The 144,179-nt window shown below is 41.8% G+C and overlaps 4 protein-coding genes across 7 annotated transcripts; 3 read left to right on the top strand and 1 right to left on the bottom strand.

Moving 5' to 3' along the window:
* Positions 1-11,649: 11,649 nt before the first annotated feature.
* On the top strand, positions 11,650-49,344 carry LOC112436641 (polymeric immunoglobulin receptor). Of its 3 annotated transcripts, XM_024806389.2 has the most exons (10): positions 19,127-19,190; positions 21,062-21,165; positions 24,712-24,945; positions 25,699-26,034; positions 27,812-28,156; positions 28,510-28,572; positions 29,176-29,277; positions 32,403-32,443; positions 32,747-32,888; positions 48,056-49,344. In XM_024806389.2, exons 3-9 carry the CDS (start codon positions 24,906-24,908, stop codon positions 32,864-32,866), a joined length of 1,047 nt encoding a protein of 348 aa, XP_024662157.2. In that variant the 5' UTR covers positions 19,127-19,190; positions 21,062-21,165; positions 24,712-24,905; the 3' UTR covers positions 32,867-32,888; positions 48,056-49,344. The 3 variants fall into 3 exon arrangements, with proteins under 3 accessions (XP_024662156.2, XP_024662157.2, XP_076734778.1); XM_076878663.1 differs by lacking the exons at positions 28,510-28,572; positions 48,056-49,344 and having other exon boundaries at positions 32,747-33,237; XM_024806388.2 differs by lacking the exons at positions 19,127-19,190; positions 21,062-21,165; positions 24,712-24,945; positions 48,056-49,344 and adding an exon at positions 11,650-11,812 and having other exon boundaries at positions 32,747-33,237.
* A 4,659-nt stretch (positions 49,345-54,003) lies between these two features.
* On the top strand, positions 54,004-60,344 carry LOC143414437 (putative C-type lectin domain family 20 member A). Its single transcript, XM_076878785.1, has 4 exons — positions 54,004-54,037; positions 54,372-54,556; positions 59,215-59,416; positions 59,557-60,344. Exons 1-4 carry the CDS (start codon positions 54,004-54,006, stop codon positions 59,925-59,927), a joined length of 792 nt encoding a protein of 263 aa, XP_076734900.1. The 3' UTR covers positions 59,928-60,344.
* A 12,649-nt stretch (positions 60,345-72,993) lies between these two features.
* LOC101486566 (CMRF35-like molecule 8) lies at positions 72,994-77,511 on the top strand. Its single transcript, XM_012923662.4, has 6 exons — positions 72,994-73,195; positions 73,855-74,181; positions 74,296-74,355; positions 74,629-74,754; positions 74,835-74,863; positions 76,123-77,511. The coding sequence occupies exons 1-6, from the start codon at positions 73,156-73,158 to the stop codon at positions 76,261-76,263; spliced, it is 723 nt and encodes a 240-aa protein (XP_012779116.3). The 5' UTR covers positions 72,994-73,155; the 3' UTR covers positions 76,264-77,511.
* A 647-nt stretch (positions 77,512-78,158) lies between these two features.
* LOC101466206 (PDZ domain-containing protein 4) lies at positions 78,159-126,671 on the bottom strand. Of its 2 annotated transcripts, XM_004567551.3 has the most exons (18): positions 126,408-126,671; positions 121,316-125,155; positions 99,052-99,105; positions 97,277-97,379; positions 95,276-95,516; positions 95,057-95,141; positions 92,883-92,981; positions 92,087-92,149; positions 88,518-88,619; positions 85,375-85,838; positions 85,084-85,270; positions 83,644-84,076; positions 83,022-83,436; positions 82,844-82,914; positions 82,320-82,666; positions 81,319-81,459; positions 80,932-81,044; positions 78,159-79,930 (listed from the first exon to the last, which is right to left on the bottom strand). In XM_004567551.3, exons 2-18 carry the CDS (start codon positions 121,373-121,375, stop codon positions 79,687-79,689), a joined length of 3,222 nt encoding a protein of 1,073 aa, XP_004567608.3. In that variant the 5' UTR covers positions 121,376-125,155; positions 126,408-126,671; the 3' UTR covers positions 78,159-79,686. The 2 variants fall into 2 exon arrangements, with proteins under 2 accessions (XP_004567608.3, XP_076734563.1); XM_076878448.1 differs by lacking the exon at positions 126,408-126,671 and having other exon boundaries at positions 121,316-125,172.
* Between the last annotated feature and the right edge of the window lie 17,508 nt (positions 126,672-144,179).

Here is a 144,179-nt window from a genome sequence, read left to right as displayed (position 1 = left end):
TTTGGCTTCCTGTTAAATCCACAATTCAAAATCCTGCTCCTCACATACAAGGTCTTAAATAATCAGGCCCCATCTTATCTTAATGACCTTGTAGTACCATATCAGCCTATTAGAGCACTTCGCTCTTGCTCTGCAGGCCTACTTGTTGTTCCTAGAGTATTTAAAAGTAGAATGGGAGGCAGAGCCTTCAGTTTTCAGGCCCCTCTTCTGTGGAACCAGCTTCCAGTTTGGATTCAGGAGACAGACACTATCTCTACTTTCAAGATTAGGCTTCAAACTTTCCTTTTTGCTAAAGCATATAGTTAGGGCTGGACCAGGTGACCCTGAATCCTCCCTTAGTTATGCTGCAATAGACGTAGGCTGCCGGGGATTCCCATGATGCATTGAGTTTTTCCTTTCCAGTCACCTTTCTCACTCACTATGTGTTAACAGACCTCTCTGCACTGAATCATATCTGTTATTAACCTCTGTCTCTCTTCCACAGCATGTCTTTATCCTGTCTTCCTTCTCTCACCCCAACCAATCACAGCAGATGGCCCCGCCCCTCCCTGAGCCTATAAATAAAATTGATTTGTATTGAACTCCGGTCTTAATAGACTGGTCATTTAAAATATTTTGTCACTTTAATTATAAAATATCATATTTTAAATCTTTTTTACAAAATGTACAAAGTTCCCCTCCATTGTAGACACTAATATTCTAATAAAAACCTTTTTCACAGTCCAGCTGTTTGGTACCTTAGATTATGGTTTAGCAACAGCTGATAAAATAACTCCACCTCTCTCTGCTCACTGATGCTCTCATTTTGTTTGTTTGTTTGTTTGTTTTGTTCTTAAACTTGCAGCAGAGCCCGTTACAGCAGGTGGCGCTTGAGGCGGCTGCTGACATGGCCTTTGCCCAAGAGTCAGCTCTGCTCTCAGTGTGTCTGTGTGTGAATGCTGTGATCAGACTGCAGCTTCTTACAGGAAGTACAAACAGTAACTGTTGATGGTTCATGTTTCCAACAGCTCTGCAGGAGGGAAACCCTGAAGTCACCGATGCTCAGTTTGTTTACTATGGAGTCATTGGAGGAAATATTACAGTTCCTCTTGTTTTTCAATCATCTGGAACATGGAAGATGTTCTGCAGAGAAGAATGTGAAGGAGAAAACATTCTCATTAATACAACTGATGTCAGAGCTCAAACAGGCAGATACAGCATTAAATATGAAATAAAATCAGTTTATGTTTTATCTGTGAGCATCTCAAAGCTGACTGAGTCTGACTCTGGACAGTACAGCTGTGTTTTGGGTGGATCTTCATCATCAGCTTCATTCACACCGTTTGCGATCGTTGTTGCTGAAGGTGAGTTTCTGTTTCAGCTGTGGAAATGTTTAGTTTCTGTTCCTGAAGCAAAGTTTGAGTTTCACTGACAGCTGCTGACGGTTTAAAGAAGCTGAAGTTTGTTCTTTATAAAAATCTCAAATCTGGAAAACTTTGGTATTGAAATATTTTGAAGGAATAAATCGGTCGCAAATAAGGATTTTTTTTCTCACTGTGCTTAAAGCTGATAATTCAGTAATAAATAAGACTGTAATCTAATCTATTAAAATCTAATAATGTGCAGATTATGAAGCAGCATCAGTGGCTTCTGCAGCACTGATAGTAACTATTGATTGTTTGTCTCTTTAACAGCACTGCTGGATGGAAACGATGATCAGCTGAAACACTTTGATAAAGAAACTGGAAGCTCTCTCACAGTCGGATGTTCCTTTAAACAACCTGGAAACAGAGCGTTCTTCTGCAGGGGAGAGTGTGGAGGAAACAACACTCTTGTTCAAACAGATGATGTCAAAGCTCAGAGAGGCAGATACAACATTGGATATGCTTCACATACAGATCCAGGAGTTCTGTATGTGAGCATCACACAGCTGACCAAGTCTGACTCAGGACGGTACAGATGTTACCTGGGTGGTTCATCCAGAGAGTTTGAGGTCACTGTCACAGACGGTGAGTTTTTACTGACATTAATCAAATGTTGTCAGAGTGGAGCTGTTCAGCTGTTCCTTATTTCCTGTCATATATCTGCTGTTCCAGTGGTGGATGTTCATGTTGAACACGAGCAAAGTTTCTAATAATGAGCTCAGTGTCTGTACAGTGATCCCTGTGAGCCAACAGCTCAGGCTGCAGACTGCTCTGAGTGTTAGACTGTTTCTCCCACTGAAAAAGTTACATGCAGATGAACAGAATCAACCTTTTGGAGTTTTTCTACTCTGTACAATGTAAAATAAAGTGGAGAAGCCTTATGGAGACTTTGCTGTGGTCACAGAAGCCCCGTCTACCTGCTTTCAAATCTCCTGTTTTTGAGGATCAGCCTCAAAAGAAGACGTAAAGCTGAGAAGTGATGAAACAGCTTGTTTCAGACAGAGAATGATCTGATGGGCTGCTCCAACACACGAGGCTCAACTGTAAAAACTCAAAGTTACTGTAGTACAGACCAAGAATAAAAATACATGGAAGCTGTATGAGCAGAATAGGTCCACTTTAACGTCTCTGGTAGCTAAATAATGTTTTTATTGATCATTGCAGTTGTTAGTGTTTCAGGCATCTGTATATAAAAGATAAATAACACAAATATTTAATTTATCACTTTCACAGTCTTTGTGAAGAAAATTAAGAAAATGAAGTTGTTCACATTTTTTTCCTTTATTTTCTCCTCTGGGGCTTCTGTCTAGATTTTTATTTATTTTATTTATTTTTGTTCACGTATCTAACCACAGCTAAAGCTCTCTGATCTTTTTCACCAGTCATCCCATCATTAACTGGACAGAACCAGCATGGGCTGTATGTGGGCCTGACTCTGACGGTCACCATCATCCTGGTCTCAGTGTCTGTGCTGATATTCTACAAGAAACGATCCTCTAAACGAAAAGGTGAGACAACAGGAGCACGGATGACACTTTCCATTTCTCACAGTAATGAACATTTCAGTCGTTGGCGTCTCTTTACAGTTAAATAACGTTTTGGAAACACACATTTTTTGTATTCAGAATATTTTCCCATAGAAGATTTGAAAATGCAGTGTGTTTCCGTCACGGTTAGCGCTGGCCGACCGTGGGGATGTGGGGAAAGGAGGACCCAAATGCTGGACTTATTTACAGTGCAGTAAATATTCACATAAATAATCCCGTGGATTCCCCTGACTCCCATGTTGTGTCTTCCTCCTCAATAAGTCCGTGCCTCGTGCTCTCCACCCCCATGTGTCTGCACTCCCCGTGCTCGCTGCTCTCTGGCTTTCCACGCTCTTCCTGCAGGAAGCATTAGAGGCAGCTGTCAGGAGACTAAAATACTGCAGGCATGCACTCGCTGCACTTGACACTAACAACACTAACGTGGAGTCTCATGCAACAATCCTGCACCGGTGGGAGCTCCATCATTCTCTCAAGTAGCTCCCCCGACGAGCCTGATCAGCAGCAGGTGTGTGAGGTCCTAAGGTGTGGCCAGTGCCACCCCCCACCCCCTCACCACCCCACACACACAAACCCAGAAACCAGGAAGACGAGAGACAGCAACACCAGAAATACACGTCCATAACTGCTCATAACTGTCAGGGACCCTGAGTCTGACAGTTACTTGTTGAAGGTCCAAACTGAATTCAGGTTAAGTTATAGAATTGAATAATCCCACACTGGCAGCACCAGCAGCAACTTCAAGCATTTAAACAACCAGGATTCTTGAAGTGTTTTCATTTTCAAGCTTTTCTGGCACATATGTGGTTTGTCCTCTTGATGACTGTCCGAAATGCTGCTGCTCACTGTTTTTGTGAACAGATGAACATTTCAAGACATCAGGATTTATTTGCAGGGACCAGTTGCACCTGACCTTTCACCTGTAATAGTTTAAACTCACCTTTGTGCTTTTTTCAGATGTTCCTGTGGAAACACAGTATGCTGATGTCACAGAGGTGAGTTTGGGGAACTTTGAATCTTTTAAACTGTTCAAGAGTCCAGTGAAGAAAAGTCAAAACAAGAAAAGTTTTAACGTCACGAATTTCTTCACAAATAAAATTTCAATCATTAAAGAAAAAATTACCAATAATCATCCCACAGATGTAATATTATCTACAGCTACTCTTAGTACCATTGATGTTAAGTTAGACTCTTTTTCTCCAATTGATCTTTCTGAGTTAACTTCAATAATTACTTCCTCCAAACCATCAACGTGTCTTTTAGACCCCATTCCTACAAAACTGCTCAAAGAAGTCCTGCCATTAATTAATGCTTCAATCTTAAATATGATCAACCTATCTCTAATAATCAGCTATGTACCACAGGCCTTCAAGCTGGCTGTAGTTAAACCTTTACTCAAAAAGCATCTCTAGACCCAGCAGTCTTAGCTAATTATAGGCCAATCTCCAACGTTCCTTTACATCTACATGGTGTCTGTATACAGTGGGGCAAAAAAGTATTTAGTCAGCCACCGATTGTGCAAGTTCCCCCACCTAAAATGATGACAGAGGTCAGTAATTTGCACCAGAGGTACACTTCAACTGTGAGAGACAGAATGTGAAAAAAAAATCCATGAATCCACATGGTAGGATTTGTAAAGAATTTATTGGTAAATCAGGGTGGAAAATAAGTATTTGGTCAATAACAAAAATACAACTCAATAGTTTGTAACATAACCTTTGTTGGCAATAACAGAGGTCAAATGTTTACTATAGGTCTTTACCAGGTTTGCACACACAGTAGCTGGTATTTTGGCCCATTCCTCCATGCAGATCCTCTCGAGAGCAGTGATGTTTTGGGGCTGTCGCCGAGCAACACGGACTTTCAACTCCCGCCACAGATTTTCTATGGGGTTGAGGTCTGGAGACTGGCTAGGCCACTCCAGGACTTTCAAATGCTTCTTACGGAGCCACTCCTTCGTTGCCCGGGCGGTGTGTTTTGGATCATTGTCATGTTGGAAGACCCAGCCTGGTTTCATCTTCAAAGTTCTCACTGATGGAAGGAGGTTTTGGCTCAAAATCTCACGATACATGGCCCCATTCATTCTGTCCTTAACACGGATCAGTCGTCCTGTCCCCTTGGCAGAAAAACAGCCCCATAGCATGATGTTTCCACCCCCATGCTTCACAGTAGGTATGGTGTTCTTGGGATGCAACTCAGTATTCTTCTTCCTCCAAACACGACGAGTTGAGTTTATACCAAAAAGTTCTACTTTGGTTTCATCTGACCACATGACATTCTCCCAATCCTCTGCTGTATCATCCATGTGCTCTCTGGCAAACTTCAGACGGGCCTGGACATGCACTGGCTTCAGCAGCGGAACACGTCTGGCACTGCGGGATTTGATTCCCTGCCGTTGTAGTGTGTTACTGATGGTGACCTTTGTTACTTTGGTCCCTGCTCTCTGCAGGTCATTCACCAGGTCCCCCCGTGTGGTTCTGGGATCTTTGCTCACCGTTCTCATGATCATTTTTGACCCCACGGGATGAGATCTTGCGTGCAGCCCCAGATCGAGGGAGATTATCAGTGGTCTTGTATGTCTTCCATTTTCTGATGATTGCTCCCACAGTTGATTTTTTCACACCAAGCTGCTTGCCTATTGTAGATTCACTCTTCCCAGTCTGGTGCAGGTCTACAATACTTTTCCTGGTGTCCTTCGAAAGCTCTTTGGTCTTGGCCATGGCGGAGTTTGGAGTCTGACTGTTTGAGGCTGTGGACAGGTGTCTTTTATACAGATGATGAGTTCAAACAGGTGCCATTCATACAGGTAACGAGTGGGGGACAGAAAAGCTTCTTACAGAAGATGTTACAGGTCTGTGAGAGCCAGAGATTTTCCTTGTTTGAGGTGACCAAATACTTATTTTCCACCCTGATTTACCAATAAATTCTTTACAAATCCTACCATGTGGATTCATGGATTTTTCTTTCACATTCTGTCTCTCACAGTTGAAGTGTACCTCTGGTGCAAATTACTGACCTCTGTCATCATTTTAAGTGGGGGAACTTGCACAATCGGTGGCTGACTAAATACTTTTTTGCCCCACTGTATATAATGTATAATTATTTATCCAATTAAATATTTTTTTGTTAAAAGAAAGGTCTATGGATGATATTCACTCAGTATCATACTTGGGGTGTCTGGCCCACAGTGGTTGTCAGAGGAGTGGGTTGGTCCTGGGTGTCGCCCTTGGTGTATGTATGAGGGGTGGTTTGCTAAGTTGGGGGTGGATACCTTGGCAGTCATGCAGGGGGCTGTTTTTTTCTCTGTCATGTGTTGGCTCTTGGCTGTGGGTGGGGTGGAAGTGGCCCTGGATATGTGGAGCAGTTGGACATGGAGAGGAGCGAGAGTGGGCTGATCCTGCCGGCTCTTTCCGGCTTCGCTCTCTTCACTTCTATTTTACTTGATCTGCCCCCTGCGTAGTGCAGTCCTGGGGTCCTTCCTGCAGGCCCACTGCCCTATCCCTGTGCATGGTCGTCTGCTTTGGGGTGCGTGTCTCTCACCTCCAGAGTTGATGGGGGTCTGGGGGTGTGGAGCCTGGGTGGGCGGCTTGCGTGACTGGTTGTAGTGCACCTACAACACCTACAACTGGGCCGCTGCTGGCTGCTGGTGGTGGTAGTGGGAGGCTCTGGACACTGGTGCAGACTTTCATCCATGTTTCTCACACAGCACACTGCTGTTCTCGGCTTCTGCATTTATTACTTCCAGGCTGGACGACTGTAATTCATTATTATCAGGATGTCCTAAAAACTCCCTGAAAAGCCTTCAGCTGATCCAAAATGCTGCAGCAAGAGTCCTGACAGGGACTAGAAAGAGAGCAGATTTCTCCTACAGTGACTTCTGTTCATTGGCTTCTTTTCTCTCTTTTCAGGCGACAGACTCAAACAAACTCACCCATAGTGCACTGAGTTTTCTTAACAAGGCCCGTGTCTCTCCCAGCAACGCCTCCTGTAGTAACACCGATGAAGTTGTGTCCTCCGTGTCTCGAGTACGTAGGATGCCAGAGATCATCTGCTGTCCTTAACTGCAGATCATCTTCAGTGTTGCTGCCACAATTCTCTAAATGGATGAAATGAAGCTGCTTTCAGCCTCTGTGTAAATGTTCTAGAAAAGATTCAGATTGTATAATTAATAATGAATATTTTTCTGTTTTTTAGAAAGTGCACTTTAAGGACTTTAGTCCAGTTTCTACATGTAAAGCCTCAAACTACCAGAACCTTAATGGAGCCACCAGAGACCAGGACCAAATCTACTCCACACTCAAAATCCCTGACCAGACTCTCCAGACTCAGAGCTGAACATGAACATCGAAAAGACAATAAAAATCAAATAAAATTAATATTTCTAGTCTGGGTTAAAAGCCAAGCCAAAAAAAGATGATGCAGTGAGTCAGAGTAGCGTCCAGTCATAAAGCTGGCCAAGCTTTTTGCATATTTGTGAAGAATTCATGTATCTGTCATATTAGCAGTCAAAACAAAATCTTTTTAAAAGCACAGAGAAGATTGTGGTGCATACATCATACATTTTATGTGTGGTTGATCTTCAGAAAAACTCCTTTTACTCAACATCAAGTAGGATTAGAAACAACTTTAGAACTTAATAACTTAAGTTACTTAATAAAAAGACTCCTCCCTTCTACATCTAGAAGGGAGGAGTGTCGAGAATCAATGAATCAAACGTTCAACCACTCACAAATATCCAAGTCAACAACTGTACATCAGCAAAACAAGCAGTTTTCAGCTTATGTTTGTAAAACAATAAACTGTCATTTACAAATACTCGTCTCCAGAGTCGGAACAGAAGTATGAAGGCTTGTGAATATGCTCCCCCCTCTTTCCTGGAATAATGTCCAGAAGGAGCCGACACTGTGGGAACAGTTTCCTCTGAAGGAGTTTAACAGCAGGAACATGAAACATGGCTGCTTTTGCTGTCGTTCTTGATATGTTATTGTGTAGAATCTGGACGTTGTGTTCATTTGTCGCTGAATTTGTTTCTTCACTTGTTTTTTTATTTGTTGGCCAGAGAGATTTTAGTCTGAATGAGACACGTTACCATGACAAATAAAGAATTCATGTTATCCAGGTTGTTTAGCCACAACATGATAATTATGATGATACAACAATGAAATCATGTCTGTAGATCTGTATTCTGCTTTATGTTACTAATCTGCCTGTTTCTAGAGCACTAATATTTTCATGTGGAGCTTCCCTGTTGCTGTGATGGGACTGATGCTGCTGAGGGAGGGGCCTCAAATGTAAACGAGCTGTTGGTCACTGCTGGCACTCCCTTCTCATTGCAGGGCCACGTTAGTGTTCAAGTAGGACAAAACAGACAAAGAAGAAAACACTCGTAAATATTTCAGAAAATTTGGTGTTTTATTTATTTTTTTATTGCAAATATTGTTTAACAAGACAAAACTGCAAACTTCACATTTGTTTCTCACTCTTAACTGAAATCTTTCACTTACCAAACAAACACATCGCTCCTCTCTGTCTGTCCAGACACGTGGCTGCACTTCTGCTGTCATTTTGTTCGTATGTAACAAAGTAAAAAAGTGTACACATGAGTTTGTGACTCTCACTGAACTAACACAGCCGATCCCTCAGCGTGTTGGTGCTCTCTGCTCATATTAAATCATTTTTGGCTTTTTATAGAACTTATTTTAACATTTCACTCAAAAACAAACAAAAAAGTCACTTCAGGGGCCAAACTGTGTTATATTTCATCAGGTCAATATCTGTGTGTTTGAGCTCCCTGCTCTGAGGGCAACTCTGAAACAGTTTTTTCCTCATAATCGTATAAAAGGAACTTTGATGTTCTGCTATTTTCATTTCATCTGAAACCCACACTCGGCTTCAATACCGTGGGATTCTTAACCACAGTGTTGTGTAAATTGTAGTTACACAAGAGAAACCAGCCTTCAGCTTCCATGTGAGTCTGCATTTTTCTTTTGTCTTTCATATAGTAAGCATGTTATATTTACAGAATCCTCAGGCATTAATAAAGTATCCTGATCAATTGAGCGGTGACGGTCTTATTTATAAAGTCTGAATTAAAACAGAATTTAATGATTTGCAAATGTCATAAACACATATTTTATTCATTATATCCAATAATTCTATTTTATTTATTTGGTTCTGTATTTTTATTCAGAATAGAACAGAAAACATATAAAATGTTCACACTGAGAAAATGAACCATTTTAAGAAAACTAAGCTCATTTTGAATTTGATGGCAGACACAGGCCGTGTTCCTCGCTGAGCAGCGTCTCCTCTTCTTTGAACAAGATGCAAACCCCAAGTTGCTCCCCGATGCATCAGAGTGTGAATGTCATTAGAAAAGCACTCAGTTTAGAGACGGTGCTTGTGAGGTGAATGTGGCACACTGTAAAAAAAATTGTAATATAAAAGTATTTTACTGTGTATTTTATAGTTTTGTACTGTTTTTCTAGAATATTATTAAATTTACATAAATAGGCTGTGATTTTATATTTCAAATGTAAATTAATGTAAACTCGCTGTAAATGTAATAAAACATAATTTTCTCGATTTTTAAATATATCTGTCTGTACATGAGCATATTTAGATTGTTCAAATACTTTCACAAATGTATCACAATTTCACAAATATTTGTCCGTTATTTGAAAGATTGAACTGTTAAATTCAAATGTAATGCTATGGAAAAAAATATAAAATGATTCTTATAAACTTTTTTTACACCAAATAATAATTATTCTTATTGTTATTTAGGGCGATCGTGGCTCAAGAGTTGGCAGTTCGTCTTGTAATCGGAAGGTTGCTGGTTCGAGCCCTGGCTCGCACAGTCTCGGTTGTTGTGTCCTTGGGCAACACACTTCACCTACCACCTACTGGTGATGGCCAGAGGGGCCGATGGTGCGATATGGCAGCCTCGCCTCTGTCAGTCTGTCCCGGGGCAGCTGTGGCTACAACTGTAGCTGCCTCCACCAGTGTGTGAATGTGAGAGTGGATGAATAGTGGAGTTGTAAAGCGCTTTGAGGGTCACAAAAAGCCCTATATGAATGCAATCCATTATTATTTCAACCAACTGTTAACTGTATATTATATTTCTGTACATTTAAGTATTATTATTCATATTGCCGCATTCATTGACCTTGTTTACAGGTAATTTCATTGTTTAATCACATTAAAATGTTCCCAATTTAATGTTTAAAAACTCTTGGAAAAGGCAAAATCCCATGTAAAATTAGGGCAACAAACTGTATTGGCATTACTGAAAATAACCGTATTTTTACGAGAAAGTTCTTTTCTGTTATTTTATGGGATTATTTTGGCGCCCCAGCTAGAATATTACTGTTGTTTTAGGATTTTCTTTTTTACACTGCATGTTGCATATGAGAATCAGTCCGTTTACCATTTAGTCTGCTGTTCAGCAATGCTCGCTCTTCTTTGTTGTATGTTACATCTTTAACATAGTGTCACTCATGGAGACTGGCCCAGGAACAGCTGGCTCATGCAGGCATGTCATTGGTTGACAATGACGTCGGGGAGCGCTTGATTTTGTTTTGCTCTGCATTTTTATTGGTGGAGGCTGCAGTATCGTTCAGTCGTGCTCATTTAATCATGGAAAGATAATCACTGAGCATCAAATCTGATTAATTGTGCAGCCCTGATGAACACAACAAACACCTGAAAGCATGAAACTGTGTGCTAATACTTTACACACTGTGTGTGTGTGTGTGTGTGTGTGTGTGTGTGTGTGTGTGTGTGTGTGTGTGTGTGTGTGTGTGTGTGTGTGTGTGTGTGTGTTCCTGTCTAGCTATCTTTTTGAGGACCGAAATCTGCATTCTGCTGTACTTGTGAGAACCAACAGTCACTTGTGAGGACACACAAGCCGGTCCTCACAAATTTGAAGGTGTGTGTGTTTGTGTGTTTACTGTTCATTTCTACTGTCAGTGTGTAGTTGGTTTTTGTGTAGTTGTGCATGTTGTTGCTGATTGTTTAAAAGCTGTAAGAATTTTTTTAAAGTAACAAAGTAACACAATTTGAATCTTACAGGTCAGAAAAAACTGCAAAGAAAGACCTTACTGAGAAAAAAGAAGCTAATTTCACTCAAAGGCAACCAGCAGCTGCCGACGACTTTTAAGGAGGTATGGCATACCTCCTTAAACTTGCACTCACTGTTGGTAAATTCATTATGAAATATGAAAAAATGACTTATTCTGCAAAAAAAAAAAAACCCAAAAAAATAACCTCAAAAGAAACAATTCCCCAGAGTTTTTACCAAACACAGGATACTTTGTGAAAACCAGGATTTACATTAGACCTCAGGTCCTGCTGCTCAGACCGCTTTCTCATTTCTCACTTTCAACATGGTTGATACTTCAGCGATAAGGTGAGGGAGACACACGAGGAGAGAGGAGTCGAATCTGCTTGATAAAGTGCTTTGTTACATTGTACTCTGTATGTAATAATCTCAGATGTTGGATGATCATAACAGTTTCTATGGTTACTTTAATATTCAGGACTGCTAAATATAATTCACAACAATGCAACAAGAACGTGTCGTATTTCTTGTGTTTGCACACAGAAAGTTTGATCACAGTTTAATGAGAATTCCTTCAGACCGAGGACACAAGGAGGCAGGAAACAAAGGAAGAAAAGAAAAAAGAGTGATGCAGAGGGGAGGAGTGCAGAGGTGCTGTGGTGTTTGGAGGAGGGACTCCTTCAGTTAGAGAAGTGAGGCGTCACAAGTTCCTGGTTTCCAGTGAAGAAGAAGAGAGGCAGCAGTGAACCATCAGAGCCTCATCATGAAAGTCCGTCACACTCTGATCTGCTTCTTCTTCCTTTGTGAGTACATTCACTTGTTCTTTCTGTCACTCTCCTTCTTCAACATGTTTCTGTTGTTAAACATGATGATCAGAGTCAGCTATGAGTCACTTTCATGGACGCTTCCATTCTGACTCTGGTTGCAAACTGCACGGACACAAACCTCCTCCTGCTGCCAACAACAAAGAAACTGTTTTTCTTTCTTTTATTCCAATCCTCAGAGTTTGTGTTAAGTTTGAGGTTTAATTTTTATTCAATGTGTGAATTTGGATTTCTATTTAGGTTTTTATTGTTATTCTACTGTTTGTTTTAATTATTGTTCGGTTTTTTTGGTTGAGCTTCATTCTAGTATTTTTGAGTGTTTTCAGTTATTTTTTAATTATTTGAGTTCTTGCCTGAGTTTAGATTTTTATTGACCTGTAGACTAAAGCTTAGCCTCCCAGTTCTAGTTCGTTATTTTCTTCTTCGTTCAGGTCCAAATTTAGTCTGCTTTCTTAAGTCGACAGCTAAAATATTTTAGTGGGAAACTAGCTGGGCAGATGCCGACATCTCGTGGGACTTTAACTGACGCCTGACAAAAAAAAAAGAAAAAACTAAAGTCGTAATCGTCAGCTACATGATGGTTTCTATGTGCTCGTCAGGAGGCACCGATGCTTTTAAACTGGCCTGTTTTGTGATTGCCTTTAGCCTTGAAGATTTAGGACTTTTTTTTTTTTTTTTAAGTTTTAAATATTTTTATTACTTTTTCAACAACATTCAAAGGTAGTTTCCCATAATATGCTGTTGTAATAGAAACCCTTTCCCCCCACCCTCACCTCCCGCTCTGCTCTCTTCCGACCAAAGAAAAAAAAAAACAAGCTCAAATGAAATATATATACAATTGTACCATATGTGGCATTTATACATAATTCAAGAGAAAAAGAAAAAAAAAGGGAAAGAAGAAAATATAATCAATAGGAACAAACAAAAATAGCATGCACAATGCTAACAATTTCCTCCTACTCCACTCTCCTACATAAGTTGTTCTATATTTACTACTTTTAAAAAATGTTTAAATGGCTTCCAAATTTCATCAAAATATATTAACTTATTTTTCAGAAAGTACGTAATCCTTTCCATTTCCATACACTGTGTCAAGGAGTTTATCCAAGCGCCAATAGCAGGAGGAACTGATGTTTTCCAATTTATTGCAATCATACGTTTTGCCTGTAATGTACAGTAATCCATAAACTTAATTTGATAGGTTGTTAATTTAATATTTTTAGGATACACTTGTAGTAGCATCATTTCTACGTCTAAAGTGATCTTTTTATTTAAAATTTGGTTTATTTTGTTCATCACCTCCTGCCAAAAGGCACAAACAATTCTACATTCCCATATACAATGAAAAAATGTTCCACGGGCTTCTCCACATTTAAAACATGTATCTGGTATTCTATTATTATATTTATTCAGTTTCACCGGTGTTACATATGTTTGCATAATCCAATTGTATTGTAATAATTTTAAATTACTATTAATCGATTGTTTTTGTGCTTTTAAGCAAATTAACTTCCATGTCTCCTCAGAAATATTGATATTTAGGTCCTTTCTCCAAGCTTCCAACTTAGAAACTGATGTTTCTGAAGAGGCAGAAACAATCCAATTATAAAATGTTGAAATTAAGCCTTTATTACCACCTTTTTTCACCATAAACTCCTCTAGCTTACTTAATTGGGGAAAATTAAGGGATTTATTTTGCATAGATGAAATAAAACTTCTAATTTGTAAATACTTAAAAAAGTGTTTTTGGGGGATTTGAAATTTTGAGACTAAATCCTCAAATGAGACCATTACTCCATCACAAAACAGATCACCCACTTTCTTAACACCTTTTACTGCCCAATCCTGAAACCCTGCATCCAACTTTCCTGGTACAAATAAGGCATTTCCCCAGATGGGGCTAAACTGAGAGAGATTGTTCTTAATATTCATCATTTCTTTTATTGTAAACCAGACTTCAATCATGTTTTGAACTATAGGATTATTTGTTTCTTTCTTTAACTGTTTGGATTTCGCAGAATATAAGTACAAATTTAATGGCATTTTAAGAGCATTTGCTTCCATCCCCACCCATGACGGGGTATTTTGGGATGAAAAATAAAATCTTATTGTCCTTAATTGAATAGCCAAATAGTACCAGTAAAAGTTGGGGCATTTCAACCCCCCTGTATCAAAGGGAAGGTACAACAAAGACAAACGAATACGTGGCTGCTTCTTGTTCCAGATAAACTCTCTGATTAGTGATGTTAATTTAGTAAATAATCCAGCAGGAGGAGCCAGTGGGACATTTTGAAACATATACAACAGTCTAGGTAATACATTCATTTTAATAACGCTTATCCTTCCAATAATAGATAGTGGTAGACTTATCCAACGCTCCAAATCTTTGGAAATTTTCTGTAGTATTATATTATAGTTAAGTACCACCACATCTTTTAATGAAGGAACTATTTTAATACCTAGATAGATGAATTCAGAGTTAACAGTAAAGCCAGATATATTCTGACTTACATTTTGAATGTACCCTTGATTAAGTAACATTAATGACGATTTTGTTACATTAACTTTATACCCTGAGAAAACCCCAAACTGATCTAATAAATCCTTTACAGCGGGCACAGAATTTTTTAATTGCTTTAAAAATATTATGATATCATCAGCAAATAAAGCAATTCTATGTTCCTTTCTACCAATCCTAACACCTTGTATTTGTCTGCTGTTTCTAACAGCTATTGCCAGAGGTTCAATAGCTAAAAGAAATAAGAGTGGAGATAAAGGTGAACCCTGCGGGCACCCTCTTTTAATATCAAATTGTTCAGAGATTATCTCATTTGTCTTAACCTGAGCCACAGAGTGACAATGTAATAGCTTGATCCAATGCAGAAATACGTTTCCAAACCCAAATCTAACAATGACATCAAAAAGATATGACCGTTCAATTCTATCAAAAGCCTTCTCCGCGTCAAGCGAGAGAATGGCTGTATCGTCCTGCTCACTTTGATTATGAAGAATGTTTAAAACTCGTCTTACATTATGAAAACCCTGTCTATGTTTAACAAATCCATTTTGATCATCCCCTATAATAACTGGAAGAATACTTTCTAATCTTTTAGCAAAAATTTTACAAATAATTTTAGTGTCTGTATTGATTAAGCTTATAGGGCGCATATTTTCACACTTATTATTTAGTTTTCCAGGTTTAGGAAGCAGTATTATCAGGGACTTCCTTAATGAGTCAGTAAGATTGCCATTATTAAAACATTCTATATACATATCTAAGAGGGGCTGTGCTAATTTATCTTTAAAATATTTGTAAAGGTCAATTGGCAATCCATCTGGACCAGCTGTTTTGCCAGCATTTAAGGAGTTTATTGCATCTATAATTTCATGTATACTAATTTGCCTATCAACATTTACTTTGTCTTTTTCTAAAATTTTTGGTATTTCAAGTTTATCTAGAAATAAAGATTGCATTCTAGTTACATTATTGAGTTCAGAGTTATATAGCGTTTCATAAAATCTTTTAAATGCATTATTTATCTCTAATGGGTCTACTATAGTATTACCATTTGAATTTTCTAATTTTGTAATTGCCCTTTCAGATTCCATCTTTTTTATACGCCATGCCAGGAGTTTGCTGGGTTTTTCACCTTGGTCATAGAATTGTTGCTTTAATCTCAATAAATTAACAGCTGCTTTTTCACTTGTCATTTCATTATATTGCGTTCTCAACAGTAATAGTTCTTTTACAATATACTCATTGTTTTGACCTGATTGAAAGCTAATCTCTTCTAACTTTTTTATTCTTACTTCCAGATATTTTATCCTTTGATTTCTTTCTCTTGTTTTATTACTAATATAGCTTATAATTTGCCCTCTTAAGTATGCTTTAAAGGCTTCCCATCTTACACTTGCCGATGTTTGATCTGAGTTATGTTCAAAGTATTCATTAATTTGCTTACCTAAATAATCAAGAAACTGTTTATCCTGCATCCACTTCAGTTGAAACCTCCATTCAAATCAAGTCTTGATCAGTTTTGGTTCTATGAAAGTCAAAGTAACGGCTGCATGGTCTGAAATTACTATTTCCTTATACTGGCAATCTTTTATAAAATGAACCAACTCAGTTGATACCAAGAAGTAATCTATTCTAGAGTACGCTTTATGTGTACCTGACCAGCAAGAATATTGCAACTTGGTTGGATTTTGCTCTCGCCATATATCACTTAAATTTAACTCCTTCATGAATTGTTTGATCACCTTTCGTGTTCTATTGTGAGTATTATCCATGCCTGAGGATTTATCCTTCTGTGGATTCAGAGCACAATTTAAGTCCCCAGCAATTATACATTTACCTTGTAAGTCTGAGATTTTAAGAAATAAATTGCTATAAAAGTTTGGATTATCTTCATTTGGGCCATAAATATTAATTAAATTTAGTCTAGTGGAGAGTAGATTACCTTGTATTATTAGAAAACGTCCATTGCTATCCTTAATCACGTGCTCAACGTGAAAAGGTATAGATTTATGAATCATTATCATGACGCCCCTGGAATTGGAGGAGTAGGGCGCTGAAAATATTTGACCTGGCCATCTACGTTTCATTCTATTTGTCTCACTATCTAGCATATGAGTTTCTTGTAGAAACACTATTTTGGCCTTTAAATTCTTAATCCTACTAGTGACTTGTTTTATTTTTACTAACGTGCGCAAACCTCTACAATTCCAAGAAGCACAGTCAATCAAGACTTCTGTCATGTATATTCACTTCTATTAACCTATACTATTAACTAAATACACACATATATATACACAGAGAAAAAAAAAAAGGAAAGATATTATACCATGTTGAGCATTTATTGATTTGAGAGAGCAACCCTTCCCACCCCCCAGCCTGAATACGAACATACAGGTATCCCTTAACCCCAAAAATACTTCCGTTCTCTTCTTGAAACATGACCACTCTAGGCCGAGGAACTAATTACCCGCGTTTAGCAACAGTTGTTACATAAAAAAAAGAAAAAGAGAAAAAAAAAAGAAAAAAATATATATACATATTGACAATAGAAATAAATCCACCTTATCAAGTTTTAACTCTCCCACATTTAACACAATAAGTGAAATTACTAGTAACTCTTATTAAGAAAACAAAATAGCCAATGTCTAGCCCAGCATTATGTAGTAATCCTTTGGCAATATAGTAAATTGTTCTTTCCATTAGAGTGCGTAAATACACTTAGAGCAAAGTTATTGATCTACCATCATATGCCTTATCAGGCATTTTGTGCTTGTTCAAGGCTCTTAATGTAGACGTCCACGTCCGCTGGAGTATCGAATACCTGCGTACGTTCCTCGTTGGTCAAAAGCAACCTCGCCGGGTAAATGATCCTGTGTTTCCATAATCCAATCTCCCGCAGCTTCTTCCTCACACCATCATACTGGCGCTGTTGTCTATATGTCTCTGCAGGTAGGTCCGGCAGAAAGGCTATCTTGTTGTCCTTATACGACAATTCCTTTATTGTCCTAGCGGCTTTCATAATGCCTTCTCGATCTCTGTAGCTTAAGCACTTAATTATAAAGGCTCTCGATCGGTTTGCAATGGAGCTTTGCCTTGTATTTATCCTATGCGCTCTCTCCAAGACAGGAGGGGGAATTTTCAAAGTATCCGATATAAACTTCTCCATGAAAGATCGTGGATCTGTACCTTCTTCTTTTTCAGGAATGCCGAGGATCCGAATATTATTACGCCGACTTCTTCCTTCCAAGTCCTCCACCTTTTTGGAAAGAAATTTAGCCTGTCTTTCAAGACTTTCCATATCATTTTTCAATAAGGTGATTTCGACCTCCGCGTTAGAGATTCTTTTTTCAGCCTCGTCAATTCGCCCTCCACATTTTTGTATATCAACTTGAACAGCTCCTATTGCTGACATAATTCCGCCCATTTCAGTATGGAACTCTTGCTTGAACAAACGAATAGCGTTTAATAAGTCCAAGGTAGAAGGCATATCTGAATTTGCCGGTTGTTTTTCTTGTTCGTGTTCATGCATAGCGTCCATCTGCCCTTCCTCCACCCCGCTTTCATCTTGTGCCTCAAACGTAGTTTTTTGTTTGTCTTTGTTCAATTTTTTAGGCATGATAGCGTTCTCTTATGATCCCAAGCTAGCTATATTAAACGTAAGTTCTATTTGGACTTATAGAGAGTACTTAAAGAAGAAAAAACAACTGAGCACGCGAAGCACGGGTCTCCTCACTTTGCCGCCATTACCGGAAGTCGATTTAGGACTTTTTATTATAATCTTCCTCTGTTTCTCTCTCTTTCCTTTAATTTGATCGCCCTTACGTCAGATTTTTCTATCATCACGTGTAGAGAAGTGTGGAGATTTACTACTTATGTCATACGTAAAACAAAGTGTTATGAGTAAATAAAGTAATGGTTTCATCTTCTAATTTTTTTTCAGTAAAATTTCTTCCAATGCATTTTTCATAGCTAAGCATCCATCCCATAATACCAACAATAGAGGAATAACAAAATTCAAGCTGCTGCTGGTTTAACCACAACTAGTTGAGGGCTCACTCCACCAGTGACGGACGAGGCTGAATGTGTGTGTGTGTGTGTGTGTGTGTGTGTGTGTGTGTGTGTGTGTGTGTGTGTGTGTCTGTGTATGTGTGTGTGTGTGTCTGTAGGGAGGTCAGTTAACTTATTCATATTCAGTCAGTAGCTACAGAAACTACACACTGACTAACATCAGTTCTACTGAGAGCAGATAGATGTGTGTGTGTGTAAAACATTAAAGAAAAAGTGAAACTGTTGAGGCACTCTGTCAAAGGTTAAAGCAGTTAAACAAGCAAAACGGGCCAATGTGTATCGAGGCAAAGTCTTCATCAGAATCACCTCTATGTTTTCTATTTTCAGTAAATTGTTGAAATGAAACAAAAACATTTTTCGTAACTTTTGGTTCGTCTGCAAACGATCAGACTGCAGCTTCTTACAGGAAGCACAAACAGTAACTGTTGATGGTTCATGTTTCCAACAGCTCTGCAGGAGGGAAACCCTGAAGTCACCGATGCTCAGATTCTTCACTATGGAGTCATTGGAGGAGATTTTAAAGCTGGATTTGCCTTTAATTCTGCAGGAACATGGAAGATGTTCTGCAGAGAAGAATGTGAAGGAGAAAACATTCTCATTAATACAACTGATGTCAGAGCTCAAACAGGCAGATACAGCATTGAATATGAATGGACTGGTTCTCATGGTTTATATGTGAGCATCTCAAAGCTGACTGAGTCTGACGCTGTGGTTTGGGTGGATCTTCATCATCAGCTTCACTCACACAGTTTGTGATCGTTGTTGCTGAAGGTGAGTTTCTGTTTCAGCTGTGGAAATGTTTAGTTTCTGTTGGGTTTATCTAGGCTCAAAGCCCGCTGGAACACAAGACCAACAAACTGCACGACAAAACAGAACAAGACAGAGCTCTTTGTGTTTGTGGCTCGCGAGGGAAGTCAGTCAAAGTTGAGGAAAAGATTCCTTCACCTGAACTCAACCAACTTCAACTGATTCCTTTATTGTCAGCAAGCAATCGTTCATGAATATGCAATTACAAATATACGTGACATTCTTAAGCAGGCATCTCTGAACAACATCAGTGTCTGGATTCTGTGTGTGTGTGTGTGTTTCCAGCCATACTACACATAGACACACGACCGTTCAATGAACGTAAACTGTATGCAGACAAGCAGAAGTAAACGTCTTACTAAACGATGAGAACAGGAACCTGCAATAGGTCGTGTCTCAGTGGAACATGTGTGAAGTCTTACACTTTGAGATAACAAACAAGACAGTCGGGTCTCTGCAGCTTTAATGGAAATTATAACATCAAGTTTGCTTCTTCTCATCTCATGGTACACAAGTGCACACAGAGTCTTATCAGACCTAATAAGGATATGATTTTTATCAGCATACAAATGATTAAATATTTCTAAGCATAAATGACAATCTTAAATGATCAATTCTGACAGTTTTAGTTTCTGAAGAAAAGTTTGAGTTTTTACTGGCATCCGCTGAGGGTTTAAAAAAGTCGAAGTTTGTTCTTCATAAAACTGTCAAATTGTTTACTGTGCTGACTATTCAGTAATGAATAATAAAGCCTATAGTGTAATCCAATAAAATCTGTGCAGATTATGAGATTATGAAGCAGCATCAGTGGCTTCTGCAGCACTGATAGTAAGTGTTGATCGTTTGTCTCTTTAACAGCACTGCTGGATGGAAACGATGATCAGCTGAAACACTTCGATAAAGAAACTGGAAGCTCTCTCACAGTCGCATGTTCCTTTAAACAACCTGGAAACAGAAAGATGTAGAGGAGGTGAAAACATTCTTGTTGAAACCCGTAAAGTCAAAGCTCAGAGAGGCAGATACAACATTAGATATGCTTCAGGAGTTCTGTATGTGAGCATCACACAGCTGACCAAGTCTGACTCAGGACAGTACAGATGTTACCTGAGTGGATCTTCCAGCAGTTCATTCAGAGACTTTGAGGTCACTGTCACAGACGGTGAGTTTTTACTGATATCAATCAAATGTTGTCAGAGTGGAGCTGTTCAGCTGTTCCTTATTTCCTGTCATATATCTGCTGTTCCAGTGGTGGATGTTCATGTTGAACACGAGCAAAGTTTCTAATAATGAGCTCAGTGTCTGTACAGTGATCCCTGTGAGCCAACAGCTCACACTGCAGACTGCTCTCAACACTCTGTTTCTAAGTTTGTCAAATCTATTGTTAATTTTCACCGGATGGATGGAAACAAAAATCTAATTGGATGATTTTTAAATGATTCTAAATAAGTCTAACTCTCACTCCACTTTGCAAAGTCCGCCTCTCTACATCTGATGGACTGTAGTTGTGACGGTGAACATTAAAGTCTGAGCGTCAGAGCCGATTATAGTCAGAGTACTATAGTGTATCTTTAATGAACACTCTGGCCTGTGATTGACTCTACGACACAGGAAGCTGAACACAGACACAAAGAACCATAAATGACAACAAAACACAGCAAAGTGGCTCCATTGTTTTTGTTACAGACACGTTCCTTCCTGTAAGGCCTTTGTGACTGAGGCCTTACTCGCCTGCGTGGACTCTTTACTCGTCTAATTCTTTGACCCAGTTTGTGTTGATGAGCAGAAATATTGCTGAAAATGTGACAGCTGATGATCAGATCTGTTTTCTTTTTCAGGATGAAGACGACTCCAGGACTGTGATGAATTTTTCCGACGAGGCCTTTGGCTCTCTGAACAGCGCCCCCTATAGTCACAGCAGTGAAGTCATCGGGTACATCAGGTGAGTTCTGATAGCAGAGAAGTCATAATAATCAGATCTCACTGTGTTGGTGGTACAACATCATATTAACTTAACTCCACTTACTGTGAAGTCGTAGCTTAAACCATGCATACAACTCTAGAAAGTCTCCTCTCCTTCCATTCACAGTAGAAATTACAACCAACTTTAACAGCATGAGAGGAAATGTGGCAAATTAACAGAATAAAGGATAATGGGGGGAAAAAAGCACCAGAGCAATACGAGGGAGTAAAGAAATAAAAGAATACAAGTAAAAAGTACGGCAGTGGCCTCTGACTGTACAGAACAAAATACAAAGAGCTAAATTACACAAGCCTCGTTTAAAAGGGGCGCAAGTGTTACGTGTATTACTTTATAAACACGTACTTTCCACAGCACTATCTCACTCAGGATATTGGAGCAGACAGATGATGTTGCAGCTTACACGCAGAAAATGTCCTGCAGGTCCTTTACATCATCTTGTTAAAATACTTTTTATCACTGCAATACACCAACGTGTTTCAACAAGTTATGTGCATATTTACAGATTTCTTACCAACAGTGTAATCAGATTACTTTTTTCAAGTAAAGTAAGGGTTTACTATTGCAAAAAAGATCATTAGATTACTGTTACTTTCCCGTAAGCACGCTGCGTTACTGCGTTACTAAACCGTGATTTTGTTTGCGAGAGTGTCTCATCACAATCACGTACGCGAGTGGCAACAGCTGTGTGCAGATCAACAGTGGATCATATATCGAGTGCGGAGAGAGTATGAGCGTGCAGCGTTTAAAGCGTGGAAGTACTGACCTTACTTTGACTTTGATTCCATAAAACGTGAGAAAAACATTAGTGTCCGCTGTTCACTGCGTGGGAAGAAAACTTCTTTTTACAGCGAAAAAAACCCCAAACGTCCGAGCAAGCACCGAGTGCGCTACCACAGGAATGTGAAACTCACAGAGAAACCCGGGAGTCCCAGACAGTGACATGACCGCTGCGTCACACCTGCACCAGGACAAACCGCCACCCACCCCACTCCTGCTAAACAGGCGACAGTAGATTTAAGAGCAACAGGACTCACTGAGTCTTTGATTTTATTCATTTTCTGCTGTTTTACTTGCATCTATTTGAAAGAGTGAGTTTAAACACAAACAACTATTTTATTTTATGTGCAGGAATGTGCAGAAAATAGGTTTAAATGTTCTTCAAGTCAAAGACTGTTGTATATAATTTAATTTTTGATTAATGCAGTGTAAATGAAATTAAACGATTAAAACAATTTTTAAAAAAGACTTTTTTTAATTGATGACATTTTATATGATGGATTATGTATAAAAAATAGAATTGGGCTAAAAGTCTATTTATTAGGTATTCAGGTTGTATCATGTTTTTTAAAAGTAACTAATTACTTTTGAAAATAAGTAATCAGTAAAGTAATGGGATTACTTTTTTGAAGACGTAATCAGTAATTAATTGCTAATTACTTTTTTCAAGTAACTTGACCAACACTGCTTAAAAAACAATCACCTCTTCGTGACAGTCTCATCGAAGCAAAAAGAAAAACAGGAAGAGCCAAAAATGCATTTTAGGGGAAAACTGCAGTTAACTGTTAAACACTGCCCCCTGCTGACCACATTGTGCAACTACACAAACCAATAAAATGAACGTCTTCAAGTGCACACAACATGCAGATAACAAAAGTGAAAACACGGACAATACAATTAAATGACTCAATAACATCGTCTTAACATACATCCAAACAAACTAACTTTTTAAAAACTCTCTTCACACTTTAAATGGATGCTTGCTTTACTAAAGTGGGAAACATTATTAGCAATATTCACTCGCTTACACAAACAAAAAGCAGAAAATCTCAAAGAACAGTTTAAAGATAAAAGATGTTTCATAAAACTTTGATCTCATGAAAGTTTAAACTTGTCTGACCTTGAAAAAGAGGTCAAAGGTCAAAACTAATGTGATATTGGGAATCCCCTAATATCATTCACTATATGACTGCATGTTAATGCAACCAATGACATTAAGGAACCTTATTTTTAAACAGCATTCCTGTCATTCTGACGTTCAGATTAATATACCAATCCTGACCTTGAAGGAGAGGTCAGAGGTCAGACGTGACATGATATTTTAAATCTTCATGTAGCTTTTTTTTTGCTCCTTTACAGCTTTATTTTAAAAGCTACAGTGAAAAGTGACAGTAAAGCACAGGAGAGAGAGGAGACATGCGGCAATTTGAACCAACCCCGCCCTCAGCCGTGCGGCATGTGGTCGCATGCTCAGCTAAACCAGCGACCTTCATATAGAGCATTATGCTGACATTACATACCACACTTTGAAGCATCATGGTTTCTCATTTATAAGAAGTTTTGTCAATTTTCAACCGATAAATCATTAAGTTGGCTTTGAAGACGTCGGTGGAAGTTTCAATGGATTTTCAACATGACCCCACTGTACAAACTTTTATGTGAATTCATTGAAAACTTTGTGAGCTCTCGTGCTCACAGACAGAATGACATGCACATATGCAAACACTACCAAAAACCTTACCTAAACTTCAGAGTTTGTGGCACAGGCACAGAAAATGGGGAACTTTTCAGTGTGCATCGTCATTACACACGTCGCAGCTTTGCACGGGGTGGATTAGCAGAACTCAGTTTACGAAGTTAAGTTTCCTTCATTTTATTGTGAAACGAGTCACTCCACCGTTTAAAAGTAATATTTAACAGGACAAAGTTGTATTAAAAGAAATTCAAATTCTTTTCCCGTGGTGCACATTAGTGGACAGTAAAGCTGCATTAATGAGAGCAACCACAGCAACCCCGAGACACTAAACTTCATATTTACCAAAGAAACCTGAAAATCTAAAATTGAATGTCTTCAAAGTCTCAGCAGTTCATGGTCAGTGGAGATGTTTCCTCTTTGTTATTGTGAGAATAAAATAATTCTCCATGTAACAACAGCACAGATATTAACTGTTCCCTCAGTGCTGTTGAGCAATAAGTTTGTCAAACTTGGTCAGTGTTGACGTTCAGCTTCCTTTTCTGCCACGAGCTGACCTCAGACTCAGTGAGATCGCATCAACAGGAAGTCGAGCTGTTGCAGCTGTTATAGACAAAAAACAGCCTCAATGCAACTTTTTGAAATGGACCAGAATGATCCTCTATCCTGGGTCTTTGTGCTGGCTGTCATGTTAGTTATGATGTAATATTTAAGTCTCATTATTATGTCCAGTCAAAATGAAACTAAGTTAATTAAATAAGGAATTATCTAATAAAAATATGAACACAAGATTCCAAAGATCTCATGGAAAAACTTACATCTTTAATGAAGGTCGGACAGACTTACAACCTCAGAGTCAGCAGATACTGAAATGCTGTGAAGTCTCAAGAACAATATGTATAAATAACAATGACACTTATGATCATTTAAGAGTTTTAATATTAGAAGAAGACTAAATGAATTTTAGCTGAGGTGGAAGAATCAGCTGGACACATCATCACATTTTAAATTAGTGATGTGAATTCTGGTTTCAGGGATAAATGTAAAGAGGTGCATGAATGAGCAGGAAGCCCTGCAGCAGACTCACAGACGGATGCAGAGGAGAGGAGTGTAGAGGTGCTGTGGTGTTTGGAGGAGGGACTCCTTCAGTTAGAGAAGTGAGGCGTCACAAGTTCCTGGTTTCCAGTGAAGAAGAAGAGAGGCAGCAGTGAACCATCAGAGCCTCATCATGAAAGTCCGTCACACTCTGATCTGCTGCTTCTTCCTTTGTGAGTACATTCACTTGTTCTTTCTGTCACTCTCCTTCTTCAACATGTTTCTGTTGTTAAACATGATGATCAGAGTCAGCTATGAGTCACTTTCATGGACGCTTCTTCCATTCAAACTGCTTTTATTCATGATTTCATGGATGTGTTTGTGGCCAGTATGGACAGAAGAAACCATCACAGTGAGACATTCATGGACATGTTGCTGCTCACCTCAGGACTTGATAACATGTGAAACCATCGTTTCAAACACAGCTCATTACAAGTGTTTGTTACTTCCTCAGAATAAACTGGACAGTCAGTAAAATAAAGGGAACAAACTCAGCCTGCTGCCTTCAGAGTTTATCGACTTGGCTGAACTTTAATTTGACTAAACTAAGACAATCTGCCTGCAAACACTTTGTTCCTGATAACTCAGATGAAACAGAATAAACTGCCTCACATCCTGCAGCCAAATATAAACTGTGAGTCATCGCCTAAAACCAAAGTGTGAATAACTCAGTGATGTTAAACTTTTAGTTTCCTCTTGATCACAAACAGTTTAGTGTCAGAGCTCTAACAGGACTGAATGTGGATCTTTGTTCTGATCAATGAGGAGAGAAAAGTGAAACAGAAGATGATGTTTAAACTCTGAGCTCTCAGTGTTTCACATTCAGACTTTAGTCTCAGTGTGTCTGTGTGTGGATGCTGTGATCAGACTGCAGCTTCTTACAGGAAGTACAAACAGTAACTGTTGATGGTTCATGTTTCCAACAGCTCTGCAGGAGGGAAACCCTGAAGTCAACATCAACAAAAACATTTCATTTGGAGTCGTTGGAGGAAATCTTACAGCTGAATTCAGGTTTTCTGCTGGAACATGGAAAATATTCTGCAGAGGAGAATGTGAAGGAGAAAACATTCTTATTAATACAACAGATGAGAAGCATCAACGTCACAGATACAGCACTGAATATATAATTGTAGAATATGCTCCTGCTTTGTCTGTGAGCATCACACAGCTGATCATGTCTGATGCTGGACAGTACAGCTGTGCTGTGGCTGAATCTCCATCATCAGTTTCATACCAACAGTTTGAAGTTGTTGTTGCTGAAGGTGAGTTTCAGTCTAAACTGTGGAAATGTTGATTTCTCTGCTTTGTCTCTGAAAGTCTGAAGAAAAGTTTTGTGAAACTGAGTTTTTTACTTAAACTTTTTATCAGTTTTCACAGTCAGTGACTCTCTGAACAAAACTCCTCTTTACTAAACTGTTTCTTTAACTCTAGTCTTGTATATAAACTATGGAAAAGAACGTTCGTGCCATAATCTCCATCATGTCAGGATGATGTGAGTGAATCGTGCTGCACAGAACAGAGCAGACAGACACATTTATTTCATCAGACGCTGTGGTGGAGGGTTGTGGGCAGGAGACACTAACAGCTCTATATGAGATCGGCTAATATGATATCTGAGGTCTCGTCTAAGTGATCAGCTGATCTGCTTTCTGTGGTTGAGCTGGACGTCATGAGCATGAACTAAACTGTGTTCAGTTTCTGAGTCTGAAAATGGAAATCAAAGGTTTGTGTGTAAATTAGAATTTATCTGTTTGATCCATGTTTGTATTGCACAGGATTCACTGAGGCGTTCTTAACCTCACACTATTCTCATGTTGCTGGATTAAATTTGAGGCTCTGCTCTGTTGGCACAGTGAGTCCTGGTTCATGTTCCAGTGATGATGTTGGGTTTCTGATTCCTCTGATCACCTGCACAGGAACTGAAGCATTCAGGGTTAAAGCCTGAGTTTCCTAAACCACAGTCCTGTGTGGACTCACTGAACCTGACATCAGCATTAGCATGAAGCTTTTTACCAGCTCGCTAAGTTAACCCCTTCGTTGCCAGTTTGTTCACATGAAAGAGGCGGGAGCAACATCTGACCAATCAGAAACATGGAGACATCAGAGCAGCTGATTTTAAGAAGGAAGATAAAACTATAAAGAGGTTAAACACACACAGTAATACAGACTAAAGTAAACTGTGTTAAAGGCCTGAATGAACGCTGCCATCAGTAAGACTGTGAACGAGCTACTGGACTAATAAAGTTTAGGTTTTTGAAGTGATCAGTGTCTCAGCTCATTAAAACACAGAGAATCTGATGGATCATAATCAGCATTTCATTAAATTCATGTTTAAAAGAAAGTTTTAGTTTTTACTCTTTCAAATGCACCTCTTGTTAGAGTTGTGTGCAAATCTGATGTGAGGTCATCGAACAGCTGCTTGTTTTAGGATCAGATACTTTGATTATGAAACAATAAAACTGCAGTAGAAAAAAGAATCAGGGAATAAATTTGTATTTAATAATTAATATTCCTTCAGGCATCAACAGGGAGAAGCAAAGACATTAAACACCACCATCTGCTCTCAGAGGTCTCGGTTCCAGAGGTCTGATTGGACAGTAGGTTGTGGTTTCCTGGTGATCTGTGATCTGGAACATAACCTGCTCTGGAGCAGATTAGCTTAGCATATATATTAGCACAGTGATGTAAACAGGTAATAAGTGAACCAGCTTCATATTAAAAAACACGATTAACCCTGAAGTTACGTGGACAAGATTAAATCCTGCTTTGTACAGTAAACACAGTAAAACCTCCAGAGTGACACTAGCAGAGTGTCTGCGTGTGTCACTGTTTTATGATGATGTTATGATGATGGCACGAGGAGGTCGGGCTGAAGCTGAACAATTCACTTCAAATCACTGTTGAACTCACTGTTCCAGCCACAGACTGGTTGAACTGGGCAGCTCCCAGTGTAACTGTGGGTCAAACTGGAGTTATTGTGATCAGACTGCATCATCTTCAGCACAGATAGTAACTACTGATTGTGTGTCTCTTTAACAGCACTGCTGGATGGAAACGATGATCAGCTGAAACACTTTGATAAAGAAACTGGAAGCTCTCTCACAGTCGGATGTTCCTTTAATCAGGCTGGAGGACATAAGTACCTCTGCAGAGGAGAATGTGGAGAGCATGAGGTTCTTCTTCAAACAGATGGTGAAGATGATTTCAAAGACAGATACAGAATTGGATTTAGAGGAACGTCAGAGGAGAAATATAAAGGATCAGGAATTCTGTATGTGACGATCACACAGCTGACTGAGTCTGACTCAGGACGGTACAGATGTTCTCTGAATCCAGCTGCTGGTCAAGGTTCATTCAGAGACTTTGAGATCAGCGTCACAGATGGTGAGTTTTTAGTGACATGACTCCATTTACGTCTCTGTGGACTCGAAGATTTCTATTTCTTACTGACAGCAATGATGTTTTGTCTAAAGGCCGTGTTATATTTAGCTACTGATAATTATTTTGATATTGATCACTGAAAAAAAGAAAAAGAAAATACAGTTTACAGTTTTGAAATAGAAGGATGGTTTTCTTCAAAGTTTTCCAAAATATTCTAATTCCACTCAGACATGTCTGACTTTGCCACAGTGGATTATGGATTATTTTACACCTTGTGTATGAAAATGAGCAAAGTTTTAAACAATAACATTTCACAACCACATCTAAATCAAACTTCACTCTCTGACCTTCTTCAGCAGTCGTCCAGTCAGCCTCAGCTTCTTCATTTACCACCGAGCAGTCTGAGAAAACATCTGCAGGTACATCTGCCTACTGGTTCAAGAGATGGAACTTTTGTATAATCAGAGTTCATATTTTATGTCCTGAGCACAGTTATGAGTTTGTTGTACAAATGTCACCATCCAGTTAAACATGCACATGATGTTCTCCATCACAAACACAAGAAAAAGCAGATTACAACATAAATGTTGTCACAAAATATTTTACAAAAATATCTTACATGATCTACTCTAAAGACTTAGTAACTCAAACTACAGCTGGTGTAACGACCAGAAAGAGTGAACAGTATTTATTCTGGTAGTCAAATATTTACATATGATGAACTCACTCCATTAACTTTCTATGAACTGTTTTTGCTGCAGAACCTTTTTTCTGCTCTTTTTTCTGGTTATTCATGAAATTCTAGGCTTTTCCTTTGATGGTCATCAGTGGAACAACTTCCCCTCTTTCAACCTTCAGTAAACACGAGTTGGAACTCATGTTTCCACATGCAGAGAAATGCTGGATGCTCGTTGCAGACACTCGTCTGTTAGTTTAGGATGATTCAGTGATTCACAAAGCAAACAGGGAGCCAATCATCAATCAGCAAATCAGACTGAAACATCGTTTTTCTGCTGTCACAGGTGTGCTGCTGCATGTGATCATCACTCCATTCATCATCGTCGTCGTCGTCCTCTCATCACTGGCTGTTCTAATAATCTGCATTAAGAGGAAGAGCGACAGAGGTAGGACAACAAAGACACAGCAACAACAGAACTTTCCATTTACGATCAAACACTGAAACTAATTTTACGTCACTTGTCAAAGCTGCAGGGAAACATAAAAATATTTTCCCTGACTTGTTCTTTGTGACTCGTCTGCACGCTTTGGTTTGAGGACAGTGGAGAGACTGATGGACGTTCGGCTGCACTGAGGGCGATTTCAGGAGGACTGAGTCCTTCTCTGTTTCCGTTCTGACTGCTCAGTACTCTGATTGGCTTAGTGAGAGGTGGAGCATTCAGGAGGAAGGACACGATTCACTGCTTCGTTAAATTATTGATTTAAATGCAAAGAAATATTAAGGGACCGCCCTTCATTTACTGGTGCAAAATGCTGTGGTACGGTTTTAACTGGTAAAAGTTAAGCTGGATATTACTCTGGTTCTGGCCTCCTTACACTGGCTTCCAGTTGAATTTAGGATCTAATTTTAAATCCCTTTAATGGTTTTTAAATCCTTACATGGTCTGGTGCCTGTATATTTGTCAGATCTGCTCGTTCTCTCCTCGTTCGCTCCAGTCAGCTGCTCAGCTGTTGCTCTCAGAGGAGACCGAGCGTTCTCCATCGTGGCCCCGAGGCTTTGAACTGTACTCTGCTACTATGCCGTGTGCTTCAGTGTTGGTCTTTAAATCCAGGCTAAAAACTCCTTTTTATTAACAGGATTTTGACTCAGTGCGTAACTGACTCTGTTATTTTTTTATATTTATTGTTACGGTAGCTGGAGGGACTCAAACGCAGGACTCCTCTGCTCAAAGGAAGAACAGAGGCTTGATTCACCAACACCAGGTGAAATGTGCGACAGTGACAAAGTGCTATACAAGAGTGCGGCGATCAGGGCTCCAGGGAGTCCACAGGGAAAAGCAGGGGAACACTCTCACTCCTCGCTCACACCAGAATCTCTGTAAGGACCAAGGACAGGTCCCGAGTGTCCGTACACAGGGGAATGATGTTAACACAAGAAGCAAAAACCAAGGCAACTAGATTAGTAATTTCCTCGCCAGGATTTCACTGGCACAAGTCAAGCAACAGTACAGCCAAGAGCAATAATATGAGTCAAAGGCAGGAGCCCAGGATGAACTCCGCCCAGGTGACGGAGGAAGAGAGAGAAAAACGAGAGCAGAATATTTCTCAGGCAGATCTGCTGAACTGATGTACAGCACTTTGGTCGAGCATGTGATGATTTTACAGTGCTATATAAATGAATTATGCTATTGTCCAATGATGTTAATAAACATGTTAGTAAGGCAAGTTTATTTGTAGAGCACAATTCAACAACAAGGTGACTCAAAGTGCTTTACAGAGACATTAAAAAACAAAAACAATAAAAAGCATGATTTAAAATTGATTAAAAAGTAGATAAAATCAGGACAGTAGATAAAATCAGTAGTTAAAATATAAGTTTTGAAATTTAAGCTTAAAAGTGTGGATTTGGTGCTTTATTCAAATGCAGCTGAGAACAGGTGAGTCTTCAACCTGGATTTAAATAAACTGAGTGTTTCAGCTGATCTGAGGCTTTCTGGGAGTTTGTTCCAGATATAAGGAGCATAAAAGCTGAATGCAGCTTCTCCGTGTCTGGTTCTGACTCTGGGAACTGATAAAAGACCGGATCCAGATGACCTGAGGGATCTGGAAGGTTCATACTGGGTCAGGAGGTCACTGATGTATTTTGGTCCTAAACCATTCAGAGCTTTATAGGCCAGCATCAGAACTTTAAAGTCTATCCTCTGACGGACAGGCAGCCAGTATAAAGACCTCAGAGCTGGACTGATGTGGTCCACTTTTTTGGTCTTAGTGAGGACTCGAGCAGCAGAGTTCTGAATGAGCTGTAGTTGTCTGACTGATTTTTTAGGTAGACCTGTAAAGATGCTGTTACAGTAATCAAGCCTGCTAAAGATGAATGCATGGACTAGTTTTTCCAGGTCCTGTTGAGACATCAGATCTTTTATCCTTGATATATTCTTGAGGTGATAGTAAGCTGATTTTGTTATTGTCTTAATGTGTTTTTCTAAGTTTAGGTCTGCATCCATCACTACACCCACATTTCTCTCCTGGTTTGTGGTTTTTAGATGTATAGATTGAAGTTCTCTGGTGACCTGTAATCGTTTTTCTTTGGCGCCAAAGACTATTACTTCAGTTTTGTTTTTGTTTAGCTGGAGAAAATTGTGGCACAACCAGTCATTAATTTCCTCACTGCATTTACCAAGAGCCTGTACAGGGCCTCGGTCTCCTGGTGACATTGTGATATATATTTGTGTGTCATCTGCATAGCTGTGATAGTTTATTTTGTTGTTGTTTATAATCTGTGCCAGTGGGAGCATGTAAATGTTAAACAGAAGGGGTCCCAAGATGGAACCTTGGGGAACTCCACATGTGATACTTGTCTGCTCAGATGTGAAGTTACCTGTTGATACAAAGTATTTCCTGTTTTCTAAGTATGTTTTGAAGTAAGCACAAAAAATACAAAAATGAAAAATCCCTTTAAGAATGCATCAGGTATTCGTCTTTTCCTGTAGAAGAGGAGACTGTGCACAGATTTCATGAGTTTAAAATAAGATATTGACTCAGGTCTTAGTAAAGCAGAGATGTGAAGAAGTGGATCAGAAGTATCAGTACATATCTGGGAAACTTCAAGGTCAAAGAAACATCAGGAGAAAACAGGAAGACAAACAGGATCTGACGTTCAGGCTCATTGAACAAAACACAGGCGTTCACCACAGACGACTAAATGAGCCTCCGATTGAAACAGTGACCTGGTTATATCTGCTTGTATCTATGAGCTGACTGCGCACTGTGACCTCAGTAAACTCTTTCCTGCTGCAGCCAACATGCTGAACTGAGCCTTTTAAAACAGGAGTGCACAAAGCAACAGCTGGCATTACAGCAGATTATTCCATCTTTAACATACAGTCTATGCTTTTTACTACTGAGCTGATAGAGTGAACAATAAATAAATTGATAGATTTATAAAAATCCAGATGGCAGACTGCTCATAACCAAAAAAATAATAATTATGAATGATCTCTCGTATTTCTTTGTCACGTGCACTGAATGATTGTTCCCTCTAACAGAGGAACATCCTTTGTTTGTTCCACAGGGTTGAGGACCAGAGGAAACTCAGAGGGCACAAACATGGAGGTGACTTTCTTTCTCTTTGGTTCCTCTCACTGTTGACAGACTGCTACTGTAACAAAGAAATAAAGCAGTCACAGTGTGATGGTTCAGTTTGTAGACTGTTCCAGAAATTACAGTCCAAGAAGGTGAATTCAAACAGGTAGGTGACAAAAATGGCCGCCCAGACGGAGACTCCAACAACAAACAGAGACACTGTTGTCTGAGAGGTTCAACGAGGCAACGTGGAAATATTTACCAGCACAAATGATTTAACCAAGTCAGAGTCTCTTCTTTTTATGTGAAGAAGACAGTTTATCTCTGTTTCAGGACGTCCACTACGAGAACTGTACTCCAGGTTCTACACGTGAAGACTCGATCTACCAAAGCCTCGATCCAGCCGGCAGGGACCAGGACCAGACCTACTCTACACTCACACACCACACATGAGACTCTCTGGATTCACACCTGGGTTTGTTTCAGTGCATCAAAGACACAGTTTGTACACAGAATGGATGAATCTGCTGTGAATTCATCCTCAGTCTGTACAGTTTCCTGTCTGTGGTGCTGACTGTGTCTCTTGGAATTTGGATGCTTATCCTTTTTCATTTAGTTTAGGAAGTTATGATGTTTTATTTTTGGTTTGATTCGTGTACTGTCTTATTTTCTTTGTTATGTTAGCCTTCACTGACCCTAAAGAGAAATTCAGCTCCATGAACTTTATCACTTTTAAAATGAATAAATTTGAAATCATATTCAGTAAAAATGACACACGTGTTCTTTCAATACAAGCAAAACCAGCACTTATGACATGTGTCACAGTCAGCAGATGCAGACTGTGTGGAGTGGAGAATAGAGGACCCGAATGCAGACAAAACAGCGTGGAGACATATTAATATTAACTGAAAGTGTTTATTATAGCGGATGGATTAATACAAACCAATGCATGAGGGGAAATGAGACAAGAATAAACAATAAGATTAGAAAATCCATCAAAGTAACCATCACAGTGAGGTCTCCTTTCAGGGGGAAAGAATAAAGTCTTTAACAGAATGAAGCCAGGCAGCAATAGGAAGATGATTCTCTTTATTGCCTCATTCAGAGTGTATAACAGTGGGCGTGGTTCTGGAACAAACATCAGGTACATCAACCGTGGAACATAATGCGAACACTGACGAGGATAAACAGATAAACAGATAAACCCTCAGCCCATCCATCCATCTTCATCCGCTTTATCCGGGGCCGGGTCGCGGGGGCAGCAGCCTAAGCAAAGAGGCCCAGACCTCCCTCTCCCCAGCCACCTCCTCCAGCTTATCCGGGGGAATACCAAGGCGTTCCCAGGCCAGCCGAGAGATATAATCTCTCCAGCGTGTCCTGGGTCTGCCCCGGGGCCTCCTCCCGGTGGGACATGCCTGGAACACGTCACCCAGGAGGCGCCCAGGGGGCATCCTTGTCAGATGCCCGAACCACCTCAGCTGGCTCCTTTCGATGTGGAGCAGCAGCTGCTCTACTCTGAGCCCCTCCCGGATGGCCGAACTTCTCACCCTATCTCTAAGGGAGAGGCCAGCCACCCTTCGGAGGAAGCCCATTTCTGCCGCTTGTATCCGCGATCTCGTTCTTTCGGTCACTACCCACAGCTCGTGGCCATAGGTGAGGGTAGGGACGTAGATCGACCGGTAAATTGAGAGCTTCGCTTTTACACTCAGCTCCCTTTTCACCACGACGGACCGGTGCAGCGTCCGCATTACTGCAGCTGCAGCCCCAATCCGTCTGTCGATCTCCGGCTCCCTTCTTCCATCACTCGCGAACAAGACCCCGAGATACTTGAACTCCTCCACTTGGGGCAGGAACTCATCCCCGACCCGGAGTGGGCACTCCACCCTTTTTCCGGCTGAGAACCATGGCCTCAGATTTGGAGGTGTTGATCCTCATTCCCGCTGCTTCACACTCGGCTGCGAACCATTCCAGTGCAAGCTGGAGGCCCTCACCCGATGAAGCCAACAGAACCACATCATCCGCAAAAATCAGAGATGAGATTCTGAGGCCACCAAAGCGAAAGCCCTCCGCCACTTGGCTGCGCCTAGAAATCCTGTCCATAAAAATTATGAACAGAACCGGAGACAAAGGGCAGCCCTGGCGGAGCCCATCACCCACCGGGAACGAGTCCGACTTATTGCCGGCAATGCGAACCAAGCTCTTGCAACGGTTGTATAGGGATCGAATGGCCCGTAGCAATGGGCCAGACACCCCATACTCCCGCAACACCTCCCACAGGACACCCCGAGGGACACGGTCGAATGCCTTCTCCAAGTCCACAAAACACATGTAGACTGGTTGGGCCCAGGACGAATTGGCGGGTCATTCTCCTCATCCCCAGACTCTGCTTCCTCCTCGGAAGACGTGTCAGTGGGATTAAGGAGGTCCTCGAAGTATTCCTTCCACCGCCTGACAATTTTCTCAGTCGACGTCAGCAGCGCTCCGCCAGCACTATACACAGTGCAGGTAGAGCACCGCTTTCCCCTCCTGAGACGCCTGACGGTTTGCTAGAATCTCTTCGAGGCAGTCCGAAAGTCTTTTTCCATGGCCTCTCCGAACTCCTCCCACACCCGAGTTTTTGCTTCAGCCACTGCCCGAGCCGCATTCCGCTTGGCCTGTCGATACCTGTCGGCTGCCTCCGGAGTCCCACAGGCTAACCAAGCCCGATAGGACTCCTTCTTCAGCCTGGTGGCTCCCTTCACCTCTGGTGTCCACCATTTGGTTCGGGGATTACCACCACGGCAGGCACCAACCACCTTGCGGCCGCAGCTCAATGCAGCAGCTTCGGCAATGGAGACGCTGAACATGGTCCATTCGGACTCAATGTCCCCAGTCTCCCTCGGAATGCTGTTGAAGCTCTGCCGGAGGTGTGCGTTGAAGATCTCGCGGACTGGGGCCTCTGCTAGACGTTCCCAACACACCCTCACTACGCGTTTAGGTGCACCAGGTCTGTCCAGCGTCCTCCCCCGCCACCTGATCCAACTCACCACCAGGTGGTGATCAGTTGACAGCTCCGCCCCTCTCTTTACCCGAGTGTCCAGAACATATGGTCGCAGGTCTGCTGATACGATTACAAAATCGATCATCGACCTACGGCCTAGAGCGTCCTGGTGCCACGTGCACTTATGGACACTCTTATGTTCGAACAGGGTGTTCGTTATGGCCAAACTGTGATTAGCACAGAAGTCCAATAACAAAGCACCGCTCGGGTTCAGATCAGGGAGGCCGTTCCTCCCAATCATGCCCCTCCAGGTCTCGCTGTCGTTACCCACGTGAGCATTGAAGTCTCCCAGCAGGACAACAGAGTCTCCAGGTGAAGCACCTTCCAGCACCCCCCCCCCCCCCAGGGACTCTAAGAAGGCTGGGTACTCTGAACTGCCACTCGGCGCATAAGCGCAGATGACAGTCAGGGCCCGTTCCCCGACCCTAAGGCGCAGGGAACAAACCCTCTCGTCCACCGGGAAAAACCCCAACGTACCGGCAGCAAGCCGAGGGGATATTAGAATACCCACCCCAGCCCGCCGCCTCTCACCAGGGGCAACTCCAGACTGAGACAGAGTCCAGCCCCTCTCCAGGAGACTGGTTCCAGAGCCCAAGCCATGCGTAGAGGTGAGCCCGACTATATCTAGTCCAGGGGTGCTCAATACGTCGATCGCAATCGACCAGTCGATCGCAAAGGTAGTATTGGTAGATCGCATGGCATTAAAAAAATAGATGCCAGCCTATCATCCATCCCGTCACTTGATTGATACAGGGAAGCCAGTCAGATGACATCAGATTTTTTCTGATGCTTAGGTCGCTGCGCATGCGCAAACAGCGGCGCGAAGTGTAGTAAAACTGACAAGCTAGTCAGCGAGTTAACTCCAATTTTTAGCTCTCGGTTTTTTCTCTTAAACCTGGCCGTCAGCAGCTACTGTCCGGACTATGCATCCCTGGCTGATTCAATTCAGTGCAAGTCATCAGAGTAAACTCAGGTAATGACAAAAAATTTACATAGTTAATTGTGTTGTGAAATATTGGATATTGCGGTTATGCATGTATATACATTGTAGATATAAAGAATCCTCAATATATTTATAAATAAGTATATGTTTTGGATTTTTGTAGTGGGTAGATCATTTTGACTTGGTCATTTTATAAGTAGCTCACATGCGGAAAAAGTGTGAGCACCCCTGATCTAGTCGGTACCTCTCAACCTCACGCACTAACTCAGGCTCCTTCCCCACCAGAGAGGTGACATTCCATGTCCCTATTGCCAGTCTTGGCAGCCGGGGGTCAGTCCGCCAGGGCCTCCGCTCCTGATAGGGTGTCGTCCCACTCTTCTCTATCTTATCAGGGCTCTAGACTAACTTTTTGCCATGGTTGCACTGGTGCGCCTAAAAATAAAATTTAGGCGCACCAGCACAAAATTTAGGCGTACAAGCACAAAAGTTAGGCGTACCCAAATTTTTAAACTGCATTACTTAACACCGCAGTTTTACATGTTCACGTTTTTTTTGATTTGTAAATGATTAACTAACAACCTTTCAAAATGATTAACTTGACACCCCCTTTGCTGCCCAAATTAACAGCAGCTCCATCAGCCCCCATAGCAATGATTTTATCCAACCAGTTACTGCACTGGTCCCCAAGAGCAGCAAATGCTTTCTTTGAGGCAGCATAAATTCCTAAACAAATTTAAAAAAAAATACCATTTACTTATCAGATCAAGAGTTTACAATGCAGTCTTTTTCAGTTTGAGTTTCTATATTCATGTATTATTGCTATGTTTAATTTTCAATGATAAGAACATGCTAGATATGGTTAATTCAGTAACACGACGTAATATTATTAATCATATACATAGGCTACGTGACATGACATGGCTTACCTTGGGCATGGGCATGCTGGACCTCAATGTGTCCAATCAGTATATTCGCTGGTCTTCCTTTTTGCAAGATACGAGCGTACACAATGACACATTCTTTTGTGGCGATGTCTGTGTCTCCATCGATCAGGAAGGCCATGTATGTACTGTTCGCAATTTCCACTGACTTCTTTTTTTTCAGTGTGTCAGCGATTACGCCTATAAACTGGGCGCACGCAACATCATTGCTGTATGTGGGGTTTATGTCCAAGCCATTTTTCCTGTGAAGAGTTATTTCTGACTTGAACTTAGTAAACGGAACTTCTTCTTTTGCAATATTGTAGGCGATGTTAAACTTAATGATCATCTCGGCCTCCTCCGATGACCTGTTTACTCCTGCCTGCCGCTGAAAGGCAGTGGGGAGCGGGGACATTTTGGCAGAGCATTTATCGCGGCATATAATGTGTCTTCTCGATGCTGTATGCTTTTTCAGCGTTTCAATTCGAAACGTATTAGCACCAGTGACAAATGCTGTGTTGCCGGCCATGGTCTTTCCACACTCGCGACAATAAATGCAGTGCATCATATTGTCAGCTTGGCTGTATCTTAGCCAGGGAAACTGGTCAAGCCACTCGATTCGAAATCTATACATTTTCTGACTTTTACTTTCAGTGGACTCCGGCTGGGAGTCGATCGTATGTGGCTCATTTTCTGATGCCGTCTCCGGACCAGTGTTTGACAAAAACGGAGAGGTTGATGGCTCCGTGTCAGAGCGCTGGCTCAGAATTTTGGACTGATCAGGCCTTAACTTAACGAAAAAGTTATCAATTGTTCTTTTCATATTTTCTCAATACCAACTTCATACACTTCTGACCTGGGCTACTCACCCTTCTCTATCTGCCCGCACTTTCAAACGTAAACACAAGTAGGTCTGCAGGAATATCTGGACCACGGCCAATCACAGAGGTCCCCGCCTCTGAGTATCTCTGATTGGTTTAGAACACGACATGGGCATAATGTGTGCCTGTTGTTGAACACACGGAGACTTTCAGGGTTGCTGAAACTTTTTTTCCGAGAAAATACTTGGTTGCACCGGTGCGACCAAGTATTTTTTTTACTTGGTCGCACCGGTGCAACCAAGTATTTTTTATTAGTCGCACCATGGAGAAATTTGGTCGCATTTGCGACCAAATTGGTCGCACTCTAGAGCCCTGCTTATAAATCTTACACAGCTGTTGCACCAAAGCACTTTCAAAATTTCGCCCCTGATCAGAATGTATGCGACTTGGAGGCCCAAATAAATGAAACCAATGCTTCACTAAAGCCTCTGCCACTGTACTGGCTCGCTGATCTTTCGTAGGGACAGTCTGAGTATATTTAGAAAATATGTCAGTCATACACCGGAGGGTGTGTTCCAACTACAGGGGGATCACACTCCTCAGCCTCCCCGGGAAAGTCTATGCCAGGGTGCTGGAGAGGAGGGTTCGTCCGCTAGTCGAACCTCGGATACAGGAGGAACAATGCGGTTTTCGTCCTGGTCGCGGAACACTGGACCAGCTCTTTGTCCTCTCGAGGATACTTGAGGGTGCATGGGAGTTTGCCCAACCAGTCTACATGTGTTTTGTGGACCTGGAGAAGGCATTCGACCGTGTCCCTCGGGGCGTCCTGTGGGAGGTGTTGCGCGAGTATGGGGTGTCTGGCCCATTGCTACGGGCCATTCAATCCCTATACAACCGTTGCAAGAGCTTGGTTCGCATTGCCGGCAATAAGTCGGACTCGTTCCCGGTGGGTGATGGGCTCCGCCAAGGCTGCCCTTTGTCTCCGGTTCTGTTCATAATTTTTATGGACAGGATTTCTAGGCGCAGCCAAGTGGCGGAGGGCTTTCGCTTTGGTGGCCTCAGAATCTCATCTCTGATTTTTGCGGATGATGTGGTTCTGTTGGCTTCATCGGGTGAGGGCCTCCAGCTCGCACTGGAGCGGTTCGCAGCCGAGTGTAACGCAGCGGGAATGAGGATCAGCACCTCCAAATCTGAGGCCATGGTTCTCAGCCGGAAAAGGGTGGAGTGCCCACTCCGGGTCGGGGATGAGTTCCTGCCCCAAGTGGAGGAGTTCAAGTATCTCGGGGTCTTGTTCGCGAGTGATGGGAGAAGGGAGCTGGAGATCGACAGACGGATTGGGGCTGCGGCTGCAGTAATGCGGACGCTGCACCGGTCAGTCGTGGTGAAGAGGGAGCTGAGTGTAAAAGCGAAGCTCTCAATTTACCGGTCGATCTACGTCCCTACCCTCACCTATGGCCACGAGCTGTGGGTAGTGACCGAAAGAACGAGATCGCGGATACAAGCGGCGGAAATGAGCTTCCTCCGAAGGGTGGCTGGCCTCTCCCTTAGAGATAGGGTGAGAAGTTCGGCCATCCGGGAGGGGCTTAGAGTAGAGCAGCTGCTGCTCCACATCGAAAGGAGCCAGCTGAGGTGGTTCGGGCATCTGGCAAGGATGCCCCCTGGGCGCCTCCTGGGCGAGGTGTTCCAGGCATGTCCCACCGGGAGGAGGCCCCGGGGCAGACCCAGGACACGCTGGAGAGATTATATCTCTCGGCTGGCCTGGGAACGCCTTGGTATTCCCCCGGACAAGCTGGAGGAGGTGGCTGGGGAGAGGGAGGTCTGGACCTCTTTGCTTAGGCTGCTACCCCCGCGACCCGACCTCGGATAAGCGGATGAAGATGGATGGATGGATGTCAGTCATTACCAAAATATTCTCTTTACCATCAGTTGAGGGTTCAAGTACTGTAAAATCAATTGCCAAAATTTCATTAGGCCGAGATGCAGAAATACTACCCATAAAGGTTTTAATCTTTGGCACAACAGCCTTAGAAAGAACACACCTTTCACAATCTCTGCACCATCTCTCAATATCTGCATACATGTGTGGCCAGCGCACCAACTGCAGTGTATGCTCAACCCCTTGATGGCCATGCTTATCGTGGAGTAAACAAAGGACGCGGCTCTGTTAAACACTGCGGCAACACAAGCTGGTCAACCTCCCTCACTCCATCAGGAGTATGAGTGCAACGATACAACACAGACTCCCTTTGTTTCATCCACCCCCATTGACGGACCAATTCCCTCGAACCCTTACCAAGACTATCTCTTTCCTTTGAATCTGGCAACCTGGCCACCTCCTAATACTTTAAGAAGGGACCAATCACAGGGTCTTGTTTCTGTAACGTACAGAGATCAGAGAAAGAACAACCAGGTAAAACACTTATCTCTGCCTGAACACTGGGAATCATCTCACACTGCACTCCAATATCATTAGATAACGGACTATCCAAGTCCATTACAGTTCCATGTAGGCGGGACAATGCGTCTGCATTAGCATTCTGAGCCCCAGGCCGGTATTTTATGGTCATATCAAAAGCGGCCAGGTCTGATGTCCACCTCTGTTCTGTGGCACCTAGCTTTGCCGTTTGCCGTGGACAAATGGCTTAGTGGGTTATTATCTGTAAATACAGTGCAACGATGACCCAAAAGATGCTCCCTTAACTTTTCAGTGATGGCCCACTTGAGAGCTACAAGCTCAAGCTTCATGGAACTATAATTTCTCATATTCCGCTCTGTAGGCTTTAAGCTCCGACTAGCAAAAGCTATTGGCCGCAAGTTACCCTCATACTCCTGGGAGAGCAGTGCCCCTAGACCCCCATAGCTTGCATCTACTTCCAACGTAAATGGCTTCTGAAAATCAGCAAAAGCAAGCACTGGCGCAGAAACTAGGGCAGCCTTGAGCTGATGAAAACTTTGTTCACACTCTAAATCCCAAGAATCCAATAACGGTTTTGGGGGCGTCCTACCTTTTCTACCTGGAGGGAGGAGTGCAGAGACCAGTCTATGCAAGGGAGCAGCCATGCGTGAAAAAATAGCTATGAATCTCCTATAGTAACTAGCAAATCCTAAAAAGGAACGCAGTTCTGCTAGATTGCTGGGCGTTTTCCAATCCGGCACTGCAGCTATTTTATCTGGATCAGTAGAAACTCCTTCGGCAGACACCACATGCCCCAAATACTTCACTTGCCTCTGGAAAAACTGGCACTTTGAGAGTTTCACTTTAAGCCCCTCTTTATCCAGACGAGAGAATATTTCTTCCAACCGTTCCAAATGCTGTTGCACGGAGGATGAAAAAACAATCACATCATCCAAATACAAAAGCACCGACTGATGTCTGCAATCTCCAAACAAACGCTCCATCAGGCGCTGAAATGTACTGGGTGCATTACACAAACCAAAAGGCCTGCGGTTGAACTCAAACAAACCAAATGGGGTACAAAATGCAGTTTTAATCTTATCCTTCTCATCCATTTCCACCTGATTATAACCACTAGCCAGGTCCAAGGTGGAAAACCACTGAGCACCAGTCAAAGCATCCAAGGATTCTTCAATCCTTGGCAGAGGAAATGCATCCTTTCTGGTCTTGGCGTTTAACTGTCTATAATCGACACACATGCGTAGGTGAACAAGAACTACTGGGGATGAATACGGACTACTACTTTCTCTGATGATGCGAGCTTGCAGCAGCTGTTTGATATGATCCCTTGCCAGTTCATACTGAGACGGAGGGATTCGCCTGTATGGTTGTCGCACTGGTGTTTCATCTATCAAAGGAATTTCATGAGTTATCAATTTACTACAACCAACATCCAACTCATTCTTGGCAAACACGCCGCTATACTTCTGCAATAAAACTTTTGCTTGCCATTTCTTGCTCTCCTCGAGATTTTCAAATTCAGGCAGATCCAATTCCGCTGCATTGTCTGCCATTGTATGACTGGAAATATAAGCTGTACAACACTGTGAATTTACAGAGACCTGTATTTCAGAATTACCCTCTGCTAGCACACTGGCCAGTTGAACTGTAGCAATCACCCAATGAGGTGTCAACCAGACATCAGTTTTACCCACATTAGTAACTGGAACAAAAGCCTCCCCTCCTTCTCCCTTTACCAATGAAGGGGACACCAATAAGCCTTCCGGGAGAAAACCATCATCAGGCCCGAGGGGTTCAATCAAGAGGTCAATGGGTGTATTCACAGGCATCTTTGGACAGGCAACAGGAACACAGAAGAACTTCTTACCCTGTACTCTAACACGATGGGGTTCCAGAGAATTTGCCATGGCCTCCATCATTTGGCAGTATCTCAATGCTCTTCTCCAACCACGTGGCGCAGTCTTCAAAACTGGAGCCTCCCAGAGGTCAGAACCATATTGTTTAAACAATTCAGAGTACAGGGGGTTCAATACATTCATTCCTAACACACCAGGTACAGATGTCTTTTTCTGTGCCATGTGGTTATCTATTGGATCTCCCACAATCAACACCCCTCGACGAGGTAGGTGAATTCCCAGGATTGTAACATCCAACTCAATATACCCAGAATAAGGAATTTGTAGACCATTAGCTGCTATAAGTCCCAACCAACCACAGTCTCTAAGCTTTTCATCACTGAGATGAGAAAAGTTATTTTTAAAAGAGCTTTCTGTGATTGTTGTGACCATGGACCCTGTGTCCAGCAAACATGAGATAATAACTCCACCCAAATCAACCTCCCCTTCCAAGCATTCACCAACTAGATGACTGAGTACTACATTATTGGAGCCTTGCAACCCTCCCACCAGTGTGTGGCTCTGTGCACTGGTGGGTACTAGTTTTCCGCCACCCTAGTAGTTTGGCCATCAGCCCTAGCTCATCTTTCATGCTGAGTTCCATCAGAATTGGGTAATGTCGGGCAAAATCAGGCAATATGTCCAATTTGCTCACACCTAAAACAAATGGGTTTACCATTCACCGTCCTTCTACATCGAGAAGTGTGATTGCTAGAAGCAGCCACCTCTTGTGGGTTTAATGCCTTAATGACCAACTCTAATTGTGTCTGTTGGGCTTTAAAAAGGGACACCAACTCAGCATATTCTGATGTTCTACAATCTACACTTTCACAAGAAGCTTGCATATCTGCAGAGACTGAAATAGACTGATTATATCTGGACCTAAAAGGCTGATTCTCATACTGTGCCATCCACCCGGTCGCTTCGGCTCTCGCCTCACGAATCGTCCACTGTGGGTTGGCATTAGTCAAATCTCTCAGCCTGATCCTCAATGTCTGATCTCTAACACCATCACAAAATTGTTCACGCAGATCTTTTGAAGCTTTTCTTGCGGCTTCCTCATCCGTTTTAATAATCTGGTCCATTAAGGCCATCAAAGAATGAGAAAAGTCAATTAAGGACTCACCTTCTAATTGTTTACGATTTAAAAAATCTGTGTTGCAAAGAAAGGTGGGAATCTAAGCAGCTGTAAGTTTCTTTCAGCGTATCAAAAATTTTCTCAACATTTTCTTTCTGTTCCTTTGGTAAAAACTTTATCTCAGTGCGTGCAGTACCCTCTAAATGGTTAAAAATAATTTGAGCTTGCTCTTTCTCATTTGCTCAATCCACTCATCTAGAGTCAGTGAGCCCATATTGTCCAACTTCCCTGAAAATAATGGCAACTTTCTATCCTGTTGATTGGGTCTCACAGTCTCTGATTCACTTCCTGTAGCTCCTGTTGACGTCGAGGGCCTCTCTGTACCCACAGATGCTGTTTTCAAGTCTCTAAGTTCATTCTCCAACTCCTGTATACGTTGGGCCATTGTTTGTTGCTCGCTTCCCTCCATGATGGCGATCGAGACCTGGCTGCTCCTTCGCTCCAATCTTACAAACCTGTCTCTGCTGTCCTTACAAAATAACAAAACAAAATGGCCACTCCCTTGAACCCTGTCGACAACGCCAAAATGTAACCGAGGACAAGGTATGAGTAAACGGGGCAAAGAAATAAATTGATCATTTATTTATTACATTAATTAGACATACAAATTCCCAGTTATTTCCAGACAGGACTTACAACACATCCTGCTGATATCCCAGCTGCACATGAGACTTACGACACAAACGTTGTGAAAATAACACAACACTGCAACCCGTCACACCCCGCTTAGCGACACTGCAATCGTGGCACGCACTGCAAACTATTTGGGTCTCAGCGCAGCTGGGAATCAGCTCTATGCATGACCTGCGATCTGGGAGATAAAGGGAAGTGGCACAAACAATTAAACAAAAAACAAAAAGGGAGGTTAGTCCGCCCTTACACAACTCACTCTCAATCAATAACCGACCTTTACGGCTGGACGGACTAACCAAAACAAAATTACAAATCAATCAAAAGAACGAAAAAAGGACAGCAAAGACAGCACAGAATATTGATCAGTTTCCCTGCGCGCAGTCGATCTAGGGCTTGATCAGTTCTTCTATTAAAATTCGTGGTCACACGACAGCATACCCACTTGCACCCGAGTGAATTAATTGCCTCTGGTTTTTTCCACAGAAGAGCGCTGACTTCACCCCACACACCCACTACCTTTTCACAGCTCTTCAACCAATCACCTGGCAGAGAGCAACAAACTGCCAGGTGACACTTGTTACATTAAAAATGTTATTGTTTGGCTTTTTCAGTGTTTTATTTGTTCGTGAGTAAATCGGTTTGGCTGAGATTAAAGTTATTAGATTAGATTAAATTAAATTAAACTTTATTAATCCCTCGGGAGGGTTCCTCCGGGGCTTTCACACAGCTGAATAAACGTCAAACAGAAAACTGATCAAACAAAGTGTGAGACGGTCGAGAGTTTACGCCAGCGCCCGGTTATATTTTAGATAGCAAGGAGCAGACAGCAGTTTCACTCCACCGAGGGAGCTCATGACGTACTACCCGGCTTTCTTTAGACCGCGAAGGCCGGGTCCTCAGGTGGAAGCAGCCACTGAATTTGGATACCCCCGCTGTTTCCGGGCCGGCCAATAATAACGGTGACATGTAATGTATTTTATCCGATAAATAAACACTGTAAAATGTATTTATCACCCCCCCCCCCCCCCCCCACAGCCCTTTTGAATGTCTCCCTAATTCTGAGGTCTCAAGGTTGGCAAGTATGGCCACAACCAATGTTCCCTCTAATTTTTCATGTGTCTGAACAAGCACACAAACTCCCTGAGCGCTGTGAGCAACAGCAGACGTGTGCACTGTGGTCACGCCAGCATTGAATCCATCCAAGTTACATGGTTTATTAAAATGAGCAAATTACAGAATTTACATTTATGTGAATGGGAAAGGGTGGGGTGTTTTTGTTTTTGCTCACAGGCTTTCAAGCGTTTTCCTTGTAAAATGCAGTTTTTAACGTTTCTTCCGGCAGTAAATATAAACAACGACAGTATTCAGGAAGAAAACCAAACATTGCAGATATTTTTATCATAAATCTGGTTTTACGTGGCCGATCAACACAATTTAAAAACTGTAATAAAGTCCACACTTTTTCCGTTAATTGTTCCGTCTGTCCTGCTCACATCTCCAATGGTTGTACACGTTGTCATTAACGTGGCTTCACTCCACATCAGCCGCTTTGCTAGTGTTACCTTAAAACAGTTTTACCCGGTTCGTAGATTCCTCAGGCCTCCAGAAAGAACACCGGGGACTCAGTAGTCAATTCACAACACTTTTATTAATCTACACATATTGATTATACCTTCTAGAAGGGAGATGTACAGGACCCCAGAACTCCTCTGCAGATCTCAACTCCTTTGTCTGTTTCACTCAGTTTTTTAGAAGTGACCCCATCATAAAACCCCCCATGGTATGCTGCAAACTCTGTGTCTGTGTGTTTGCACGAGCCTGTGAATGCCTGTGTGTGCGCGTACCCGTATGTCTATGTGAGTGCACGTGAGTGAGTGTGCATGTGGATGTGTGTGCATAACAGTTAAAGCATTATGTGCGTATATCTCTATGTACGTGCCTTCCTGAGGGTCATAAAAGTCCATCTCCCTTCCAAACCAAAGTTATTCAGTTACAAACTTTGAGACCCCCACCCAGGCATGCCCTGAGGAATTTCCACTCAACATTAACTCCTTTTTGTCTTAGTCTCACAGTTCAAGTGGGGGAGGGTCTCCTAGAAATCTACTTCTAAGTTCATGACACAGTCAGGACTTTATTACATTGAGGGCAGTGTCAGTGTCTCTACAATAATTCTAGATTCTATCTTAACACATTTCTAAACTCTAAAACAGGCTACACATACCTTCACTTGCTAAAACACCGGTGTGGGCACATAAGGACGGTGTCATAGCCTGTCAACCACGTTGATTAGCTGCGTATATACTTGAATGTGAATCGCATTATTGGCTGGACTGTGGGATAAGGTGGCATCGTTCTAATCCCATACGGGGATTCACTTACTGACCAGTCACTTACTCACTTACTGACTAACACTGCAAAACAGAATTGTTAACATATTTACTTTAATTTCAATTCAGGTTAGATTTTTTTTTTCTGCGCAGAGACCGTTCCAGCAGTGCACAATTGCGCATGCGCGCAGCTTAGAGGGAACATTGGCCACAACACCTCACTTTTTTGCCACATGTATCGCAAACCACGTCTCAGCTGTTTGTGGAGGTAAAATAAGTCCGCACATGACTCCAGTCATTGTTGTGAGTGTGCGCGCCAAGGGGCTGCGAGACATTTATACAGCTGTATATCACACATGACTATGAAAGGCGGAAGAGGAAGTAGTTCCTTTGAATGTAGACAATCCGAATGTTATAGTTTCTTTCCACTGTGTTCCTGTTAATGATAAACTACAAATTTACCCTAAATTACTAAAATATCGATATTTTAATGTGAGAATCGATTCTAGAACATAAATGACTGATATCGGAGGAATCGATATTTCAGGTTCGATCCGCACATCACTGCTAACAACCTTCTATTTCAATGTAAGTTTATCGTGAGACGTATATCAACAGTAACCATAGTTCGCTTGGTCAGTTTTCTTGTTGCATTGAAAGCGTTCCTCTGTCACAGGCTTTGCCTTCAGTCCTGTTTAGTTTTCTGGAAAGTTCATGCTAATGCAGCAGGTTGAAGATTTTAGCTAGCCTTACTGTGAAACAAGCCCCTGCTTAATTTACCAGGAGCAGCTAAAGACAATGTTCCTTTTTGATTTATTTAGGGTTATGTATTTCATTGCGACCTGCTTCTTCCATCCTGACCATTGTAGAGGAAATTTAAAAAAAAAAATACATGAGTTGGGTCAGTCATATACTCTGAATAAGCTCACTACACTCCTAAAAACTGAAACAACATTATCTGATGATGGCAGTGATGGCACACTGTGAGAGACTGTGCTTATGCAGTTGGACCACATTCATAAAGGAAAGTTTTTTTGCTTTTGCCATCAGAACGTCATGACAGTGTGACTACCTGTCATTTACCTGACAGAAAATGACAACGAATTCACATATTTGCATAGATTTGGCCTTTTAAAGGCATGTGGTCCTAAACATTTGATCAGCTGTAAAACAGCCTGTCTCAGTTTAAGTTTGTTAAATGTAAGTTAAATGTTTTGTCTACCTCCCATTTCTGCTTGTTGCATGTTGTTGGAACCTTGTTAAGATCCAACCATGCAAAAAATGATTTTTTTGCCATTTTTCAAGTGGTCTTAAACTTTTGATCGGGACTGTATTTAATAATCGATTAGTTTCTTCTGAATGGATTAAAAATGCTTTATGTCCGCATTGCAATGCATGACAATTGTTAATCATTATACGATTAATTGTGTCAGCTCTATTAAATGTAAGATTGTATATTTGCTTTTGAAATGGGCAGTTTGCTTTATTGTGCTTTGTATTTGCTTTCAGACTGCAAGGAAAGAAGGCTAATCTACACCGAGCATCAGAAGAACAACATGCAAGTCCTCCAGCACATTGGATCCAAAACCTGTTCCAGTTCCTCAGACACCATCAGAGACTTTTTTGAAAGACCTCTACTATCAGGTCTGCAAGTATCAAGTGTTTTAAATTTTGACTGTTTATTATGTACTTATTTGTTTTTGGTTGGATTAAGTTTGATATTAATTAGATCAGTGCCTTTTTAGTCATTAATTTGATTATTTAATATTAACTGTTTAGGGCAGCACGGTGGCACAGTGGTTAGCACTGTTGCCGCAAGAAGGTCCTGAGTTCAATTCCACCATCAGGCCAGGGTCTCTCTGTGTGGACTTTGCATGTTCTCCCCGGGTACTCCGGCTTCCTCCCACAGTCCAAAAACATGCAGTTAGTGGGGATAGGTTAATTGATTAATCTAAATTGCCCATAGGTGTGACTCTGTGGGTGAATGTGAGTGCGAATGGTTGTCTGTCCCTGTGTGTTAGCCCTGCGACAGACTGTCCAGGGTGTACCCCACCTCTCGTCCTATGACAGCTCCAGCGACCCTGGAAAGGATAAGTGGAAGTGAATGGATGGATATTAACTGTTTAATTTAATCTTTGTCTCTACTGTTTTTTCATTAATGTTTCTAGCAAATTATAACAAAACGTCATAGAATGTAAATTTTACACCAATCAGCCCTGTTATGTTTATGGCCTCATTTGTTGGAGCTTAATTTTTTAGACGACATTCTGGCTAAAACAGCTGCCAACAATTTACTGTTAATTTGAACTTTTGAATAAAAAGACATGTTTTGTATTATACAGCTGTCAATGGAAAATTGTACTTAGTAGTCAGTATAATCTTTTAATAATATAAGTTTGCATATGGTAGAATGCTGCATGTTGACTTAGGCTGTTGTTCACTACAAGACTTTGTGTACATTCCAGAGTGCTCTGGCATTCACACCCACATCCTGGGAGCATGGGAGAGGTCGTACCTTCTCTTATTTTTTTGTGGCAGGATAAACGTATCTATGTCTCTTTTAGGCTAAGTGCCTTTTGTTTAGATGAACTGCTGGACTTCCAGACCAGCAGGTTTAGGGAAGTCTTTATGGGGTCACACTCTGACACACACACGCACACACACATATAAACATCCACATTCCAATGTAAGGAACAAACGCCCACTGATGTCTATAAATAAAGACCAGGGCAGTGGCAGAGCGCAAGTCCCTGAGCGCTCACTCTCGTGCGGGTGCTCTGTGGCTGCCCTTGCTGCAAGTAAAAACTGTGTGTTTCTCCTCTCTGATTCTCAGCTGAAGACGTGTCTTAGAGTACATCTCTTGACAACAGCTCTTCTGTGCTTTGTCAATAGAAGACGGTAATCAAGCTTCTTCAATTCAACAAATTTCCCACGTGTGGGACTAATAAAGGTTATCTTATCTTCTTAAAATTGTATTCTAACAGGTTTACATTATATTGGTTTTTTATTTTAATGTAATTATTGTGCAGAAACCAAAGTTCACTGTGAATTTTACATTTCTCAACAAAGTATACCGTTATGTATTCTGCATTGTCACCATATTTTCCATGTGAAATTCTGGTAACCATAGCTGCCAGTATTTTACCGTAATACTGAACTTTTTAATATGTATTTTATACAGTTTCACTGTATTTAACAGTTTAATGCAAAATGCATAATAATAATAATAATAATAAATTTTATTTATAGGCACCTTTTGTTCTGCTAATGTAAGGTGACCCTCAAGGTCACCTTTTAGCTTTTAGCTCTGCACTCATGGCGACCGTAGCTGAGGAGTGAATTATGAACTAAATGCTCGAAATCCGACTATTTTCTTTTTTTGTCAATATCACAAATACACAACAGGCAGTTCAACCATGATATGTTGATGTGCTCACAGATCTTTGTAAAAGATGAACATACCAACAATGTAAACAGCCACTGGTTTGTAATGTAAGGCAAGGCAAGTTTATTTGTATAGCACAATTTAACAACAAGGTGACTCAAAGTGCTTTACAAAGACATTAAAAAACAAAAACAATAAAAAGCATGATTTAAAATTGATTAAAAAGTAGATAAAATCAGAACAGTAGATAAAATCAGTAGTTAAATGTAAGTTTTGAAATTTAAGCTTAAAAGTGTGGATTTGGTGCTTTATTCAAATGCAGCTGAGAACAGGTGAGTCTTCAACCTGGATTTAAATAAACTGAGTGTTTCAGCTGATCTGAGGCTTTCTGGGAGTTTGTTCCAGATATAAGGAGCATAAAAGCTGAATGCAGCTTCTCCATGTCTGGTTCTGACTCTGGGAACTGATAAAAGACCGGATCCAGATGACCTGAGGGATCTGGAAGGTTCATACTGGGTCAGGAGGTCACTGATGTATTTTGGTCCTAAACCATTCAGAGCTTTATAGGCCAGCATCAGAACTTTAAAGTCTATCCTCTGACGGACAGGCAGCCAGTATAAAGACCTCAGAGCTGGACTGATGTGGTCCACTTTTTTGGTCTTAGTGAGGACTCGAGCAGCAGAGTTCTGAATGAGCTGTAGTTGTCTGACTGATTTTTTAGGTAGACCTGTAAAGATGCTGTTACAGTAATCAAGCCTGCTAAAGATGAATGCATGGACTAGTTTTTCCAGGTCCTGTTGAGACATCAGATCTTTGATCCTTGAAATATTCTTGAGGTGATAGTAAGCTGACTTTGTTATTGTCTTAATGTGTTTTTCTAAGTTTAGGTCTGCATCCATCACTACACCCACATTTCTCGCCTGGTTTGTGGTTTTTAGATGTATAGATTGAAGTTCTCTGGTGACCTGTAATCATTTTTCTTTGGCGCCAAAGACTATTACTTCAGTTTAGTTTTTGTCTAGCTGGAGAAAATTGTGGCACAACCAGTCATTGATTTCCTCAATGCATTTACCAAGAGCCTGTACAGGGCCTCGGTCTCCTGGTGACATTGTGATATATATTTGTGTGTCATCTGCATAGCTGTGATAGTTTATTTTGTTGTTGTTTATAATCTGTGCCAGTGGGAGCATGTAGATGTTAAACAGAAGGGGTCCCAAGATGGAACCTTGGGGAACTCCACATGTGATACTTGTCTGCTCAGATGTGAAGTTACCTATTGATACAAAGTATTTCCTGTTTTCTACGTATGTTTTGAACCAGTTTAGTACAGTTCCTGAAAGACCTGTCCAGTTCTCCAGTCGTTTGAGTAATATGTTGTGGTCAGCTGTATCAAATGCTGCACTGAGATCCAGTAAAACTAAGACTGACATTTTTCCACTGTCTGTATTCAGACATATGTCATTGAACACTTTGGTCAGAGCGGTTTCAGTGCTGTGGTTCTGTCTAAAACCTGACTGGAAGGCATCGTAGCAATTATTCTGTTTTAAGAAGTAACTGAGCTGTTGGGAAACTGCTTTTTCAATGATCTTACTTAAAAATGGGAGATTTGAGATCGGCCTGTAGTTGTTCATTTGTGTCTTGTCAAGATTGTCCTTTTTCAGTATAGGTTTGATTACAGCAGTTTTTAGTGATTCTGGAAACACACCTGATAATAAAGAAAAGTTGACGATCTGTAACAGGTCTGACTCTAAAGTCTTTGAGACCTTTTTGAAAAAACTTGTTGGCAGGACATCTAAACAGCAGGAGGAGGAGTTCAGGTGACCTAAGATGTCCTCCAGGTCTTTGCTGTTAATAGGTTGAAACTGTTTCATGGTGTTTAAACAGTTTTTTGGTGGACACAGTACATATCCTGGATCTGCTGTTGATGTACCAATTGCTTGTCTAATTTTTTGGATTTTTTCAGTGAAGAATTTGGCAAAGTCATTGCAGGCCATGGTCGAATGAAGTTCAGCTGCCACTGACACAGGAGGGTTTGTTAGCCTGTCAACTGTAGAAAATAAGACCCGAGCATTATGGCTGTTTTTAGTGATGATGTCAGAGAAGTAGGACCTCCTTGCATTCCTCAGTTGTAAATTATAATTGTGAAGTTTCTCTTTATAGATGTCATAATGAACCTGGAGGTTTGTTTTTCTCCATCTGCGCTCAGCTTTCCTACACTCTCTTTTTTCATTTTTCACCAGTGTGGAGTTTCTCCATGGAGACTTTTTCTTTCCAGAGATAACCTTCACCTTAATGGGAGCAATAGTGTCCATTACATTTAACATGTTAGCATTGAAGCTATTGACGAGCTCATTGACTGATCCTCTGGGCAGGTCAGGTGTTAATGGGAAGACCTGGTTAAAAATTGCACTACTGTGTTCAGTTATACACCGTTTTGTGATCACTGTTGTTGATATATTTGTGTGGGCTGAGATTTTACTTTCAAAGAAAACACAGTAATGATCAGACAGGCCCACATCAGACACAGTAACCTTTGAAATGCTCAGGTCTTTGGAGATCAGTAGGTCAAGAGTGTGTCCTCTATTATGTGTGGCCTCTGTTACATGCTGAGTCAGCCCAAAGTTGCCCAGAGTGTTACTCAGGTTCTTGACCTGACTCCAGCTCGTCGCCGTAACAGACTTGTGTGGGCAAATGCTCACATTCGATGGCGTCTGGCACGTTGGAGAGGTGTGCGCTTCACGGATGAATCATGGTTCACAATTGACAATCTGATAGACTCCATGCGACGATGTGTTGCACTGCATGAGGCAAATGGTGGTCACACCAGATACTGACCGGTTCTGGGTCCCCAGACCCCCAATAGCGCAAAAAACTGCACATTCCAGGGTGGCCTTTTGTTGTGGGCAGTCTGAGGTACACCTGTGCACTACTCATGATGTCAGATCAGCATCCTGATGTGGCACACCTGTGAGGTGGGATGGATTATCTCAATATAGCAGATGTGCCCACTACCACACATTTGGACTGATTTGTGACCACTGTTTGGGAGGGATGGTTATATTGTGTATCTGGAATGAATTTTAGGTCTCTACGTCCATCCCATGGGGAATGGGAGCAAAAACAAAAGTGTTGCGTTTATATTTTTGTTCAGTGTAACTCAAATAGAGTCTGTTTGACAAAGTAAAAGTAAAGTAGGCTGAATATGTCCAAAAACAAAAAACAGAAATTGAGAAAACTTGGAGTAGTGGTGAACCTTCCCAGGACTGGCCTGCCAAAAATAATCCTGAAGTACTTCAAGTAGATCACAACAGAAGCCAGGACAACATCCAAAGAACAGCAGGCCACACTTTGCCTGATTGTTGAATCCGTCATGATGGATGTCAGTTCGTTGTTATGTTACCTCACCACTGCCATGTTTTGCTATTGTAACTATGACTACAAAGAGCCTTTTCACCTTACAGCAAACCAATGTTTTTGGGTGTGGCCCATTTCTGGTTTTGCCTTTGGTTCCACTCACTGGCTCTAGCTAGTGCTTCACACAGCTTGATTTATGGCTCTACATGGATTTAGATATTATCCATGAATCAACATCATGTACAAGTAGAAAGACTGAAGCTGTTTCAAAGTGCAGGTATGCGAAGATGCTACTATACTCGTGGGGACCGTCCCCACGAGTTTGGCTCAAGATGTGCTTTTAGTGTTATTAGTTTTTAGTGTGTGTGTGTGTGTGTGTGTGTGTGTGTGTGTAGTGGAGTGGACAAATAAAATGTCAGTACATGTAAGAGTGACTATGAATATCATATTTTGATGAAGTGTCATAAAAGTGTTTCTAGTTGAAAAGTTTAGAGGCGGATTTGTTTCCCCCCTCATGCAAAATAAAGAATGTAAATGAAAATGATTTGACTTGTTTTGAATTGACCTCTGCACACACTCATACATTCATAGCTTTCATGTATTCATAGTGCTCTTGGAAATACCTTGCATATTCATTTTGCATGGAGACAAAGATAAAAAAGTCATTTCAGCTGCTGAATATCAACAGACTAAAGGACAAAGCACGAAACATCCAGGGATGGAGAAAGTCCTGTTCATCATAGCCGCAACAGGCAAGTTGTCTGATTCTTCGAATTTTCTATTAAATGTAATATTTTTCCATTATTATTATTATACTTACTTTTTGCATAACCCACTGTCATTGTTACACTGTCTTGTGTCTGTATCGTTGTGTTCTGTCTGGTGTTGCACTGTTTTTTGCACTTTATGTGGTCCTGTGTTGACTGTGATTGTCTTGGAGGAACGTTGTCTCGTTTCACTGTGTACTGTACCACTGCACACGGCTGAAATGATAATAAAGCCACTTGAGAAATGTAATGTAACAGTGAAGCTAAAATGTTAAGACCACATTTAATCCAAATACTTGCTTATATGCTGTTTTTACAGGCCTGTGTGCCGTCACCTCCAAACATCACTACCAGTTTGTTTATGAGCTGAAGAACTGGACTGAAGCGCTGAGTTACTGCAGGGACAAATACACAGACCTGGCTGCTGTAGACGACATGCAGGATGTGCAGACGCTGAAAGACATGGTGGACGTGAGAAAAATGAGCATCATGGAGAACGCCTACGTAAACTCTATTTTTTTTCTTCTGGAAACTTGCCAACTAATTATTTAACTTTAAACATACTGAACTATATTGATTTTTTTTTATTTCACTAGATTTTGACTGCTTTCTGTTTCAGTGTGGTTATGTTTTACATGTAACATCCTCTCCGTCTGCAGTCATTGACACTAGATTCACTGCTGTTTTAAGAATTGTGTAACATAAATCTGCTAAAATATATCCCCACCATCTCATACTCCATGATGTTTACTAAAAAATTATTATTTATCAACTAATGAATTTGGGACAAAGAGCAGCTCATTCACAGTAGTCTTTTCTATTCTATTTCACAATAGATGACCTTTGATACCAGTTTTCATTTTTGTCATAAAACAGGAAGGAAACTCTTTAAGCTTATCAAACAAATGTGTTAGCTTTGCATTCCTCCATTCCTAGTATTGTACGACTTGCAGCAGCTGTCTCTTCTGGCCTTTTAGCTTGTAGTGAGACTTCAGGGAGATTCACTTCCTCAAAAAGATCTTTGAGGATTTTAGCATCAGTGTCAATATCCCTAAGATCTGGCCTAATGCAGTTGTTCCAGTTGACTTTTGTAGTTTTGAGCATCTCAGTTATTTGCAAAAGGTGACGAGACATCTAAGAATATAAACTAGCAAAAAAGAAAAACACAATAAAAGAAAAACTTCAACCTAAACAAAATAAAGTCAAAATACACTCAGAATAAATGTATTCTAAGGATATCTATTTAGTATTTATGCACATTTCTTCAGTTTTTCCAGTCAAAGTGTTAAAGTTGCTTTCACCCTGTGTTCTGGGAATCTGAGGACACAGTTTTACATACTTTTGATGCCCCTTTGATGCAAATTTTGTGTTCAAGATGTTGAACAGTAATCAGTCAAACATGCATGACGTGTTTTGATTTGACTTCCATCCACTTCCTGCAAGGAAAATATTTTGCATGAGGGCAACGATGTCACTGAATTACACAGCATTATACCTGTTTAAGGCATTTCTTTTCCAACGTGGACAGGCCAGAGTAGGCTTGTAGTTACACAAGTTTCATTTTTTGTCACCACCGTTTCTACTAATAACAAGCAGGTACATTCATATGTGCAAACGGGGAAATCGCTTGATCTATGCTTTTCATTGGATTGTGGACACTGACTGAATGAACACTACTTCTGCTTCAGCAGCAGGGTTACAGAGTGTCACTGCAGGATGACTGAGGTCAAACTCTCTTTATCTCTGACACAGGGACTAAGAATAAGAATAAGAACCGAAACTAGTGAATGACACAAAAAACTCATAGTGAAACTGTTCAGTGATGGGGTCATGAACTTATGCACACACACACACACACACACACACACACACACACACACACACACACACACACACCCAGAGGTAAGAAGGAGTCTGAACAATCGGATGCAGGTTTGGAGAATCCTGGAGTGAAACTGTGACTCTGTGTCGCTGTCAGGTGGACTTTAAGCTGTGAAAGTTAATACTTCCTGATCCCATTTCACCTCTGTGCATCCAGATGGGAAATTTCATAAAGCATGCACAGTGTTTGTTGCTTTACCATGTCAGCACATGCTTCACACCCACAAGCTGCTTTGCAACCCACTCTGTGTAGTTGGTTGTGCTGTGGAGGCTGAAGAAACACAAAATAAAAATCCACTTATAGAACTGATCCTGATCCAGGTCAATACATATTGTTGTTTAGGTAATGCTGCCTCTATGATCACTGAACATTTAAATAAATCAAGCATAATGTGTGCTAGGTTGCAAAATGCTACATGTCCAGTATACGGAAACAAACAAAAACAATTTATACATTTATGTTATTATGATTATACTCATGATTAAATTCATTTTGAATTTGATCTTGTTGGAGAAAACGTCAAACACACACACACACAAAATAAGAAATCAGACTTTACACTGATTTTAAATTAAATCACGTGTGAATATTTGCAGTAATACTTTAATACGTAAAGCTGGTTCAGTGACCCAAACTTACATCACACTGTAGGAACAATGGTGGCGTGTTTGTGCTGACAGGAAATGGTTGTTTTTTGGACAGTATGAAGATTTAATCATCTACCACACTCACACACACACACACACACACACACACACACACACACACACACACACACACACACCCAGAGGTAGGAAGGAGTCTGAACAATCGGATGCAGGTTTATTTATCAATTAATGAATTTGGGATGTGTGGTGTAAAGAAGAAAAAAGGTTGTGACCACTTACACCCAGAACTGCTGAAGACTTAATTCTGACTCCATAAAAATCAATGTTAATGCCTGATAAGATAAGATAAGATAAGATAAGATAAGATAACCTTTATTAGTCCCACACTTGGGAAATTTGTTTTGTCACAGCAGGAAGTGGACAGTGCAAAAGTTATGAGGCAAAAATTAGAATACAATAAGAATAAATACAGTACACAGCTGTACAGAATAGAATAAAATAAAATACTATATACAGTAGAATACAATAAAATAAATATACAATAAGATAAAAATAGAATACAAATACAAATACTATATACAACTGAGTAAAAATACAACGATGACAGAAAGGATTATTGCACTTAGTATTATTGCACATGTGTGGATGTGTGTGCTTGATCAGTTAAAGTCTTTATTATGGAGTCTGACAGCAGTGGGGAGGAAAGACCTGCGAAATCTCTCCGTCCCACACCGTGGGTGCCGCAGTCTCCCACTGAAGGAGCTGCTCAGTGCTGTCACAGTCTGCTGCATGGGGTGGGAGATGTTGTCCATCAGGGATGACAGCTTAGCCGCCGTTCTCCTGTCACTCACCACCTCCACTGGGTCCAGAGGGCATCCTAGAACAGAGCTGGCCCTTCGGATCACCCTGTTCAGTCTCTTCCTGTCCCCAGCAGAGATGCTGCCGCCCCAGCAGACCACACCATAAAAGATAGCAGAAGCCACAACAGAGTCATAGAAGGTCTTCAGGAGTGGGCCCTCCACCCCAAACGACCTGAGTCTCCGCAGCAGGTACAGCCTGCTCTGCCCTTTCCTGTAGAGGGCGTCTGAGTTATGAGTCCAGTCCAGTCTGTTGTTCAGATGAACACCAAGGTACCTGTAGCTGTCCACAGCCTCAATGTCCATACCCTGGATGTTCAGTGGTTGCAGTGGAGAATGCTTGTGCCTGCGGAAGTCTACCACCAGTTCCTTGGTTTTACTGGCGTTGATCTGGAGGTAGTTCAGCTGGCACCAGTCCACAAAGTCTTGGGTCAGACCTCTGTACTCCTTGTCGTCCCCATCAGTGATGAGGCCGACTATTGCAGAGTCATCAGAGAACTTCTGCAGGAAGCACTGGGTGGAATTGTGGGAGAAGTCTGCAGTGTAGATGGTGAAGAGGAACGGAGCCAGAACCGTTCCCTGTGGGGCCCCCGTACTGCAGACGACCCTGTCCGACACACAGCCCTGAGTCCTCACATACTGTGGTCGGTCGGTGAGGTAGTCCAGGATCCAGGTAGTGAGGTGATGGTCCACTCCAGAGTTCTCCAGCTTGTCCTTTAGAACCGAGGGAAGAATGGTGTTGAAGGCACTGGAGAAATCAAAGAACATGATTCTCACAGTGCTTCCAGCGGTCTCCAGGTGAGCGAGGGAACGATGTAGGAGGTGAATGACGGCATCATCCGCTCCAATGCCAGGCTGGTAGGCAAACTGAAGTGGGTCCAGTGATGAGCTTATTAGGCGCCGAAGCTGAGCCAGGACCAACCGCTCCAGGGTCTTCATCAGGTGGGATGTCAGAGCCACCGGCCTGTAGCTGTTGAGGTCCTTGGGGCGTGAAGTCTTTGGCACTGGTACAACACAGGAGGTTTTCCAGAGCTGTGGGACTCTTCCCAACCTCAGGCTCAGGTTGAAGAGGTGCTCCATCACCCCACACAGTTGGTCCGCGCAGGACCTGACGACCCTCGAGCTGATGCCATCTGGACCCGCTGCCTTCTTGCCATTAATCCTCCTCAGTTCCCTCCTAACCTGGGTGGTTGAGAGAGACAGGCTGGAGCCTTGTGTTGAGTGTGTATTGGATGCTGTTGTTGGGGGTGGGGGGGAGTGAGCAGGGTGAATAGAGGAGGTGTGAAGTGTCTGAGGTGGAACAGCAGCAGTGGGGGTGGGTGAGTCTGCAGCCGATGTTGCAGACTGCCTCATGGCTGAGTCAAATCTGTTGAAGAAATGATTCAGTTCAGTAAATGTGATTGAAAGATAAATATATCATGAAGTGTAGTCAGATAAAATCAGAATATTAAGTGAACGTGTGAGAGAGTGGGTCAGACAAAGGTGACCAGACTCACGTGGAACCAGGCAGCTGTGGAGAGAAGCAGGGAGACATAGCTGACAACCGCTAGGTCAGTAGCATCCCATCCAGGGTTAGGATCCGTCTGCTTAAATCTTTTTTGCTTGTACACATCAAAGAATTTAAAATTTACAAGCAAATAATTATTTTAGTGAACCTGATAAAATCTCAGTAATTTTTAAAAACTCAATTACACAATTTTGTAATGAAATACCAAAATGAGATGTTCTGCCCTGAGACCGAGTTTCTTACTGACAATCTGACAGCTTAACTCATAGATATTATGTCTAATGAAACAAACCCGCTGGTGCTTTCAGCGAGCCTGGATCGGGCTGTATGATGACATCAACGGCTGGAGGTGGTCGATGTCAGAAACCAGTGAGGCTGAGTTCAGAAACTGGTCACCTTGGCAACCAGACAACGTAATGAGTAAAGAATTCTGCGTACTGATGCTTGATGGACTGTGGTTTGATTATCCTTGTGAGAGTTTCTACAGATTCGTCTGCTCTGATAACAGAGGTGAGGATTTTCAACAAAGCAGCTCATATTTTTCATTTTTGTTGACGAACTTTTATTGACGTTTCAACAACAGCCTGACTCTTCACACTTAAAAATGCATTTGCGGTTGTACACAGCACTCGAGTATGGTCTGTTTTCAGGGTTGACTATGACATTTGTCTACATTGACAATCTCATGACGTGGACGGAGGCCCAGACCTACTGCAGACTTCATTACACAGACCTGGCCAGTGTGAGGAACATGCCAGAGAACCAGAAGATAGATGAGGTGGTACCTGCAGGGGTGAAGGTGTGGATTGGCCTTTTCAGAGATTCCTGGAAGTGGACAAATGGAAGTAACTCCTCATTAAGATATTGGACAATTATTGAACCTAACAATCTGATGGGACACGAGTCTTGTGTGGCAGCAAACTTTTTACTAAATGCAAAATGGGAGGACTGGACCTGTGACTCCATGAAAGAATTTGTTTGCTACATTGGTAAGCCATGTTTCAGAAAGTCTGGCCTCTGATCCTGCTGCTGTCAGCCACAATTTACAAAACGCATTCATATAAACAAAGACGTTTTTAGCTTAAGATGTATGACACGATTAGTAATCTGACACAATTAAAAGTTCTGTTAACCCAATCAATGAGCAGATAATCATAATCTGATGGTTTGCTTTGTGCCCCGTTCTGTAAAGGGAAGATCTACCATTGTTGTACACAGACTCTTGGGTCATACGTTATTTGACATTTCCTGCATTGCACAAATTGCACTCAGATTTGTTTCATTGTAAGCAGTTGTTCCTGTTTCTTATGCAGCAATAACTATGTAACTATTTTTCTTCTTGGTTATTGCAAAGCGCCTGTTTACAAGCAAGTGGTGAAAGTGAATCTGATAAACTCCAGTCCTGATCTGACCCACCCTGATGTGATGGAAGCCATGCTGAACCAGGCAAGTCATGACACATTTTAAGGTATACTTATTAATAAACAACAAAGAGTCTGTCCAAGATCTCACTAAGTCTAACACAGGTCTGTACTGGTGATGTGTACAGACACATACTAATGCTAACCAACTGTATCTGCGTCAACACAAAACTGTAACAATATACTTTTCTGAATATAAGCTTAAAGCAATGTGATGATTCCTGCATTTGACTAAATGCAGCCTCAGACTGAGTGAGGGTTTGAGTTTTCAGTTAGACTAGAAGAGCATTATGTAAGAGCCATGAGTCTCAGTCTGTTTCCTCCTGGCAGATGAAGCTGTGGTGAGTAATACTTCGAGTACTGTGAAAATCATCAGTCCACAGTGTTCAAGCCAAAAGCTGATGCAGGACCATGATCCTGTTTGGTCTCTGGTTTGTAGTTTGTTGTAGTCCCAGTTATGAAAATTGGTCAGTACAACACTTTCACAGAGCGATCTAAAAATAGGAACCAGAGTCTGAAAGCCACAACAAAAACAGAAATAAGGGATTTTTTTAATGCGATCAAACTTTAGGTCATGTTTTATATCTTTCACCTCTAATCTCATGAACTTTATTAAACTACTTTTCCTCTGGAGTTCATAACACTGAACTGCCGAAGTCAAATTACAATGTTGGTCATTTTTCATTAAAAACGAAGCATGAGCTATAGGATTAAGCTGACTATGAAAGACTGAGTGAGTGTTATTCAAGAAAGTACTTTTGTGTGTGTGTCTCAGATCAAACAGAAGCTGAAGGAGCAGGGAGTACAGGGAGACATCAAACTGAGCTGGAGGAAGCAGTCAGATGGATCGGTCTTCCAAAAGGATGACGAGGAGATGAAGAAGAAGAGCATCGTCTGAAAGTTTCAGGCTCTATTGTGAAATATTATCATATTATTCTGTACTTTGTGTGAAAAACTCAAATAAAGCAAATCATACAAATCTTATTTCAGAGAACTTTATGAATAGAAAACTATAAAGATTGTTGTGATTACTGTCACTGAGTAAGGCTTTACCTAGTTTCAGATGTTAGTCATACCTTTTAACACTTGGACTTGAAGCTACAGCAGGTTTGTTGGGGATTTGGTGATAGGACGCTCTGTAATTATAATATTTTTGGAGCATCTGTCAGCTCAGACCGCTTTGATGAAAATGTGGTGGTAGGTCATCGTTTAATGTATTTTTTTCTTTTGCTGTTTTCTTTTGCTTGAGTTATTGATTTCGAATATTCAACTTTTTGTATCTTTTCAAATAACCAAAGTCTTTATTTTAAAGTCTTGACTGATTGTTGCAACAAAGTGAGCAGAAGTGATTAAGCAATGGAAACGGCCTGTCTGTGCAAACATTAGATGCTCTTTGAATCAGACTGAATCAGCTGCATTTCTGTTTTATGCTTTACTCACATCAACTTTGTTTGAGGAGATAATAAAGAAGTGATCCAGTTTTTTTGTGTACCTTGTTATTCATTTGCATTGGCTGTGGTTTAAAAAGGATGACACAAAAAATAAAGGCAAAACTTACTATGTCTGTGAAGGTTCTCAGTCATCCAGGTCATCGTAGTCTAAGGAGGATCATTAGGGGGTCCAGTGTCCCTCCCACTCCCACAGGCTTAAATCTGGGTCCTTTGATACCAGTTTTCATTTTTGTCATAAAACAGGAAGGAAACTCTTTAAGCTTATCAAACAAATGTGTTAGCTTTGCATTCCTCCATTCCTAGTATTGTACGACTTGCAGCAGCTGTCTCTTCTGGCCTTTTAGCTTGTAGTGAGACTTCAGGGAGATTTACTTCCTCAAAAAGATCTTTGAGGATTTTAGCATCAGTGTCAATATCCCTAAGATCTGGCCTAATGCAGTTGTTCCAGTTGACTTTTGTAGTTTTGAGCATCTCAGTTATTTGCAAAAGGTGACGAGACATCTAAGAATATAAACTAGCAAAAAAGAAAAACACAATAAAAGAAAAACTTCAACCTAAACAAAATAAAGTCAAAATACACTCAGAATAAATGTATTCTAAGGATATCTATTTAGTATTTATGCACATTTCTTCAGTTTTTCCAGTCAAAGTGTTAAAGTTGCTTTCACCCTGTGTTCACTTTCTCTTTTGTTAGTGGTGTTGTCAATTCTAAATTCTGTCAATTCTTCATGTGAATTCAGGAGACAGACACTATCTCTACTTTTAAGATTAGGCTTCAAACTTTCCTTTTTGCTAAAGCATATAGTTAGGGCTGGACCAGGTGACCCTGAATCCTCCCTTAGTTATGCTGCACGCCGGTGCAGCCCCCTCTAGCTTCTGCTCGGTGGCTACTGGGTGACGCCTCGTCTGGGAATCCTCAGCCCTTCCCATGAAGGTGGCACGGATGCCCCTCCGGTGGTCCTCCTTGGGCTCTCGCACTCTGGGGCCTCTGGATGTCTGGGGCCTGGATCTCCTCCATGCCTGCTTCATGCCCTGGGGGACGGGGCTATGGCTCGCTAAATCCTCTTGCAGACCATTACATGTGGAAACCATTTGAATACAAGCGCGCTGTTACGACTGTGACCGTAATTGTGTGTGGATTTGAGTGTCTAGGTGCTCCTCCGGGGTATGTTACGATTTGGCGTTGGTATTGTATTGTTTTTGCGTGGCTGTTATGTGTTTCCTACTTTATTTTGAAGGTCTGTTGTTATCTTAGTGTGTTCAGTTTACGTTTCCCTGTCTCGTCAGTTCTGATTTGCCCCTGCTGTGTTTCCCTCCTGTTGTCCATTCCCTGATTGCTCCCTCCATGTATTTAAGCCCTGTGTTTCTGTATGTCATGGTCGCGATCTTCTTCTCCCCCGTTGTAAATAGTTTGACGTTTTGTGTTTTGATGTAAATAAATATCATATTTTGCTTTAAAGAAAATAGTGGCCGATACTTTCGTTTTGGGATGATTTTTGTGGAAACCCGTATTAGTTTTTTTTTTTTTTTTTCTTTTTCGTGTGTTTTTACCTTATTTTTATTTTCCTTATCTTTGTTTTTCTACGTTGCACCCCGGTTGCCTAGGCCGGGGTGTAACAGCGCTGATCCACACAGGTGTGCACACGCGTGTTCACTGCTCGTAGACTTAAATCACACCTTTCTTGGCTGCTACTTCAAAGCACATTGTCCTGCGTGCTGCACAACAACATTGAATATTTAGTATTTACTGCTGTTTACACTTAGCTAGATTAATGCGATGGTGTTATGTTTAGTATGTTGCTTTGGTTTTGGGGTTTTTTGGTTTTTTTGCTTGTTTTCTATTCTTCCCTCAACAGGTGATCCAGGAGATTTTTATTTTTTTTCTCCCCCCCTTTCTCACTGTCCCTCTCCCCTTCTGTTTTTCCTTTCCTTCCTCTTTCTTTCTCCCTTTCCTATCTCTCACTCATGTCTGTCCCGTCTGTAACATCTGAAAATAAAATATAATAAATAATAAAAACAAAGATCGATCAAATGGACCAATACGGCAATGCCACGATGATCCATTTGGCAAAGTAAATCCATTGGGTATCCTTGTTGGTCTTCAGACAACAATTCTGATGGCTAAAGAACCAAATGGGACAGGCCAAAATAAAAAATAAAAAATTATGCTGCAATAGACGTAGGCTGCCGGGGGATTCCCATGATGCATTGAGTTTTTCCTTTCCAGTCACCTTTCTCGCTCACTATGTGTTAACAGACTCTCTGCATTGAATCATATCTGTTATTAACCTCTGTCTCTCTTCCACAGCATGTCTTTCATCCTGTCTTCCTTCTCTCACCCCAACCAATCACAGCAGATGGCCCCGCCCCTCCCTGAGCCTGGTTCTGCCGGAGGTTTCTTCCTGTTAAAAGGGAGTTTTTCCTTCCCACTGTCGCCAAAGTGCTGCTCATAGGGGGTCATATATTAACAACCAGAAGAGTCTGTTCAGTGACAGGTTGCTTCTCCCAAAGACAAGAACTAACAGACTTAAAAACTCCTTTGTCCCACACGCCATCAGACTGTTTAACTCCTCCCTGGAGGGGAGAGGGAGGGGAAACAGGAGGACAAAGGAGGGGGGAACAACTAAGCTGTAGTGCCTCTTCACCTCACTGTGCAATACCTTTTGTGCAATACTTTTGTAAATAGTCAACGGTGCAATAGACTCAATACTTGAAATGTGCAATTCACTTGTATTTTTATTTTTATTCCTATTTATTCTATTTATCCCCTTCGTATATTTTATTTATATTGTCTCTGTATTTATATATATATGTGTGTGTGTGTGTGTGTGTGTGTGTGTGTGTGTGTGTGTGTGTATATATATATATAATATTCTGTAACTCTGTAACTTCTGTCGGTGCTGTGCTATTTTGGAAATCGAATTTCCCAGAGGAACCCACCCGAGGGATTAATAAAGTTCTATCTAATCTAATCTCTAATCTAATCTAATATGATCGTTGGGTTTTTCTCTGTATCTATGAAGCGCCTTGAGGCGACTTTTGTTGTGATTTGGCGCTATATAAATAAAATTGAATTGAATTGAATGTTGGAAAAAGTAATTTCACAACATCATTTCTTTAAAACTTCTTTTTTAAAAAGAAAGAAGTGAAACTCTTGAGCTGAACAATCCCTTCTTCAGTAGTCTTAGTTCAATAAGGAGAGATCATTAGAAAGAAGGAATATGATTTATGGATGAACAGAATTTACATAGAGGTGTTTGGTGGTTAGGCTCCGATGGAGCGTCTTGGTGGAACAGAACTGGACCTTCAGCTCATCCATCGACTGCTCATCATCATCAGGCCTCATCAGAAATGGTCTCAGTAGAAGCGTGACTATCAAGAAGCCTTTCTTAAGGATGGAAAAGTGGGAGAAAAGGCTGAGATATGCCAAATTACACATGAACTGGCTTGAAAATCAGATGGAGCAGGTTTTAGAAGTGATGAATCCAAATTTTTCATTTCAGACAGGAGGACAGGGGACACCTTAAAGATGGCTGTGAGAGTCTACTGCCATCTTTAAAACATGTCACTTTGAGTTTATGTTAGTGGAATAAAAACATTACAAGATAAATAAAATCAACATAACTGGCCTCAAACACCATTATTTCAGTCCTATTAAAGAGCTGCATCATTGTGCAACAAAATAATGCAAAAACTTTAGTTTGAACAATTCTTAAATCAGCCACAAGATGGCTCTGCAACACAAGGAAATACAAGTGTTGCTGTTCGGGCAGTCAGTAGTAAGGCCTCCATTTACAGTTTTTCTCAGTCGCTTTGGTGCGTTTCTCAGATCAGAATTGAAATTCTCATAACTATTAGTTCAACCTCCACAACACTCAGTCATTTGTGCACATCATAGTAGCAATTTCTCCTCTCTCTGAACAAACTGCAAATGATTTTGGACATGAATCAGTTGCTTCCATACATTTCCCTGCTGCTTTCTGACATTTCCATTTGCTTATGTCATGTCAGTCAAAAGTAATCATACCTATGGATGCTGAATAGTCGTTCCCAATAAAACTAATAGTCATACATCCATTGCTTGAGTCATCACACACAAAATTGTTGAACTAGTTATCACATGCCAAATATTGGCCATCTGTCAAGCAAATCCTATACCTTCCTGTATCATTGTTCCTGGAAATGTCTCCGAAATTGAACAATTGATCTCGGGTGAATTACAGCTGTCACTCATGAGGAGGCGTGTGAAAGTTTAGTTGTAACCAATGACAAACAACTTGTTCACTGTCAATTATGGATGAATCCTGTGAATCCCCAATTGGCAAGCATATATAAACTGCGCAGGAGCTAGTGTGTACCATTTCTACACTTCTGTGACACAAAATGGAAGGTCAGCACCGTGGAAGAGGGGTGAGGATGCGGGGAGGAAGGGGAAGAGGGAGAAGAGGCAGATATAGGCGGATTCCTAATGAAATAAGGGCTACAATTGTGGACCATGTTGTCAATCACGGCCTCACCATGGAGGAGGCTGGTCGAAGGGTGCAACCCAATATTGGAAGAACTACTGTCAGTTCAATCATTCAAACATTCCGTAGGGAAAACAGGTATGCAAACAGTAATACACTGTACTGTACTGTGCCATCTCAGACACATCACATGTTATTGTACTGTATTTGCAATTTCACAAAAAGTTCACTCTGCACCACATAGGATTGTAAGACAACCTCGCGGAGGCGGAAGAGGGCCCCTTTTTACCCCACAGCAAGAAGAAGCCATTTGTGCACTGGTCATTGCAAACAATGCAATAAAGCTGAGAGACATACAAAGCGCTGTCATAGAGAATTACACGGTATTTGGCAATATTGAATCTGTTTCAATTTCAACAATTGACAGAGTACTCAAGAAAAATGAAATCCACATGAAGCAATTGTATAAAGTGCCATTTGAACGAAACAGTGACAGGGTGAAGGAGATCCGTCACCAGTATGTGCAGGTAAGGCTGGTCTTCTATGTTCTGCACTGCAAACTGTTTTACAGTACTTCGTAGTTTCATGCAGTACACTTGCAATTCCACAGCACATACTCTACAATGTGTTTTACCGAATGCATGCATTACTGTTTGTTACTGTACACAGGCATGTTGTGACATTGCATTTCTGTCTCTCTCTAAAGCGTGTACTGGAGCTGGAAGCCAGGGAAACACTGCACACATTCATATATGTTGATGAGGCAGGTTTCAATCAGGCCAAAGGCAGAAGGCGTGGAAGGAATCGCATTGGACAGAGGGCAACCACTGAAGTCCCTGGTCAGCGCGGAGGGAATATTACCATGTGTGCAGCCATCTCAGACAACGGCGTCCTCACCCATATCCCCCTTCTTGGTCCATACAATACCCAACATCTCCTGACATTTTTAGACACTCTTTACAGGGACCTAGTCCCTGAGAATGAGAGAGGTGGAGGCCAACTCAGCAAGTATGTTGTTGTCTGGGATGATGTCCGTTTCCACCACTCCCATCAGGTCAGAGAGTGGTTTGCAGCACATGACAGAATTCTGGTTGAATATCTCCCTCCATATTCCCCATTCCTTAATCCAATAGAGGAGTTTTTCTCTGCCTGGAGGTGGAAAGTTTATGACCGGCATCCACATGAGCAAATGGCCCTGCTAGCAGGCATGGATGCAGCATGTGACGACATCACAGCAGGGTCCTGCAGAGGATGGATTCGCCACTCCAGGAGATACTTTCCTCGCTGCATTGCGAGGGATAACATCTGTTGTGATGTAGATGAAAATATGTGGCCAGACAGACAGGAACGTCTGGATGTGCCAGAATGATTTACTGTACTGTTACATGTGCTGTTTATTGTTCACATTAGTGCACAGCTCTACCAAATGGGTGATTTTATGTTTACATGTATTCTACAGTGAACAGGTGACTGTAGCATATTTTTCTTTTGCACAATTCTGTAGGATTACAAACACTTCTACACAATGGAAATGTGAAACGTACGTATTCAGTGTCTCAGTTACTCCCAAGACTCCTATAACATCTACAGTGACTTTACTGCACATTTCAGATGGCTGTACAGGTAGGCCATAGTGCTGTCGTCAGCATTTTCAGGTGTCACCAATTGTTTTTGCAATGGGAAACACTGAAATTATAAACTGTCATAGTGGAAACATGACAATGCCATTTGACTATCTTGTTCATAAAGATGGTGTCAAGACTTTTCATTTTGATGGCACTGACAGTTTCACTGACATGGATACTTGCTTTTGAGGTATGGATAATCAATTCTGTGCATGTGACGTGCTTTTGCAGGCTATCCACTAGGTTTTGCAGTTTGCACTAATTGTTTTGGGAAATGCACTAACTGCTGTGCAAATGTTAATGGTGTTCTGAGGAACGCACCAAAGCGACTAAGAAAAACTGTAATTCAATACAATTCAGTTGTATTTATATAGCATCAAATCACAATAATACTGCAATTCCTACAATATTGCAGAGAAAACGGAAAATCCCAACAATCAGATGACCACTTGACCACTTGGCAACAACTTGAAGGAAAAACACCCTTTTACAGTTTTTTCTGAATGCTTAAACCCTAACTGTGATTCCTGTAGCACAATCTCTAAAACTATTCAGACTTATAGCAAAACCACTCACTGAGTTTGCAAAACTAAAAGCACAAAAACTGCTTTGCACTCAGTTTGCAATTTTGTAACACACACTTTGCAAAACTGTAGGCACAATTCACTGCACAACACTCAATTACCAAATTTCCAACACACTCCTAGCAAAAGTATACACATGTATGGCTATCATTAACACTAATTTGCCAACTGTCTGGCACACTTTCACATGTGAAAACTTTTTTAGATAATTAGTTCACTTTGCAATCAGCCTAAGCACTATACAGTTTTTTTCAGTCGCTAACAAGCGTTTGTCCAAACAGTTGTCACATTTGCAAAACGCTAAACACAATTAGCACAGCATCGGTCTGTTGTGGCCATACCATTCACACATTTCATGTCATGTTCACCCAATATGCAGTCAGTGAACACATTTCCACAATGCTTACATTTTCTTAACAGACAAGCTATACCTCCCAACAAAATTATGGACTGTTTTTGTAGTATCTACGAATGTTAACACACAACATCCCACAATAGCAAAAACAATATTCCAAAACTTAGATACAGTATAAAAACCTCTGCCTCTGCAATGATATCAGTACAAAAACAATATCAATATCAAAAATATATCTCAGCTGTAAACAAACAAACAATTGAATAATTGACACACAGCTGATTTATGTTGGGTAAATTGGGCCAACCACAGCTTCTTCCATTCTGGCTTAGACTCAGTGGGGTTTATAAGGCAAGACCTTGAGGAGTGATGTTTTTGGAAACAAAAAAAAGACAAACACTGTAATGTCTGGTCGAGGAGGAGTAAGAGCAAGGGGCCCAGGGAGAAGAGCAGGCCCAAGGAGAGGGCAAGGTAGAGGTGTAAGAATGCGTGGTGGTGGCATTCCAAGGGCTGCAAGAACAGTAGTCAGTGATGAAATTCGTGCCACTATCATTGACCATGTAATCAACCATGGTCTTTCACTAAGAGAGGCTGGTGAAAGAGTGCAGCCCAATTTGAGGCGGTCAACGGTTGCCTCCATTATACGCATCTTTCAACAAACCAACAGGTAAGTATTGCATTTTACATGGATTGTTTCTATTCTCACTTGACATGTCAATATGGTCATACAGTAATGCATATGTTGAATTTTTTGTCTTTCTAAAGAATGCAACGTCTTCCACCCTCTGGGGGAAGAGGAAAGCTCCTCAGTAATGATCAGGAGCTTGCCATTGTAGAAATGGTTACTGCAAATAATGCAATAAAACTGCGTGAAATTCAAACAAGAATTGTGGCGGACCATGAGATATTTGACAATATCGATAGAATCAGCCTCACAACCATTACGCGGACATTGTCCAAACACAGAGTGCGGATGAAGCAGCTCTACGCTGTTCCCTTTGAGAGGAACAGTGAGAGGGTCAAGGAGCTACGACGACAATATGTCCAGGTATAGTGTATATTCAATCCAATGTCCAGTTCTATAAGCTTTGCACTTTGCAAGTAGGTAACCTACACAATACTAGGTTACAGTACAGTATGGTATACAGTACTAACATGACTTACATAAACTTTGTTTCAGAGAGTTATGGAATTGGAGGCCAACCAGGCCCCTCATGAATTCATATACATCGATGAGGCAGGATTCAATCTGGCCAAAAGGCGTCGACGTGGACGAAATGTAATTGGAAAAAGGGCCACAGTTGATGTGCCAGGACAGAGAGGGGCAAACATTACCATGTGTGCAGCAATTGCAAATGCAGGATTACTCCTTCACAGATGTCAGGTTGGACCCTATAATACAGAGCGCTTGCTTGCCTTTCTCAATGATCTCCACCAGTGCCTGGTTCCAGAGCAGGGTCAGGAGGGTGAAAACACGAGGACCTTTGTAATTACCTGGGACAATGTGGCTTTCCATCACTCGCAAGCAATAACAACATGGTTTGAAGTCCACCCAAGACTGGTAAGTCTCTTCCTTCCACCCTATATTCACCTTTCCTCAACCCCATAGAGGAGTTCTTTTCTGCATGGAGGTGGAAGGTTTATGACCATCAGCCACATGACCAGATGTCCCTCCTCGAAGCCATGGATGCTGGCTCCAGGGACATCACAGTTGACGATTGCCAAGGGTGGATCCGACATACCAGGCGGTTCTATCCCAGGTGCATCGACTTGGATAACATCAGATGTGATGTTGATGAAAACATGTGGCCTAACCCTGAAGATCGCAGAGATTAGATGCAAATTTTTTGCCTTTTTTCAGCCCCCCTCCCCCTCCCCCCTTTTTATCTTGGCTTTTTGCTGTTGTTTTTTTGTTCAGAATGCTCTTGTGTGTTTCATGGATATTTTGTTCACTGTAAGCAATACTGTAAAACTTTCTCTGTCCTATCATACTGTGTTTCTACTGTACCTCCTGTAGTAAACAGTAAAGAAACAGAAACTTGTTTGCTTTTTACTGGAATGCTTTTGAATGCGAACATTACTGTACATGTGGACATACAGTTACCAACCAAGACATTTCTGGTGTCAAAATGGTGGATTGCATGTTTCGCATGCAAATACCTGTAAAACTGAATCATAAAGGTCTATGCAGTTTTTGTAATGTCAATAATAGCCAGTATTTTGAAACCTGGTGTACTTTGATTGACTGCATGTACCTTGTGAAGTGAAAACAAGTGTTATTCTTTGACAGACTAATTTCATTTTGAGTCAGATTCATAGTGTTTTTGTACAGTTAGTGTGTGCAGAGAAAGATGTGTTCTATTTTGAAATGAAGAGTTAGTATATATTTAACAAAGTGTATTTTTGAGAAGGAAATTATCCATTTGGCCAATTGTGTTTTGTAGGTGTGAGTCTGTGTTAAGAGTTTAGAAAAAGTATCTGAAGTATGGGTAGGCGCTTGTTAGCGATTGAAAAAAACTGTAATACAGGTAAGCTGTGTGTGCGGAGTACAATGGAGGGAGAGGAAAGAGTGAGAAGTAGAGGAGGCCGAGGAAGAGGACGTGGAGGGGAAGAAGTAGGATGAAGAGGACGACAAGGACAAGGAGGAGCAAGAGGAAGACGAGGAGGGGGGAGAGGAAGATGAGGGGGGAGAGGAAGGGTAGGAAGAGTAAGAAATAGAATTGCTGATGACATCAGAGCTACAATAGTGGACCATGTAATCAACCGTGGAATGACCCTGAGGGTAGCTGGCCAACGGGTCCAGCCTAACTCGAGCCGCTACACTGTAGCAAGCACCATAAGGACATCTTGAAATGAGAATCGGTGAGTACAGTCACTTCGCACAAAGATTTGTAGCACTGCCATATGCCAATGAGAAACACACCAATACCATTGATGTAAAAATACTGAAATTGTTACTTTACAGAGTTGCTAGATGACCAGATGCTGGGGCAGAGGAAGCATGTTCACTGCAGACCAAGTAACCCATATAGTCATTATGGCGATTGCAAATAATCCTATACTTGGAAATAAACACTTGTGTTTGTTTTGATGTGTTTGAATAAACACCAGTACTTGAAGTTTGGATCCCTCTATGCTTATGGATCTATGACAGAAGTATGAGCTCAAACTGACATAGCCTACCTTGTGCACAGAGAAAGCAAAAGCCAGATGTGTTTTGTATTCATACCATCAGTGTGCAGTTGGCGCATTGTGTGCTTAGTAGATGATGGCTTGTGTGTACTGTTTGATACGGAAACACCATTTTTACGAAGGTGTGAGGAGTTAATCCAGCTGTGTTTGCTTTTGCAAGAGAACTACAATGTTTTGATGATTGGGTGACAGGTTTTCTTATTTGTGTGAAGAGTTTTGCAAAATTAGCCAATAGTTACAAAAAATGTGCTTAAGCAATCAGAAAAAACTGTAATTGTGTGATAGACACATTTGTATTTGTGTGTGTCTGTGTGCGTTTGTGCCTGTGTGTGTGTGCATCTGTTTGTGTGTGTGTGTGCGTCTGTTTGTGTGTGCGTGCGTGTGTGTGTGCGTCTGTTTGTGCGAGTGTGTGTGTGCCTGTGCGTGTGTGCATGCGTGTGTGTGTGTATGTGCATGCGTGCGTTTGTGTGCATGTGTGTGTGTGCGTGCATGTGCGTCTGTTTGTGCGAGTGTGTGTGTGTGTGCCTGTGTGCCTGTGTGTGTGTGTGTGTGTGTGTGTGTGTGTGTGTGTGTGTGTGTGTGTGTGTGTGTGGTAGATGATTAAATCTTCATACTGTCCGAAAAACAACCATTTCCTGTCAGCACAAACACGCCACCATTGTTCCTACAGTGTGATGTAAGTTTGGGTCCCTGAACCAGCTTTACGTATTACAGTATTACTGCAAATATTCACACGTGACTTAATTTAAAAGTCGATGTAAAGTCTGATTTCTTATTTGTTTCCTGGAGAAACAAATGGAAACATAAACTGAAGGTTCGGTGAACGTCTCATTCAGAGCTGAACATTTATAGTGGATGCAGCGGTCAAGACAGAGAACTGAAAGAAAAATACAAAGCCACATCCTCATCTATGTTCAAGACATACAGGAAGAGAAACTATTAATAAAATGATAAAGAAACATTTATCTCAAAAGTTTGAGATTGGTTGCGTCATTTATCTTGTAAGGACAGTTACACAGAAGAAGGGAGAAAAGAGGAAGGACGTATCAGCTTTCAAAATCAGAACTTCCTGACTGATCAAACACGGCAAAGCAAGCGAGGTGACAAGACAGTTCAGAGTGCTCTGTGTCAGTTTGATGACTTTTCTCCAGAACAATGAATTTCCAGCCTCTTCTGCTCTGCTGCATCATATATGGTGAGATCTTTAATTCTTTAAGGGGCTTGTTTTAGGCACAAGGCCACATTTGATTGGTGAGACACTTGTTTTTATTCTTTCTTTTACTTTAGTCCAGTCTCTGTTCCATATGAGATCAAGATTCACAGTTTGTTTTTATCTTTTAAAGTTCAAAAGCTTTAAAATAGAGTAAAAACAAAGTGAGGACCGCTCCCTCTGTGCGTGTAGTGATGCGAGTTACTGCTATCAGGTGTCGCCTGTGCACGCTCCGTCTCCAGAAATCTTTCACACCTTCAGAAAATTGAAAAGAAGCACATAATGAAAGATTATTTTGTTTGCTTGCTACATACGTTTGTTAAAGCGAGCTGGCCGGTACGAGACGTGCGTCTGCTGTTTGCAGGTGTCTGTTTATAGAATAAGGAAATGACACAATTGACCTTGTTTTACAGCTCTCTCACCACACAGCCAGCACTCTGCACTGAACTAAAGACAAACTACAAACAATCTAAACTTGTCTCAGAGACGTTATCAAGCTTTATGTATTTTAGGACTAATAAAATTAACTAATCCGACAGCAGTAACTGTGAAAGGCTGAACGTTGCTCACTGTTGCTTCTGCTATCGTCACACGTTTCACTACCAGGTTACGTGTTTTGAGTATGCTTCTTCTCTTCCCAGCAGAGTTGTGTGGGCTCATCAGTGCACAGGTTATATCAGTAACAGGAACTGAAGGACAAGGCATCACAGTGCGATGCCACTTTTCTTTCTCTGGAAACAGGAAGTTCTTCTGTAAGGAAAATTGCAATCCAGGCAATGTTCTTATTGAAACATCTGAGGAAAAAGCACAAAAAGGCAAATATAGCATTGAATATGAAGGTACAGTGCATTCTCCTGTCCTGTTTGTGACCATCAAGCCACTGACCATGTCTGACGCTGGGCGTTACAAGTGTGGTCTGAGCAGTTTCTTTGGGAATTCAGAACAGGAGGTTAAACTCATTGTTAAAGCTGGTGAGTTTTATTAGATTATTATTAACATTTACCAGAAATTGACTTGTTTTAGGATATTTGAAAAATGAAAAGTTCACCTCTGTTTAACAGACGACGTTTCACTGTTGTTCACAGCTCCAACTACCAGCTCACCCAGCTCCACACCTTCGACCACTCTGTCTCAAGGCAGCGAAGGTAAGACGTGAGTTTAAAGGTGCAGAGCTTAAACTGTGTGATGCCTCAAAAACAACATTTTGTGCTGAAAAGCATAAAAATCCCAAGAAAATGCAGATATGTTCAGCAAGTGACTGCATGACAAACTCAAAATTCACAATCAGTTAATAAAACTTAATACATTTCAAAATGGACCTAGTCTGTTTCTAACAGCGGGGTCTTATAGCTCTTTCTCCATTAATGCCATCTTTCTTCTGATTGGTGGCTCGTCACATCCCTTCTCATTTTCCTCAGCCTCAGTCTCTGACACACGCTCAGAGCACTTCCTGCCTCTGGTTGTATGTGTTCCTGTGGTCGTTTTGGTGTTGGCAGCCGTTCTGTTCCTGCGCTGCAAGAAGAAGACACAGAGGAAGGTTGATGGTGAGTGTTCTCCAACTGCATGTTTATCATTTCTTTACTATGAGTTCAAATCAAGACTGTTGTTTGTCTCCGTTTCACAGGAGTAACCCTTGATTACAGAAACACAAAGGTACTGTTTATTTTTATTTATTGTTTTTACTGTCATTGTTGACCATGTGCACTATTTTTTTTCTTGAACCTAATCACTGTCTAAACCCAGCAGGAAAGTCAGGAAAGCAAATCCCTCCAACCATCAGCTGACAGGCTCAGTGCAGTAACACAGATTGTTTTAGATACTTGGAATAAAATGCATCCAAACCTAAAAGAAATCTGTCTGAACCTCAGAGAGTGTGAGAATGTCATTTATTTGTATCTCCATCTATACAGAAATGTATTCAGATTACCCCAAAGCAGAATCAAAGAGGGGTTTATTAGAAATGACATCCTCAGCTCTAAGCATATGTGAATGTATCTGTTGCATGAAATGCAGAGTAAACAGAACCACAGCAAAGGGTAGTTTCACCATGAAAGCAACATTACAAAGAGAAAAGCCGAGCTGGCAGCTCACCGTGCTGCCCGCGCATCATATCTCAGAGGGATGCCACGCCCGTGTAACTCACACATAGTTGTCACCACTAGATGGCAACACAAGCAGGATTATTTGAAGAGCTGGGCGGAGTTAAAGGAAACTTAAAGTTGTTAGGTGACGGCTGTGTGCGGACAGGGCTAGGACCCCAGATGCAGACTCCAGAGACAAACTTAAACCAAAACAGCTTTAATGCTGAACGCAAACATAACATAACTGGGAAAAACTCAAAATAAACTAACACCGGTGGACTGGCAAAACACACAGCAAAATAAACAGTAGATCACGACATGGACACAGAGAAACACAGGGCTTAAATACACAGAGGGAGCAATCAGGGAATGAATAACAGGAGGGAAACACAGCTGGGGCAAATCAGAACTGACGAGACAAAGGAAGCACAACCAGACACATTAACATCAGACATGGACTTCCAAAGTAAAACAGGAAACATAAACAGACTCACAGGCAAGCACTAAAACAAAGGGAACAGAGACGTGGGACCAGGGCAGACAGACACTGACTGGACGTGGAAATACAGCAGACAGGGAAGACAGCAACAAAGGAACACAGACAGAAAACCAAAACACTAAAACTCTAACCAAACCCCACCCAGAGGACCTTAACTTAAGAAAAACCCGTAAAGCAAAGCTAGAATATAAAGAAATAACAAAATCAAATAACCAAAAACACAAAACACTGGGTCACCGACCCAGGAACCCTAACAAAAGTCTGTTTAAGTTTCATTTCAGTGGAAACATTCTCACCCAACAAACTTTTAAAACTGTTGTTTCTATTTTCAGATTGAACCTTATGAAAACTCCGTTTTTCACACACGTGAAGACGCCATCTACGAGAGCCTCGATCCAATCAGGAGTGACCAGGACACAACCTACTCGACACTCTTACACACTCACACGATTCACAAGGGGATTCAAGAGTGATTACAAATATCGGTGAAAAACGGATGTTTTCTAAAGTTTTATACCCACGTGTATGATCACACGTCTTATAAAAATAAATAAATAAATAGAAGCTACATGTAGGTCATGGGCGTCAACCTGAGTTTGTGTTTGGGACACATGAGGAAGTGATATTCCTAAATACAACTTGGTCCACAGAAATGATCCAACACCCTCGTAAGCGTCAGCGCACCTGTTGGCACATTATGAAGTAATAGTGAGTTTGTGATTGGCCTCCTGTAACAAACACACTGGTGTGTGTACCGTCTGTGAAATGCGACTCTTACCTCACACTGAAATCGTTCCTTCTCTTACTGTGATTTTTTTACGTTTACTATGTTTATTTTTATTTTACTACTTTGTCCAGATTCTAAGCTTTCTTTCATGTTTTGATATTTTGAGTAGTATTACGTTCATTTTTATTTGATTTTATTATTTTAGTCTTAAGTCACCTTGACAAGGTTTCACATGCTGTCATTCATTACCCTGTATAATAAAAACTGTTGATTTAAAATCAAATTTCATTGACAGAAACAAACTGATTCTGAACTCGTCAGACAAAACAAATCAGCAAGTGACTCATATACAAGCAGGAAGGAGCGCACTGTCCTCAAAGACTAACACGCTCTTGTCTACGACGGTGTAAACGTGTAAGATGAAAAATGATTGAAAAATATCAAATATCAATGCTAAAATGTAAAAAAGCTTTAAAATGAAATTGCATTTAACTGAATATTAAGCTCAATGCTTTTTCTAGACTATTTAATGTGGTATCAGTGTCTCTTGGGGCGTCACAGAGGGGAACTCTAACACCCACCTCAGCTCAAACATGTGAAAAGTGCTTCCACATCCACCCAGCAGGTGTCACTGTTGACCAATAATTTCCTCCTGACTTGTTCAGCATTTGGTGTGCGTCTATTATACACACTCTAAAACTACATCCTTTACTTTGTTATGAATTTTACAGCATTTATAATATTTACAGCTTCTACAAAATGTGGATTTCAGGTTTTATTGTGATGGATGTGACGTGTGACGTCCACACTGTGAAAGTGTTCGCTTGGTTCGACAGAATATGATTTTCTTCACTCCCTGCACACATTCAGGTCCTTTGATAGAAGCACAAAGCTGACTGTGATCCTTTATTATCATATTTGGAAAACGGACCAGAACAACTGGGTACAGAGACCCAAAGGGTCATTAACAATTTAACAAAAACAACCGCAGAGAATAAAAAGTGGAACAAACTGGAGTTGTTTTGTGTCTCTTTCATCGTGGTGTCTCATAGATGTATGTTTGATTTATATTTAACTGTAACTGAGGCTCCTAACAGTCACACAGAACATGGTGTTAATTAGGAAGCAATAAAGGCAAAGCAGCTAAAGTTAGGCTAGTCTTTTTAGTCACATCTTGATGATGTCACTGACTTCTATCTTCCTGCTTTTGTTTCACAAGAGAGACGATCTGACTGTGGACACGTCAAACACAAAGAGCTGTTCCCTAAATGGGCATTATTACCTCTGATAGGAGCCAAAATATCCAAAATGAGCATCACTCGGCCTGCTGATCAACATTTTTCATAATATATCCACAGACAGTATGAAGTACTGAGCACACTGATGCGGAGCTGCAGACTCTTACTACACAACCACACTGCAGTGACAAAGTGACAAAGGCTTTAACTTCTTGGTGGAAACTAAAAGAAATTCAAACGTGTCAGCAAAACTCTTTTACCTGTTTTTTCCTTAATCTTAGCAGCATTATTTCTTTAAGATTCATTACTAAAGTAAATACATTTCTGTCAGCTGATAAATTAAAACAAACAGATGTCCAAATATATCAAAGAAAGCAGGAAACACGTTTTATTTCTCATTTGCCTTTTTATTTTATTTGAACACTTTCACACCTCTCACTGCTAAGAATGTACTTTACAGCACTTTAAGAATGACATCCAATAATAGTCCAGTACATCATTTTCATGCATTCTCTGTTGAACACCTGCACAGCGTCCAGCACAACGACGGACCTGCAGCTCGCTCCTGCAGGATAAACAACACAATCTATAAAATTTATAAAATTTTAACAACAATATGAGACTCAACATTTAACATGTATCAACCGTCAACATGAATAAACTGTTTACAAAAGTTATAACTTTAAAAGGTTTTCTGAGAAAGCGATTTACAAATGATGATCAGAAGACGGGTGTTGTGTAACGTAACCATGACAGCACAGATCACACAGCAGCTAGTAGTAGTATTGTAATCATATTTTACTCAGTATCAGTAAATGTTTGAGTAAATATGTATTGTCCTTAAACAGTGATGTCACTTCCTTCCTGGCGCTGCTTCGCACGTGAGGAGTTCATGAAGGACCAAAACCTTTCAGATCCATGAATCTTTACAGTTTTTAGTGTTTGTTTTTTATCATTTTGTAATCATTTCATTCATATAGTTTGTTATTAAATGAATTACTTTATTTATTTTTTATGTATAAAGTCTTGGAATTTTCACTCCTATTTCTTTCCAAACTGATTTGTTTTGAATGAACAACAATACATTTGGATAGATAAGTAGGCATGTCATATATCATACAGGGATAAATGTCGCTCATCCAATTGTTGGTGGCAGGAATATTGTTCCTATCGAGGGTCCACGGGGTCAGAAGCAGCGTCCACCCTGAACTGGCTGCCAGTTTATCACAGAGAGCTCTCACACCTGCGACCAGTGTGGAGGACAGACACAGCAAACATAAGGCTGACGGGGGGGTCCAACCTAGAATCTGCTTCATGTTCAGTAGCAACACGGACAGAAAGAAATAATGAATGTGAAAGAAAACGTTCATGTTTTCCTTCCTTTATTTGTGATGTTTTCAGTTTCAATCCTCCATAAACGTCTTCTGGCCTTTTTTTCTCTTAAAATTACACTTACAGTCATTTTGTCTTGATGGAAAAGTCTTAGCATGAGCACAAATTTGCTATTCACAGAAAAATGTGTAATTAACAGCGATGTGACTGTGCACCTGGTTGAAGGACCAGGAGATCAAACCTGTGCTTGTTTTCAGACTGTCACAGCCGAGGCCAGAACAGGACGTTTCTGTTTCCTTTCGAGGCTCATGCGTCCTCACGTGTATCTCTAATGAGTTTGAAGTGACGTCAGAAAGTGAAGAGGATTGTTAGCTTCATTCTCTGTTTGCACTCATCTCTGTTCTTTCCTTTTCATGCTCGGAGGATTCCTCCTCTGAGGCCAAATGCTTCTGTTTTAAGTCTCTCCTCTTCTTATCCACCTTTGTTTATAATTCTTTAAGTTTCTCTCTTTCTGGTGTGTTCATGTTTTTAACTCCACAAAGAAAGAGCGTTGAGCTTCTAGGTCCACACTGTGTGTTTCCATGGTCTCCTTGTTGAGGTCACACAGTAGTGACAGACAGCAGAGGGTTGTAAATTTTCTTTCCATCCGGTGACCTCGAGCCGTGAGCCAGCAGCTCCTGGATGGTGATCCAGTTGTCGAGAATGCGACGATTCCTCCTCTTTGTGATTTTCTTCTGGCTCAGCTGCAGGATGTTGCTGCTGGGTGAGTTATGCTGCACATTAAACTGGAGGCTCTGGGATAAATGGGGCTCTTCAGCGCCCCCTGTTGATGACAAAAGATCCCTGAAAATAAAAAGACTGATCAGTGCCTTCACGAACTTCACGTAATGAAGTAAATGTGTCATTTTCCTTCTTTTTCTCTATTTTGTTTTTGTGTAAACACTTTTTTAAGCCACTTGTGTACTGCACGATTGAGTCCTGTGGCTCTCACCAGTAGGTGGGAGCTGTTAAAATAAAATTAAAAAAAACTCAACATGCAGACACCTCAAACTTCTTTCTTTTCATACAACTGCACACATGAAGTTACTGTTTGAAGGGAATCCTGAGGAACTCGTCGGAGGGTCGGAGCCACAGATACGACATTTCAGCGCATAACAAAGTTACGCAACATTTAAAGCTACATATAAAATCAAAAAGCTGCACTGCAGTGTAATATCAGTATGTGTGTAATAGTACAATATGAATTATTCAGCGTGTTCATTACGTGTCCTCCTGTAATCTGCCGTCACTCATCAGTTGAGCACCGTGAGTTGGACCAATGAATTCAGACCTGTGATTTAAAAACATTGATTTGCAGCACCAGTGTCTCTATAATTATTTTGCGTAACGGGTTATCTACTTTGAAGGTATGTGAGGTTTCCGCTCTTCTCTCCTGACCTCTGACCCTTTAAATGTCTGTGCTGACAGGATTTCACAGGTGATCTCAAGGATCTCGGGTCTGTAATGGCTCACTGACCCACAAAGAATTCACCGTTTTAGTGTCTGTATTTACAGAAAACCACGATGGCCGTTTGACTGATGGATTGTTGGTCCGGATTAACGAGGATTTTCACACCAACTGTGCTGATGAATACAGAGGTGGGTAAACATGGCACAACGTTTTAAACATTAGTCAAAAGTAAATGTGTCATTTCACCACCATCATTTCTTCCGACAGACGACAGTTGAAAAGACCTCTGACAGTGATGAACTTCATGCTCTGAGGATAAATGTGGCACCTTTTATGTTTGCATCTGTAATAATGACTGAACTTCTGGGGTGTCGTTGTAGATTTCGCCCCGTACCTGTCTCCTCTCATGTAGTCCAGGCGGCTCTGCATCATGAACTCTCTTCTTCTTCTGTACTCTCGAGCTCTCAGCAGCTGCTGCTTCCTCTCCTCTTTGCTCCAGTATCGACCCTGTGCAGAGGACAGAAACCAGTTTAAAGCTGGTTTAATGAGACTTTGTCATGTTTATTGGGCTCAGAAGCAAAATATAAGGGCTAAAGTACTTCTGTTTTATGTAAACTAGGATTTAATGACAGTTGAAAACGATGTCACAGCATGTTTGTGGCGATGAATCGAGATTTGCTCGTCAGAAAACAAGTAACAGCACATACTGGACATACTTTTTGTTTGAATCTCAGCTCTTTTAGTCCAGTGACATGTTGTCATTAATGTTTGCAGACTCTACCTGTTTCATTTCACTGGCAGCGTCGTCGTCTGTCGTCATGCCGCTGCGTTCCTCGCGGATCTTCATGGCTCTGGCCTTCAGCAGACGATCTCTGACCGGCCGCTTGGCCACATAACGAGTCCCATCGCTGCGAATCTTTACCTGGACACGAAAAGAACACCTAGCATCTCATGTCAACGGAAGACCAGACATTTAAAGTTTCAGCTCTCTTTGAAATGTTTCTGTTGCTGCATGCTGCTGTTGGATCTCTTGCTTTTCTTCAGCCTTGAGTCTTTAAGCTGAATGTAGAAAGTTTATTTTCTATTGATTACGTAGCTCCAGTAGCTCAGTTGTCTTAAGCTGAAAATCATGTAAATCACTTGACATCATTTTCAGTGCTTTACAGTAGTGAACCATGTTAAACTGGGCCACAGTAGCTTCTGTATCATTTTGATGAACAACTAATTTCTTTTTTAGATTTTTTTGAATGTCCCGTCCAGCACTGTAGCAATCAAGTAGACCGTTACAGCTTTTGCTATACTGGTCCACTTGACTGACATATTTTATTTGACCTTTGTTATTATTGTTATTATTTATTTTTATTGTTTTCATTTGGACTTATTACAATTAGAACAGAGAAGACAGGGGACGGGGGGAAAGGAAAAAAGAGAGGTTGGGAAGAGAGTTAACAGAAGGAGAGCAAAAGAAAAATAGAGCAGAAGAAGGATGGAGAGAGAACAGACACTGACAACCTGCTTGATCACCTGCTGAGAGGAAAAAAAGAAACCACCAAAAAGAATAAAAACACAGCAGGGAAACAATTAATCTCTTTGCTGGCGATCATAATCAAAAACAACAATCTTGTAGTTGTTATTAAGGCCAGAGGGTTTTCTCAGACATCAAATGATATCCAGCCTTGTAGGAGAGGAACCTGTGATGAGTCCCTTGATATGCTGGACTGGTCATTTTGCAGCTACTCCACCAGTTTATTCTTTTCCCTTCAGTGCTATTGCACCGTTTACCTTCCACTCCATGCGCTGTGGAGACGCGTTTGGTGATGAGTGAGTCAGTCCAAGAGGTAAGGCCAGTCCTAACCGTGAGGCACCTGCACGGTGGTCCTCCAGGCCACAGGGGGCGCTGTTCACACTCCTGGGGCTTGCCGGCCCACTGCTGCCTGTGGCTACCCCCCTCTCCTCCCCGTCTGCCCTGCCGCTGTCTCTCACTCGGTCCAGGGGGTCCACCAGACCCTCGGAGGGCAGGGTCATGCAGCTCTGATAGCGCTCTAACGGTTTGCTGTGTCTGTGCTGCCTCCGGGTGAAATAGGGGCTCGACTCTGCACTTCCACCTTCAGGCCTGTAGGGGGCTCCACCTGCAGTCATAGAAGTGATGGAAATGATCATCAAAAACCAGAAAGAAGTTTTAGACGTTACCCACAAACATCAGTTTAAAGGAAAGTGTTCTTTAGCTCATATGCTTGTTTCTTCATTATAAACCTGTGGAAAGGCTCTTAAAATGACCCCGATATGCTTACAGAGAAAGATTATACCTGCTCTGGAGCTCCGCCCTCCATCAGCCATACCCCTCCTAGAAGCTGACCCCGTTTCTCTGGTCAGAGATCTGATGAAGGCAAAATACATCAAAATATCCACTATTATTAAAACATATCACAAAGGTCAATATGCATATGGAAATAGAAAGAACGCTCATTGCAGCAAAACCAACACCTGAACTTTGAAGGCGTAGAGGGGGTGGAGCTTGAGCCGTTTGCAAAGTTTCCATTGGAGGTTTCGTACTTCCTGTAGGTGCTCGGGGAGAAGGAGCAGCTGAGGTTTGAGTGACGCCGCTCTCTGTCTCGGTCCCTCCTGTGACGTCGAGGAGTGAGGGGGGAATTTAGAGGGGGGAGGCGACTGAGGGGGAGGAGCGGAGGTGGAGAGGTCAGGCGTCTGCCTCCTTCATCTTCATCCTCCTGAAGAGGCGGGATCTGCTCGGTGCTGACCAATGGCGTGCTCCGGCAGCTTTCCCCTCCGGTGTTGTAGGCACTGGTGCTGTCTTTGTCATCCGATCGCTCGCGCTCCGGGAGTTCGTTGATGGCTGACAACTCGTGGTGATGAGGATCGTCATTATCCTCGTTATGCAAATCTATAAGTTCAGAAATAGAAATGAATGAACTGTTAAAAATCAAAACTGCTTTGCTTTGTCTAATGACACCAAAGTAAACTGGATACATAAATGATGGCTTGTTGTTTTATCACAGTTTTTTTCCTAGTATAATTCTGTGTCATAATTCACATGTTTCCTAAAGACGTCCGGATGTTATTTGTTTCCTACCCTGGTGCTGGTTGTTACCTCCTTCAGAGGGTCCTGGTCGGCCCGCTCCACCTGCCACCGTCTCCTCCTCCATCATCCAGGCTTTCAGACATCTCTCCCTGAGCTGCTGCATCTTTTGCGCTCGGAGAATGTTGCGACACTTAAACTCCAGGTGGCGCAGCTCCTCCTCGATCAACGCCAACTCGTGCTCACTTGGCATCTCTTTGCTGTTCACGTCCACTACCGATTCAGAAGCTGTGCCTTCAGCTTCCTCTGCTGCCTCGTCCCCCTCCTCTCGGCCTTTAACTTCTGCTTCAGTGGTTTCCTTTTCCAGCTCTCTCCGGCGTCTTTCCAAATGTCTCTCATACTGATATTTGATCTCTAACAGCTCTTGGTAACGCTGGCACTCTTCCTCCGTCAGGCCCGGCATCATCATGGTCATTGTCAGAGGCTGGTGATGGTGGTGGTAATGCTGCAGGTTGGACATGAGGTGTAACATCAGATAGAGCTCATTAACTATGATGGTGTGTAACCACAAATACATGTATTGACAATCGGCTTTTTTATTCATGATAAATATGAATAATGATTTCATATTTTCTGAGGATACCCAAAATACAAAGTCTGGGTTTGGGTCCTTTCAGTGCAAAATAATCTACCAAAAACATTTATTAGTATGTTTTTAAATACTAAATCAATGGTGTATCCAATGACAGATCTCAGGAAATGTTGCTGAGATGTGTTGCGTGTAGTTTGTCAGCTGCTTCACAACTTAAATGTCAGAGAAATGCTTCAGATGTTTCTGACATGACAGATAGAATTCCCTTCATAGCTGCATTATGGTTGGTAACAGAGTACCATTATATCTGACAAGCACTGGTAGGTGTTTGCTTTTGCATTCCCATTTCAGTGGAAGTGTTGGTCCCATGGCTTGTTGCTATGAAACAACTCAAGAGTACCACTTCAGATAACAGCTTTGGGGGTTTCCTGGTGCAGCGTCACAGCTGAGCATGCAGTACATCCCACAGAGAGTCTGCCTGCATTATTAGGGACATCTTAAAGAAACATTTTATTATTCTGCAGTTTTTATAAATCTGTTTTCTTCCGCTTATACAACTCGGGGCCCAGCTACCATAGAGTGAGAGCACATCCTGGACAGGTTACCAGTCGGTCACAGAGTAGTCATTTCATAATGCACCATAGAAATCCCAAAGCCAACAGTGCAGGAGTCCATCAGAGTACTCTGATCCATGTCAGTGGTACTCAGTTTCAAGCCCATTGTTTCCTGCAGAAGTATTTTACAAACACCTGACAAATGATCGTGGTCTCCAGGGTAAGACAAACTGTCTGTGGCTGCACAGTTGTGCTGATGTATGTGACTGTTTTCAGACAAAGTGGATAGTACCAGGGTTAGAGCTTTTTATTTATTGACAATAAGTCAACAACATGATCACCTAATAGGATTTGAATTTAGTATACCTTATGGTGGTGATGGTGGTGAGGACTGTACGCTGCTGCTGCTGTTCCTCCTCCAGCTCCCCAGTCCAGACCTGGGAGAGAGTCAGAGCTGAGCTGGAGATCGCGCAGATGGAGGAAAGGAGGGGTGACGTCTCCTCGACCATGCCCAGGGCTGGGACCGAGGCCAGGACTTGGTCTAGGACTTGGCCTGGGTACAGAAATACGAGCAGAAAAACACTTAAAGTCAAATTGTAGCTTGTGAGTTTGTCATTTTTTTCTTAATAATTTGAATAAACTTTTTTTCTCTGGTACCTGGGGCTGGGTCCAGGTCTGAACTTCCTGGTGCTGCCTGGTGTGTTGGTGGTGTTGGTGTTACAGGCACTGGTCTGATCACCCAGCAGGTCATGTTCAGATGTATCCTCATAGCGGGTGCTGTCATCTGTCCGACCCACCCCGCTGTCCAGCTCCTGGCTGTTGGACAGCAGAGGTGCCAAGTTCAGCAGAGGAGGGAGGGGGACCGGTGGCTCTTTGTCGTCCTTCTCTCCTCGCTCGCCGTCCTCTCCTTCTTCATCCTCTTCATCTTCCACCTCACCGTCTCTGCCTCCCCCTGCTCCTCCTAAAGGAAAGGATGACCTGCCTTCTCCTCCTTGGTGGAGGCGGTAGTAGCCAGTATTATGAGAGGAGTTGAGAGAGCATGAAATGTGTGGGTTTGAAGGAAAGTCTGCTCCCTCTAGAGTCAGTTCCATGTCCTCCTCTGGATCGATGGGGTTTTCATTCTGGAAGCAAAGAGACACAAGCCAGTCCAGGTGAAAATGAACTAAAGAGGTCAAGAGCCATGCTGCAGCGAGACAAATCCTTTTGTAACAGTTTCTCAGGTTAGGCAACGATTTTCAGCACAGAGTGTTAGCTCAGTGTGCAGACTGTAGCTGAGGGTTAACAGGAGCTGCACAGCGTCACACATCACTGAGTACAGAGAGCTAAAAGTTACATTTCCCCACTAGTGTCAGTACAACAGAGTAGAAACGTGCTGCCAGCTCCATTCTTGGGTTATAATGGGAGTATTCTGTGGGAGCTGCTGTAACAGGTTTGTTGTTGACAAGAAAAATGAATTCATGTGACTTTAATGTGCTTTATTGACGCTGCAGATTTCTTATTAGAGAGCTCATGCATCAGTGTTTCCTTATGAAATTGATTTTTTGACTTTGACTAATGTCAACATTGTACTGTCGTCTGTTAAAATCTGCACACAGTACTGATTTGTTGAGTGTGTGTGTGTGTGTGTGTGTGTGTGTGTGTGTGTGTGTGTGTGTGTGTGTGTGTGTGTGTGTGTGTTTAAACCCTCACGCTTTCAGAGGCTTGGTTGTTTTGTCACTGTCTACATAAATTCTCATTGTTAGCTAAACACTATTAAATGAACACTGAAGTGTGTTGTGGCCCAGCGACTTACTCAAAACCCACATATGGATAAAAACATGGTGGAAAATAGTCTCTGCTGAAAAGTACAGAAACCAGCTGGTTAGGAAGGCCACCTGAAGATGGTAAATATTTATAATGAGAGATATTTCAGAGCTCCTAAAGTCTAAAAATGTATTTTATGTGATTGGACTGAAGAGGGTCTAATCCACTATGAGCCTTTATTTACAAGAGCTTGGACTTTTTGTGAGCATCTTGACAGAAGGAATATTTCACCTTCATTTTCCTCTGTTGATCCATTTCTTCCCTTTTCAGCTCTGAAACCCACTTTTTTCCCCTCCTGTGGCATTTTACGAGTTTTTATAGGGATTTTCTTTGTTTTTATCATTTATTTTTATCTTTTTATTGATTTATTTTTTATTCATTTTAAGAGGTGTGTTCATCTACTATTCTTTGTTTTATACAGTCATTATAAAAAGCTTTCATATTTGCACTGATGCCTGCGGCGTGTGACAGAGGCAAGAGGTAAATAGCTCCTCATCTGCAGGAATGTGATGGTCAGTAACTGTAGTGCTGACGGCAGCATCCAGATGTTTTATTCTGATTAGACAGATGGGTGTCAGAACTAAAGCAGCCATAGTTTGTCCATTGAATAAAAGAAAGTATTGCTTAGAATTTTCCAGAAAGATGAATCTTGTGTTTTGATCGTCTCTTTTCTTTGTCATATAAACTGGAGTCGGCTGTTATCAGTGGCTTTCTTAAACCTCACTCTGAACTTCCAACACTTTGAGCTTTTAGGTTTGTTGGACATGTGATCGTTTGTGCTGACAGCGTGTTGCTGTTTATTCCACAGTAGGAAGTGCGAAACAGGATGTTTGTGGATTCGAATGCTTTTATTGTTACGTAAGCTTTTTACATGATTTTACACACGAGTTACATGATGGTGGAATGAACTGCTGCATGCATGATATATGCAAAACATAAACGAAGACATGCAGATGTCATAAATGTGTGTGTTGGTAACTGAGTGACGGCTCACTCGTCTGGTTGATGTGAGTACACACACACACACTCTGTGAACATCATCCATAAGTATGTATGTGCAGGTGTGTTTGAGCTGACATGTGTGAATATGGTTGGCTGCCGTTCTTCCTCTGTCAGCAGATATGGACACACTGTGGGACCTGCTGTCATCCCAGAGACATTTATCATGGCTGTGTGTGTGTGTGTGTGTGTGTGTGTGTGTGTGTGTGTGTGTGTGTGTGTGTGTGTGTGTGTGTGTGTGTGTGTGTGTGTGTGTGTGTGTCCCAATGGCTGATACATTTACAGCTCAGTGATGATCAAAAGGAAACTAAAGGTTTTGCCTAATTCATGTGACCCTGAAACATTATATGGTGCATTTCATCATGATTGTAGCGAGACAGGAAAGGTCACCAGAGCTCCAGACTTAATATTTGAACAAAAAGATCAATTTACTGTCAACCCAGCTGTTGGGTTTCCATCTGCATTGGTCACAGACTGGTGGATAGAAGCAGCAAACACATATTGTTCCTGTTGGAGGAAACCAGGACTGTAAGCACGCTGTGAACTAGAATATGATTTTTATGAAGGTTTCCTCTCATGTCGGCCACCCACAGCAGCACAAGTGACAGAAAGTAGGTTAGTAAACTGGGCTGCAGGCGAGCTGAGTGATGAAACAGGAGCGACAGTGTTCAACCTGAAGTTACAGAAAAGGAAGGAAAGCACTGTTATTTATTTATTTACACACTGGTTGAATTAGGATTATTTTATTAACTATTGAGCAAATTCAGGTGGTTGAAGAGTCTGACTAGGATGCATTATGGACACAACACCAGGAAAGACCGAGGAGGGACTGGATAGATGATGAATCAAAGTTTGTAGGATTCATCCTCTGGGGACAATTTAGTGCCCTTCAGTGTTTTTAAACACAGTTAGGACCTTCATCAGTGTTAAAGAGGACTAGTATTCATCAGTAGAAGTATGTGCACTTCTTTAGGAGGCTGGTTGAATGGTGTTGCTACCTCTATGTCGGGCCTGGCCAGAAGCAGGGAGAAGTTGATGCTGTCCTCTCGGGTCAAAATGGCCACGGCTTCCTCCCTGTTCTGAATATCCATGCCGTTAATCTGGAAGAGAAGAGAGGAGTTATTTTAGAATCATTAGAAGGAATAAAAAAGGTAGCTGTCTTTTTTTTAAACTAGTCTTTTGTTTAATGTTTTCTTATTTTAAAATACCCACACTGGTGGATTTCCCACACTTGTAGGGAGACAGCACATCTGTTTTAAAGGGCCTTCCTCCCTGTGGGGATGGATGTCATGGGAACTGGTGCTTGCATCATCTGTCCACAGCAGGATTACCATGATGATGGTGCTGCTGTTCTATTCTTATCACATCGCAGCTTTACCTTTAGCCCGACACTGTTTTCACAGGGTCGTGAGTCGGCGGGTTGAGAGTAGAAATGTCAGGAAGATAAATTTTATTCATATTTGGCTTTGACAGGCAAACTCTGAGAACAGTCAGATGTTAAAAGGCTTAATTAAACTTCCACTTAAGTCACCTCAGACAGTAAAGTGGTTGAGAGTACTACTACTCAGTCTTTGTCACATGTAATGAATTTTGAATTTTGTATCTCTTTACATTTTTTGGAGGAAAAATCCGAAATTTCACCCGTCCATCTGCAGCACTCATGTTCTCATGCTGTTACTTGTTCTCTTAGGTTTAGAACTAATAGGAGGGAGGTATGGGGTCTTCACACACCCCCGTTCTATGCTAGCCATCGGGGCGGGGGGGCTGGGAGGAGATGTTAGCTGTCCGATTGGCCTCCCTGCTGCTGCGGAGCCTGGGACGGTCTGCTTGCCTCCACCCCGGGGGGAAGGGTAACATCTCTTGGGTCTGGGTTCTGTTTCCCCCTCTGGGGGCGAGGGTACCTGGACCCGGGGTATAGAGTATGTTTGGGGAGTGTGATTGTGTGTACATGTCCATTTATGTCAATCCTTACGTTGGGTGAGTGCTGAGTGTTTGTATATGTGTGCATGAGGGTGGGAATGCATGTTTGTGTCTGTGTCTGCCTGTTTGTCTGTGTCTATATGTCAGGTCGGGTCTTAGACTCCACCTCTCTGGGAACTCCCAGGCCCTCCAAGGCCTATCTCCCCTCACCACACTCCCTGCCGGTGACTGATGCCCTCAGAGGTCGGTGCGTTGGTGGTTCTTGGTGTCCGGGGCTGGGCGCTCAGGTATGTACCGGCTCACTCCCGGTGGCTACCTGGCGGGGCCTGGCGCCTGTTGCTCGGTCAGGCCTCCTCCGGGGTGCGGGGGGCCCTCCCGCAGAGTGAACTGTGCCTGCGGCTCGGTTCACTCTGGCACAGCTGGCTGCTGGCAGAGCCGGCGGGCACGCCGGTGCAGGTCCCTCTAGCTTCTGCTCGGTGGCTCCTGGGTGACCCCTCGTCTGGGGATCCTCAGCTCTTCCCATGAGGGTGGCACGATGCCCCTCCGGTGGTCCTCCTTGGGCTCTCGCACTCTGGGGCCTCTGGATGTCTGGGGCCTGGATCTCCTCCATGCCTGCTTCATGCCCTGGGGGACGGGGCTATGGCGCCCTACATTCTCTTGCAGACCATTACATGGGGAAACCATTTGAATACAAGCACTGATCCACACAGGTGTGCACACGGGTGTTCACTGCTCGTAGACTTAAATTACACCTTTCTTGGCTGCTACTTCAAAGCACATTGTGCGCTGATGGGCACGACAGTAGAAAACGTTAAAGGCAGGCTGTAAGCTCCCATCCAATCAGAAGGTACGGGGAATTCACTGTGCAGTATCACATATGAGGCTGTGGAGTTTGGGGGTTTCCCATGAAGAGGAAATCTAAATCAGCATTAAGGATTCAACAATGATAAGCAGACAGTAGCTTCAGTGTGAGGTTTTCATTAGTTAGCACTCCGTAAAGCATGAAGAACCACACACACGTGAAACGGATCAGCCACAGACTCCATGTGCTTAAAGCTCCTGCAGACGGCCCAACCTCACGGTAGCCTAACAGTGGTTGGTAAAGTAGTGACGGCAGCCTGGGCATCAATACGCCATCAAGCAGGTCGTTTTAAGCTCCGAGTTTGTAGGTGACGTGTTTGTGTTTTTTCTATTTATACCATTTTCATTTGACAGCTTTTCAGATTGCAGTGTCCTTCTCATTTCCTTTGTTGGTCTGCTCTTGTCCTGTAGTTCCTGTTTGTCCTGTTTTTTGATTCCCCTACTGCGAGTCCCGTTTTCACTTAAAGCACGAAGCTGTCCTCGCTCGTCTTCTCTGGGATCCTTCTTCCTGTTTTCACATTTCAAAACTTGACATCAGGCTTTCACACCTTCTTCTTTCTCCTTCCTGCATCATGTTGGCAGCAGGAGCTGACTGTTTGTTATTTAAGTCTATATTCACTCTGTAACAGATTACAAACAACGTCTAACTCAAATTTGGTTCCTTTTTAGTCTGGACTCGAGGTTAATTACCTTTATTTTACTGCGTCTCACCATCACTGTGTTTTAGAGCAGCTGTTTCATATGCACAGCGTTTCATGCACAAGAACTATAGAATGAGATACATTAAGATTGACTGCCAGCTGTGTTATGCCAGTCTCTATTCTCTGACAAACAGAGAGGAACTGTTGGGGTGCCTGGGTTGTCGACCCAGAGTTCTGAGTGTTCATTATTAAATGACAAAGAAAGTCGCCTTGATGCGACTTTTGTTGTGATTTGGCGCTATGTAAATAAAATAGAATTGAATTATTATTGGACTTTGATTTTTGCTTTGTTTATCACTTCCAGTCGTTTGGTTTCTTTGTCACAGTTGTGTTTTCGGGTTCTGTTCTGTTGCTGTATCTCTGTGTCGGTCTACGTCTCTGTTCCCTCTGTTGCAGTGCCTGCCTGTGAGTCTGTGTTATGTTTCCTGTTTTACTTTGAAAGTCTGTGTCTCATGTTAATGTGTCTGGTTGTGCTTCCTTTGTCTCGTTAGGCCTGAGTTGCCCCAGCTGTTGTCCCTCCTGTTACCCTTTCCCTGATTGCTCCCTCTGTGTGTTTAAGCCCTGTGTTTCTCTGTGTCGCCATCTATCCTTATCTTGCTGTGTGTTCTGTTTGTGTAAGTTTACCTTGGAGTCTTAGTTTTGGTACCTTTTTGGAGTTCAGCATTAAAGCTGTATTTAAGTTCACCTTTTGTCTCCGAGTGTCTGCACACAGCCTTCAGGAGCAGCGGTGGAAGCGCAGGGTGACATGTTGTCTCCCCCACCATTTCTCTCTGGCAGTCTATTTTTAGGGAAGCAGTAACTGGGCTGCTGACAGCTCGCTCTGATTGGACAGAAGTGTCCCAGGGGTCGCAGGTATAAATTTACATAGTTCGATCTGAGTCTGTTTTAACCCTCACAGTCATTAAATCTGGGAGAGGACACGTTTGTGCTTTATTTCTGGAGGACGTGTTTTTGACTTACCTGAAGGACGAAACTCAAAATTTCAAATCAGTTAAAAACAACACCTGTGTTTATTAATAACTGTGCTCTGTAGAAAGTGTGGAAGTGTTTCTTAATCACCTCCCTTTTGTTTTGAGTCTGCGTACCTGCAGTATTCGATCGCCCTCTCTGATGCGTCCGTTCTTGGCTGCGATGCTGTTTGGATTAACCTCGCATGAAAGTGAGAAGTGATACATTACCTCATAAGTTAGGAAAGAGATGCATTAATAATAAATTAATAAATACATGAGTAAGTCACTATAGGCTGGCCTAATTAATAGAAATTAGGAGAGGCTGGTTCTAAGAAGTAATGAATGAAGTCATTAAATGGATGCATTAAATGAGCGGTAACACTGTAGAACACCGTGAATAAGGCGCAGGTACCCTGTACTTGCAGGCAGCAAGTCAGGTTTTAGCAGGAAACAATAAAATAATTACGCTGTTAGACCACATGTACCCTGTGATTATGCACAGTTTTGTTTTTAGTTTTACAGGAAACAATAAAAGAATAACAAAAAAATAACATTTTAAGCACTGGGTCATTTCATGGTAAATTTCCAGAAAATCAAGCAATATTTCCCCATTTTACATCTCATGTACCCTGTAAAATCATAAGTACAGGATACTAGAACCTTAGTCACTGCATAACACAAAGCACACCATAGAAACTACAGGATACTTACAGTGTACTTGTTTTATTGTTTTCTGCAAAAGCCTGACTTGCTGCCCTCAAACTGCACATAAGTACAGGGTACTTGCACCTTATTCAAGGGTTGTGTTATAAAGTGTTACCAAATGATGTACAGAAAAACTACTAGAGTGAGTTTAGAGAGTGAATTAGTAAATGCACTAATGACTTTCAAATAAAGGGCTAAAAGAAGATAGGTTCCTGTCTCCTGTTACCTCCCCAACATAAATGCCAAGATCCTCCTCATCATCCGTCCTGTAGCAGACCGTCAGACCCAGCTTCTCCTGCTGGCTGGACTTGTACAGCTCCACCTCCTGCAGGAAACACAGGTAACACTGTTAGATGCTTCCTGGTGAGCCTCGCAGCTCTTCACGTAGCTTTGTTTGTTTGTTGATTCTGCAAGTGTGAAGCAGCTATTATCATGAATATTATCTGAGTGGCTCCCGTCTCCTTTACAGCTCAGTGTAAAGCTGAAACGGTCCAACATGAAAAATCTCACTGCTCTTTGTATCTGAACATTTGAAAAACCGTTGAGGCTCTCAGTCCATCCACTCTAACAGAGACCCAAATGCTTTTCTAAAGTTACTGACCCATAACCTGAAACTTCACACAGACCTGATCAGATAAAGTTTGTGTTGTCTGTTCTTTCACTGTATTTCATACGCTGACACACAGAACTTGCTAATAATTGATACGTGACAAATATGTTGAAGGGTGAGAGCATCCATGTTTGTGAGGGGAACAAGAGGGCAAATAAAAAGGTTAGGAGCGATAATGAGGTCAGAGAAATGGGATAAAAACGATTAAAATGTCTGATCGAACTGACTTTGAACAGAAACCTTATTGAAGGATAAAACTGAGCAGACAGAGCAAGTGAGCGCTCTTCAAAGACCACCGCAAACCATCAATAATAGGATGAGGCTTGTAAAGACCAGTTAAGACCATCATATATCCAGCAATCACCTCACTGGTTTTAGCTGGAGGGCATCAACAGAGGAAATGGACAGAGAGGAGAAGGTGATTTAGGAAGGAAATGAAGGATGAAATTCAAGGAAGGCAATTAAATCTGGAGATAAGGATGTAAGTAAGGGGGCACGCTATCTAACGATTGTAATTTGAAGAACTGAATGACAGAGGAAGTCTCTGATATACCAGCTGGAAAAGACGTTTCCACTTTGCTGACCTCTCTAATGACCAAACTGTCATTTGTCTGAGGAAACAGTCAAACCAGTGAAGCAGAAACAAAGAAAAGCGTCCATTCAGCCTAAAACAGCGGCTCATTAGTCAGTCACACCAAAAATATGACGGATCTGACCTTTACTCACAAAATAAGTCATTTTGTTTCAGTCCTGCTCTCGATGGCCTGATTGTTGCTGCACAGGTATAAATGTCTGAATTCTTATATTTTTTACTTCAAGTGATTTTTTTCGTCTCTGACATCTTCCTCGTCTTTTTTCATGCTCCCTTTAAAAGAATGATCATTTAACTGGTTCCACCATGAGAAAAGGACAATGCAAAAATACTAAATCTGATACTGATAAATATTATACACAAGTTAATTTCATAAATTAAAAACAGACTAGTATCAGAGTACTAATGAACTACACCGCAGTCATGTGAGGCTGAGGTCAGCAGGGAGGAGGCTCAAAGGCACACTGGACAGGGATGGGAGCAGCTCGGTGTCCCACCAGAACAGCTGGAGGCGACTGCTGAAACCCGTCCTGGATGAGCAACAGAAAATGTGGATCGATGGAAATGTCGCCCACAAAGGTGCATGCAGAGTGAGCGCAGTAGACAGTTTAGTTTGGACTCAAATAGAGAGTGTGCTACTTTAAGTCTTAATATGCATCAGTTGTGCAAAATTATCTCCAGACCAACGAACAAAGATTTGTCTCGGAGACGTAAACTACCGTCTCCTACGCTGCAGTCAAATTCATCCACTGTGTGGCTCATATGGATCAAATTAAAATGTGAACACAGCCAGGCCAACCAATGTGTTTCAGTCTTATTCTGGATATCCTTCACATGCAGTGAAACAGTGAATGGTATCTTCTGTCTTGCTTTCACAGGGGAGACACGTGATTGAAAATGCATGAAAATTGAGTCTTTGCTCTGAGCTGACATGATGAACCACAGCTGGGAGCCCTGCTTTATATTCCAGACATATTCATCAGGATAAGTGACTTGCATGTGGCTTTGTGCATATATTTTTCATGGAGTCAGAAATTTGCCTCTGGGTATGTGGAGGTTCCTCTCAGGATGGGGCCCAGTGCTTGAAAAAGGTTGACAACCATTGTGTTAGTGAATGGGAAAAACTGCCGAAGGAATTTTTGGAGCATTTTCATTTTGTGTCATTTGGTTGTTGGAAATGCAGCTGACGCTTTCTCACCTCATATTCCAGGTCATCCTGCCTGTCCACCTCGTGGTTGGATACATCAAAGTAGTCATTGGGGTCGTTGTATTCAAACACACAGCTGGAGACAGAGAGGTGGGGGACAGAGGAACCGATCACCATCGTGTCCAGTGTTTGAGACATTTGTGGAATGTGTGGAAAGTTTTAAATCAATGTTGTTTTAGTGTGAAGAAATGACCACGAGTCAGAACGTACAACTCATTGATCTCGTACGGCACTGCCAGGTGAGGGAGGGGAGGTGATGGAGGAGGTGGTGGGGGAGAGGAGGAGCCTCCCTCACCATGGTGGTGGTGGTGACCTCTGCTTCTCCCCAGGGTCAGAGTGTTCTGGAAACTGATGTCAGTCTGCGTTGCATTGTCAACACAGTCAGGGATCGCCACCATGGCAACAGAAGAGACGGAGGAGCTGACCGTCCCGTTTCCGCACACCAACGTACCTGAGGAGGAGACGCAGGAGATTCAGGAGCACAGATGACGGAGCGGAGCCGAGTTTAAACTGAAACTCTTGGGACAAACTGAAATTTACACGTTATAATATTTTGTGATGATTTGAAGATGTCCCACATGGAACCACGTCCAAACAAACTGTATCCAAACAAGTAGTTATAATTTGGGGTGCTTATTGCTAACCCAGGCTTATCATGTACAGCAGAAAGATGTGAAAAGTGTAACTGACGTAGACGTGTTAGAAACTGCCCTTCCTCATTAGACTCTAATATGAGAATGATTGACTTTATAGCAGAAATAAATGTTAACTGGGCTACACACTCCTATCCTTTTGGTCACTTCTAGCTCCAACCTTTCATTTTGTCTTTGTCTTACTCTTCCAACTGTGAACCTGAGAATGTTTTCTAAGGAGCTTGGAAAGAAAAGCATCCGGACTTCTTTAAGTTGCTTGAAAACGTTTCACCTCTCATCCGAGAAGCTTCTTCAGTTCTAGGGTCAAACGGTGGAGAGTCCCAGGTTGGTGGTGCATGATCAGGTCAGCGAAATCAAAGGAGTAGCTTTGAGCTACAACCTTCAGAGGTGGCGTCTAACATGATGAAGAGTTCAGACGTCCTGCTATCACACAAAGTAGCAGTCCATCTGAAGCCAAACGCTGCCTTCACATTTCAGGCTTTGCTTTTTCTCAGATTTACTCAGCTGACCTTCAGAAGCTCTACAGAGAAATGGAAATCTCACCTTTTTGTAGAACACCATGAACCCAGACTCCCAGCATTTACAGACTATTTGCACCTGTGATCTGTTGCTCACCAACATTTTCGTCCACATCAGACCTGGACTGTCTTTTCTATCTGCTGGAGATTTGCTCACAAACACAAATCACCTCTCCGCCCTCAATAACAGCTGCATTACATTTATAAGTCTTTTATCCTGTCTTCCTTCTCTCACCCCTCCCGGTCACAAGGTTTTGAATCAAACCATGATACTGGCCTTCACTAAGTCCTGCTGTGGTGGCTGATTTAGAGCCTAATCGGGCTAACTGACTCATATGAAAGGACCAAGTGGCAGTAGATGCGTTCACTGGCTGTGGGACCTTTCGATCGCCTTGCTTTCACTTTGCAGTTGTCTGAAATGTTACCTACTGATGGAGGTCTTTTCTTTTTCCCCACCGTCATCATGTGTGGCTCACAGGTGACTGTATGTTTTTCATAGTAATATTGCACAATATTGCATACATGTGTTTTCATCAGCAACTGTTTGCTCGAGTAACTGAAGTGAGCAGACTTGAAAGGAGGCAGGTGACGTGAGTGATAGTGAAACAGAGGCACGGATATTAAAACGCTGCAGTTACATCAGAAAAGATGGCTGAACTGCAGCAATGACACGAATATTTGATGCTAAGAGCGAGAGAGATGAAAAGTTTAAAGAAATGAGGGAGAAAGATGAGACAGATAAAATATCACAACAACATTAGCTTAAATGAGGCAGAATGAAAAGAAAAGGATGAAAAGATTAGCTGAGATGTAATGAGGCAAGAATATGGGAACGGTGAAAGAGAGAGCATTAAGTGTGGTTTGGGCTAAAAGTGAGGAAGAGAAGTGAGGATGAGACGGGAAAAGAAAGGAAAAAGGATTTGTGTCTGACAGAAACACAAAACTTCAAAGACAGGAGGAAGCACCTGTGAAAGAAGCAGGTAAAAGCACTGACACGGTCTGTGCTTTTGCATGCGTCTAATATCTGATAAACTGTTTACCTTTCCTCCTGTGACTTTTGCACCCCAGCCCAGACTGGCTCAAAGGCTCCTGGGAGTTTTGTGATTGGTCTAGCGGCAGCTGAGAGGGTCTTCTTCCTCTGAGCTAAAGAAGAATGCAGGTTTATCCAGCTTCATTTATATGCAGACAATGAACGCATGAAGAATAAATTAAGTTCACAAGGAAAACAAAAATCAGAGACGGTGATGAAATGTATGCAGACACAATAATTTAGCATCATATCAGAGGCTGATGAAAAAGAACTCAAACAGCCTTTAGCCAAACTCATGGACATGCATTTGGATTAAAATCAATAAACAAAAACACATTTAAAACAAGGAGGAAAAAAGAAAAGAATAAATTCTACTTTATTTAATTCAATCAGGATCTTTTTATTCTTTGAGTTGTGTTAAACTATTTTCTTGTATGAAGAATCAACATCTAATCTGATGCTTATCTTTGTTAAAAGCTCACTAATACTGGATGTGTTTAATGTTGTGGTGTTTTTCACTATGCTTCATATATATGTGTATATATAACCTCTGAGCACGGATCCATAGAGGCTGGGGTCTATCACACCAGGCAGGACCCCAGCCTGTGTAAAGATGCCCCAGAGACAATCCAGCACATAGCAGCAGGTGCAAGATGCTAGCAGGCAAGGCATACATGGAACACCATAACCAAGTAGCCGGCATAGTGTACAGGCACATCTGTGCCGAGTATAACCTGGAAGTCCCGAGGTCAAAATGGGAGATGCCCCCAAGGGTGGTGGAGAATGACCGAGCTAAGATCCTGTGGGACTTCCAGATACAGACGGACAAGATGGTGGTGGCTAACCAACCGGACATAGTGGTGGTAGACAAACAGAAGAAGACGGCCGTAGTTGATGTAGCGGTTCGCAATGACAGCAACATCAGGAAGAAGGAACAAGCTGGAGAAATACCAAGGGCTCAGAGAAGAGCTCGAGAAAAATGTGGAAGGTGACGGTGGTCCCCGTGGTAATCGGAGCACTAGGTGCGGTGACTCCCAAGCTAGGCGAGTGGCTCCAGCAGATCCCGGGAACAACATCGGAGATCTCTGTCCAGAAGAGCGCAGTCCTGGGAACAGCTAAGATACTGCGCAGGACCCTCAAGCTCCCAGGCCTCTGGTAGAGGACCCGAGCTGTGAGTGGACGAGGTGGGAACTTTCTTGGTGGGTTCTGTTTAGAATGACTGCTGCTCGGTCACTTACTGAACTTTGAACCTCTCTGATCTTATTAAAGAGAAACGGTGACAGAGCCCAACAGAAAACTGAAGAAAACACTCTGCTCATTTATTCTTTAATAAAATATTCTAAGCCAAGTCTTTCCACCTGTCACTGTGTAATATTCTACTGAGGGCTTTTTATTTAAAATGTTGTTCCTGTGAGATTAAAGGTTTTGGAATCAGAGGTGGAAGCTGTATTGTAAGAGTAAAGGAAGGTGTTGAAACATGGAGGCAGTGAATACAGAAAGCTTAAAATGTAGATGTGGAAACATGAAAGAGAGCTTCTGGTTGCTCAGAGAGCTGGCGCACACTTATCAGACCTTCCTCCGATAAATCAGTTATTAAAAACTGTGTAGGCGGCAGAGTGGGAGGAAATATTCTCTATCTGTCATCAGCTTTATGGGAGTGGAACCGTATTAAAGATGACAGATAGAAGGCGGATGGAGGGAAGCGGGACAGCAGGCAAAGAGGAAGAGAAGTCAGACACGGAGGAGGATCACTGGAAGCTGACGGATGGCAGCAGTGAGATCTACCTTTACGTTTCCGTGTCTGTCCATCGGCCGCAGGGAGCTACTCCAGCCTTTCTGCTAAGAGAGAGAAAGACACAGACTGATGGTCAGTGAGGTCACAGAGACGCCCTGGAGTTTGTCCAGGAACAGAAAACGAGACAAAATTCCTTTTTTTTCTTTTCTTGTCTAACACATGGAGAGATTTAATGTTTCCGAAGGGTTTTCCACATTTTAGGTGTAACATTCCTCATTGGCTGCACTGTGTTTAAAAACCACTCAAATATTTCATTTTTCCACCTGTTATTTTATAAAGGCTATGAAATAAAAGGCGCACAAACACAATCAGGGTCTAATGTTTTTAACAATGAAATGACGTCTAAAAATAAAATAAACGTAAATAAATGTTTTTCTGTATTTTGTTACAAACTGGACGCACAGCTATGTTGTTGCTGATTTTATGCATTTGTAATAATGATGCGGTCAGTGTGTGTAGAAGTACTCTGTCTGACTGCTTGAAACACTTCTGCTTTTTGATCTGTGTGATGTCATCGTGAGGTGGTGTAAGAAGCTCCACCCACCTGCTGTTTGTGAGGAGCAGCCAAACAAAAGAAGAGAAGACGAGAGGCTGAACTGAGGGCTGCACTAAAGGAGCATTACATCCATCTATTCATTTTCTTCTGCTTATTCAATTCAGGGTCGTGTGGGGGCGGAGCCTGTCTGGGGCTGGGGGCACACCTTAGTCAGGTAGCGTCTCAGGGCTGACACAGAGCCACAGACAAACATTCACAGTCACATTTACTCCTGTAGAGAATCACCGTGTAACCTGACTGCATGTCTTTGGACTGTGGGAGCAAGTCGAAGTACCCGGAGCGCTATGATGTGCTGGAAATGAGTCGAATAGACGTCACTAAGATGATGGCAAACCACTGTTTTGCCTTTGTGCTCTGGCACTTTACAGATTTATAGCCATGTTCGACAGAATCTTTCTGACAAGCTGAGCTTAAAACAGGAGCTTCTGCTCCACTGAGGATCTTTGTGGATTTTTGGTGTCGCTGTTGGAGAGCTGTGATCAAACACTTCTCCCGGTTTTTGTTTTGGTCTGGATCAGAAAAGGAGGCGTCTCACAAACAGGACGTCGCTCCTGTCTGTGTTCAGCTTTTCTATCACAAATCAGTTTTCTCACCTTTCAACATCTGAAACTCAACATCTTCACCTGCACTAAACATTTTTTCTCCATCTGTGTATTTTTACTCAATTAATTGCAGTTTAATTACTTTTGGAATTATTCATAACTGGTATTTTTTCAAGTTATTGTTCGGGAACAACACGCAGTACTCCTATCCTGTACTCTGAGGGTAGCCTTCAGTCATTTTAAGCTATTCATGCAGTGTTAGGAAGACGCCACCCTCAACGTTACAAACTGAACCAAAAGGCTCAGATGACATCAGAAAAGCGCCTCTGCTGCCTCACAGCAGGACGGTCCTGGGTTTGAATCCACGGGCCGGCTGTGTGGGTTCTCTCTGGCTCACAGTACTCAGTCATGGGTGTGAGCATGAATGGTGCCCTCTCTGTGTTAGCCCTGGGAGGGGCTGGCGATCTGTTCACAGTGAACCATGAGCTTTACACTGAGTTCATTCATGAAGCATTTCTGCTTATTGATGCTGTTTTAAATAATTATCAGACAATTATCATCCATTTAGTGATCAGTCAGCAGCAGGAAGATGTGCAAACATGGCTGTTGTAGCATTTTGCACAAAAATATAAAATAGCAGAAAACCTGTTTTCATGTGATGTCACAAAGTGCAGCATCGTTCCTGTTAGCATTTTTAGCCCTGGTGAAAACATTACCACTAAGTAACCTCATGGTGGACATTATGATGGGACCTGCTCCACGTCCAGACTTCAGGTGTAGTGCCACATGTTACAGCACACAAACTGTCAAATGAAACCCACACAGTGTTTTGCACACTTAAGGCAGAACAGACGCCAATTTACAAGCTAGCCGCTCACCTCTAGTTGGCTCCCGCCTCAATCAACAGCTCGTGACAAGCATTTACGCAATGAGCTGCACACATTAGCATAAGTAATACAGCTGTAAGCAGAACAGAGGGTGTGCAGCCGTCACTCGGGGGGAGATATTAAAGGAAACACCTGCTTAGAAATGAACATGCAGGTAATTATTTATGAGAATGTTCAGTGTTTCTACAGGTATGTGCTGTAATAATTAATGCACTGTATCTATTAGCTGCTCAGGCGTGCTGGAGTCAACACTCATCAGATTAATGTGTGCAGACACACACTCATCAAACTAATGCCTGGAGACACACATGCAGGAAGCAACTAAACGTACAGCCTAACCTGCTACTTCCAGGTGAGACACACCAGCTCATGAACACATGCATGGACCCACACAGACACACAGACACACACTCCTCCTCCTCCTCCCTGCCTTTGTTTCAGAGCTAATTGTTATGCATTACATGCCCTCTGCAGGTTGTCTGGCAGTGTGTGTGTGTGTGTGTGTGTGTGTGTGTGTGTGTGTGTGTGTGTGTGTGTGTGTGTGTGTGTGTGTGTGTGTGTCCGCGCACGCGCATCTGTACGTGTTTGTCAGTGAACATGAGGCTTGAGACGGTCAATATCCAGTCAATAATCACAATCATCTATCAGGCTCTCACTGTTATTGTGTGTTTCATCTCCCATTAAACACGCCTGCCTGGAATCTCTGCACTGACTAAAAACATTTCTGTGTGTGTGTGCGTGTGTGCGTGTGTGCGTGTGTGCGTGTGTGTGCGTGTGTGCGTGTGCGTGTGCGTGTGTGTGTGTGTGTGTGCGTGTGTGTGCGTGTGTGCGTGTGTGCGTGTGTGTGTGCGTGTGTGTGTGTGTGTGCGTGTGTGTGCGTGTGCGTGTGTGTGTGTGTGTGTGTGTGTGCGTGTGTGTGCGTGTGTGCGTGTGTGCGTGTGTGTGTGCGTGTGTGTGTGTGTGTGTGCGTGTGTGTGCGTGTGTGTGTGTGTGTGTGTGTGTGTGTGTGTGTGTGCGTGTGTGTGTGTGCGTGTGTGCGTGCGTGTGTGCGTGTGTGTGCGTGTGTGTGTGTGTGTGTGTGTGTGCGTGTGCATATGGGACACAAACATTTGCTCTTTAGTGTGTTGTACAAAGGCTATGAGCTCATGTTTAAGTGTCCTGTGTTTTAACGCTTGTTGGAAAATAACTGAGCGAGTTGGACTTTTTTGAAGAGCACCATTAAGTCCTTTTATATGACTCTGAATGTTTCACATTTAAATAAAGTAAAGAAGTTTTAAGGCAGAATGTTTCTAGTTAATTATTTCACGTTGCAGATTTAATATTTAAACAGTTGCTTTTTGGTTTTTAAGTTGAGCGACGTGTGCGTCTTAGCTGTCGCCTCTGATGGCACGGCTGGTGAGCACGCTGGCGTCACTGTGTTTGTTTGTGTGGATGTGGAACTTGACTCTGAGTGTGTGATTTTCTTGTCCATGATAATTATAGCACTCAAAACATCCCCCCCCCCCCGCCGCGCTCCGGCTCATTACGGCGGCGTGCACGTGTGGCTACAGGACGATGACAATACTCGTCCCGACTGGGCTCTGCCACATTAGGCGGACAGAAATCACAGCTAAGTGGAGTGTGAAATTAATAATTGAATGAGAGAAAAGAGCTGACTGTTGCCTTTTGTTGGAAACAGCCCTTCTACTTTTCCCGTGAGAGAACCCCGACATCCGATGGAGCTTTCAGTTCAGCTGGATGAAACTCCATCAGAAGCCTGTTGTGTTTAAGATGGATTATTGATTGTATTCAACAAGTGGAAAGCATTCCTAAAATCATCCTTTTTAACCCTGTGGGGGAGACTCCTTTGCTGTTTGGCTCCTGACTTCTTCAGCCAATATTAACAAAGAACACATGATGTGTTCCTTTTTAATTAATAGGCGCAGCAGGTTCAGTTTGTCGAGAAAAACAAATGTGTTCTCCCATAAACAGAATCGGGTTTACAATCCTTCTGCTCACATAAAAGGCCCCATCTTATCTTAATGACGTGATAGTACCATAACACCAAATTAACAAAACCCCAACCCTAAATCCATCACAGGAAGCTCAGCATGAAGAGTGCAGTTTTAGGCATGTGAAGAACACAAACCTTTAAAAGGATGACTGGACTCTATTATTCCTGCACTTGGGCTCAACGTTTACCAGCTGACACAAACGGCCGTCACAGCCGAGTCTGACATGGGACTTGACGTGCAAACAGGCAGCAGAACTGATTAGAGCGAAAGTAGAGACGAGTAAAAGCTGCCACTGAAGCAGACGGTGCGCTGAGACTTTACAGGCCTGCTGGGCTTTTGAGTAAAATGACTGCCATCAGCTTTAAGCTGCTCTGATCGTCGTGGCACGTGGAGCCGCCGGTGACTCCTTTTATTGTTCTGCATTGTTGTTGCCGTGTTTTCAGTGTTTCCGTTTGCATCAGCAGCTCCTGGGGCTTCAACACGTTTCTTCTCTCTGCTCATTAACTATTTACTGATGCCATCAACACACACTTCCACCACATCTATCAGCACACACGCAGAACTAGTTCCACATGAACACATTTTCCTGTCATTTATCTTTTTCACCCACCCGGTCTCTATAGCGCATGAACACACAAACAGGCGAGAGAGATGTGTGAGGGATCCATTTTTCATTTCAGAGCACGCCGAGGGGAAAGCAGAGATACTATAATCATACCCGAGGGAGAGAGAGAGAGCAGCAGGAGGAGACGGGAGCGGTCAGAGAGGAAGAAAGAGGAGATGGAGGATGAAATCAGGACAAACTGCAAGAAAAATGAGGAGTAGAAAGAGAGAAAATGGGGGATGGGTGACAAAGAAGATGAAAAAAGGAGTGAATGGCACTCTGATTTCTCTTTCTCACCTCTTTCAGTTATCTGGACTTTCAGAGTCTAATAGCAGTCAAGCTGAGGTTTGAAGAATAGACCTGAAGATTAGTGGAAACTACAAAGAGGCCCTCAGTGGAGAACTGACTTCATTTAGAGGAGGGCTGCTGCCGCGGCATGCTCAGCCTCTGTGGTCAGTCTGCATCCACCTGTTTTTGGACAGGTCCCTAATTTCTACACATACATTTATGAGCAGAAAAAGCAAAAACATTCTTTTGAATGCTTCCATAAAACGACTGCGATTAAGAATCTCTTTGCACACATGGACACATGGACGGGTGACGCAACAACACTAACCAAACCTAACCAACACTAACCAAACCTAACCAACACTAACCAAACCTAACCAAGCAGGCTGTGAAAAGTCAGACACAAAGTTGAATCTGAACTTTGAGGTTCGTTGCTCCGGCGTCCTCACACAGATTCAGCCCATTATTTTTGTTCAGCAAAGCAGAACAAGCACCATTAAAACGAGGTGATGGTAAACCAGTGAAGCTGCTAGCAGGGGGAGGATGGTACTAAGACTGGTGCTGCTGAAAATTAAGTGATATTAATGTTTTCTGACAGGTTGACATAAGAAAAGAGGCCTTTCTTACACCGATTTTCTTAATTATTTCAAACATTTTTAATATATTTTTACAGACTGACATCGAGCATCCAAACATGGTGACTGTAGGTCTGTGTCTCTATAGCAACCCCACATCTCAGCTTTATTATTATAAAATAAAAAGTAATTGAAACTTTTAAAAAGTCCTCCCAGCTCACACCTGTGACGATGATCCAGACTCAAAGCTTTAAAAATGAATCATAATCGCTGCAATCATTAAATAATCAATGAGCAAAATTAAGTGTGATTGAAACACAGCTAACATCTGAAACTGGGCCAGGCTTCAGTGGACACCGTCCAGCTTGTTTTCAGTCATTATACTCAAATTACACTCAGTCGTGATTATTATGATCAACGTTTACATTTAAATCGAGCTGGGATTTCAGTAAACGTGACATTTTTTTCTTGGTTACTGCATTTTTTTTATTTTTTTGGAGAACAGACATCTAAGAATTTAAAAACGTGCACATTTACACGTCCCGTCAAACAACGCAGACGCACTTTGTCCAACCTTTGTTCACACGAACACCTCAGCTCACATTCTCACAGCAAAATCACATCTGTTGTGTTCAACATTGAGTGGAGTCTCCACAGAGCTCCAACCCACTGAAAACCTCCAGCGTTTCCTTGAAACACTCTTAATTATGATTCATGATTCAAACATTTCCATTTTAGCTTCCAGGCATTTCACTGATGCTTCTGCCGGAGCAGCAATAATCCAACGTTCCTCCTACACAACATCTGTTCCTTGTTGTCGGCCTGACTGATGGAGCCTGTTTGTAACAGACGGGAGGAAACAACAAGTCTTTAAACAGCATCGAAACCAGCAGCTCCTCAACTCACAAAAGCATTTTAAGATCAGATAGCTTGATGGTTCGGTTTGCTAAGGTCAGCTTGGGCATCACATAAAAGCTCATATTCAGGCTATTCATAGACGTGGATATTGAAACGATCCAGCAAGAGCTTGGTTTTCATGGGCAGCTGTATGTCAGACTCGCTGCCCTTTGACTCTGTTCAAGCCATTTATGGACAGGGTTTCTAGAAATCAGCTCCCTGCAGAAATGTGACTGTTGCCCATGTGCATGTAGATAAATGACCAGACTGAAAACTGAGATCTGACTCACACCAGCCAGTTCACCAGTCTTCGCACTGAGCGTGTGTCCTGGCACCCAACTGCTGCTACAGACCAGAGCTTTTCTTTAAGGATCATTTTACTCAAACAACCACAAAAACACTCTTTCTACTCTCTAATGGTTTCTAGCTTTACAGAAAGCTTTTGTTTCATGCAAGTTTGAGATGCCCTCCTTTAATGGACTGCTCCACTCAAGTGTCTGTGTGGAAATGTGAACACAGACACTTGTGCACTTTTCCAAGTCAGTTGGTGGCTAGTGACAGAGGGGAAAACGTACATTTAACGATGCCAATTATTAGGTTGTTTTTTTAACAAAGACATAAATAAGAAGAAAAAATGATAAACATTTGTGGAGAAGAGGATTCAGTGACATGGAGGCGGTCTCAGACCAGGCCCTGATTAATCAGAGGTTTTTTAAGGCGGAACGCCGGCACATCGAGCAAACAGACTTAAATCCTACGTCCTTCAATGTCCTTCGATTCAGTAACCAGAGGAAAATGTTACACAGTGTTCAGACTGAAAGTGCCCCGGGCTTGTTTGAGCGGCAGTGTGCACAGGCGTTCCCATATTAGCCCAACAATCCTCCTTATCTGCAGACACCGGCAGGAAGAGGAGAGGGGGGAGGGGCCCTCACACCCACTGAGAAACACATCTACAGTACCTGGTAAAAGTACTTGATATTTTGCTAGGAAAATGTTTTTATGTACATCCAGTATATAAAAGCAAAACAGAGTTTGCACGATTCCAATAAGCTCAAACGTCAATGTCTGGTTTAACCACCTTTATTCCTTAACTGCAGCTTTCTTGTAATGTAATGATCTCCAGGAACAGGTCTCCAGGTTTCTTGAAGGACATTCAAAGCTCTTCTTTGGATGTTTCTGCCTTTCGTGCTGTTCAGTGCCAGGATGATCCCACACTTCAGTAACACTGAGGTCTGCACTCTGAGGAGGTCAGTCCATGATGGAGCTCTGTGTGTGTTTCTGTGCAGGTTTGCTTTTGCTGCACTGCAGATGTGTTTGAGATCTCCAGCACTCCTGCCTGAAATGCAACACTAAACTACGACATGTGTTGGTCTCCACTCAGGACCTGTGTCCGGCCTTTGCTAGATTTGTTTTCCTGCTTCCTGACCACATGACCTTCACTCTTCGTCTTCTTTTGTCCTCCAGTTGTTTGGTTTCTTTAAATGCAGAACAAACAAGGCAAGCGGCGCCAGCCCAGTTTACCTAAAAATCAACCTCAATGAAAATGTACCAAAGTTATTTCAAACACTGTTCAGTCATGAAGCTTCCTGCCTGTTTGCACAGATCCTTTACACTTGACTTAAACCCGATTAGGTACTGTAGCGTGTCTCCATTTCACAGGAGTGTCCGCACACTTAACAAAGACTGGATGTTGTCAAGCTGAGGCTCTGCAGTTTGTTTGATAAACCTCTTGGTGGGAAGACTGATGGAGAGCAGAGTGTGAGGCAAGCTGTCGCTGACTCTAAGATCAGTTAAGAGCAGCAGTTTGTGTGTAACTTTGAGTTAAATTGACCTAAATGTCTAGCTCTTTGGAAGCAAAAAGACATGTAGCTCAAGATATTTGCACAGAACCAAAGACCAAAGTTTAAGGACTTCAAACTCTCCGCCAACTTCCTGCTCCTGCTGTCAAATAAATGGAGAAACAGAAGAACCTGAGAGTGTGATTTGGGAGAGCAGACTCTTTTCATTGCTTTCAGACATTCTGCATTTTGTTCCCACGATGAGCACCATGGGAAAAGGTTGAGATTCAGACTGTATGTGAACAGAAACATGTTTATTCCAAACAGAGCTCCCAAAGGTTTATGAAAAACTCGCCCGCAAGAATATCACCATTTTTCTTTCTTCCTTTAGTTTTTCTCTTTTCTATGACGTATCCATCCACCATCGATATTACTGAGTCGTGGCTCGGATCGTTCAGCCTGCCCCTGGTGCTCACACCAGCATACAGACATACATTTCATTTTGAAAGCGCAAACAAAGCATGTAGCATAGAAATATGAACACAAATCATTCAGATTGTGCTTTATTAGCTTTCAGCTGCACATGATGGGCACTGGCACATATTACAGAACATATCTCTGCTGATTCTCAGTCATGTGCCCATTATGTAAATCCACACTGCTTGCTATAAAACTGCCCTCGCACAAACATGCATTACTGCAATGATGGGTTTTAATATTCATGACCTAAAAATCATTTGTTTTATCAACTTTGCATTCCTGCAGTCACACAGCAGTCATATAAAGGTCATCACGTTTAGGCGTGGTTTCATGAGAACCTTTATTACAACAGTTAGGATGATGATGATGATGATGATGATGATGATGATGATGATGGTGTCCTTACATGTTTGATTTGGCAGAGTTTTACCCTGATGCAGCCCTATGAGGACACAATTCTGTATTTTGAGGACGGGGTTAGCTGCTGTGTTGTCAGCTAATGCTAACAAACTTGGTCAGAAGGTTGTATCACACACACATCAGCCACAAACTTTCAAACTTGTCAGCATCCAAATGGATGAAAAGAAAATGGCAGTACGGTTTCCACGAAGGAGAAAAACAAAAGCCATTTCATCATCATCGTCATTCTTTCTGTTATTAAGATGAGAGACTGAAAGGATCAACTCACATTTGGAGCAGCATCAGAAAAATATTATGTTTGTCATGTTAACAGGAATCTTTGTGTTACATCAACCGACGTCTTCAAATCCAACTTGATGATTTATTGGCCTTAGAACTAGAAACTATGATATTTATAAGTGTTCTGTGTGTTGTCAACATACAGAAAGAACCATGTAAACGTTTAAAATCTCATGTCACATTTGACCTCTGACCTCTCCTTTCGGTTGAATAGATTAACCTGGAGGTCAAAGTGATAATAAGTGACAGTAAGAAATCATATTTTATAATGGTATTACTTATATTTACATTAAATAGAAATTCTAAGTATCACTTTTGACCTCTGACCTCTTCTTCAAGATCAAATAAGGTCAAACTTTCATGAAAAATCTTTAATCTTTAAAACTATCTGCTGTACTGGCAACATGTAAGAAATGATACTGGTATATGGGGACTCGAAGTATCACATTATAGTTCGCATGCTGATATCACATCACATTTGACCTCTGACCTCTATAAAACCTGTGGTTACTGGAGGTTTCAAGCATTCTGAGTACGCAGGACCTCCACAGTCTGAGTGCATAAACCTTTTTCCCCTCGTTGGTGGTTCGGCTAATTACAGCAGCTGCCAGACCGACTCCGTCACACAAAAGAACATTTTGATTACATTTAATTTGAAACATTCACGTGTTTGGAAAACATGTGAAAGCTGTTCCTTCATAAAGTGACGGATACGAGATATTTTAACCTATCCAACTACCCACATCTGCTCCATACGGGGTATGCCAGCAGCTCCCGCCTCTGTCTCTGACAGATCCATTTCAGATACGCAAAACTTTGTTTTTCTTCATTTCCAGCCTCACAGCTTTGATTTAGAGCTTTCTGCACTGTCTGAGTTTAATATCTGCATAAAGACAGCTGGTTATGGATGCTTTGTTGCTCTGAGTTTAACTGTGTAACATAATCTGAATACTAACACATAGATTACCTCCATCTTGTGTGTTTAAGATTCATAACTGCACAGTAAACACGATGCCGATCCAAGCCATCATCCACCCCCCTCCTCAGCCCCCGGGGGCTTCTCTGATGATGTGAGCCGTCGTTACAGATAATGGATTCTGACAACAACGTCCCTTTAACGCTCATGTTGAGCCAGTGATGGTGTTTGTGGACACATTTCACACCCTCTATACTGTAAACACATTTCCAGGGTCCCTGCAGAAGATGCTCTTACACCTCATTTATCGAGCTTTTGAATCATTTACTTGCCTTCAGAATGTCGTAACATAAAGTTTCCAGGAAGCTCAAGTCCTTGTGGGCAAGCTCGGATTTTACCAAGTTCTTAAATTCAGTTGTTTAGTACACGTTTCCGCAAAATAAGTACAGGTGCTAGCTCAAGATATTCACGATTGTTTGGCAGACGCAGCACAAATAATCTCTCTTTTTTTTCCTTCCAGCACTATTAAACCCAAATCTTACTCCCTGTTGTGCTCAGTTGTCCAATCAGCTTCATGTCCCATACATGCTGGTGGAAGATAAGCATGTTATTGTGTTATTGACTGACGTTTTGCATCTCTGTGTGGTTGGTTTTTTGTGGTCATTGCTGTGGAAATTTTGGGGATGTTCTGGGATCATTTTATCTCCTCTGAGACCTTTAGAAAAACAAATGTGATGTAATGAAAGTTTTGTGTGTGTCGCCCCCCGACCCACCAGGCCAACACACAATAACTGAGAAACAGTCACACAAGTAATACTTTAAAGGGGTTTTATTATTTAAGGCCTCCACAATTAACATTTGTAATAAAATGTGATTTTTTTTTTGTTTATTAAATGTTATGAAAGAAAATACCTTAATTTCCCAGAGCTCAAATTCTCTCCTTCCAATTATTTCTCTGACAAATGGCAAGAATAATTTGCCGTTAATTTTCTGAGCATTTAATCAAACCCAGGTTTGGGTGCTGGCTCAGTCCTCTGAAATGTAGTCTTCCAGCTGCTGAAGCGAGTGCTCATCAGTCGGTCTTCTACTCTGAACTCTGTCTTGAGTTCTTTCCAATGAGTACTTCCTGTCGGTGCAGCAGCAGTGCAGCATGGGAATGGTAGCAACACGTTACCACCTGGTGCTCCTCTCAGATCCACAGCTGAACACAAACAGGCTGATTCGGTCCCTGGAGTGTTGCTTCTTTCAGCTGCTGAAGGCCTAATGAGGCGGCAGCTCATTAAGACTGATGCAGTTTTGACGACTCTCAGATAATAAAGAATAAAGAGCAACATGTAAACGCGTTGATGTAAAAAAGAGGATTTTCTTTTTTATTCTGAAATGACTGAGAGTCAGACAGTGAAGCATTTCTATCACTGCGACACAAAAGTACGATAGAAGATCAAACGACATCACTGGAACATTTGACTCTTTTCATTCAGAAACCAGCAGAATCGGTCCCACAGAGAAAAGAAACACCAGTGGCCGATGAGCTCATTGCGTTAAAGCAGACAGTGTAAGCGTCCTGTGGGCTCAACAGTTAGGCTTTGTTTTTACTTTGTTTAGTCGGTGTGTGTTTAGCTTTGGGCTCCAGCACTACAGCACGTCTCGTTCACCCATTCACAAGCACATCCATCCCAGAACTCTTTGTCTATATTTAACTGATTTCTATCGAACTTTCAATAAACTGAGACCAAACAGCTTGTAGTGTACGAAGGCAAATATACACAGAGAACCAGGAGGTGTCGTCGCCCCTGAAATTCACACAAATTATCTCCAGTATTCTTTTAGAGAGCTGTTTATGAACAGCTTAGCATAAAGACAGGAAGCAGCTGCCCTCCCTGAGCCTGCTCCTGCCAGAGCTTTTTCCTGTTAAAAGGGAGGTTTTCCTTCCTACTGTCACCGAAGTACAAAGTCTGATCGTTGGGGTTATCATTGTGGGAGATTTATCTTACAATATTGAGCGCTTTGTGGTGACTCCTGTTATGATTTGGCATCACATAAATAAAACTGAATTGAACAGACGGATGTAACGTGGCTCATTTTGGTGGAAGAAGAGCAGAAATGATAAAAATGTAAGATTGAAGCTAAAAAATAGATGAATGTGTTTAAAATCATCATCAGCTGTTTTCTTCTCCTCTTTTTGTGTTTTGATTGATTCTCTGATCTGCTGAACAAATGTTTTAACGGCACATGTCTGTGGATCTTTCACCTCGCCTTCTTCTTCTCTGTGTGTTATAAAAGCAGCTGTGTGTGTGTGTGTGTGTGTGTGTGTGTGTGTGTGTGTGTGTGTGTGTGCGTGCGCGCGCGCATGCATGCACGTGTGTTCATTACACCAGATCTGCCAACTCCAGTGTGAGAAAGCATAAATACAGCTTTCCTAATGACCCTGGTTACCGTGGCAACAGCATCCCATTGAGACAAATCTGACAGTGAAGTGAGTGGAGGAGGCGACAGAGATGGAGAGGCAGTGGGGTTACTGGGGAACGAAGGGGGGAGAAAGAGCAGGAGGGAGGACGGTGGTAGAGATTACATCTAAGAGACAAACACGAGGAAGGTGGAGGACGACTTCATGGAAAAACAGAGACTGAGAACAGATTAGATACATACGTTTTACTACATGCACTAGTTTTAATTTCAGACCTTTTCTTTTGCCACAGGAATCTGGTGCTTTCAGTTTTGAAGCGTGGGAAATAAGAGCTTTTATCAGTTCCTGACTCAGAGAACGAGGCTTTCCTGTAATATGTGCACACCAATAGAGACCCACACAGAGAGAGCTGCAGATAACTGGCTGCTGCTGTTTCTGGCAGTAATGCATGAGTGCAGCCACTGTATCAGATGAAGGAGGCAGCACCTCTAAATGCATTTATCAGGACAGAGAGTCTAATAAAAATCATGAGAACTGAAGAATCTTCAATAGATTTTTCTGTTTGTTTTGTTGCTGTTTTTTAAAGCAGTTACAGTTTTATGCAAGTGTATCAAAATGATCAGTGTGTAATATTAGCACTACTACAGAGTTTGTAAATGCAAGATGTAATTTTTTGGCACTTTTCTCCGGTTGTTGCTAGAAAGCATGATGAGTTGTGGTTGTAAGCACGGGGAGATTCTGTCCTTTAAATAATTATCTGTTGGTAAGTTTAGTTTAATATATATATATAATTAATGTAATAATTAATTACTCTTAAAATAAAAGAAATAAATCTAAGAGCCCCTCCTGCTTGAAATGAATTTCTTCTTTGGGTCGACTTCCATGTTAAACTCTTTAAGACTCATAACTGCATGTCTGAAGTTTCGACTGTAGCCAACGTATTTATGATAACATGAAGTATTTCTGATCCAAAGAACAAGCAAAAGCTTAATGTGAGTTATGCAGCTGGTTTCAGTTTGAGCATCTGCATTGTAAGTAAGCAGTTCGTCTGTGTCATACACCCACAGACGTCCATCCACAAACTACTGTTGTTTTTACCCACACAACAAATTCATTGTCACTGTTATGCAGATCAAACTAAACTGTCCCACTAAAACCCTCTCCTGGCTGCTCGAGTAAAACCTTCCTATTCCACAACTGCAGAGTTTCTTATAAGGGGACAGCATCAATCTTGTGTGTCTACACAAACAGAACAAGTTCTAGTGTTTTGTATGTGCAGCAACTTAAGACAGGGTTACTATAGAAGCAAGCAGGCTGAGAGGTTGTTGGAGAAGAGAGGGTGGGGATGTTCCAGAAAGGGGGGAGGAAAAAAAACGTGTCTGGAGATCAATTCAAAAATAAAATTAGTCAACAGGAAGTGAAGAAATTAGTCAAACACGCATTTAAAGTGGAGTCCTGGGAGTCCACATCTCCGAGGATCTCACCTGGACGACCAACTGCTCCAAGCTGGTCAAGAAGGCTCACCAGCGCCTCTTCTTCTTGAGGACTCTGAGGAAGAACCACCTGTCCTCAGACATCCTGGTGAACTTCTATCGCTGCACCATCGAGAGCATCCTGACCAACTGTATAACAGTCTGGTACGGGAACTGCTCTGCCTCGGACCGGAAGGCGTTGCAGAGGGTCGTGAAAACTGCCCAGCGCATCGCCGGAGCACCACTTCCTGCCATAAAAGACATCTACAGGAAGCGGTGTCTGAAAAGGGCTGGGAAAATCATCAAAGACCCCAGTCACCCATCACATGGACTCTTCACCCTCCTGCCCTCTGGGAGGCGCCACAGGAGCCTCCGGACTAAGACCACCAGGTACCGGAACAGCTTCTTCCCCACAGCTGTCAGACTCCTGAACTCTGCCTCCTGACATCTGACCCACGTTAAACTCATGGACTGAACATACACACACACACAATGGACAACTGTACCCTCAAACACAATAATAACATGGAGTGAACCACCACTCACAACCACTAGCACTTTATATAGCCTCTGTAGAAACTATCTACACCCTCACTTATCTTAACTGCACTACTGTATAGCTCTGTGTAAATAATCATTCTGTACATTCGATAATCTTTAATCCTACAACTGTTTACAACTTGCATAGTTCCCATTTCTGTATAGCTGTATATCCCAGATTCTGTAAAGTTATTTATTTCATATTCTGTATAGTTTTTCATATTTATATCCTGTACATAGCTTGTACTCACTACAGCCTGTACATACTTAGTTATAGAATATTCACAACATACTTCCTACCGTGTACATTATAACATACCATAATAGACCCATTTCTGTAATATACTCACATATCTATATTATTGCTAATATATATTGTAATATATCTATATCACTAAAGCACTTCTGGATGGATGCAAACTGCATTTCGTTGCCCTGTACCTGTGCATGTGCAATGACAATAAAGTTGAATTCTATTCTATTCTATTCTACTCTAAAGTGAAGCAAAGCCAATACAGTAACAGATGTAAAGAGACATGGAACTGAGAGAGAACAAAAGAAGGCAGTGTGCATTTATGTGCATTTATGTGCATTTATGTGTATTTATGTGCATCTTCATCCAACTGTGAGTGTGGAAGGACTCGCTGTGTGGTTTCCTGACAGGCCGGGCATCGAGGAAATCAAATGAAATCAAAAAGAAATCAGAATAACAGCCGCCAGCTTCAGCACACACACCTGTACAGCTCTGCTGAGCCCTGACGGTAACACACACTTACACACCTTCTTTGATTTGCTCAGTTTGAATCTGGACGTTTGATTTTCATTCAGACTTTGAGGGGTTTTTTCTTTCTGGCAGTCGTTTAGCTTCAGACAGACAGATGGAGCCTGAAGCCACGAGAGGGCCGTTCAAATGTTCGGAGGCAGTGTTGGACAAACCAGAGGCTGCGGCTGGCAGGCATGACTAATCGACAAATCAAACACCCATTCGCATTTGGGGTACAAATGGATTCCTTCCACAAAAGAGAAAAACATCAAAGTACAAATATAAACTTGAAGCAGTTGAAATGAAACCAGGAAGTGAAATGCAGACAATAAATCAAAGCAGGATGCTGACCTAATCGCTTGGTTACAGTAAATGCTACACAGCAAGTATTTGTATGAAATGGGGATTAATTTACTGAAGACCTCATTGGATTCAATTTAAATCTCAGGAGTTGACAAAGACGACTGTAAGAACAAAGAATGTGCACGTGGAACAGGAAACATCACTAAAAGACTGGATTCCAGTGTTAGTGCTTTTATAGCCCAGGTAGGAGACGGGACTTTGGTTTAAATAATCATTTAATTAAAGGCTCCAAACTCTCACGGTTGCTTCTGGAAGAGACCCTTTGACCTTGAGATTACTTGTTAGTGTTGTATCAGTGAGGTTTGGCCAGCACCAACAGACTTTAATGATTTTAATTTAAAGTTACAGTCAGTAAATTGAAATTAACCCCAAGGTCAGACTCTGCGGAGCTAAAAAAGAAACAACAAAACCAAGAGCTCCATCTCTACAAGCCACAGTTAGCATGTTAAAGGTTAAAGGTCATGACAGTATGGTAAGAAACAGACTGAACAAATGTGGCTTGTATGGAAGGGTTGCAGGAGGAAGCCTCTTCTCTCTAAAATGAAGCTGGCACCTGAGCTTCATTTTTCAAAGCTGCATCAGAAAATAGCCACAAGACGTCTGAAACAATCATTCACTGACGTGTGTGCAAACATCGTTTCCCTGCACAAAGAAACAAGTGCAAACACAAAATTGCCATCAGACTCTTGAATCATGTGGACCGGCCTGTTTTGTTCTCACCACCATGAGCCGGCTAGTAAATGAGACTCATTATGAACCAACAGCCTTCTGCATACTGCCATGCTCCCATTTCTCTACATAGGAAACACATTTACCTCCAGCTGAAGTGGAGGAAGTGGTGATGATGTTTCAGAGAGAAGCCGAGACCTCTAAGGCACGAAAAAAGGAGAAAGTTGGACGGAAGAAACTGAAACAATTTTGTCCAAAGAGGAAGCCTGAAAGGACAGCTTTTAAAAACAGGATGTAAAGGACAGTTGTCCAAGTTGTCCCACTGAGTTATAAATGATGTTTAGAAAGAAAGAAAGAAAAAGTGACACTGAAATAACAGAGCTTCTGATTATAATTTCTCCTGACACACTCACTGTGGCTCAAGTAAAAAAAAAAACATTTTGAAATTAAATTTGTGAACAAAATGGAAAACCAAAAACAGAACACAAGTAAGAGGAACAAGAATAATAATAATAAACAAGAATAATGTTCTCCAGCATCTGTGGCATCAAATTAGACCATCGAGGAATCTTTAAATCACCTTCCCGATGATTGATTTAAACTAAAGCAGGTCATTTTGAGCACATCTGTAAACCTAAATCCATGAGTGTGCAGCAGGGAGAACAAACAAGTGAGCTGACAGATGAACGGACAATAAAAACACAGAGGTGGTTTCATCTCTGTACAACAACTTGTGATCATTTTTCTCTGATGTAATAACGAAGACAATTTTCAGTCTGAGGTTGCTGTTGGCCAGAACGGTCGTTTCTTCATTTTAAACACATGAATAAAGCTACAGCTGGGTCCCACCTCATTTCTTTAGCAAACTGGATGTTTAGTTTTGTTCTAAGAAGAACGAAAAAAAGATTCGACCGTGATCACTCCACCAAGACCGGATCATGAACAAAAACACTTTATTCGGATGGGGAAGGTGTATAACACAGGAAGGTGGGCCTGTGTATGTGTGTGTGTGTGTGTGTGTGTGTGTGTGTGTGTGTGTGTGTGTGTGTGTGTGTGTGTGTGTGTGTGTGTGTGTGTGTTGGGGGTTGCAGAAGTCTTGTAACTCCCTGAGAGCTCAGATCAATCAGGCCAACACTGTTCTATAATGAATGTGAATCCCAGGTGTGTGTCTGTGTGTTTCTCCTAAGGTGACCTAGTGGAGGCAGCAATGATGTCTAACAATCATCGAGACGGCAGGAAAGCACAACCCTCAGAGGAGTTTGTGCGTGTGTGTGTGTGTGTGTGTGTGTGTGTGTGTGTGTGTGTGTGTGTGTGTGTGTGTGTGTGTGTGTGTGTGTGACAGAGAGAGAGAGAAGTCAGTCAGGTCTTACTGTGACTCTGTGAACATTACTACCACAATATAAAGTTTAATACAGCAACAGAAGCCGAGCTGCTGCTTTATGACCAAAGATTCAGACTCACTGCTGTAAAATATTTACCTCCATTAGAACTGTGTGGATGCCCTGATAAACAGGCCTGTGTGCCACAGAGAGGGAGCCTGTGTCTGCTGGCCGTGTGGTGTCAGTGTGGTGTCATCTGTGAAATTAGAGACCTGTGCATAACAAATCATCTCATCGCATTTTGAAACTGCCTGTGAGAAGCTGGAGACATTTCTGCTCCAAACCCACCGTGCAGGCTGATCACTCTGCATTCCTTCACACATAACTGTTTGTCTACAGAACACGTTTCCTCCACCTTCTGGAAACATATAGAGTCTATAGAAGCAGTATAAAAGACGTCCCCATCAACCACATTTGGACTATAAACAGCCTGTACACGGAGGTCCTACAGACGTCAGCACTCGATGTTCAGTAGATGTTGAAAAAAAGGCGTCGTCAGGCCTTAGAGAACAAACCCTTCAGAGGACCAAAATTGTACATCCAAAAATGACTTATTAAAGATGTCACTCTGACGTTACTTTGCTCGGTGGGTATTTCCAAGCCACAAATGAGCTGTAATCTCTGCAGCATGTCCTGTATCTGGACATGTCCAAAAACACCTCATGCATCCTCATCAGAGTCCACAGCTCAGCTGGTCCTTTCAGTGCAGAGGAGGAGCAGCTCTACTCTTAGCTCCTCCCGAATCACCGAGCTTCTAAGTGGAGGACGTTCATCCAGCCACTTAAATCCTTTATCTTGTTCTTCACTTTACCACACACACCTCACACACACAGAAGCAGATCTGCCAGTAAATCAACAACTTTGTTTTTTCTGCTTCTCTCTCCCTCCACTCAAGAACAAGTAACAGTACACGGTGCACACTTTTCCAGGGAGGCTGAGTAGTGTGATCTCCTTGATGTTAGAGGACATCCTTTGCCATCCAAGCCTGCTAGTCCTTCCTCCCTGCAGCTGTCAGACTGTACAATCAAAACTGCTCCCAACAAACATAGATGTTGACATCAGTGCTGTAACAACTTCTGCTGTTAGAACTTGCACATTACTTTTCTCAGTTTATATACACTAACTTACTGGAAGTCACATGTCTACTTTTTAATCCACAGATGCAATCACACAATCTGCACTTTTCTAATTATTCATTAAACTATTTAAACACCGTTCAGTATCCTGCTCTGTTTGCACTCTACAACCTGGGTTTGCCACCTATCTGTACTCTAATTGTAATAACTGTACAGTACTGTTTTGGTAACTATTGTCCATGATGTAAATATGTAAAAATTGTGTTTCTGTTCTGTTTGTATATGTGTGTTTTTGCTGCTGATACAACCAAATTTCCCCAAAGGATTATTCTATTCTATTCTATTCTATTCCACAGGAACTACCCCAGACCTTCGCACAGTGCTGTAGAGGTGAGTCTGGCAGTACAATCCCACATCCACCCACAGGGATCTGCCACAGAGGGCGGTGACTACGTCAGTGAACTCACCTGCGCTGATTAATGATGGTAACATGAAAAATATGTATGAGAGAAATCCTTCAGCATTTAATCTTGAAATCTGTGATGTTAGTTTCTCACAAAGATGAGAATCATATGGCCAGTTTATAACTAACAGCACAGATTCTTATTCAGTTTAACTGAAGGGACTGGTTCTTCCTTTAAAATGGGAGTTTTTCCTTCCCACTCTTGCCAAGTGCTTACTCACACGGGGTTGTTTGATTGTTGGGCTTTTTCCTGTATTATTGTAGGATGTACTAGTTCATGCATTTATTACTTCCAGGCTGGACGACTGTAATTCATTATTATCAGGAAGTCCTAAAAACTCCCTGAAAAGCCTTCAACTAATCCAAAATGCTGCAGCAAGAGTCCTGACAGGGACTAGAAAGAGAGAGCAGATTTCTCCTGTTTTGGCTTCCTGTTAAATCCAGAATCCAAAATCCTGCTCCTCACATACAAGGTCTTAAATAATCAGGCCCCATCTTATCTTAATGACCTTGTAGTACCATATCACCCTATTAGAGCACTTCGCTCTCGCTCTGCAGGCCTACTTGTTGTTCCTAGAGTATTTAAAAGTCCACTCCCTTAGTTATGCTGCAATAGACGTAGGCTGCTGGGGGATTCCCATGATGCATTGAGTTTTTCTTCTTCAGTCTCTATGTGTTAACAGACCTCTCTGCATTGAATCATATCTGTTATTAACCTCTGTCTCTCTTCCACAGCATGTCTTTCATCCTGTCTTCCTTCTCTCACCCCAACCAATCACAGCAGATGGCCCCGCCCCTCCCTGAGCCTGGTTCTGCTGGAGGTTTCTTCCTGTTAAAAGGGAGTTTTTCCTTCCCACTGTTGCCAAAGTGCTGCTCATAGGGGGTCATATGATTGTTGGGTTTTTCTCTGTATCTATTATTATAGGATATACTGTACAATATAAAGCTCCTTGAGGTGACTGGTGTTGTGATTTAGTGCCATACATATAACTGAATCGATTTGAATCTCCACATTATGAATTAAGTTACTCTTTGTAAAACATTTTGTGCCTGAGTTCAGGTTCCTGTTCAGTATTTATTCTCTATCTGTGTGTGTGTGTGTGTGTGTGTGTGTGTGTGTGTGTGTGTGTGCCTTATTTTAACCAATTAGAATTTCAGCTGCAGTAACCACGTGTGTTCATGTATATTTCATGTTGTGTCACTGACTTCATTCATTCTGACTGAGCTCTGCTCCATGTGTAACATTTTCACACATGCTCACTTTAACTCTCTGTGTTCAAAGGAGCCAGTTATGTTCACTCTGACGTTTACCCTGTTAGCTAGCTAAGTAAAAGAAACAACTCTTTGAATAATACAGTGCAGTTCAGTAGAGCTACTCACTCCTAAACACTTGTTCATAACTTGTTGGTATTTGACTCTATACAGTTCTCAAAGTTGGAAAGTAAAAGCTAAGTTTATGTAAATATTAAATTCTTTCATCACTGAATGAGCACAACAACAAGTTAATGAAGTTTTCACCCAGAATCTAATCTTTTGCCAACGAAATCCTTTCAGTACATATTTTAAATTACATATTACGTATTTCATTGTTTTATTATGCTATGTAGTTTTAAGCACTCTGTATAAGGTAAGGATGAAGATAGGCAGTATATAAACTGGACTTTACAAAGTACAACAAACCTGCTTGACTAAAATGAGACAGATGTAGGAGCAGTGATGTAAGAAGAAAAGTCTGACTCGTTTCAGCACCATGGACAGCTCCAGTCATGACTTAGAACCACAGACAACAAACATTTACTTCAATACAGCTCGTTCCTCTGGAAAACTATTGAACTCACAATATCCTGTTCATCAGGAGTCAGGTCTAAAGAAACTTACCCATTTTATTTTATTTTGCTTTTATTCTTAGGACTCTTCAATGCCATTTACACTGGTTATCGTATCATTGTAAACTTGTAATAAACTGGACTTTGTGCTGTTTATTATGCAATTATATAAAAACAATATGTGCTGCTATGGAGTTATGGTGAGTGAAATTCCCATTATTAGTATGTCTGTTTGTTTCATGAGTACTTCTTGCCAGTTGTTTTAGCTATCGTCAGACAACCCAAATACGCCCAAGAAAACAGCAACCAAAACTGTAATGTTAAAGTTTGAAAAGAGTCTTTGTGAATGGAAAACATCAGAGGTTTCATTTATCTTTTAAACTGTAATAAAATTCAGCTGTCTTGTGAGGTAAATCTGGAGTCATGAACTGGTTGTTTCATTCCTGAAAAATAAATAATCCTCATAACATGATCAATGAAGTGCCAACAGAATTAGGATTCATTTGAGAGAAATGCTAAAAAAGCAAATTACAAGGACAGAATCAGATTATGTTTCCACAAACGCGCTGAAAGCTGAGTCTCTCGTGACTTTCAGCCTCCACTGGACAGAATAACACCGCGACCTTTACAGAGTAACTGGACCGAGCTGCAGTGATGAATGGTGCCACGCTTTGTATCAACACACACAAACACACAGTCTTTACTCAACCTTCGTTTCTCTCTCCGAAACCAAAGCTGATGAATTCACATTCTCCACCTCGCCTCTCGGCTGTGAGCGCTCATGAATCCTAAATCCATCTGCATTTATTTTTATCTCCTTCTTTAATCTTTGGACTTTATCCCACTGCACGGTTCAAAGGCAAACACCAAACTTTTGCTCTGCCTCAGTTCTTTAATAACTGGTATTTCTTTGCAAGCTTCACGGTTCAGATGATACACATCCGTATCTGAAATGAGCCATTCTGATGTCCTTTTTTAACTTTCTTCTGATTGGCTGCCCCTCAAAAATGCTTACATCATAAAATAAACTGAGCATTTTTAGCAGCTTAAGCTTCAGCCACCAGCACTCAGATTTCTTACCTGGAACATGATCCTGTACTGCTCCTCTGGACGTTTGACCACGCACATGTTGCAGCCCATGATGGCGTCTCGGTCTGTCTGTCCTCTTGATCTGAATCTCTGTCGTCTGTTCTCTGTCACCGCAGGTCCCTCAGGAAACAGCTGCCAGTCCGTATCGATAATCCAGCTTGTCTGTCTGACCTTTGACCTCCAAATCTGATGTGTCCGGGTCAGTGTTCGCGATCTTGCTTGTTTAACCTTTTTTAATCACCCACTGACCTTTGGCCTAAAATGAGGTTCCAAACTGATATCAAATCATCAGGTTTGAGCCAAAACGAAGTGAAATCTTTATTCTGTGATGAAGATCGTGTATCTAAAAAGTTTTATTCTTGTTCTTTGTGTTAACCATAAGGCTGCGAGGAAATCTGTCAAGAAATGTATCAAAAAATGATTCAAATTTATGCTGATTTATTTCAAACAGGTAAAAGCTGTATAGCAGATCTGTGCTTGTTCTTCAAACTCAGTCAGTTTTTAGACAAATATGCACCAAAGTAGGGTACTTGTAGTTTTTATACAGTAAAGTGAGATTTCCACTTCATCTGAGAAGCCCCAGAAGTGTCTCCAAACATGTGCAGCTCCTTTTATCAGCTCAAAGTCACAAGTTCTCTTTCAAAGACAAGAAAGGGAAACCCCAGCTGAGAGTCAAGCTGAGTTTGCGTCGTGTCCTCTTTTCTGCTCTAAAGACAAAAGTAAAACCCACTTCTCTGTTTCTCACTGTTTCCCACTCACAAGCAGAAATAATGATGAAACGAAGACAAAAGCAGCACAAACGCCGTTCGGCTCCGTTTTTGTCGTAAAAAGGCTGCGTTCTGTTGCTCCTTGCAGTAAACAGCTTTTATCTGGCGTCCTGCGGCCAGCGAGGAGGCGAGACACTTTTCATCAAAATTAATTTTTATTCATGCACGGTAGATTGTTTCAGCCCTACAGGGGGAAAGAGGAGGAGGAGGAGGAGGAGGAGGAGGAAGGCGATCTCCGGTTTGTGCTTGAAACTGTTAACATGAAAAATCAGTTCAGTTTGTTTAAGCAAAAATGAACAGCGGCTGAATCTCTCCTGATGGAAGGATGAAGTCCGAGTGCTGGTTCACGGCTCCCACAGGGAGAGTGTACACGTGTGCTTACAGCATCATTCAGCTGTAGTCTCAGTGCAAATATCAAATAGTTTAAATCAACTTAAGCTTCACTTTGTTGGATGTTTGCAGCAGAAACGGTTTGATTTTTTCTTGCACTGAATATTTTATCTTTATGACCAAACAAATTGCTTCTCTCTCTGTTTTGAATAAATTTGGTAGCTTCTGCGAGAGTGATGAATAAAAAGAGAATAGATCCAAATCGTGGTGCTTTTAAAAAATGATGAGCGCAGGAAAGCTGATGGAGAAGAAAGTGACTGCAAATTGTGTGTTTTCAGCTTCTGTTTAGAGTAAATGTAACAGCTGAAAGTTTATAGACGACAAACTTCAAACTCAGTGAAGGATGACGTTTGTGTGATCTCTGTTGGTTTGGTTAAATAAAGTGTGTGTTCCTGCAAACAGGAAGGAAAAGGTTCTTAGCTTAAAAAATTCTTTTTCCTGCTTTTCCAAAATGGGTTAAATCTGAGCCTCTAATCAAACACAAACTCTCCAGCTAAATGTTAGTTTGTGTGTCTCCTGAGGTGCGTTTGGAATTGAGGCCTGTGACGGTTAATAAGAACTGAAGAAAAGAACTCTTCTCCCGGTTGTAAACTGTTTTCAGTTCGCTTCAATAATTCATGTGAACATCAGTGAGCGTTTAGAGCGACGTTCCTTCTCCCCCAATCTGACTCTAACAGGCTGCTGGCTTGTGTCAGAAATTTTGAAATATTGTAAAAACGCCAAGAGCTTCAATAAAAGATTGGAACCGTTTCTTGATGAGAGAGGATCAAGAGCTCTCAATAATTCATCTGAGGGTTTGAATCACCACAAGAAATAAGAAGCCTGCGGCTCCTCTGTAAACATTGTCCAAAAGTCGAGCTGATCGTGTCTGTGCAGAAGTAAAAGAACTTTCTTTTTCTTTTGAAACCGCCAGCATCTGTTTCTACTGTTTCAACTTTAAAATGTGGTTTTATACCCAAACCGCTCACCTAACAAACCAAACAAGAGATTTGTTTTTTACTTTACGTATCAAAGTTTGTGCGTTTTTTGAAAGGTTGGTTGTGTTTAGAGCTGAATGCTTTGAGCACTGTGGCATTAATGATGCGTTTGTAGGGTCAGAAAGGAGAAGCAGCATTTGTGCTTTTAGCAGTGACTCCACATTTCAGCCTCTCCTCTCTGAATCCAGCGTTTCCATCTAAAGTGTTACGTTTGCACTCAGCTTTGATGTGTGCAGATGGAAAATGCTCCCATGTTATATCAGTAAATCTGTCATTTTTGTGCACTTTTGGCCACTTTTGTGTGTCTACTATAAAGTTTAAAAATACATTTCCTGCTGGTTCACTAACGGCTCACATCGGTCTCTGCCACGTGCACTTTGCGTCTCTCAGTTTATGTCTGTGTGTTTTAATATCCAGTTGAATATCACATGTTGTTTCCTCCTTGAGCCTGATTTCAGTCCTTTTTGCTGTTCCTCCCTCAGAAAATCTAAATTTAGCTGCAAAGTCTCGAAGCACATTTAGTTTTGCAAACTATTTTATTGTGTTAAAGAGCTGAAGTTTCTTCAAAGACAAACCTGTGAGCTCCAAAATGATCTGATGATGAATATTTACTGACAGGTGTTTCCTGTGCCTGCATGTTTCTGTGTAAAAGGTTGTTTTATAAATCAGCGCTTTGCAGTTTCTGAATCTTTTCCTTCACTTTTTCATTCTAAGTAAAGATTTATTGCTCACTTGCTGCTCGGGGCTGTTTAACTTTTCTCCTTTTGCATGTTGGTTTTTTGCAGAGAACAGCGTCTCCCTCCGGTTTTATCACCGCCCACCTCGCCCACAGACGGTCCTCGATTAGCCTGCAGAAAGATGACAGACAGGATCGACTCTCTGCAGAAGCACATTCAGCCTGTATCACCTGCTGCTTCTGTCACCGAGCATCAGTTATCTGGCTTTATCAGAGTCTACCTGCGCCTCTCTGCACCTGTTATCTGTCATCAGCACCTGTTTTATGCACCCTGATCCAGCACAGGATTCCTGTCAGACGTCTCAGAGGGAAAAGGAGCAAAAGACATGCACCCAGACAAAGAGAGAGGATTAAAAAAGTGTGTTCACAGGAAACAAACAGAGGGAGAGAAAAACTGCAGCGTGAAAGGCGTTTAAATGGAGAGACGCTATTCTGGGAATTTCTCAAAATCCCTTTTTGACACTTTGTTTTTCAGTTACGTGCGTCTAATTCAGCAAATGACCCAAGGCTGCTGGATCTGTATTTTCCAAATGTGCCACTAAACAGAAAATTACACGAATTCTTTTCCTCAGTCGATGAAATTTCCAGTGTTTAGGTCACCACACTGAATTCCAAGTATCTTTAAATCTTTGTCGACCAGAAAGAAAAATCAATTTGTGAACTCCTCAATCCCCAAAAATCCTCCTCCAGGTGAGATAATCCACACAGGTGAAGACCGGCTTTGTTTCAGCAAACTTCAGCCTCAAACAGTCGCCCTCTGTCTGCCATGAAGCTGACTTTATCTCCGCGTAATCTCCCCAAAAAATCCTCCTCCAGGAGCAGCCGGCAGGTTTTCTGAGAGGAGCTAGACCCTGAGAGTACCAGCCTTCTCTCCTTTCTCCTCCTCTATTCTTTCATCCTTTGATTTCCTCTGCTGCTCCGTCATTTCTCTACAGAGGTTAAATCCGGCTTAGTCTCGCTCCTGGACACAGAGATGCAGAAAAACAGAGAGAAAGAGGTTCTTGAATGAGCACATGAACACACACAGGCTTGGTTTTTGCTCATTTCTCTGAATTTCTATGAATTTGTTCTTTGTCCTTCTGCTCAGAGCAGCGAATAGACTCACATGTCTGCAGCCAAAAGCTGATCTCGCTGCTCAAAATCTTTTAATCTTTTCCATTTTAAGCTTTTTGTTTTTGTTCGAATGTCATTGAGTTTTTTGCCCTGCGAGAGATTATCAGTGCAGCTGACCTTTCAGACCCACAGACATGCTCATCCTGTCAGTTATTATCAGGAATCAATCCAGTGAAAATATGTCAACCTTTAAACTTCAAATCGAACTGAAAGGTAAATCTGTGCGATCGGACTGTTAAAGCAGAAAACTGTCACAAAACAACCACAATCCTGTTTTCTCGCAGCATTTGTAGGTATAGCTCTCTTCTGACACCCTGCCCTTTCATTTCACTCTAACCTCAGAAAGCCAAACATCAGATATGACACCGATTCAGTCAGACAGTGTGAAAGGGTGGGGGTGGGTTCCAAAGTGGTTTGCAGATGAACAGCAGCTAACGCTGACATTTCATACTAATGTTGCTACAAAGTATTTTACCTAAGAAGAGGTTTATCCACGACATGAGACCACTCACTGCTCATCAGCTCACAGCTGTTGGTGAGAGCAGGAATGCAGATCGACCATAAAAGATTTTAAATGGTGGGGATTTTTTTTTCAAGGCAGAAAGCGTGATTTGGAAATCACTGAATAAATCAACAGTAAATCAGTAAACACTGAATAAAATTTACCAACAATGTTCAGGCTCAGTTTGTCAAATTGCAAGATTTGTGGATTTGTGGATCTGTCTTTAACTTGAAGGATCAAAACCTGAAGTTCAGTCATGCAAAACTACCGACTCTGACATTCTGGGAGAAATCGAGAAAATAATCAGTCGATCAAATAAGATCATGAAGAATGTTTCATCTCAGCTTTGTTAAAGCATCCCAGTTATAAAAGACAATTTACTGCACTGGAATATCAGAAAATAAGACTTTCATAGATAAAATATTTAGGAATTGAAACTGCAGATGGATAAGAAGATGATTTTTTAAGTTCAGCTTTACAAGAAGAAGTAAAATTCAGAAACTCCAAAGCCCCCCCTGGAAGAAAAAGCAAATCTAAACAGGATTTAGCCAAAGTGATTTCATTTTAAATCTCATTTAAAGAATATTTCCAGCTGCACCTTTCCAGATGTTTTGGGAACCGTCCACTCCTTGATTTCCCCGGGGAATCAGTCGCCTTCTCCTCCCACAGAAGGTGATCCTGAAGTGGGTAAAACCGGCACACTTGTGTCCCCACCTGCTCGTCTTCCTTCTGCTTTCTTCCAAATTAAAACAGATTTGTGGCGTTTCCCTCCCAGTCTGAGCGGCCGTGGCTCTCTACAGACGGATGAAAAGGAGCCGGCGGTGCATCAGGAATCAGCAGAGATCTGCAGCTCTCTGCTCGCCGCTCTCTCTTCTTCTGCAGCATCCTCCCCACGCTGGAACAACAGCAGCCTCCGTGGCGGTGCAGCCAGCCAATAACCTGCAGCGGGCAATTAATTTTCCCCTCCACGATGCCTCTTTCCTCCTCCTCTGCTTCTCCCTCCCACCTGCTCTGTCCGCCCTCCCATCTTTCCTTTTTTTTCGTCTCTTCTTCTTATTGTTCTTCACCTGTTCATTTATCTCTCTGACATTCAACTCTTACTCAGCGTGCATGCATGTTAACATTTTTCGTGTTGTCTTTGCGGTTAAAAGAACACCGAGCAGACTGTTATCTGCATGTGCATGCTGTTTGTCAGGAGGAATCCTCTTATCTTCAAAATGTCAACTTTAACAGTTTAAACCAGCAGGAACATTTGAGTTTTATACGGCCGGCTTCTTCCTCCTGCAGAGGACGGTCAATGTGTCAGACGAAAAAAATCACAGTAAAGAACACAGCAGGCATGTGTGGGGGGTTTCAGACCCACTGATAGCAGCCAGAATACACTAGTGTATTTATCCCATATTTACAATAAATCTTCTAGTTTAAACAGTTAAGCAGTCTGCAACCAAACACATCTGTAAGTAGAACTTCTTTTCTTTATTATTCTTACTTTCTGTCCTACGTGTCTTAGTCCAGCAGACTCTGTGAAACACTCAGTTCATCTCCTGCATCTCAGTCTCTGACTGTCAGTACAGATGCCCCACCCACCTGCTCGTCAAACCCTCTGATGCTGAGGGGCAGCCAATCAGAAGAAAGTGGTCTTAAATGTGGGAGGATTTAAAACAGCTGATTTAGGACCGAGGATGATTTATGATTCAAAATGAAGACAACAGTACACCGATTACTGTGCACATACAAACACACCAGACAGACACGGGTATAAATTGGTTCCAGTCCAATAAACCAGTAACCCCATTAGCCTTAACAGAAGGCAATTTAATGGTATTAATTAATTCTCTGTAAAAAGTAATTCAGGTCATAATTTATGCACATAAACACCCAAAAAGACAAATGACACAGCAGCAGAAGTAGTCTGCATCAGTCTGATGACGTCCTCACTGATCACACCAACAGTTATGTCAAGGCTCTCTACACTGTACATAGACAGAATTAGCAGTGGGGAGGAAGAACTCCCCTTTAGCAGGAACACACCTCCAGCAGCACCAGGCTCAGTGGGGCGCAGCCATCTGCCTTGTGGGCTGAAGGCAAGCAGAGGAGAGAAGAGGATGAAGTCCTGGGGAACAGCAGGGGATGAGCCTCGGCTCGGTTTATATTCTTCCCTGAGGTCAGATCATTTGTGAGAATAATATTAATTTCCAGTGTTTCTCTGGATCACATGTATGTTGGTGTCCCTGGTGTAGGCGTGTGCATGATGCTGGCACAGATGTAGCCCTGTGATCATCAGCCATTCACCGTCTTCTCCTCTCTATCTGCACAGCATAAGAAATCATTTAGTTCTGTGAGTCTCGAGGGATCTGTGTCATTAACATGACACAAAAGCGGAGTTGGAGACTTTCTTGACTGATAACCTTGTTAGATGTGAGATAAGACGTGTACACGGTTTCCCTTTGGTTTGGGGTTCGAGGTCTCTCATTCGTCCACCTTGTGCTTTATTGTGAAACACAGACTCTTGCTGCTGTTTGTCGTTCTGAGAGTTGCTGAAATCTATTTTCAGCTGAGATTTATCAGATTCTCCTTTACTCCCCTGATTATCCATGCCCTGCCTGAAGTGGCAGTTTGAGAAGAAATGATTGGGAGAAAGAAGCCAAGTCCATATTGTGCACATATTCCTGATTCCAAATGAATCCTCTGCAACACAAAACGTCCTCCGTTCAACTTCCTGATCACATTCCAGTTTATGATCCCGCTGCTTCTCTAATGCCACAAAGTTTAGATTTTTAGCAAAACTTCGAGCTTCTGCCCTTTGAGCTTAGTGAAATCATCACTTTTTTGTTGCTATTTTTAATGTTCCCGAGGCTTTTTTAAATAATTTCATCTCAGCTGCAGAGGAGGAATAAAAACCATGAAACCCGAATTTCTCAAGTCCTCAATCTCTCTCATTTTCTTCTGTCTTTGTCTTCATTTCCTTCCTCTCGTCTTTGTTACCACGGCAGCCTGCTTTCCTTTTACTGAGTGTGTGTGCGGTGAAAAAGAGAGAAACATGGTGACAGCAGAAGAAAGGAAGGAGAGAAACAGAAAGGGCAAAAGATAATGGCTCAGAGGGGGAGGGGCAGCAAACATTTCAACAATTTAACTACAGGATTGCAGTGTGTGTGTGTGTGTGTGTGTGTGTGTGTGTGTGTGTGTGTGTGTGTGTGTGTGTGTGTGTTTCCTAACCAATTAATCTTCTTATAAATTAACTCTGCAGACATTTATATGTATCCAGTTTAATTCAATTTAGTCGCCGTACCCTAACACACACACACACACACACACACACACACACACACACACACACACACACACACACAGAGTCATGAATTACTTTCATATTAACATGAAATGAAGATTACAAACTTGTGCCTCTCTGTTAATGTGAATCTGTTTTTAATGAGTCCTCATAAACACTGATAAACGTCACTGGCACCACGAGTCCTGCTATAACAGTGTGTGTGTGTGTGTGTGTGTGTGTGTGTGTGTGTGTGTGTGTGTGTGTGTGTGTGTGTGTGTGTGTGTGTGTGTGTGTGAGTGAACAATGAGCAGCACCATCGCTCGGAGGAATCACACTCTGATTTTATTATAGTGCCACAGCAACAGATATCGATTTCTAATGTATTTAATTACCAGGTGAAGCTGATCACACACGACACAGGTTACAGACAGCGTCCACCTGCTGTTGCCAGGCAACTGCAAAAACAGCCAATGTCCATCACCTCACAAAGCTAGCTAATGGAGTTGGATCATTTAAGAATGAGTATGTCATGTCATGACATCTGAATGCGATGGTAAACCTCTGGAGCACGTTGGCCTCGATGAACACAGCTGTTGTTTTGTTTTATTAAAGTGGGAAGATCACGGAGCAGTGTCTCCTGACCACCGCAGCACCAACCCAGCGAGACTCTAATAATCATGGTTAAATAATTACGAAGCAGACCATCGGCTGTTATTGCACTGCTGGTCATTTATTGATTGACCCAGCTAGAAACAACAGCCAATAATATTCTCACTCAGCTAATCAGGACATGTCTGTAGACTGTCGTCTGTCTGTCAGTCTGTTTTTTGTGTTTGCATTTGTGTGTCGTGGCTGAGTGGTTAAAGTGATGGCATCTCCAACCAGCTCAGAAAACTACCAAAAACCGCAGATTGGATTTGTTTAATCTATAGAAAGTACAGATTGTATAGAGGAAGTCCTTCTATAAGTAGGAAGTGGAACCCAGTTGAAAGGAGCTGGAGTGAACTGGGTTGCAAAGTGGCATGCAGATCCACAGGGACAGTATCCTGCCTCTGACGCAGCTTAAACAGTCCATCCTGCATGAGGTTTGGTTACTTGGTGTGAAGAAGGGTGCCAGCTGTGAGCTAGCACTACGCTCAATTTCAGGCCCTAACACTTGAGCTGTAATTAAGCCCCATGAGGCATTTTTGTTTTTGTTACTCAGCCAGTATTGGCAGGTCTGGTGGAACCGCCTCATTAAATCAATGCACCAACAATAATCTATATAAAAAAAGGTGTTTACTTTAACTGAGTTCCAAGCAATACAGGCCACGTGTATGGTTAATAATTAGCTTTTACAACTCTTGAAACTAATTTATGAATTTATGTCCTTTTTTGTGATGAAATGTAATAAAAAAGAAAAATCGATCATAACTAAGACCAGTGTTGAAGCAACATCTTTATCTACAGATGAAGCAGGGTTTCTGATCATTATTGAGCTTTACTCCTTCTACACTATCCATCAGCACCAATGGACAAACAACCTGTTTGTGCCTGAGTGAGAGTGTTGCATATCTGCTTCTTGCACTTGATGCATGTATCCTGTGTCTTCCTGCCCATCTTGGGCACACACACTTTGCAGCCCTTCTTTGGGTTGTTACTGGACCCAGAACAAAATTTAGATTCAAATCCTTCCCCTCACATACAATCCGCCCCACCTTTTCTTAAAGACCTCATAATACCTTTTGACCAATGTTCCCTCTAAGCTGCGCGCGTGCGCAATTGCGCACTGCTTGCACGGTCTCTGCGCACAGTAAATATGCGTTGCGCACAAAAAAACAAATCTACCTGAATTTAAATTAAAGTTAAAAGTTTAACAATTCTGTTTTGCAGTGTTAGTCAGTGACTGGCTGCTCCCGTATGTGATCAGAACGATGCCACCTTATCACATAGTCCAGCCAATCACGCGATTCACATTCGTATATACGCAGCTAAGCGTTGACAGGCTATGACAGCGTCCTTATGTGCCGGTGTTTTAGCAAAGCGGCTGATGTGGAGTGAAGCCACGTTAACGACAACGTGTACAACCATTGGAGATGTGAGCAGGACAGACGGAACAACTGACGGACAAAGTGTGGACTTTATGCCAGTTTTTAAATTGTGTTGATAGGGCACGTAAAACCAGAGTTATGATAAAAATATCTGCAATGTTTGGTTTCCTTATATTATATTATATTTACTGAGGGAAGAAACGGTAAAAACGGCGTTTTATAAGGAACACGCTCGAAAGCCTGTGAACAAAGACAACACACCCCGCCCTTTCCTATTGGTGGAAAAATGTACCATATCGACCAATCAAAAAATGATATGGCAACATGGCCTTTAAATGTTTAGGGAGGGGAAAGTTTTAGGAGTGACGGCGTGTTTGAGATGTGAGAGATTTGCGACGTTTAGCACAAATCTTGTGTAGTTAGTGTGTAGTTAGTGTGTAGTGTAGTCAATAGTTTTGTTGTGTGTGTCAAAACAATGAGGCAAAAATAATTTGTGTGGCATCAGATTTGATGCAGAACAGCTGATTGTTCTGTAAATAGTTTGAAATGTTTGTTTAAAAACGCCTTGGCTGCATTTTTAGGTAAACAGCTGCAAAAAACTTTGTTGTTTGCATAACTCAGTTACTTTTTTGAAGAAGTAACTATATAATTAACTGCCCAACATTGGTCATTATTTACTGTATTTTGCAGACAGAGTTACAGACTCTCTCCCAGACCACAGACTCATAATACAAGTCAGAGCTTTATTGAAAGAAAGAAAGAAAGTTGTGTTTTCAAAATTGTTGTCAAAGTTATTTTTACTTCCAAGTGTTAACATGCTGCACAGGTCATGAACAAGATTTTTTTTTTATTTTCATTGTCAGTGGGCTAAAGCAGTTAATTAAAAGTCGTCTAACATAAATGTAAATGCTGTAATTTGATTATTTTAATAAGCTGTAACTTGCATGGATTGGATGCTGGCGTGACCACAGTGCACACGTCTGCTGTCGCTCACAGTGGTCCAAGGGACGCTCAGGGAGTTAGTGTGCTCGCTCAGACACATGAAACATTAGAAGGAACATTAGAAGGAACTTTAGAGGGAACATTGCTTTTGACCCGTCTTCTTCTCCCTGAGCCTGGCTGTGCTGGAGGTTTCTTCTTCCTGTTAAAGGTATTTTCCTTCCCACTGTCACCAAGTGCTGACTCATTGTTTGATTGTTGGGGTTTGATCTTTTTATTGAAGTGTCTCTACCTTACAATGTAAAGTGCCTGGATAGATAGATTTCAGATTTATGGGCAGCTGTGGCTCAGGCTGTAGTGCATACGTGCCAAAATGTTCTTGTGCAAGGCTTACATGTTACACGTGTGTGTGTGTGTGTGTGTGTGTGTGTGTGTGTGTGTGTGTGTGTGTGTGTGTGTGTGTGTGTGTGTGTGTGTGTGAAAGAAATGAAAATAACTTCTTTATGTATAAAGTTGCCCTATAAAAAAGACCATTCATCATTTATTAGATTCCATGAAACACAGAACTGGGAAATTCTTTATCTTCTTCTTCATTTAATGATGGTGTCAAATGAGGAAGTTCTTAAAATACTGTTATAATTTATCCTCAGGGGGACATGAACGCCCGGGCACGATGTGATGGCAAACCATATATATATTTGACTTAAATTAAAGACGTCCAAAAACACACGTGCCAGATGCTTAGTTACACCATCTGGGAAGTTGTCCTTGGAAACGGTTTGGAAAAGGTCAGGCACTTTCAAAGAAAAATTGGCAGCTGATTGGATAAACCATCTGACTAACAGTGTCTATCATGGGCAAACTTCAGCCAATCAGATCAATGAACCATTGGACCTAGAGAGGAAAACCGAACCCTAGTCAGAGCATCCAGTGGGCATCAGTGGCATCATTACCCCAAATCCACAAATGGCACTAAATATGTTTCAAACTGGATGAACAAAGGAATCATTAGACTTTGATATTCCTGCGTACTTTCACTGCAGGTCATTAAACACATCACCTGCTGTAGAGTCTTTAAGAATGGACGTCGATTTCACTTTGTTTTCATTTTTATCATTTTATCATCTTAAAGGTCACTTTGTAGTGTGTGTGTGTGTGTGTGTGTGTGTGTGTGTGTGTGTGTGTGTTTATGGCTCCAGCCCTGTCCAGATGAAATACACAACACTGTCATAGCACTGAATCAATACACCTCCCCTCTCCTCATCTTCTCTTCCTTCTCCATCCTTTAACTCATCCTCGCTCCTCCTCTTCACCTCCTCTTGTTCTGCTCTCCTCCCCAATCCTTTCTTTCCTCTCCACCCTTTTTCAGATCCTTTGTTTTCTCTGCACAGCATCTCCTCTCACCTCCATCTGTCCACACTCCTCTCCCTCTCTTGCTGCTTCTCTGTCATCTCCCTTTTTCTGCATCCTCCTCTGCTCATCTGTCATCTTGTCCTGATTCCTAACCCTCTCTCCTTTCCTTCTATCCTGTAATCTCTCCTCTCCTCCTCCCGCCTTCCTCTGCCCCCCCTCCTGCTGACGGTGAGTCCTGTGAGAGCAGTTTATCAGCTCAACACAGTAATTACATCGACAGAGGGAGAGATGCCTCTGCAGTGTCTACAGTGTGTCACACCCACCCACCAAACATGCGCACGCACACACACACACACACACACACACACACACACACACACACACACACACACACACACACACACACACACACACACACACACACACACAGGCATGCACATCTCTTCAAACAACACTCTCTTGCTATTTTGAACTAGAAGGTTTCTGCACTTGCACACACTCACTATTCAAACACACACACACACAGAGTGGTTAGTGTGTATTTCTGCTGTTGTCTGAAACGCGATGGTGATGTGTGTGCTGAAGTGAGTCTGCTGCCCAAACATCCATTTATCTCTGTCGCTTTAGCATAAACACTGTCTGCCTGTGGTTACGTGTGTGAGTTTGTCAAGTTCCTGAAAGGACCGAGCAGACATGGTACAGTGCACATGTATTAGTCTGTATTCACTTCAATCAGAAGTCATCTCAGTCCATTTCTGCAGTACTTTATAGTTTTTTAAGCTAATACACTATTTGTATCATCTATTCCCTTCCAGAATCATTTGGAGACACTGGAAGGAAAGATTTCATCCAACAGAAGCACTCGGGGCCGTCTGCCTGACTGCTTGGAGGGACGGAGGAGACGGTGCAGGGAGAGAAGCACCGATCTGCTCAGGCAAACTCTTCTGATCAACTCTGAAGTTAAATCTCAAAATGAGTGCGAGAAGAGCTTTATAGATATTTTCTGTTGTACTTTCAAAAACTAAAGAAAACACACGTAACGCTGCAGCCAAGTCCCAAGTCCTGTCTCCTAAAGAAATAAGATTCTAGTAATCAGCACTCACAAAAACATAAAGCAAATAATGGAAACAAGGAGGACTCGAAGCTGTTGAGCTGGGCTCTTCCTTCATGTCTAAGCTTTGATAGTACGAGATGCTAAAATCAGTCAAAATCAGAAAGATGAGAACAGAATCTGCGTCTAAAAGCCGCCAAAATGAGTCTTTAACATTATAGATGGACTAAACAATTCTTCAGAGAGGGCCTTTCTCTCACTGGATGCTGAAAAAGCATTCGATAGGGTCGAGTGGCCTTGTCTTTTTGATGTTCTGACTAGATTTGGTTATGGAGATGTGTTTCGAAGATGGATACAATTATTACACTCAAATCCAACTGCTGAAATTTTGACAAACAAAAATATCTCTAAACCAATAAGGGTGAAACGGGGATGTCCACAAGGCTCACCGATAAGCCCACTGTTGTTTATATTAGCTATGGAACCCTTTGCTATAGCCGTACATTTGAGTTTATCATTGACAGGAATTATGGTAAATGAAGTAGAACATAGGATTTCGTTGTACACAGACGATGTAATAGTATATATCTCTAAAATAACACAATCTATACCTGCTCTGCTTAGATTGATAGGGGAGTTTGGTCAAATATCAGGGTATGTCATTAACAAATCTAAATCATCCGTTTTATTACTAAATGAAGAAGAAAGGAAAAACCCACTCATAGTAACATCTCATTTTAAGACAGTAAAGGACTTTATGTACTTAGGAATAATGATTTCGCCCAAATTAAGTGAGATCGTGGAAAATAACTATGAAAGACTTTCTAAAGAAATAACAGAGATAGTGGACAGATGCATGTCTCTACCAGTTTCTTTGATTGGTCGGATTAATATATACAAAATGAGTATACTGCCAAAGGTGCTTTATGTGTATTGGAACATCCCCCTGTCGCCTCCTGTTGATTGGTTTAGCAGGATCAAAAAGCTTGTTCTCGGCTTTCTATGGAAAAATAGGAGACCAAGGATAAGATTATCATTGTTGCATCTACCATATAACGAGGGTGGTGTCATGTGTCCAAATATTGAGTGGTATTACTGGGCATGTCAAATCAGGTCTATAAGATACCATTTTGACTTAAATAACGCCCCGCAATGGTCAGAGATGGAAAGTATTAATTTGCATCCACCTTTACCTTTATATTTTTAATATTATATATTTTCAATTAAAGGACTCCAAAAAATCCAAGATTTGTATGCAGCAGATTCTCAAGATATGATGTCCTTTGATATTCTTAGACATAAATATAATATAGATAGAAAGCAATTTTTCAAATATCTCCAAATTAGAAGTTACATTCGAGCAAATCAAAATAATACCTGCACCAAACCACCAAAATCAGAATTAGAAGACATAATAAGCAAAAGCAGTTCAAAAAAAGGGGCAATATCAGAAATATATAAATTGATTAGGTCCAAAACATCTGACAATTCTTTGGGAAGGTTGAACGGCTGGAAAAATGATTTAAAGAAGGACATATCCATGGAAAAATGGGCATTGGTTTGCGCAAAAGCTCATAAACAAACTATTAATTCTAGACTAAGGTTGTTGCAATACAGGGAGTGCAGAATTATTAGACAAGTTGTATTTTTGAGGAATAATTTTATTATTGAACAACAACCATGTTCTCAATGAACCCAAAAAACTCATTAATATCAAAGCTGAATGTTTTTGGAAGTAGTTTTTAGTTTGTTTTTAGTTTTAGCTATTTTAGGGGGATATCTGTGTGTGCAGGTGACTATTACTGTGCAGAATTATTAGGCAACTTAACAAAAAACAAATATATACCCATTTCAATTATTTATTTTCACCAGTGAAACCAATATAACATCTCCACATTCACAAATATACATTTCTGACATTCAAAAACAAAACAAAAACAAATCAGCGACCAATATAGCCACCTTTCTTTGCAAGGACACTCAAAAGCCTGCCATCCATGGATTCTGTCAGTGTTTTGATCTGTTCACCATCAACATTGCGTGCAGCAGCAACCACAGCCTCCCAGACACTGTTCAGAGAGGTGTACTGTTGTCCCTCCTTGTAAATCTCACATTTGATGATGGACCACAGGTTCTCAATGGGGTTCAGATCAGGTGAACAAGGAGGCCATGTCATTAGTTTTTCTTCTTTTATACCCTTTCTTGCCAGCCACGCTGTGGAGTACTTGGACGCGTGTGATGGAGCATTGTCCTGCATGAAAATCATGTTTTTCTTGAAGGATGCAGACTTCTTCCTGTACCACTGCTTGAAGAAGGTGTCTTCCAGAAACTGGCAGTAGGACTGGGAGTTGAGCTTGACTCCATCCTCAACCCGAAAAGGCCCCACAAGCTCATCTTTGATGATACCAGCCCAAACCAGTACTCCACCTCCACCTTGCTGGCGTCTGAGTCGGACTGGAGCTCTCTGCCCTTTACCAATCCAGCCACGGGCCCATCCATCTGGCCCATCAAGACTCACTCTCATTTCATCAGTCCATAAAACCTTAAAAAAACCAGTCTTGAGATATTTCTTGGCCCAGTCTTGACGTTTCAGCTTGTGTGTCTTGTTCAGTGGTGGTCGTCTTTCAGCCTTTCTTACCTTGGCCATGTCTCTGAGTATTGCACACCTTGTGCTTTTGGGCACTCCAGTGATGTTGCAGCTCTGAAATATGGCCAAACTGGTGGCAAGTGGCATCTTGGCAGCTGCACGCTTGACTTTTCTCAGTTCATGGGCAGTTATTTTGCGCCTTGGTTTTTCCACACGCTTCTTGCGACCCTGTTGACTATTTTGAATGAAATGCTTGATTGTTCGATGATCACGCTTCAGAAGCTTTGCAATTTTGAGACTGCTGCATCCCTCTGCAAGATATCTCACTATTTTTGACTTTTCTGAGCCTGTCAAGTCCTTCTTTTGACCCATTTTGCCAAAGGAAAGGACGTTGCCTAATAATTATGCACACCTGATATAGGGTGTTGATGTCATTAGACCACACCCCTTCTCATTACAGAGATGCACATCACCTAATATGCTTAATTGGTAGTAGGCTTTCGAGCCTATACAGCTTGGAGTAAGACAACATGCATGAAGAGGATGATGTGGACAAAATACTCATTTGCCTAATAATTCTGCACTTCCTGTACAAATGGTTAATGCGAATATATGTTACTCCGGAAAAATTAAATAAGTACAACTCTAATATTCCAGACACTTGTAATAAATGTAATGAAGATAAAGGTAACTTTTGGCATTGTATTTGGGATTGCAGGAAGATAGGCTCTTTTTGGGTTGCAGTAACACAAACTATGAAACAAATATTATCCAAAGAGGTTGTTTTGGATCCTGGCTTCCTTGTTCTGGGATTGTACCCAGAAAACATGAGGTACACAAAAAGTGACAGAATGTTTATTGATTTGGGTTTGTTACAAGCAAAAAGATTAATCGCACTAAAATGGAAAAGAACAAGGGAACCGACTATCACACAGTGGATAAAACAAATGATGGTGGCTTTGCCATTGGAGCGGATAACATGCATACTGAAAAGGAAATTGGATGTTTTTGAGAAGGTGTGGAGAACATTTGTGAATTTTGTAGAAGGATTTGTATTATCTGAGGAGGACGAGGACTGAGGGCAATGCCATTTGATTTGGGATAATGATAAATTTAGGCCTTTAACGGAGTGATAAATCTGATGACTTTTTTGTTTTCTTTTTGCTGTCTGAGAGGAGTGTATGTTCATGTAGTATTTAGAATGTTGGACTGTTTGTAAGTCATTAAAATGTAAAAAAATAATAAAGATATTGTTGGGGGAAAAAAAGCCGCCAAAATACTTTTTTTCTCTTTTTTCTCAGTCAGAAAAAGACTTTCTAAATGTTCAAAGCTCGGTCCTTTGTTGGTCTTTAAAGATTCAATATTTGGTCTCTGTAATCTTTGTTTGTATTTATTGACATTATTTCTTGTGTTCATACATTTTCGAGTCTCCGGTGTTTCCTCGTTTTGTGATCCTTTGCGTTGTCTCGTCTTCCTTGTTTCCACTTCCCATTTTATTTTTAGTCATTGCTCTTCCTCGTGTGTCACCTGTGCATTTACTTCCTGCCTTCGTCTTCCATGATTGTTTCCATCTGTTGCTTGTCTGTGTCAGAGCTCCTTCCTTTAACCCCCCTCAGCAGTTTCATTTGTGTCTAATCAGCTTCTATTTGCTGTCTGTTGTCAGATTGTGTGTTTTGCCTCCGTGAGTCTGTTCTTCATCCCTCGTGTTCTGTTCGCTTTGTTTGTATTTTTATCTCTCTCATGTTCTCTGTTTTTTTCCTCTCTTCTGCTAAAGTGCATATAAAATATATTATTAGGCTTCTTATGCAAATCAAATCAAAATAACACCAATGATGTGTGTGTGTGTGTGTGTGTGTGTGTGCAGGGAGGGATGCAGACATAGTAAGTGGCAGTCGAGGGATGAATTAGTGTGTTTGTGTGAGCAGCAGCAGCACCTACAGCCTGTAATCTTCACAAGCTGACAGACTGAAAGCCTCAACAGTCTCCAGAAGGTTAAAGGTGACACAAACACACACAGTATCATCATCGATTACACGCACAGACTACATATAGTACCAACACACACACACACACAAGGACAGTGCCCCCCCCCCCACTGTGCTTGACAGGGTGACAGTTCAACAGCAGCAGATTGGAAGATCTGCCATTAAATCACACTGAGAGAGAGAGAGGGAGGGAGAGACGGCGGCTGCTGACAAGCAAGACCAGGAGAGGAGACGAGGAGAGAAGGTGACGAGGACGGAGGAGAGCTCGCTCCCCAGAAGACCTAAAACAAAATCATGAGCGTTACGACACAATTATCCGACACAGGTTATGTAAGCAGCAGTGAAAGAAACTGCAGCCACACGACCTGAGACGCTGTTTGATTGACGAGGCACGGAAATTCACTGTGCAGCTGCTTTGACAGGTTCCTACAAGCAGGAGGACTGTTGGAAGGAAAAAGAGAGAATAATTTAGAGAAGAGGAGAGGTCAGGAAGGAGAGGCAGCGAAGAGGAACACAAGGAAGAGAGGGGAGGAGAAAATAAGAGGAGAGGAGATGGTTGAAATCATTTGACAGGGATCTCGGTGAAGAGGGGGTTAGAGGGAGGAGATGAAGTGATTATGGGCTGGAAAAAGGAAAGGAGCAAATAAGGAAGGAATGAGAAAAATAATGGAAACGCAGACGCAGAACGGGAGGCCTTCATATCTCCCCACACTGTCATTTTATTTATTTTATTTATCCAGTTATAGTTCACCTTTTTCAATAAAGATTCAATCAGATTTCTCTTATATGCTCACCTTTTAATCAGTTCAATTAATCTGTGGGATTGACTTTCAAAATAAAATACCCGTGGAGTATTTCAATTATTCAAAAACAAAAGATAAAGTGAAATATTAATGAAAACAAAAGTAAATGACTTTTCTCTCCCAGCTGAGGCGCAATGTTTGTTTCCTACATTTAAATGTGCTGCACACTTCTTTAACTCTGAACTCGGGTTTAGTGTTAGTGTGTTAGTGTGTTAGCTGCATGCAAGCAGACCGAGTCACACAAATATGGAGCTTCGTTCTCTTAACGCATCAGAACTGAGGGTTATTTTTATTTATCAGTAATTATAGTTTTGGTGAAAATTGCACTTTTTTGTCTGTTTTCTGTGTTACGTGGACAATGTTCAGGTTAGACTTTTCTCACACGGAAACCAAAAAGCGAGTTGTGATTCTGCACAAAGTGACTCGTTGTGTTGGCGATGTGACACGTCATGATGCCAGGCTGCAAACACTTCAGTCCTGATGGATTTTTTTCCTGATAAAATCGATCAGCTCTGCACTCAGAAGGAAACAAATGGGGTGTTTTTCAAAGAGGTGTGATCGCTCTATTCAGGTCGAGAGGGGGAAAAAATCTATTCTCTGTGAGCTCATAATGAATTTTAGAGAGTGAGTCGATGAGCTTTAAGGCTGAAGGAGTAAATCTTGTTAATTGTCCTCCTGGTATCTGAGATCTATATTAAAGGGAGGTCACGGGGAGCACAGAGAGGGGGTTTTAGTACCAACACAGGAATGGACTCAGAGTAAAAGACGTGTTAACGGGAACAATCCTAAAGAAAAGGCTTTCTAAATAAAAACCATGCAGTGAAATAATGAGGAGAAAGTCAGAGGATGCACTGAGAATATAACTCTGTCTGACCTGCTGTGAGGACTTCAAGGTTCTATCTGTGGATTACTTTTTTTATTTGCTTGGTCTTCATTTTTGCATTTGCTTCCAAAAGTATTCACTCATCCATTCAAATCATTGAAATCAGGTGTTCCCGTCACTCCCACAGGTGTTGTGAAAGAATGCGACGCTGTGAGGAGCAGAGATGGGCAGTAACGCGTAACGCGTTACTGTAATCCGATTACTTTTTTCCAAGTAATGAGTAAAGTAAGGGATTACTATTGCAAAAACGGTAATTAGATTACCGTTAGATCTATCGCTTTATCACCTCTTCAGGTTGTAAATCGTGTTTTTAAAAAGTAACTAAGTAACTAAGTAATTAATTACTTTTGAAAATAAGTAATCAGTAAAGTAACGGGATTACTTTTTTGGGGAAGTTATCAGTAATTAGTTACTGATTACTTTTTTCAAGTAACTTGACCAACACTGGTGAGGAGTTCAGAGTATCTCAGCGTGGAACTGTCACAGGATGCCCAGTCATGAAATTTCCACAATACTAAATATTCCACAGACACCTGTGGTTTTAGAATTCATTCAGTATAATAACACTGTGAGACTAATTGGGACCAACAGCAACTCAGTGGCAAAGTCAAATCACAGAGCAGGGTGAGCAGATGCTGAGACACAGAGTGTGCAGAGGTCGCCAGCTTCCTGCAGTCAGTCACCACAGACCTCCAAACTTCATGTGACTGTCAGATTAGCTGGAGAACAGCGCATAGAGAGCTTCATGGAGCGGGTTTCCATCGCTGAGCAGCTGCATCCAAGCTTTACATCACCAAGTGCAAAGCTTCAGGTGAAGAGGTGTAGAGCAGTGGAGACAGGCCACGCCTTCTTGTCCAGCATCAGGTCTGACCTCACAACTGTTCTTCTGGAGGAATGGTGGAAATTCCCATAAAACTCCTAAAGCTGAAGCTCAGAAGAGCTGAAGCTGTTATAGCTGCAAAGGCTCAACATCATATTAAACCTTATGGATTAATCCACGTGACGTTCACTCTTTTGGCAGCACAGTGCGAGGCCTACACTGCAGAGCCGTGTCATATGTTGTGCTGATGTGTTTTTAATAGATGCTGGTTTATACCAGACTTGGACATATTCACTGTTGGTCATCCTGGAGCATATTTAATATTTTTCAATATTCTTAGTTTTTCACACAGAGCATGATTTTCCATTATGATCAAAAACATGCAGATGTGCGTGCTGCAGCAGCCTTTCTGATGATGAAAGAGTTCATTATCCTGCTGGACAGAACACCCAGCCTGCCGATGGTTTAACCTGCAGGTTAATGAGTGTGTGATCAAACAGCGACCGCACTGATTGATGCTCTATCACACCTGAGCACAGAGAGAGCTGAATGTCACCATGTGGTTCTAAAATAACTGAACACACTTTTATTCAGTTTTAGAAAGTGGCTCGCTGAGGCCGGCTCCTCCTGTTTATTCAATAAAAATGTTTTGAACACGTATTTCAGTCGGTTTCAGAGCAGTTAAACCAACATTTTCATGGACAGGTAAAAAAAAACAGCAACACAAGCAAAATTTAAAAACATTTTTTTCAGATTGTAAAAAATCCAAAATGTTCTCTGCAGCATAACAGAGCAGATTTGCTGCAGAGTTAATGCTGAATTTGTCTTTTATTAAATTAATTAAAATGTCATGTTTTCCCTCATGTGTGCTATTACTGTTGACGTGTCCTTGAGCAAGATATAAAAAATGGCCCCCAGTGCGTCTATTAATGTATGAATACGTCACACAGCTCATAGGAGGAGCAGAGACTGCCTCACTGTAGGAGCCAGCCTCCAGTGGTCATCGAGGGAACTGCAGGTTTTGGTTTTCCACAGCATTTTAAGCTCTGACGGTTGCTGCTTGATTTTATATTCCAGGTTAACTCATCAAAACCAGCCATGGAAAAAGAAAAAGAAAATAATTGTGGCCTATTGAACATTAAAACAGACAAAAGAATTCATTTAATCGTCTCCACATCCTCTGATATTCTCCTAATCTGCTCTTAATTTGCTGTACGGCCTCATTAAGCCCCTCTGAGTTCTTCATTCTGTCTTATTCATATATTTTTCTACTTATTAAAAGAAGTCATTTCCTTGATAACATCTTGAACGTGATCATAATTAATGTATTTCTTTTTGAACAAATTCATCACATGACATCTTTCAGCTCCTCGCTGTTTCCATATATTCGATGAGTTCTATTTTCATCTGTGTTGCTCTTTCTTCAGCTCGGTGAAGACAGTTGGTGCTCTGGCCTTCGTCTCAGCTGTCCTCTGAAACCAGCAACAGCACAGCGGGACCTGGAGACGCCGTGGACTGAATGTGTGGATGTTTCAGTGGCGCTTTCATGCTGTCGTCGTCTCGCAGAAAGACTCACATCATCGATTTGACCGGTTGTGTCCACCCTGCTGTGAGAGGGAGGCTACATTAACTGATCAGCAGGGACCACGAGAGGCCGGAGGAGGTCAAACTGGTCAATAGCTTCGACCTCTCCCTCTCTGTCACAAGGAATTTTAATTTACATCACATTCACTGGGCCTGACGGTGTGTGCAGAGGAAAGGTCACTGTTTGATTCCAATCAAGAGCTGAGAGATGTGCTCAGAAATATGATCGCACATTTTTGAACACTTAAACTGCTTACTGCAGTTTAAGCACTGTAGATTAAAAAGAAAAGAAATAACTGCAGCAACACAATAAAAGTTGGAAAAAACATTGACTGTATATAAAAGACGGCATGGCCATAGCAACGTCCACATTTGAAGCATTTGAAGCAGAGGGAACAGAATTTATTCCATTTGACAGACTAGTTGCACAATATGGGATCAACAAGACAAGATTTTTAGAATATCAACAAATTAAATCCATAGTAAAAAAAAAATTTAACCTCAGTCAAGTTGAATTACAAACACCACCAAGTGCGGCACATTTTCTTACTCTTAAATCCCCCAAATTATTATCTAAAATATACAGAACACTTTCTAAATTAGATGAATCAATATCACTTCCTACTGCAAAGTGGGAAGCAGATTTATCAGTCAGCTTAGACCAAAACTTCTGGTCTCAGATTTGCTTAAAAACCTTTAAATTAATTAAAAATCCCAGTCTGCAATTAATACAATACAAAATACTACATAGAGTGCACTATACAGGTCAACGGATGTTCAAGATGGGCTTTACATCTTCCAACAACTGCTCACACTGTCAAGGCAATACACCAGACAATTACATCCACGCTCTTTGGTTCTGTCCACCAGTGCAAAAGTTTTGGCGCGAGATATGTGAAGACTTATCAAAATGTCTGAAATGTAACATTCCAACCTCCCCCTTAGTGTGTTTACTGGGCAGCTTAGATAATGTCACTTCAGAAAAGAATATCGCCCATATGATCTTCACTGCCCTATGCATAGCCAAGAAAACTGTCCTCATGAACTGGAAAAATAAAAACAAT

The sequence above is a fragment of the Maylandia zebra genome, linkage group LG20 (genome assembly GCF_041146795.1).
Source record: "Maylandia zebra isolate NMK-2024a linkage group LG20, Mzebra_GT3a, whole genome shotgun sequence".
NCBI classification, from domain to species: domain Eukaryota; kingdom Metazoa; phylum Chordata; class Actinopteri; order Cichliformes; family Cichlidae; genus Maylandia; species Maylandia zebra.
Note: the sequence above shows the minus strand (reverse complement) of the source record. Positions and strands in the feature narration are given on the sequence as shown.

Bases quoted from the DNA above. Each gene is read 5' to 3' on its own strand.
- LOC101466206 (XM_004567551.3), bottom strand. From the start codon at position 121,375: ATGGGCTGCAACATGTGCGTGGTCAAACGTCCAGAGGAGCAGTACAGG. The intron at 92,982-95,056 runs GTGAGAAAGCGT...TGTTTCCTGCAG, and splicing joins AGGATGACCTGGAATATGAG to GAGGTGGAGCTGTACAAGTC. The intron at 88,620-92,086 runs GTACGCAGACTC...CTTCTCTTCCAG, and splicing joins AGGGCGATCGAATACTGCAG to ATTAACGGCATGGATATTCA.
- LOC143414437 (XM_076878785.1), top strand. From the start codon at position 54,004: ATGGAGAAAGTCCTGTTCATCATAGCCGCAACAG. The intron at 54,038-54,371 runs GCAAGTTGTCTG...CTGTTTTTACAG, and splicing joins GTTCATCATAGCCGCAACAG to GCCTGTGTGCCGTCACCTCC. The intron at 54,557-59,214 runs GTAAACTCTATT...TGGTGCTTTCAG, and splicing joins GCATCATGGAGAACGCCTAC to CGAGCCTGGATCGGGCTGTA.
- LOC112436641 (XM_024806389.2), top strand. From the start codon at position 24,906: ATGAAAGTCCGTCACACTCTGATCTGCTGCTTCTTCCTTT. The intron at 26,035-27,811 runs GTGAGTTTCAGT...TCTCTTTAACAG, and splicing joins TGAAGTTGTTGTTGCTGAAG to CACTGCTGGATGGAAACGAT. The intron at 28,573-29,175 runs GTACATCTGCCT...CTGCTGTCACAG, and splicing joins GTCTGAGAAAACATCTGCAG to GTGTGCTGCTGCATGTGATC.
- LOC101486566 (XM_012923662.4), top strand. From the start codon at position 73,156: ATGAATTTCCAGCCTCTTCTGCTCTGCTGCATCATATATG. The intron at 74,182-74,295 runs GTGAGTTTTATT...TGTTGTTCACAG, and splicing joins TAAACTCATTGTTAAAGCTG to CTCCAACTACCAGCTCACCC. The intron at 74,864-76,122 runs GTACTGTTTATT...TTCTATTTTCAG, and splicing joins TTGATTACAGAAACACAAAG to ATTGAACCTTATGAAAACTC.